Source organism: Aegilops tauschii, chromosome 6, assembly GCF_002575655.3.
Source record: "Aegilops tauschii subsp. strangulata cultivar AL8/78 chromosome 6, Aet v6.0, whole genome shotgun sequence".
Lineage (NCBI taxonomy): Eukaryota > Viridiplantae > Streptophyta > Magnoliopsida > Poales > Poaceae > Aegilops > Aegilops tauschii.
Genome location: NC_053040.3, coordinates 34,196,642 through 34,340,820, shown reverse-complemented (window position 1 = coordinate 34,340,820; position 144,179 = coordinate 34,196,642). Strand labels below are relative to the sequence as shown.

General features: G+C 46.6%; 7 protein-coding genes across 9 annotated transcripts; 2 read left to right on the top strand and 5 right to left on the bottom strand.

Moving 5' to 3' along the window:
- Window positions 1-54,637: 54,637 nt before the first annotated feature.
- LOC109750903 (uncharacterized) lies at window positions 54,638-65,945 on the bottom strand. 2 transcript variants are annotated; one of them, XM_073500913.1, is made up of 3 exons: window positions 64,317-65,945; window positions 63,738-64,045; window positions 54,638-55,455 (listed from the first exon to the last, which is right to left on the bottom strand). In XM_073500913.1, the coding sequence occupies exons 1-3, from the start codon at window positions 64,862-64,864 to the stop codon at window positions 55,448-55,450; spliced, it is 864 nt and encodes a 287-aa protein (XP_073357014.1). In that variant the 5' UTR covers window positions 64,865-65,945; the 3' UTR covers window positions 54,638-55,447. The 2 variants fall into 2 exon arrangements, with proteins under 2 accessions (XP_073357014.1, XP_045085567.1); XM_045229632.2 differs by lacking the exon at window positions 54,638-55,455 and adding an exon at window positions 62,111-62,648 and having other exon boundaries at window positions 64,317-65,934.
- A 1,632-nt stretch (window positions 65,946-67,577) lies between these two features.
- LOC109750901 (uncharacterized) lies at window positions 67,578-71,128 on the bottom strand. 2 transcript variants are annotated; one of them, XM_020309822.4, is made up of 2 exons: window positions 69,987-71,126; window positions 67,578-67,815 (listed from the first exon to the last, which is right to left on the bottom strand). In XM_020309822.4, exons 1-2 carry the CDS (start codon window positions 71,071-71,073, stop codon window positions 67,808-67,810), a joined length of 1,095 nt encoding a protein of 364 aa, XP_020165411.1. In that variant the 5' UTR covers window positions 71,074-71,126; the 3' UTR covers window positions 67,578-67,807. The 2 variants fall into 2 exon arrangements, with proteins under 2 accessions (XP_020165411.1, XP_045085566.1); XM_045229631.2 differs by having other exon boundaries at window positions 67,718-68,374; window positions 69,987-71,128.
- A 1,299-nt stretch (window positions 71,129-72,427) lies between these two features.
- LOC141025754 (uncharacterized) lies at window positions 72,428-74,923 on the bottom strand. The gene is made up of 2 exons (XM_073501673.1): window positions 73,929-74,923; window positions 72,428-73,661 (listed from the first exon to the last, which is right to left on the bottom strand). Exons 1-2 carry the CDS (start codon window positions 74,921-74,923, stop codon window positions 72,428-72,430), a joined length of 2,229 nt encoding a protein of 742 aa, XP_073357774.1.
- An 11,957-nt stretch (window positions 74,924-86,880) lies between these two features.
- On the bottom strand, window positions 86,881-88,044 carry LOC109750900 (uncharacterized). The gene has a single exon (XM_020309821.1). The coding sequence runs from the start codon at window positions 88,042-88,044 to the stop codon at window positions 86,881-86,883; it is 1,164 nt and encodes a 387-aa protein (XP_020165410.1).
- Window positions 88,045-94,995: 6,951 nt separating this feature from the next.
- LOC141025753 (uncharacterized) lies at window positions 94,996-95,580 on the bottom strand. The gene has a single exon (XM_073501672.1). The coding sequence runs from the start codon at window positions 95,578-95,580 to the stop codon at window positions 94,996-94,998; it is 585 nt and encodes a 194-aa protein (XP_073357773.1).
- Window positions 95,581-105,749: 10,169 nt separating this feature from the next.
- LOC109750894 (NAC domain-containing protein 67) lies at window positions 105,750-106,960 on the top strand. The gene has a single exon (XM_020309815.3). The coding sequence runs from the start codon at window positions 105,750-105,752 to the stop codon at window positions 106,809-106,811; it is 1,062 nt and encodes a 353-aa protein (XP_020165404.2). The 3' UTR covers window positions 106,812-106,960.
- A 2,980-nt stretch (window positions 106,961-109,940) lies between these two features.
- On the top strand, window positions 109,941-110,573 carry LOC109750898 (putative F-box/kelch-repeat protein At1g15680). The gene has a single exon (XM_020309819.1). The coding sequence runs from the start codon at window positions 109,941-109,943 to the stop codon at window positions 110,571-110,573; it is 633 nt and encodes a 210-aa protein (XP_020165408.1).
- The last annotated feature ends 33,606 nt before the right edge of the window (window positions 110,574-144,179 follow it).

Genomic DNA, 144,179 nt, shown 5'->3' with positions numbered 1-144,179 from the left:
TCTCTTTTATCCACCTCAGGCGTTGTTTCAAATCTTGGTCTTGAAAGGTCAGTACCTACTTTCCTCAGAATTAACTACTGAATCTTAGTTCAAAACTGCAACACTTGTTAGGGATCGGCGGGAGTACAATTTCTGTTAGGGATCAGCCGGAGTACATGTTTAAGAAATGTATTGTTCAGATAATGTCTCTGTTATTATATATCAGTTACAGTGTTTTACAAATGGTACTATCCTGCTTTGTAGTTCTTCCTACATGTTTAACCAAGGTATTGTTAAGATAATGTCTCTGTTAAAATGAATCAGTCGCATTGTTTTAGGAATGATACTTTTCTTCTTTGTCGTTCTTTATACATGTTGAAATAAGGTATTGTTAAGATAATGTCTTAGTTAATAGGAATGAATCACACTGATTGATAATTGCTACTCTCATGCTTTGTTTTCCATTAAGATAAGATAGATCAGTAGATGTTTTTCTTCTGGGAGTACAAGTCATCAACCGTTATTTCTCAGTAATTGTTTCCCTTATACCTTTTGTTGCTTATAGGGATATCAAAATTATAGCTCGGTTTTATTCCGACTTTGATTTTAGTTGAACTGCACAAAAGGAGCCAATGTGTCCAAGGCAAACTGCTGCATTAGTGGGTCCAGTTGGTCTTACCACTTTGCAGAAAGAAGCAGTCACTGTTTGCACTACATTACACAAGGAATGATCGAGAAGCTTTACAGAGTATTAGTAGATGCTGGTGACATGACTAGTCTGCAGAGAGCACATAGGAAACTCTACAACACGTGGAGTGCACTGGGCAAAAAGTGCCCAAACAAGTACATGAAGCCAGGATAGGACTCCAAATCTGTCAATGTCATTCTAAGCAACAATGATGGGGCATCTGGGTATGGTAATCTGTTTACCGTACTTTCAGTTTGTTAGTCCACCGACTGGTGGGTTGACACTGGGGCCAATATTCATGTGTGTGCTGCTGTGTCTTTGTTTTCTTGCAGCATATAAATACGATATCCACAGGGATGCTCAGCTTGATTTTAGTGGAACTGCACAAAATGTCCAGATGGTTTGTGTGCTCCATAATACTTCATCATGCACAATACATCGAATGGTTCTCTAATCATTCGTCGTCACCTTGAGCCACCGGACTATATGTTTGAATGGTGCTGTCGGCGTCAGCCATTAAGAAGGGTAAGAAGAAAGACAAAAAGGGAGATGGATGCTTTACTTGTGGTTCGGAGGAACACTGGGCAAACAAGTGCCCAAACAAGTACCAAGAAGCTAGGACAGGACTCCAAGTCTGTCAATGTCACTCTAAGCAACAATGATGGGGCATCTGGGTATGGTAATCTGTTTACCGTACTTTCAGTTTGTTAGTCCACCGATTGGTGGGTTGACACTGGGGCCAATATTCATGTGTGTGCTGATGTGTCTTTGTTTCCTGGCAGCATATAAATACGAAATCCACAGGGATGCTCAGCTTGATTTTAGCGGAACTGCACAAAATGTTCAGATGGTTCGTGTCCTCCATAATAATACTTCATCATGCACAATACATCGAATGGTTCTCTAATCATTCGTCGTCACCTTGAGCCAACGGACTATCAGATGACAAACTGATGACAAACCTTGCCCGTTCCACAATCATAGGCATTACATATTTTGAATGGGAAAAGCTTGTCAAAGTTGACATTAGTTTAATATATTGGAATTGGAAAACCTTGTCATTTTTTGCTGATTGATGTTAGCCAGAAGACATGCATTTGATATTTTTGAGTGGGACGCCCTTTGCTGTGAGCAACGTCGATCGTTTTTTCCTATTCCTGTCTTCAGTTCAGAAGTAAATATTTACTCTGCTGAGATGCATAGTCACATGAATGTTGACTTATGTAAGATATTTTAAGAGTTTGTTCTGAATATTGTCTATGTAATGCCAGGCCTTGTGTTTGATTGCAAAGTTGAGCTTGGAATGTTGTGGCATGCGGCATCACGAGCTGTTCACCGTGCCTCCTGAGAATAATGCTTCGTATTGTTTTGCATGTCGATCTAATGCCAGTGATTTGCTTGTTAGGAAGATCATCCTCTTCTGTTGTTTCCGTGCTTAAGAAGTTCATCGTCTTATGTTTCATTCATAGCCTATACGACAAGTCGGGTAGGTTAGACGTGAAACAGTATGATCTTCCGACCAACTCATCATCTTAGGCCGTGATTGGATCATCATTTTCCAACCAAAACCGCTTGTAAAACTGACGCTTGTAAATAAAAGCAGATGGTATCGGGCAAAGCGCTTGGTTGGTCGATTTCGACTAGTAAAATATACACCGGTCTCTCAAATTACACGCGTAACCCGCCGGTTTTACTTACAGACCTCGGGCCCTCGGTTTCATTACGCCTGTATTTTACGCGTTGTTTCCGATGACGAGTAAATTACACTTGTATCTTAATACAGTTGTGAAATAAACCAGAGCTCCCTAGCGCGGCCTTACCGTTTCATGCCGTCTCAGTCTCTCGAAGGTGCTCATAGGTGTCCGATGATCCTGGCTTCCTGAATGAGCAGCGGGCGCTGTATCAGACCATCCGTAGGGCCCGCGAGGCCCTCTCCGTCGTCCTTCGAGTTGTTGCGCTCGCCGTGGCGCCGAGCATTGTTAACATGGTCATGAACATGAGGATTCAGGAGATGACTTTATTTTGACTGGTTGACAGTAGGGACCCACTAGGGCCATAGCCGTACGTACGCAAGTGCCTCCTTATTATGTACAACTATTTTTTTCTTCCTCCTGGTTTCCTGACATCACGGTCCCACACCATTGTCAACCTATGTAGTCAATAAACGAGAGAATTGCACAAGGGGCGGTCGACAGTTGGGACCAAGCAGCTCGAGCAGTATTTGTGTTTTTGAGGCGTGACCACTGCAGAGTTTTTCTTGGCGATGTTTTCGTTGTTGTTCAGAGGAGAGCAGGGTATTAACTGGGCGGATTGTGGCCCGTCTAGCCCAGGACAGATATCCAGCCCAGATATTAATTTTTTTCAAGATGAAAATGGCTAGCCCAGCTATACGTTTTTTTGAGGAATACCCAGGAAAGGTCAACTTGTTATTCTCCGCCCCTCTGGGCTGCAAATCTTTCCTAGGAGGGATGCATTAGGCTTAACAGGAAATTAGCTTTAAAAATAATAATAAATGGGATATAATTATAAAAACTGGGCAGTAATTATAAAAAAATGCACCAAGCATGGAATTAGTTTATAAAATATTATTTATGGATTTTGAAAATCTTAATTTTTAATTGTTGCGTGAGCAATATTTCGTTAGATTTTTACGTAATACAAATTTATATTTAATCTGACTAGAAATTTCGGGATAAAAATATTTTGGATCCCATCAAAATGTGGGAAATTTTATTGAATTATGTCTTGAACGGTTGGTTGAAACTATTAATCGTTGTCCTAGCTAGAAAATGGGATGTACTTTTAACAAAATGTAAATGGGCTGTAGTAAATTCCATTAGAATTGAAAAATGGGTTGTACATTCTTACAAATCGAAAATGGGCTATAAGTTCTCTCCCACACACTTGTGGGCCTACTAAGTTGATGCGTCCCCTAAAAAAAAGAAGTTGACGCGTATGCAAGGCTTTGTCAACTTATTATAGTCAACACACGGTTCTAGCAGCAGTGGCCGTTGGATGTCCATCCAACGGATGCCGTGCTTCTTCTTCAATCTCGGATATTCTAGCTTCACCCGCCCAAAAAATGATTCCTCCCCCTGACATCTGGGGCGCACCGTTTCGGAAGCTGACCTGTGGGCCTACTAAGTTGACGCGTACCAAGGGCTTTGTCAACTTAGTCAATATGAACGATTCTAGCTGCAATGACCGTACGATGTCCATCCAACAACCATAGTGCTTCTTCAACCTATGGTCTTCTTGCTCCAGCCGCCCAAAGCAGCGCCGGTCGTGCCGCGTGCTCCTGCCTCCCGTGGTCGGCTGTGATGCCGCGGAGGCCTCACCGCCCCTACTACTCCCACCGCTGGCCAGGCCATCCCTCTACTCACCCACACCCCCTATTATTCCGCGGCGACGGAAGCCTCACACCGCAGCCGAACCAGTGAACCCTCGTACTCCTCTCCGCGCGGGCTTCCACTGCCGCGTCTTCCCCGGCTCCACGTCGTCCCCTTCCTAGGCCTCGCCGTCATCCACCGCCCTGGTTCTCTCGGCGCGGCGTGCTCAACGTGGTCAAGGAACGACTTTCATCGGGCGTGGACTGTACGTGGAGAGACTGACAACTGGGTCCACGACGGCAGCTAGGAAGTGCCTCCTTATTATGCGGAAAATAATGATTCCTCCACCTGACAGCAGGGACCCACTAGACATGCCACCGTATTTCGCGAAAGAACGTTTGCCCCCTAACTGCTGGGACCCACAGGACGGGCCACCGTATTGCGCGAAAAAAACGTTCCCCCCGCTGTCAGCTCAGACCCACAGGAAGTGCCTCCTTATTACGCACAAAAAAATGAATACTCCCCCTGCTGGTTGGGACCCACCTTAGTGGGAGGCTGACTTGTGGGCCTACTAAGTTGACAGGGATGGAGTGCCTTCTCAACTTAGTCAATATGAACGATTCTAGCTCCAGTGACCGTACGATGTCCATCCAACGGCCGTAGTGCTTCTTCAACCTCTGGTCTTGTTGCTCCAGCCGCCCAAAGCAGCGCCGGTCGTGCCACATGCTCCTGCCTCCCGTGGTCGGCTGTGCTGCCGCGGAGGCCTCACCGCCCCCTACTATTCCCACCGCTGGCCAGGCCCTGCGGCGACGGCAGCCTCACACCGCAGCCGAACCAGTGAACCCTCGTACTCCTCTCTGCGCGGGCTTCCACTGCCGCGTCTTCCCCGGCTCCGCGTCGTCCCCTTCCTAGGCCTCGTCGTCGTCCACCGCCCTGGTGCTCTCGGCACGGCGTGGTCAACATGGTCAAGGAACGGCTTCCATCGGATGTGGACTGTACGTGGAGAGGCTGACAGCTGGGTCCACGGCCGCAGCAAGGAAGTGCCTCCTTATTACGCGCAAAATAATTATTCCTCCACCTGACAGCGGGGACCCACCGGACGGGCCACCGTATTTCACGAAAAAACATTTCCCCTTGACTGCTGGGACCCACCAGCTACATCTTCGCACGCAAGGAAGTCCGTCCGGGCAAAAAAAAATGATTCGCCCCCTGACTGCTTGGACCCACCAGCTACATCTTCGCAGGCAAGGAAGTGCTTGACAGTCGGGACCCACCTGGTCGAAGCGTACGTAGCGTTGTCATTCTGTTCGCAAACGTGTACGTACATACTGGTCGATGTAGAGGCGAGCACGTGTCGTAGTAGAGGCGCGCACGTAGCATGTACACGTACGTACATCGGCCAATGTGCAAGAAAGAAAATACGGCCACGTACGTACATACGGGCAGGGTCTCGAATGCCTACTCGCGCATACGTACGGCCAGGTGTACATGGCTGGGTCGGAATGGAGAAACAGCGTCGTCGTCGTGTTCATGGGGAGCCAACCAGCTGGGTCGGAACGGAATGCGTCGTCGTGTTCATTGGGAGGGCTTGGACGGAAGAGTCGATGGAAACAAGGCCTGGCGTACCGCAAAACGGAGGAAACGGCCTTGTGTTCGACCGGCCACATTCGAAACGGGATCCTGTTCATCGGGAGGGTCTGGTGTACCGCAAAACGGAGGAAACGGACCTCCTACGGTCAAAATGGGGGTCCTGTTGATCGGGAGGGGTGTGGTGTACCGCAAAACGGAGGAAACGGACTTGTGTTGGAGCGCTACGGTCGAAACAGGGGTCCTGTTCATCGGGAGGGGTGTGGCGTACCGCAAAACGGGACTCCGCAGGATACTGTTCATCTCCACCGTCGACCCCCTCCAGTCTCCACGGGCTACTGTTCATCCACCGTCGACCTCCTCCAGCCTCCACCAGCGACTGTTCATCCACGGGCTCCTGTTCATCTAGCCTCCACCGCGCGCTACTCCACCGGTTACTGTTCAACCAGCCCTCTCCACGGGCTCCTGTTCAACCACCCCTCCACAGGCTACTGTTGATCCTGCCCTCCACCCTCTACTGTTCATCCTGCCCTCCACGGGGTGGTCCCGTTCATCCAGCCCTCCACGGGGTCCTGTTCATCCAGCCCCAACCGGCTCGATCGATCGGGGTACTGTTCATCCACCCCCACCGGGAACTATTCATCCAACCCCCCCCCCCCCCGCAACGCTCACTGTTCATCCAGAGGCAGCATCGATCGGCTTCAGTTTGCAGTAGTAGCGAAGGAATCGCTCGATCGGGTTCAGTTAACAGCCATCGATCGATCGCTCGGGTTCAGTAACGCGTAGCCTGCAGTGCAATTGCTCGGGTTCAGTTAGAGCCCAACACCTCGCTCGGGTTCAGTTAGAGCCCAACGCCTCACACACACGCGCGTACGTACGAGAGAAACGCGCATCGCTCGGCCCCCGACCACCCACCGTAACCGGGGACTCCCCGATATTTTCCGCGCCCTCGCTTCTACCACGGTTTTTTTTTGTCATGGACGGCCCAAAGAATGTCATGCAGCTGCGTCTCCGGCCCGCCCAGGACGAAAAGCCCATTTTCTGTCATGATTTTTTGTCATAGAAGGAGGACCCCACCACATCTATGATGATACCGGGTTTTGTCACAATTATCGTCCCAAAATGTCACGGATGTGTCTTTTTTTTTGTAGTGAAGGGAGCTGAGAACCCTGTTGCAGACAACTTGTCTAGGTTAGAGAATGTTCTTGAGGACCCACTACCTATTGATGATAGCTTTCCTAATGAACAGTTAAATGTCATAAATGCTTCTCGTACTGCTCCATGGTATGCTGATTATGCTAATTACATTGTTGCTAAATTTATACCACCTAGTTTCACATACCAGCAAAAGAAAAAAAAATATGATTCGAGGCATTACTTCTGGGATGACCCACACCTTTATAAAGAAGGAGTAGATGGTGTTATTACACGTTGTATACCTGAGCATGAACAGGAACAGATCCTACGCAAGTGTCACTCCGAGGCTTATGGAGGACACCACGCTGGAGATAGAACTGCACATAAGGTATTGCAATCCGGTTTTTATTGGCCTACTCTCTTCAAGGATGCCCGTAAGTTTGTCTTATCTTGTGATGAGTGTCAAAGAATAGGTAATATCAGTAGACGTCAGGAAATGCCTATGAATTATTCACTTGTTATTGAACCATTCGATGTTTGGGGCTTTGATTATATGGGACTGTTTCCTTCCTCTAATGGGTATACACATATTTTAGTTGCTGCTGATTACGTTACTAAGTGGGTAGAAGCTATTCCAACTAGTAGTGCTGATCATAACACCTCTATTAAGATGCTTAAAGAAGTTATTTTTCCGAGGTTTGGAGTCCCTAGATATTTAATGACTGATGGTGGTTCACATTTTATTCATGGTGCCTTTCGTAAAATGCTTGCTAAGTATGATGTTAATCATAGAATTGCATCTCCTTATTACACACAGTTCAGTGGTCAAGTAGAATTGAGCAACAGAGAGCTCAAATTAATTTTGCAAAAGACTGTTAATAGATCTAGAAAGAATTGGTCGAAGAAACTTGATGATGCATTATGGGCCTATAGAACTGCATATAAAAATCCTATGGGTATGCCTCCGTATAAAATGGTTTATGGAAAAGCATGTCACTTACCTATTGAACTAGAACATAAGGCATATTGGGCCATTAAAGAGCTCAATTATGATTTCAAACTTGCCGGAGGGAAGAGGCTATTTGACATTAGCTCACTTGATGAATGGAGAACCCAAGCTTATGAGAATGCCAAACTGTTTGAAGAAAAAGTTAAAAGATGGCATGACAAAAAATACAAAAGCGTGAGTTTAATGTAGGTGATTATGTGTTGCTATTCAATTCTCGTTTAAGATTTTTTGCAGGAAAACTTCTCTCTAAATGGGAAGGTCCTTACGTTATCGAGGAGGTCTATCATTCCGGCGCCATAAAAATCAACAACTTCGAAGGCACAAATCCGAAGGTGGTGAATGGTCAAAGAATCAAACATTATATCCCAGGTAATCCTATAAATGTTGAAACTAATGTTATTGAAACCGTAACTCCGGAGGAATACATAAGAGACACTTTCCAGAATGTTTCAGACTCCGAAAAGGAATAGGTATGTGTACGGTAAGTAAACCGACTCCAAAACAGTTCTAATGGCAATTTCTCCGTTTTGGAATATTTAAGAAAATAGGAAAATAAGAAGTAGTCCGGGAAGGACACGAGGCTTCCACGAGGGTGGAGGGCGCACCCTACCCACCTGGGCGCGCCCCTGCCTCGTGGGCACCTCGTGTGCTCTTCGGACTCCGTTTTCTTGCACGATACTTATTTTGGTCGGTAAAAATTCATTATATTATCTCCCGAAGGTTTTGACCACCGTATCACGCAAATATCCTCTGTCTTTGTTTCGAGCTATTTTCTGCCGCAGATTTGGAGCAAGATGTCATCGGGATTCCGACGAAGAGAGCTATGTCCCACACCTCATTGCTGACCCAAAGACCTATGGGGATCTATCTCCTTGTGGTCAAACTACGGATGAGGAGGAGGATGCCCATTTGATGAGGATCAACGATTCAAGTTCAGAGGAGGAGGATGTCCCTCTACCTCAACCTGGGGATATGCACGAGAAGTTCAAGAAGTCTAGTCTCCCTAAGAGGGCTAAACTATCTAACAATCGATCTATTCCTTCTCATTTTTGGCACAAAAGCAAAGGAGATTTATGTGACAAGATCTTGAAGCTGGAGTCAGAGGTCGATGATTTAAAGGAGGAAATTGCTCTTCTCAATTATAATATGAAGAAGCTGAAAGCACAATGTACATCATCAACAACTCCATCATCACCACCTCCGAAGAAAGAAACATAATCACATGGGTATGGGCACTCCCCTTGGCAACTTCCAAGCTTGGGGGAGGTGCCCCGGTATCATATCACCATCACACTCCTATCTTTATCGTTTTTATTAGTTCGATCCTTTTAGTAATATCTTGATCTAGTAGAATAAAGTTTTAGTATGATTTAGTTTTGAGTTTTGCTTTATGATCCCTCTATGTAATCGAGTCCGTGAGCTATATATAATAAAGATTAGTGTTGAGTCAAGGGCTTGATTATTTTGCTATGATCTTGAGGGAATAAAAGAAAAGAGAAAGAATAAAAAGAAATAAAGAGATCATATTGATCCTATGGAGAGTAATGACTTCACATATAAAGAGTATGATGATTAAAAGTTGTTGAGAGTTGACAAACATAGCTTTGGTCATCGTTGCAATTAATATGAAGTAATAAACAAAGAGAGGTTCTACATATAAATATACTATCTTGTACATCTTTTATGATTGTGACCACTCGTTAAAATATGACATGCTAAAGAGTTGATGTTGGACAAGGAAGACAACATAATGGGTTATGTTTTCTTATATCCGAAATAAAGTATATTGTCATGGATCATCCAACATGTTGAGCTTGCCTTTCTCCCTCATGCTAGCCAATTCTTTGCACCAAGTAGAGATACTACTTGTGCTTCCAATATCCTTAAACCCAGTTTTGCCATGAGAGTCCAGCATATCTACCTATGGATTGGGCAAGATCCTTCAAGTAAGTTGTCATGTTGCATGCAATAAAAATTACTCTCTAAATATGTATGACTTATTAGTGTGGAAAAAGTAAACTTTATACGATCTTGTGATATGGAAGCAATAAAAGCGACAGACTGCATAATAAAGGTTCATATCACAAGTGGCAATATAAAGTGACGTTCTTTTGCATTAAGATTTTGTGCATCCAACCATAAAGCACATGACAACCTCTGCTTCCCTCTGCGAAGGGCCTATCTTTTACTTTTACCTTATGCAAGAGTCATGGTGATCTTCACCTTTCCTTTTTACATTTTACCCTTTGGCAAACACATTGTGTTGGAAAGATCCTGATATATATATATCCAATTGGACGTAAGTTAGCATGAATTATTATTGTTGACATTACCCTTGAGGTAAAAGGTTGGGAGGCGAAACTATAAGCCCCTATCTTTCTCCGTGTCTGATTAAAACTCCATAACCACAAGTATTGCATGAGTGTTAGCAATTGTGAAAGACTAAATGATAGTTGAGTATGTGGACTTGTTGAAAAGCTCTTATATAGACTCTTTCCAATGTTATGATAAATTGCAATTGCTTCCATGACTGAGATTATAGTTTGTTGGTTTTCAATGAAGTTTCTGATTCATACTTGCCGTTGTGAATAGATTATTACTTGAGCATAAGAAATCATATGACAATATTCAAATATGTTGCTGTTATAAGAATGATCATGATGCCCTCATGTCCGTATTTTATTTTATCGACACCTCTATCTCTAAACCTGTGGACATATTTATCGTTGTCGGCTTGCGCTTGAGGACAAGCGAGGTCTAAGCTTGGGGGAGTTGATACGTCCATTTTGCATCATGCTTTTATATTGATATTTATTGCATTATGGGCTGTTTTTAATCGTTATGTCACAATACTTATGCCTATTCTCTCTTATTTTACAAGGTTTACATGAAGCGGGAGAATGTCGACAGTTGGGATTCTGGGCTGGAAAAGGAGCAAATATTAGAGACCTTCTCTGCACAGCTCCAAAAGTCCTGAAACTTCACGGAAGTCATTTTTGGAATTAATAAAAAATACTGAGCGAAGAAAATACCAGAGGGGGCCCACACCCTGGCCACGAGGGTGGGGGGCGTGCCCTACCCCCTGGGCGCGCCCCCCTGCCTCGTGGGCCCCCTGGCAGGCCTCCGGTGCCCATCTTCTGCTATATGAAGTCTTTCGTCCGAGGAAAGCTTTCGGGAAGAAACTCCGCCGCCACGAGGCGGAACCAATCTAGCGCTCCGGCGGAGCTTTTCTGCCGGGGAAACTTCCCTCCGGGAGGGGGAAATCATCGCCATCGTCATCACCAACGATCCTCTCATCGGGAGGGGGTCAATCTCCATCAACATCTTCACCAGCACCATCTCCTCTCAAACCCTAGTTCATCTCTTGTATACAATCTTTGTCCCAAAGCCTCAGATTGGTACCTGTGGGTTGCTAGTAGTGTTGATTACTCCTTGTAGTTGATGCTAGTTGGTTCAATTGGTGGAAGATCATATGTTCAGATCCATTATGCATATTAATACCCCTCTGACTATGAACATGAATATGATTTGTGAGTAGTTACGTTTGTTCCTGAGGACATGGGAGAAGTCTTGCTATTAGTAGTCATGTGAATTTGGTATTCGTTCGATATTTTGATGCGATGTATGTTGTCTTTCCTCTAGTGGTGTTATGTGAATGTCGACTACATGACACTTCACCATTATTTGGGCCTAGAGGAAGGCATTGGGAAGTAATAAGTAGATGATGGGTTGCTAGAGTGACAGAAGCTTAAACCCAAGTTTATGCGTTGCTTCGTAAGGGGCTGATTTGGATCCATATGTTTCATGCTATGGTTAGGTTTACCTTAATACATCTTTTGTAGTTGCGGATGCTTGCAATAGGAGTTAATCATAAGTGGGATGCTTGTCCAAGTAAGGACAGCACCCAAGCACTGGTCCACCCACATATCAAATTATCAAAGTACCGAACGCGAATCATATGAGCGTGATGAAAACTAGCTTGACGATAATTCCCATGTGTCCTCGGGTGCGCTTTTCTCTATATAAGAGTTTGTCCAGGCTTGTCCTTTGCTACAAAAAGGATTGGGCCATCTTGCTGCACTTTATTTACACTCGTTACTTGTTACCCGTTACAAATTACCTTATCACAAAACTATCTGTTACCGATAATTTCATTGCTTGCAGAGAATACCTTGCTGAAAACCGCTTATCATTTCCTTCTGCTCCTCGTTAGGTCTAACACTCTTACTTATCGAAAGGACAATGATAGATCCCCTATACTTGTGGGTCATCAGACACCTAGATCGGATATGAACTCCTTCATCCAGACTCCTTCATTTGCTGCTTCCGAAGCAGCTATGTACTCCGCTTCACACGTAGATCCCGCCACGACGCTTTCCTTAGAACTGCACCAATTTACAGCTCCACCGTTCAATATAAATACGTATCCGGTCAGTGACTTATAGTCATCCAGATTAGTGTCAAAGCTTGCATCGACGTAACCATTTACGACGAGCTCTTTGTCACCTCCATAAACGAGAAACATATCCTTAGTCCTCTTCAGGTATTTCATGATGTTCTTGACCGCTGTTCAGTGATCCACTCCTCGATTACTTTGGTACCTCCCTGCTAAACTAATAGCAAGGCACACATCAGGTCTGATACACAGCATTGCATACATGATAGAACCTATGGCTGAAGCATAGGGAATGACTTTCATTTTCTCTCTATCTTATGCAGTGGCGGGCATTGAGTCTGACTCAACTTCACACCTTGTAACACAAGCAAGAACCCTTTCTTTGCTTGATCCATTTTGAACTTCTTTAAAACTTTATCAAGGTATGTGCTTTGTCAAAGTCCAATTAAGCGTCTTGATCTATCTCCATAGATCTTGATGCCTAAGATATAAGTAGCTTCACCGAGGTCTTTCATTGAAAAACTCTTATTCAAGTATCCTTTTATGCTATCCAGAAATTCTATATCATTTCCAATCAACAATATGTGATCCACATATAATATTAGAAATGCTACAGAGCTCCCACTCACTTTCTTGTAAATACAGGCTTCTCTGAAAGTCTGTATAAAACCATATGCTTTGATCACACTATCAAAATGTTCATTCCAACTCCGAGATGCTTGCACCAGTCCATAAATGGATCGTTGGAGCTTGCACACTTTGTTAGCATCCTTTGGATTGACAAAACCTTCAGGTTGCATCATATACTACTCTTCTTCCAGAAATCCATTCAGGAATGCAGTCTTTACACCCATTTGCCAAATTTCATAATCATAAAATGCAGCAATTGCTAACATGATTCAGACGGACTTAAGCATCGCTACGGGTGAGAATGTCTCATCGTAGTCAACTCCTTGAACTTGTCGAAAACCTTTCGCAACAAGTCGAGCTTTGTAGACAATAACATTATCGCCAGCGTCAGTCTTCTTCTTGAAGATCCATTTATTTTCGATGGCTTGCCGATCATCGGGCAAGTCAACCAAAGTCCACACTTTCTTCTCATACATGGATCCCATCTCAGATTTCATGGCCTCAAGCCATTTCGCGTAATCTGGGCTCATCGTCGCTTCCTCATAGTTCGTAGGTTCGTCATGGTCAAGTAACATGACCTCCAGAACTGGATTACCGTACCACTCTGGTGCGGATCTTACTCTGGTTGACCTACAAGGTGCGCTAGTAACTTGATCTGAAGTTACATGATCATCATCATTAGCTTCATCACTAATTGGTGTAGGAGTCACAGGAACAGATTTCTGTGATGAACTACTTTCCAATAAGGGAGCAGGTACAGTTACCTCACCAAGTTCTACTTTCCTCCCACTCACTCCTTTCGAGAGAAACTCCTTCTCTAGAAAGGATCCATTCTTAGCAACAAATGTCTTGCCTTCGGATCTGTGATAGAAGGTGTACACAACAGTCTCCTTTGGGTATCCTATGAAGACACATTTCTCCGATTTGGGTTCGAGCTTATCAGGTTGAAGCTTTTTCACATAAGCATCGCAGCCCCAAACTTTAAGAAACGACAACTTGGGTTTCTTGCCAAACCACATTTCCTAAGGCGTCGTCTCAACGGATTTAGATGGTGCCCTATTTAACATGAATGCAGACGTTGAGGAGTCCTGGATTAGGGGGTCCTCGGACAGCCGGACTATATCCTTTGGCCGGACTGTTGGACTATGAAGATACAAGATTGAAGACTTCGTCCCGTGTCCGGGTGGGACTCTCCTTGGCGTGGAAGGCACGCTTGGCAATACGGATATGTAGATCTCCTCCCTTGTAACCGACTGTGTGTAACCCTAGCCCCCTCCGGTGTCTATATAAACCGGAGGGTTTAGTCCATAGGACAACAACAATCAGACCATAGGCTAGCTTCTAGGGTTTAGCATCTACGATCTCGTGGTAGATCAACTCTTGTAATACTCATATCATCAAGATCAATCAAGCAGGAAGTAGGGTATTACCTCCATCGAGAGGGCCCGAACCTGGGTAAACATCGTGTCCCCCGCCTCCTGTTACCATCCGCCTTAGACGCACAGTTCGGGACCCCCTACACGAGATCCGCCGGTTTTGACACCGAATTGGTGCTTTCATTGAGAGTTCCACTGTGCCGTCGCCGTAAGGCTAGATGGCTCCTTCAATCATCGGCAACGATGCGATCCAGGGTGAGGTTTTCCTCCCCGGACAGATCTTTGTATTCGGCGGCTTCGGCCAACTCGCTTGGCCATCTGGAGCAGATCGAGATCTACGCCCCTGGCCAGCAGGTCAGGTTTGGAAACTTGAACTATACTGCCGACACCCGCGGAGACTTGATCTTTGACGGATTCGAGCCCATGTCAGGTGCGCCGCACAATCACGACGAGCATGACTTAGCTCTGCCGTCGGACAGTGTTCGGGAGATCACACCTGCAACTACTCCGGCCCTCAATCCAGAACAAATTGCGCCATCCGAGGACGGGTGGATGGACCCCGCCACGGAGGCCGCACACTCAGTGGCGATAGAGCCAAATACTGGCTTCACCTCCTAGGACACCCGTGTTGCCGAACCGTTGGATTCGTCCCCGACCACGGGCTCCGAACCGCCTGCGTCCGTGCCTATCGAATCTGATTGGGCACCGATCTTGGAGTTTTCCTCCGCGGATATCTTTCAGCACTCACCACTGGGTGACGTGCTAAATTCATTAAGGTCTCTCTCCTTGTCAGGAGGCCTTTGGCCGAACTATGTCCGGCCCGAACGGGAAGCGGATGACGAAGAAATTCGTTCCCCACCCACCATCCACTTAATAGCCACTATCGACGATCTAACCGACATGCTCGATTTCGACTCCGAAGACATCGACAACATGGATGACGATGTGGGAGAGGAACAGGAACCACCACCCACAGGGCGCTGGACGGCCACTTCATCACATGATATATATATGGTGGATACACCCAAAGAAAACAATGATGAGGAACAGAAGGACGCAGCGAAGGATAGCTCCCTCGAGAAGCAACCAAAGCGACGGCGTAGGCGACGCTCCAAATCCCGCCTCGGCAAGAACAGTGATAACAGCGCAAGAAAAAATAACACCCCCGTCGACTCCAGAGGAAACGACGACCACATTGACCCAGCGACAGAACAGGATGAACCAGCGGACGGCGAACATAGTACGGAGCCGCTGTCCGATCACGGCGACGCCGAGGATAAAGCTCATCAACCTCTCTCCGGAGAGGAAAATAGTCCGGACGACGATGCACACATCATCCCAGAAAGGCACTTGGAACAAGAGAACCTCCGTAGAAGGCTTATTGCCACCGCGAGGAGTCTGAAGAAGCAGAAGCAAAGGCTTAAGGCCGCGCAGAATACGCTCAACAGTTGATGGAACAAAGTGCTTGACACTGAAGAAAAGTATGGTGGCAGCCGCCACACAAAGAGCTATCCAAAGCGCAAGTTGTTGCCTGAATTCGATGATGAGGCCTTAGAGCCCACACAGCCAAAAAATAAAACGGCCGACCGGTCGGATCGACCACCTCGTGGCCGCGGTATGGCGGCTAACGAGGCCGCACATAAGTCAGCACACAATCCAAGCGAGGACTTGCATCAAAAGGCTGGCGTGACCAGATCCATCTACGGATCTAGGAAGCGCGCTCCAGCGCATAATCAAAAGCAAACACTACAACCGTCAGAACGCCATGAACATCCAAATACAGGGGTGCCGCGCACCCCCTATGTTTCACTGGTGAGGTGCTGGATCACGAATTTCCAGAGGGATTCAAACCCGTGAACATAGAGGCATACGACGGAACGACAGACCCTGGGGTCTGGATTGAGGACTTCATCCTCCATATCCATATGGCTCGCAGAGACGATCTCCATGCCATCAAATACTTTCCTTTCGAGTTGAAAGGACCAGCTCGGCACTGGCTGAAGAGCCTCCCCGAAAATTCAAGTGGAAGTTGCGAGGAGCTTGAGGATGCTTTTAGGGCTAACTTTCAAGGGACCTATGTCCGACCTCCGGATGCATACGATTTAAGTCACATAATTCAACAACCCGGAGAGTCAGCCCGAAAGCTTTGGAACAGATTTCTCACTAAGAAGAATCAAATCGTCGACTGCCTGGACGCCGAAGCCTTAGCAGCTTTCAAACATAGCGTCCGAGACGAATGGCTCGCCAGACACCTCGGCCAAGAAAAGCCAAGAACAATTGCAGCCCTAACAAGCCTCATGACTTGCTTTTGCGCGGGCAAAGATAGCTGGCTGGCACGTAGTAGCACCAGCGACCCAGGCACATCTGAAGTCAGGGATGGTAATGGAAAACCACGACGCAGTAAAAGCAAGCGTCGAAATAACGAAGACAGCCCAGACAACATGGCGGTAAACACCGGATTTAGGGGCTCTCGACCCGGTCAGCGGAAAAAGCCTTTCAAAGGCAACAGAGATGGACCGTCCAGCCTAAACAAGATTCTAGACAAATTATGTCAGATTCATGGCACCTCCGATAAACCTGCAAATCACACCCACAGAGAATGCTGGGTCTTCAAGCAGGCCGGCAAGTTAAACGCCGAACACAAGGGGAGGGATACACCAAGTGAAGACGAGGATGAGCCTCGCCAGCAAAGCACTGGGGGACAGAAAAAATTCCCACCAGAGGTCAAAACAGTGAACATGATTCACGTAGCAAAAAGAAGAAGCAAACATGCACTCCGAGACATACGCGCCGTAGAGCCCATCACCCCTAAGTCCAACCCTTGGTTGGCCTGCCCGATCACTTTTGATCACAGGGATCACTTGACAAGTATCCGGCACGGAGGATCGGCTGCCTTGGTGCTAGACCCAATTATTGACGGATACCATCTCACCCAATTCCTCATGGACGGCGGCAGTAGTCTTAATCTGATATATCAGGACACGGTCCGCAAAATGGGGATAGACCCGACAAGAATCAGCCACAGCAATACTACCTTTAAAGGATTAATACCAGGCCCAGAGGCCCGCTGTACGGGCTCTCTAGTACTAGAGGTTGTATTCGGTTCTCCCGACAACTTCCGAAGTGAAAAGTTAACCTTCGACATCACTCCATTCCGAAGCGGCTATCAAGCACTACTAGGAAGAAGAGCTTTCGCTTGTTTTAATGCAGTACCGCATTACGCTTCTCTTAAGCTTAAGATGCCCGGTCCACGTGGCATCATCACAGTTAGCGGAAATGTTGAGCGTTCCTTGCGCGCGGAGGAACGTGTGGCGGCTTTAGCAGCCGAACACTAAAACAGCCCCTCCAACCAGAATAAACGATCGGTCCTCAAGACCGCGGACACGGCTAGACGAGTCCGGCGCATCACTAGCTGTAACAGCTTAGATAAACCTGACATTGGTTTGATGGATATACACCCATAGGTGGTACCAGGGGCTTCCCGCATGTACAAAGGACTACAGTTCGGCTCGACCTTACTTATCTTAAATTTTAATGGTTTATTAAGAATAACCAATTTTTCGCACGACAACTTTCACCTAAGTTCTTCTCTTTTAACAGATGATAATCGTGCTACACCCTTCCAGGATACGGCACACGGGAGACACAGGCGCAGACGTGCAGCAAGGCCCTGCTTAAAGGTTTCTTTTTAGATTAAGACCCTGTGTAAACCTTTCTTAATGTCTCTTGTTGCTTCACACCCTCCGGATACTCAACACAACCGAGAGGGACGCTGGCGTTATTGGCATTTCGCCACGTCAGACTAATGCACGTACCTGGAAATTCAGGGTCCAAGGGCTTTACTCAGCCCAGTATATGTTGTAAAGACCGAATACCTTAGGGAGTGTTCGGCGTCGCGAGTTTGGCCTTATATGCATCAGCTCCAAATCATGTCTTTGGTCAAATGTTGGGTTTGCTCGGCTCCCGTGTTTTGCTACCTTACGTTCCGCTCTATCGGCTAAGGTGGCACCGGGAGAACTACTGCGATTGTGCCCTGGTTCATCCGGATGAGCACCTCAGTAGAGAAAGCCGAAAAATGACTGTCATGATAAAGCGTGAGACTGGTCAACCACTCGATGACTCATCGGAATCTTCGGAATTCCTCCGAATTAACGAAGGACCGGTTTTCCCGGTCATGTACGTACGCGCACCGTATTGGGATAGCCGCGGAAATACTAGGGGCTATATAGTAGCCCCACTGTCAAACTCCTATGGTTAAGTGAAAGTGTTAAAGCAATATAGTCCGATTGCCTCGTTCGCCGCGCTACCACCTCCTTAATGGACCAAGACGTTGGATCAAGTGTGAAGACACGCTTTTGCGAACACCCCCGCATTATATGCGTGGGGGCTGAAGCCGACGACTGCAAACTTTCAGTATATATATATATATATATATATATATATATATATATATATATATATATATATATATATATATATATATATATGCATAAAGGACCAGACACGAGGCATAATAATACTTTCAGGCAAAAGTATAAACACAGCCTTTATAATTCAAATAACATTGTTCTTACAATGGGCATACATGTCACTAGAACATGATACTCTTCGAGCACTGAGCCTCTATTAAACGAGCACCTTCTAAGACTTCTTCAAAATAGTGCTCAGCCGATACCCGGCCTACGGCCGAACTCTGGGTTGCAATAGCGGTGGCCTCCATCTCTGCCCAGTATGTCTTGACACGGGAAAGAGCCATCCGCGCACCCTCTATGCACGTCGGCCTCTTCACAGCGTCGATATGCGGCACAGCACCAAGGAATCGTTGCACTAAGCCAAAATAACTATTCGGCCTTGGTCCTTCCGGCCAAAGATGATCCACAACAGACCACATGGCAAGCCCGGACAACCTATGGAGCTCAGCCCATTCGGCCATTCGCTCATTTAACAGCAGCGGACGCACTGGAACATTGAACTGCGACCAGAACAGCTTTTCCACTTCGTGATCTTTTTGATCTTTGAAAAACTCGGTCGCATCAGCAGCACTCGCTGCCAAATCCATGCATCTGCAGAACTCCATAACTGATCCAGAAGGGCATACTTAGGATCTCCAAACTTCGTCCGCAACAAAAAGGGCTTCCCAGCCGCGATATCTCTGGCTTGACGTAGCTCCTCCTTCGCCGCTCTAATTTTAAAGCGGGCTTCCTTGGCTGCTACCGTGGCTTTCTCCAGGTCCGCCGTCTTTGTTTGGCTTTCCTTTTCAAGAAGCTCATAACGGTCGGCGGCATCTTTCAGCTCAACAACCATCTGGGCTATTTTCTCTTTGCTCTGGCAATGCGCAGCCTGTTCGGCTCTTAGCTCTTCGACCGCCTTTAGGGCGGCCACATCACTCTTCCTGGCTTGTTCCTTGGCTCGGGCAAGTTCCGCCCGAAGGGTCTCCACGGCGACAGCTCCATCTGCAGTCACAGCATATTACAGATACTAGCATCATGCTCCTCTTAATATGTGTTGATCATAGGAGAATACATACCCTGTGCCTCGTCAAGCCGCTTGTTTACAAGCACGATGTCGGCATCTGCCGCATCAAGTTGCCGCTTCAGTTCGGCAAACTCACCAGTCCGGCTAGCCACCGGACCCTCAGCCGCCTGCACATGAAAGCAGCACGGTTATTACCTGGGACTATGATCCTCTATTTGCCTTCTTTTCCGACAGCAACCAGAGTCTCAGGGGCTACTATCTGCATAGGGCACACCTAGCGTGTGCGGTACCATCAAAAAATATATATTACTTTGCGTACCTCAAATCCTCTCAGCAGGCTCATAAAAGCTTCATGCAACCCGCTTTCGGTGGATGAAATCCTCTCAACCACCGAACCCATTAGCGTACGATGCGCTTCTGAGATAGTCGCTTGCTCCAGAAGATTCATCAGTGCGTCTGGTCGCGCACCGGACAGTCCTAGACTCTTTCTGTTGCTCTCCTTAGGAGCCGAATACTCCGGACTTCGGATGGCCGAAGGGTTACCCTCTGGCCTTGGCGGATCAGGAGAAATCCTCCGTGACGACACCTCAGGGTCATCCGCTTCAAGAGGCGGGGAGGCGTTTCGCTCTCCATCATCTCCGGAAGAAGATTCCCCGAAGACGAACTCTGTCGAGAAGGGCTACGATCCGAACTACAAGACATACGTCTCGGTTATTGTTCTCAAAAATAAAGCAGGGTATATTTACTATGAAGTACTTTTATTTACTTACAGCTCGGTGGAGGGCTGGTCCCCTTGCGGGTACTGTGCGGTAAGGATGCCCTTCGGGGTAGGGCCCCCTGACAACGGTTTCTTCCCTCGTTTGAAAACCATTGTATCCAAGTCTTCAGAGGCGGCCCTCTTCCTTCCTTGGGGAGAGGGAATTTTAGATTCTTCTCCCCAGTTATCTTCCCCTTGTTTGGATGAATAATGAGTGAGGCTCGCTTTCGGCTTCTTTGTTCCTCCCTTTATCTTCCCTTGATGACGCTTGATAAGGCGCAAGCTCAAGCATCCTGGCTAGGACAGGATCCGGTGAGCCTTCGGGAAGGGAGGCCGAACACCTGATCATCTTCGCCTTTTTTTTCCAGTCCTGGTCAAAAGGCGACTTTTCAGAATGATGTTGTGGTAAATTAAAAGACAACGTGTTCGGCCGCGGAATCACTTACTTGGGTGTCTGGACGATTGCAGTTCAGACCCGCATCCTCGGTGGTGTCCGGACACTTTATTTGTGATCCAAAGAACAATTCATACATCTCTTCGTGCGTCATGCCGAAGAATTGCCGAATAGTTCGCGGTCCTTCCGGGTTGAACTCCCACATACGGAGAGGTCGACGTTTGCAAGGCAGGACTCGACGAACTAGCATGACTTGCATTACCTTGATAAGGCTGACATCTCTCTCGAGGAGATCTCGGATGCGACTCTGCAATGTCGGCACATCATTTACTGGCCCCCATTCCAGCCCCTTGTTGACCCATGACGCCAGTTGTGGCGGGGGGCCCGAGCGGAAGGCAGGGGGGCTACCCACTTAGTACCTCGGGGAGCTATGATGTAAAACCACTCCCGCTGCCATAACTTGGATGCCTCCGGGAAGGAACCCTTTGGCCATGGAGCATCGGCGCCTTTGTTTATTATGGTGCCTCCGCACTCTGCGTGTCGCCCCCCAATCATCTTCAGCTTCACATTGAAGGTCTTGAGCCGTAAGCCGAAGTGTGGGGTGATGCGGAGGAAGGCTTCACACACGACGATGAACGACGAGATGTGAAGGATGGAATCCGGAGCCAGATCATGGAAATCGAGCCCGTAGTAGAACATAAGCCCTCTGACGAAGGGATCAAGACTAAAGCCTAGCCCTCGGAGGACGTGGGAAATAAATACGACACTCTCGTTGGGTTCGAGAGTGGGGATGACCTGCCCTTGAGCAGGCAGCCTGTGCGAGATTTCGGCGGTCAGATACCTGGCTTCTCTTAGCTTCTTGATGTCCTCCTCTGTGACAGAGGAGGCCATCCACCGACCTTGAAGGTTGGATCCGGACATGATTGAAGGTCCGAAGCGCTTAGCCTGAGCGTTGAGTGTTGGAATTCAAGGTGGAGGGAAGGGAAGGATCGAGCGCGAGAAGAAAAGGACAGGCCTTGGCCCCTTTGTAAAGAGGGTGAATATCAAGCGTCCTCCGCGTGGCCGTTTGGAACTTGCCTAAAATTGAGGAGTCATACCAGCAGGCACGATTGGGTTACCCACACCCGTATTGATGAGAATCCCGTGAAAAGAGGGACACGATCTCTGCTTCGATAGGACGTGCCAAGAAAAATGCCTCGCAACATGCAGTGGCAGGCACGGGAAAAACGGTTCGTCATGACCAGACCACGGCAGGACGTCACGTTATGAAAAGCTGTCAGCAGATTAGATTTGTGGAAATATTATTCTCTCTACGGTGGTATGTGGAACTTGTTTTGCAGAGCCGGACACTATCCTCGTGTTCAAATTCTTCTATGGAGTATTCGGAGAAGGAACCCGCCTTGCAATGCCGAAGACAATCTGCGCGCCGGACTCATCGTCAGTGAAGCCTGGTTCAGGGGCTACTGAGGGAGTCCTGGATTAGGGGGTCCTCGGACAGCCGGACTATATCCTTTGGCCGAACTGTTGGACTATGAAGATACAAGATTGAAGACTTCGTCCTGTGTCTGGGCGGGACTCTCTTTGGCGTGGAAGGCAAGCTTGGCAATACGGATATGTAGATCTCCTCCCTTGTAACCGACTCTGTGTAACCCTAGCCCCCTCCGGTGTCTATATAAACTGGAGGGTTTAGTCCGTAGGACAACAACAATCAGACCATAGGCTAGCTTCTAGGGTTTAGCATCTACGATCTCGTGGTAGATCAACTCTTGTAATACTCATATCATCAAGATCAATCAAGCAGGAAGTAGGGTATTACCTCCATCGAGAGGGCCCGAACCTGGGTAAACATCGTGTCCCCCGCCTCCTGTTACCATCCGCCTTAGACGCACAGTTCGGGACCCCCTACCCGAGATCCGCCGGTTTTGACACCGACAGACGTCTCTAAAGCATAACCCCAAAATGATAGCGGTAATCAGTAAGAGACATCATAAATCGCACCATATCTAATAAAGTGCGGTTACGACATTCGGACACACCATTTCCTTGTGGTGTTCCGGGTGGCGTGAGTTGCGAAACTATTCCGCATTGTTTCAAATGAAGACCAAACTCGTAACTCAAATATTCTCCTCCACGATCAGATTGTAGAAACTTTATTTTCTTGTTACGATGATTTTCCACTTCACTCTGAAATTCTTTGAACTTTTCAAATGTTTCAGACTTATGTTTCATCAAGTAGATATACCCATATCTGCTCAAATCATCTGTGAATGTGAGAAAACAACGATAGCCGCCGCGAGCTTCAATATTCATTGGACCACATACATCAGTATGTATGATTTCCAACAAATCTGTTGCTCGCTCCATTGTTCCGGAGAACGGAGTTTTAGTCATCTTGCCCATGAGGCATGGTTTGCAAGTACCAAGTGATTCATAATCAAGCGATTCCAAAAGTCCATCAGAATGGAGTTTCTTCATGTGCTTTACACCAATATAACCCAAACGGCAGGGCCACAAATAAGTTGCACTATCATTATCAACTCTGCATCTTTTGGCTTCAATATTATGAATATGTGTGTCACTACTATCGAGATTCAACAAAAATAGACCACTCTTCAAGGGTGCATGATCATAAAAGATATTAGTCATATAAATAGAACAACCATTATTCTCAGATTTAAATGAATAACCGTCTCGCACTAAACAAGATCCAGATATAATGTTCATGCTCAACGCTGGCACCAAATAACAATTATTCAGGTCTAAAACTAATCCCGAAGGTAGATGTAGAGGTAGCGTGCCGACTGCGATCACATCGACTTTGGAACCATTTCCCACGTGCATCCTCACCTCGTCCTTAGCCAATCTTCGCTTAATCTGTAGTCCCTGTTTCGAGTTGCAAATATTAGCAATAGAACCAGTATCAAATACTCAGGCACTACTGCGAGCATTAGTAAGGTACACATCAATAACATGTATACCACATATACCTTTGTTCACCTTGCCATCCTTCTTATCCGCCAAATACTTGGGGCAGTTCCGCTTCCAGTGACCAGTCCCTTTGCAGTAGAAGCACTCAGTCTCAGGCTTAGGTCCAGACTTGGGCTTCTTCATTTGAGCAGCAACTTGCTTGCCGTTCTTCTTGAAGTTCCCCTTCTTCCCTTTACCCTTTTCCTTGAAACTGGTGGTCTTGTTGACCATCAACACTTGATGCTCTTTCTTGATTTCTACCTCTGCAGCCTTTAGCATTGCGAAGAGCTCGGCAATTGTCTTATCCATCCCTTGCATATTATAGTTCATCACGAAGCTCTTGTAGCTTGGTGGCAGTGATTGAAGAATTTTGTCAATGACACTATCATTAGGAAGATTAACTCCCAGTTAAATCAAGTGATTGTTATACCCAGACATTTTGAGTATATGCTCACTGACAGAACTATTCTCCTCCATTTTGCAGCTATAGAACTTATTGGAGACTTCATATCTCTCAATCCGGGCATTTGCTTGAAATATTAACTTCAACTCCTGGAACATCTCATATGCTCCATGACGTTCAAAACGTCGTTGAAGTCCCGGTTCTAAGCCGTAAAGCATGGCACACTGAACTATCGAGTAGTCGTCAGCTTTGCTGTGCTAGACGTTCATAACATTTGGCGTTGCTCCTGCGGCGGGTTTGGCACCTAGCGGTGCTTCCAGGACGTAATTCTTCTGTGCAGCAATGAGGATAATCCTCAAGTTACGGACCCAGTCCGTGTAGTTGCTACCATCATCTTGCAACTTAGCTTTCTCTAGGAACGCATTAAAATTCAACGGAACAACGGCACGGGCCATCTATCTACAACAACATAGACATGCAAAATACTATCAGGTACTAAGTTCATGATAAATTAAAGTTCAATTAATCAAATTACTTAAGAACTCCCACTTAGATAGACATCCCTCTAATCATCTAAGTGATCACGTGATCCATATCAACTAAACCATGTCCGATCATCACATGAGATGAAGTAGTTTTCAATGGTGAACATCACTATGTTGATCATATCTACTATATGATTCACGCTCGACCTTTCGGTCTTAGTGTTCCGAGGCCATATCTGCATATGCTTGGCTCGTAAAGTTTAACCCGAGTATTCTGCATGTGCAAAACTGGCTTGCACCCGTTGTATGTGAACGTAGAGCTTATCACACCCGATCATCACGTGGTGTCTCGGCACGAAGAATTTTCACAACGGTGCATACTCAGGGAGAACACTTGTACCTTGAAATTTAGTAAGAGATCATCTTATAATGCTACCGCCGAACTAAGCAAAATAAGATGTATAAAGGATAAACATCACATGCAATCAATATAAGTGATATGATATGGCCATCATCATCTTGTGCCTTTGATCTCCATCTCCAAAGCACCGTCATGATCACCATCATCACCGGCGCGACACCTTGATCTCCATCGTAGCATCGTTGCCGTCTCGCCAACTATTGCTCCTACGACTATCGCTACCGCTTAGTGATAAAGTAAAGCAATTACATGGTGGTTGCATTTCATACAATAAAGCGACAACCATATGGCTCCTGCCAGTTGCCGATAACTCTGTTACAAAACATGATCATCTCATACAATAAAATTTAGCATCATGTCTTGACCATATCACATCACAACATGCCCTGCAAAAACAAGTTAGACGTCCTCTACTTTGTTGTTGCAAGTTTTACGTGGCTGCTATGGGCTGAGCAAGAACCGTTCTTACCTACGCATCAAAACCACAACGATTTTTCGTCAAGTGTGTTGTTTTAACCTTCAACAAGGACCGGACGTAGCCACACTCGATTCAACTAAAGTTGGAGAAACTAACACCCGCCAGCCACCTGTGTGCGAAGCACGTCGGTAGAACCAGTCTCGCGTAAGCGTACGCGTAATGTCGGTCTGGCCCGCTTCATCCAACAATACCGCCGAATCAAAGTATGACATGCTTGTAAGCAGTATGACTATTATCACCCACAACTCATTTGTGTTCTACTCGTGCATATAACATCTACGCATAGACCTGGCTCGGATGCCACTGTTGGGGAACGCAATAATTTCAAAAAAAATCCTACGCACACGCAAGATCTATCATGGTGATGCATAGCAACGAGAGGGGAGAGTGTAGTACACGTGCCCTCGTAGACCGTAAACGGAAGCGTTATGACAACACGGTTGATGTAGTCGTACGTCTTCACGATCCAACCGATCCTAGTACCGAAAGTATGGCACCTCCGCGATCTGCAGACGTTCAGCTCGGTGACGTCCCACGAACTCTCGATCCAGCTGAGTGTCGAGGGAGAGCTTTGTCAGCACGACGGCGTGATGATGGTGATGATGAAGCTACCGGCGCAGGGCTTCGCCTAAGCACTACGACGATATGACCGAGGTGGATTATGGTGGAGGGGGCCCGCACACGGCTAAACAATGATCAACTTGTGTGTGGGTGCCCCCCTCCCCCGTATATAAAGGAGTGGAGGAGGGGGAGGGCCGGCCCTCTCTATGGCGCGCCCTAGGGGAGTCCTCCCACCGGGAGTAGGATTCCCCCCTTCCAAGTAGGAGTAGGAGAGGAAGGAAGGAGGAGAGAGGGAGGAAGGAAAGGGGGGCCGGCCTGCTTCCCAATTTGGATTGGGCTTGGGGGGGTGCGCCCCCTCCTAGGCCGCCTCCTCCTCTCTCCCACTAAGGCCCAATAAGGCCCATACACTCCCCGGGGGTTCCGGTAACCTCCAGGTACTCCGGTAAATGCCTGAACTCACCCGGAACCATTCTGATGTCCAAACATAGCCATCCAATATATCGATCTTTATGTCTCGACCATTTCGAGACTCCTCGTCATGTCCGTGATCACATCCGGGACTCCGAACAACCTTCGGTACATCAAAACAAATAAACTCATAATACCGATCGTCACAGAACGTTAAGCGTGCGGACCATACGGTTCGAGAACTATGTAGACATGACCGAAACTCATCTCCGGTCAATAACCAATAGCGGAACCTGGATGCTCATATTGGTTCCTACATATTCTACGAAGATCTTTATCGGTCAAACCGCATAACAACATACATTGTTCCCTTTGTCATCGGTATGTTACTTGCCCGAGATTTGATCGTCGGTATCTCAATACCTAGTTCAATCTCATTACCGGCAAGTCTCTTTACTCGTTCCGTAATGCATCATCCCGCAACTAACTCATTAGTCACATTGCTTGCAAGGCTTACAGTGATGTGCATTACCGAGAGGGCCCAGAGATACCTCTCCGACAATAGGAGTGACAAATCATAATCTCGATCTATGCCAACTCAACAAGTACCATCGGAGACACCTGTAGAGCACCTTTATAATCACCCAGTTACCTTGTGACGTTTGGTAGCACACTAAGTCTTCCTCCGGTATTCGGGAGTTGCATAATCTCATAGTCATAGGAACATGTATAAGTCATGAAGAAAGCAATAGCAACATACTAAATGATCAAGTGCTAAGCTAACGGAATGGGTCAAGTCAATCACATCATTCTCTAATGAAGTGATCCCGTTAATCAAATGACAACTCATGTCAATGGCTAGGAAACTTAACCATCTTTGATTCAACGAGCTAGTCAACTAGAGGCATACTAGTGACACTCTGTTTGTCTATGTATTCACACATGTACTAAGTTTCGGGTTAATACAATTCTAGCATGAATAATAAACATTTATCATGATATAAGGAAATATAAATAACAACTTTATTATTGCCTCTAGGGCATATTTCCTTCAAAAGCGCTACTGCTAATGAAAGGAAAATAAAATGAAAAACATAAGGAATTGTAAAGGAAAATGAAAGAAATAGAAAAAGGGGAAGGAAAAAAAAGAAAATGTGAAGGAAAACAAATGAAAAAGAAAAATAAAGGAGAAATGCGTAGCAGCATCGTGCTTTCTGGAAAGGTGCTATAGCTAACTTAGCAGTAGCGCACTTCATAAGCCCGCGCTATAGCTAAGTTAGCTATAGCTAATGTAGAAGTAGCGCTTTTCCTGTAACGCGGTACTACTACTTCTGACTTAACCGCGCGACTCTTTCTTCCCCACGGCAACTTCCCCCAAATTGAACTCCTTCGCTGTCGCCGCAGTTGTCGCCTAGCATCGCCGTCGGCCGCCGCGCGCTCTCCCGTCACTCTTCGCACGCCCTCGACGCCGCCCCCGACCCCTCCGCCGCCCTCCGCCGCGCGCCCGAGCCCCGACCCCGACCTCGACGCCGCCTGCCCCTCCCTCGCCGCCGGCACCCGAGGTGAGCACGCCTCCTCCTCCCCCTCACCTACCTCTGCCTAGCTAAAGTTCCTAGGGTTCATCAAATTTTAGATTGCATCAAATTAGTAAGGGTTCATCAAATTAGATGCTAATTAGGGCAGTAGTTCCTAGGTAGGTTCATCTAATTAGTTACTAAGAACTAGGGCAGTAGTGTTTAATAGAATTAGTAAGAAAATTAACTAGTTGAACTAGTTTATTTTTAGTAAGAACTAGTTGAATTAATAGAACAAGTGTATTTTTAGTAAGAAAATTAATATAACTAGTTGAACTAGTTTATTTTTAGCAAGAAGTACTTTTTTTTATTTATAGTAAGTTTATTTTTAGTAAGAACTAGTTGAATTAATAGAACTAGTTGAACATGTCACATTTGTTGTTATTTTTTAGTTAAAGCAATTATTCCCGCATCGACGTCGACGATGCCTATCCCGCATCCTCGTCGTTGATTCGGCGGAGAACACCTGCTTGATCAGATGGGCCATGTCCGAGACTGGGCTCCGCCGGGCTGGTACTGGGAGGCGCTACCTATCGGGGGGCGCAGCTTGGTGAGGAGCCAGCCCATCGTTGACCCGAACCTTTTTTGATGGCGGTCGCGTGGGCCAGTGATGGTACAAAGGCTTGAGGACCCAGCGGAGCTGGTACCTCACCGTGTCAGCGAGGAGGACGCGCACGTCCGTCGCTACATGGTTGTGTTGGAGCGCAAGTTCTCCGATACCTGGCAGGTTCTCCAGGGATCTCACTGGAGCAATGATCCTGTGATGGTTCCTTGTCTTTGGGTGTCCACCGCCCGCGCCAATACCCGTCGTTCGCTAGGGTTTTAGTTGTATTAGTGATGTTATATGTATGATACTATTCGGGATGTATTAGTGATAATATTCGATGATGTACGGACGCAAGAGATGATTTAATTTTGCTTATTGAATGCATGCGAATTTGAATACTTATTTATTTACGATTTGGTTTTGCTTATTGAATGCTCAAATTGGAGAAGTACTCCTATTTTGAATGCTCAAATTGGACCCCACTATGCAAGGCGTATGCATTTGATTAGTTGATAGCTTATAGGGTTTTTGTTTTTTGCAGAAATCTAGGAGCCCCTACATCATCCTCGCCGTCGTCCCAGTCATCGACCCCCTCCGACCTTGAGGTGAGACCAGCCAAATCTCCATGTCAATATGAGTCCTATAAGATATTTTGAAATGTTTTTGCTCATATTTTCAACCATTGAAATGCAATGACCATCAAGTTTGAATGCTCATATGATGTAGATAAAAACATGTATATCTTGTGTTGCTTAAATAAGATATGTGCTTGCCCAAGTGGCCGGTCATGTTTGCAGGTTACACCTCCGGGTGGCCTATTTTTGCCGGAGTGTTGATTAATTTCCGTTCCGGAAAATTTAAAGCGCTCGATATATCCTTTTTTGGCAAAGGTCATGCCGGATTTTTCCGTGAATTTTGGCATGAATTGTGCTAGAATATGTAGGAAATATCGAGTGGCCTGGAGTTTCAAGAAAGATAATTAAACGATATTTCGCGTTGACTTTAAGTCTGTTAAGGCTCCACCATATATGAGAGGACGAAGACTCCCGACTATTGTCGTGGGGGTCGTTTCTCCTTTTTCTCCTTGTGCTAGACCTTTGTTATGCACTAGGGGAAGGAGGAGTAACGACCATCACCGACGGTCGAAAATGTCAGAGAGGAATCAGTGAGGGAGAGTCTCCACCATATATGAGAGGACGAAGAATCAAGACTGTTGTCGTGGGGGTCGCTTCTCCTTCGTTCCCGTGTGCTAGACATTTTGGAGTAATGTACTCGGGGACGAAAGGAGGAGCGGTCACCACCAACGGTCGAATGTATACACCACGTGAGCTGAGAGTTTTCAAGAAAAGACTCGGCAGGCCGACAGTCAACACGTGATGAATAATAATGATCTAATTTAGTTTTTGTAGTACATATATTTAATTGTACAAGTTTAATCTTTGAATTATGAACATAGGAAATGTCGTACTCGGACGACGAAAGTCTCCCGGGGGAGTGCGACTGGTGCAACGATGACCGAGGTCTGTGCGACAGGCCTCACCTGGACCAAGATCTGTGCTTCAGCATTAAGCTCCAGGAGACCTTCGATGTTGAAACGGTACGCAACGACGACAAGTGTTTTTTTTCATAATTAAGCACGACTTCAACTATTTCAACGTGTAATTTTCATCTTTTACAATTCGACTAGCTTATTTCATCCCATGAAAGTTTCGAAACAAAGAAAATTCACCTAAGGACCCATCTGGTATGGATTTTGAAGTAAATCTGTACAATTCTCAGAGCGTAACCCATTTTGGTTGCACAAATTAGGAAGCACTTTGCAAGATGTATGGTTTTTATGAGGATATGCTTGTCACCATGGATCTTGGTGATCCTGACATCGAGCAAGACAATATGGGCATTTGGGTCCTTGTTGATACGCTTCCAATTCTACCGCTATGTGAGTTTCTAAAACATAGTTATTAACTAATTTATATTGTTTATTTCAAAATAGTTGACAGCTTATTTCAATTGACAGCTTATTTTCATTCTTCAAATAATGCGCGGAAGATGGTAGACAGAACCTAATACACCGATGGCTCCAAATTAATTTATCAGGAGAAAAATCATCTGATCGCATTTTGTACTGAACTTGAGAATTACAATATCCATTATCAAACTCCTCAACATTATGGTCAATACGTGCCACTAGTGCACGTTTGAACCACGATAACATCCATGGAGATGCCATGGTAAGATTTTTTACTATTACGACATCCGTGCATCTTTTGCATACTTCTAAAACTGAACTACATTGCTAACTATGAAGTTATTACTATGTTTTTCAACAGAGAATCCCGAAGGATTGTGTGCCTCATCTGATGTATCAGAATTGTCATCTTGATATTTTGAACATACAGCCAGGTCATCCTACGAATCTCACCTGTCCATATCGGATTTTTAAAACCGGTGAACACATGGTAATCAAAGAATGTCAAAAAATAGGCAACAATTGGAGACAGGATAATCTCCATTCTCCATAATGGAGAGTCAGGGGCTATCTTGTTTTATGCTATTTTACCTAAGAGAATATAGTAGATCCTAAGAGAATGTAGTAGGTCCTATGAGGTACAATGTTTATTATGTGGTACAATGTGTTAGAGTTGATGATGAGGAGTAGTTGTGATTATGACTAGTGACCAACTTGCTTTGTGATGTCTCATTGATGAAAACGATGATCATGAGGAGGTGTTATATGACAATGATGTATTGTGATGGTAAGTTGTTAATGATATGATGATGATGATGATGATGATGATATTTATTATATTATTGGGTGAAAGAACCGCGGATTAGTTTCAAGTGGATGTTCATCCACTTGAAACTAGTCCATGGTTCTTTCTTTCACCCAGTGATGTAATAACTCATTATGATGTAAAAACAATCTCTAAATTGCTGCTGTATGAAAGCTTATATAAAGGTGTATGAATACAACATGAAATAAAAAAGAAATAAAATACAGAATAATAGTAGTAGCGCGGGCTGGGAGAAGCGCTACTAGTAATTACCAGTAGCGCTCTTTGGAGAAAGCGCTACTACTAAGTCGATATAGCAGTAGCGTGGGTTGACCCACGCTACTGCTAACCTTTAGCTGTAGCGCCGTACCAGTAGCGCTCCTGCTCGCGCTACTGATAGGCCTGAAACACGCACTACTGCTAGGCTTTTCCCTAGTAGTGCGCACCTGCCCCTCTGCCTCTTACTGCGGTGTGGTCTATTAGGCTGCAGCTGAAGATTAGGATCTTCCTGTGGCAATGGATTCGGGGCCGGGTCCCCTCTAGTGTGGAGCTCTGCAAGAGGAATGGCCCGGGGATGGATGTGTCCCCTATGCGAGGCGGATGAGGACTCGAATCACATCTTCTTCACTTGTGTGTCCGCCCAATTCCTTTGGAGTTGCTTTTGGGAGGAGGTCGGTGGTCGTTGGTGTAACAACAACTACCTCGACCTCTTCGCTGAAATCCAGGCCTCCCGTCAGCCTGCTTGCCACATTAGGTGGTTGGAGATTGGGGTCCTTGCCTAGACCTTGTGGACGGTCCACAATAAACTTATGATCCAGCGTGTGCCTCTTAGACGTGCTACGAACACAATTTTCAAATTGTGTGGTTACGTGCAGCTATGGCGGCCGCTTAGCCGTCCTCAGGATCGAGACACCATCAACACCTTCATTGTTGATCTTCGCGCGATGGCTCTCTGCTTGGCTCCCCCACTCCCTCCGCCACCCCTCGAGCCGGATTAACCTCCTCGTCGGATTCGCCGCCGTCTCTGTTTTTTTTTATTTTCAAGGCTTGTTGAGCTATGCCCTCAGCATAACCTTTCGTACATTCATGTGCGTGTGCGGTGTGAACATTTGTAGTACCTCGTGGCTCTGGTGGTTTGCTTTATATGTATAAAGCGGGGCAAAAGCCTTTTTTCCGTCAAGAAAGCATATGAGTTAGTGCTGCTGCAGCTGGCTTTACACTTTAGTTCCTTTTCTTTTCTTTTGGTAAAGGTACAGAAGGGTTTGATTTGCCTTTTATTTTTCTTCTGACACGTTGTCAATCAGCAAGTTACCTAGAGGATGTCATAAATTCGCTGCACAATTGTGAATGATAAAGATAAAAAGGAAACAAACATAAGATGCATGATTGCCAATAGGAGAATATTATTTACTTATTTGTTGACCATAAACGGCACATGAAAGATTACATTACCATTTCTTGACTGCCAACAAATGAAACCAGATTAGATAAAATTGCAACTGCCCAAGCCTAGCTAATACAGTACTCCCTCCGTCCGGAAATACTTGATAAAAGGGGATTTATCTAGATGTATTTTAGTTCTAAATACATCTCTTTTTGTCTACTTTGATGACAAATATTTTCGGACGGAGGGAGTACTATACTGCAGTACTGTAACAAAAAAAAAAGCGACTTCAAACAATTTAGCTGACTAGGTTGAAACGTTATTGAAATTGACATGGATGGCAGATCACTCGGCTACAAATGCATTAGAATTTTTTTTTCCTCAATTCAGCCAAAGCAGCGACGCCCCTACTAAAACAGGAAGGCCAAGGTACTATTTTACTAGACTCCTCACATCACAATATCTATCAAATGGTTGTGCTTAAATCTTCTAATGCGATCCATGAATAGGCGTCGATGCCATCATCACCGCTCCCGCGAGGCGACCCGGAGGCTAACCCTCACTACCGCCCCCTCCTCCTCCCTCACCGCCGCCGCCCGGGCAAAGCCCTGCTGTTGCCGCGGGCAGCGGGGCCCCTTTGTCTCCCCACTCGGGCGGTGTTGGCATGGGCCGGCGCCCCGGGCCGGGTCGTGACGCTGCGGCTGGGCTCCACGGCGGCACGGCGGGCTGGTGCGATGCTTTGGCGTCCCTGCCTCCCCGCGGCGGGCGGCTAGGTGGGTGGCGCGCCTACGGTGCCTGAGATGGCGGTGACTCCGGCGGTGCCAGATCTAGCTCGAGGTGGCGCGGGCTGCAAGTGACCGCCTCTGCCGTGGTTGCGGCAGGTGGTGGTGGTGGTGGTGCAGGCCAGAGGTTGGAGACGACGGCCGCAACGGCTCTTCCAGGTCTGACCTCGCGGCGGAGCGGGCCGCGCTAGGGCTACGGGTGGCTGCCCTGACCGAGGCCCCCTTGGCTGGTCGGGGTGGCGGTGCAGTGGCGGTGGCAGCGCAGGTGCGTGCCCAGCTGTTCCGACGCTTCGAGTTCACCGGGCGGCGCGGGTTGGGCAGTACCCCAGTGTGGCTGCTGCCCCGGCCATGGATGGCTCCATGGGAGCTTGGCAGGTCGACTGCGACGGCGGCTGGCATGTCCCGGCATCGGCTCATTCGTAGGTGACTTGTGCCGGCCTTCGCTCTCTTTCCTCGTCATTCGGGCGCTACTTCCGTCGAAGGGATGTCCTTCTCCCAGTTGTGGCCCATCGCTCGTCACACGCCCGGTGCGCCATGACTGATCTCGCTCGCGCACAGTGTAGCAGGACCGAGCTCGTCTTGCGCATGGTGCAGCAGGACCGACCTCGTCTTGCACACACTGCCGCAAGACCGAGCTTGTCTCACGCCCGGCGCTGCAAGACGGGCCAATGGAGGCCAGATTTGGTCGGTCTATTGGGTTTCGGCACTCGAGGACGCCCAGGGGTGTGAAAGGCAGGTCCTTTCCGCTCGTCTCTTTGGTTGGGGTAGCGGCGGATCTCGAGTGAGGTGGTGTTAAGGTCTTGGATGCTGGGGCGGCGGCCCTGGTTGTGGTAGCGGTGCTCATGGGCAGAGCCCGTGGCTTGGTGTTGCCCGGTGGCCATGGCCGTGTGGGCGGCATGGTAGCCGGGGTGGCGTTCGGTGGCGGTGAGTGTTGGCCGGGATGAAAAGATGTTCTATCTTCGGACGGACCGGCGGCGGCGAAGCTCGTTCCCTTCTTGAAGGCCTCGTCACGGCTCTTAGAAGGCGCCGTCTTGGAGCCCACGGTTCGTCATATGCGGCCTCATTTCCTCACGGTGACGTGTTCCCGGTTGAGCCCCCGGTTGCTCTTGTAGTGTTAGCGGTGATGTTGCTACGATCAGCGCATATGTATCTTGCCTTGGATGTGTATGCGCGTGTTGTGATGGCATGCGTTTATATCGGATTGATGTGGATCGTTGCTTTATATATAAAGCAGGGCGCCTTTTTGGTAAATCTTCTAATGCATTGGTTAGTGGTGACGATGTCCCATCGATCAGTAACTAATGTTGGATTGACCTGAGTAAATTGGTCAAGCAAGCAACTTCAATACTAACTATTTAACTCTGACTGAAGTATTGTGCAAACAAGATAACACCAGGGCAAGGGTGAAAGAGTGACCTGAAGCGCTTTCCAAACAAGATGCTCATGGCTTGAGAGAACGACATCCTTCCAGAATCATTGACCTGAAGCACTCGGTTTTGCCATGATCCACAACATCCTTGACAGTGTGGCCAACGGGGATCAGAAGCGGACCTGCAAGGCTTCATCATTGGGCTGGCTGAGCTGGAGAAGACACGGCAATCGTGTCAGAATGCCGCCAGGGAGGAAGCTCATTCTGTTGGCGACTTGCGTCTTTGTTATACTAACCAATTAATCATGATCATCATCATCTTATGCCTTTGATCTCCATCTCCAAAGCACCGTCATGATCACCATCGTCATCGGCGCGACACCTTGATCTCCATCGCAGCATCATTGTCGTCTCGCCAACTATTGCTTCTACGACTATCGCTACCGCTTAGTGATAAAGTAAAGCAATTAAATGGTGGTTGCATTTCATACAATAAAGCGACAACCATATGGCTCCTGCCAGTTGCCGATAACTCTGTTACAAAACATGATCATCTCATACAATAAAATTTAGCATCATATTTTGACCATATCACATCACAACATGCCCTGCAAAAACAAGTTAGACTTCCTCTACTTTGTTGTTGCAAGTTTTACGTGGCTGCTAAAGGCTGAGCAAGAACCGTTCTTACCTACGCATCAAAACCACAACGATTTTTCTTCAAGTGTGCTGTTTTAACCTTCAACAAGGACCGGACGTAGCCACACTCGATTCAACTAAAGTTGGAGAAACTAACACCCGCCAGCCACCTGTGTGCGAAGCATGTCGGTAGAACCAGTCTCGCGTAAGCGTACACGTAATGTCAGTCTGGCCCGCTTCATCCAACAATACCGCCGAATCAAAGTATGACATTCTGCTAAGCAATATGACTATTATCACCCACAACTCATTTGTGTTCTACTCGTGCATATAACATCTACGCATAGACCTGGATCGGATGCCACTGTTGGGGAACGCAATAATTTTAAAAAAAACTCCTACGCACACGCAAGATCTATCACGGTGATGCATAGCAACGAGAGGGGAGAGTGTAGTCCATGTACCCTCGTAGACCGTAAACGGAAGCGTTATGACAACATGGTTGATGTAGTCGTACGTCTTCACGATCCGACCGATCCTAGTACCGAAAGTACGGCACCTCCGTGATCTGCACACGTTCAGCTCGGTGACGTCCCACGAACTCTCGATCCAACTGAGTGTCGAGGGAGAGCTTCGTCAGCACGACGGCGTGATGATGGTGATGATGAAGCTACCGGCGCAGGGCTTCGCCTAAGCACTACGACGATATGACCGAGGTGGATTATGGTGGAGGGGGCACCGCACACGGCTAAACAATGATCAACTTGTGTGTGGGTGCCCCCCTCCCCCGTATATAAAGGAGTGGAGGAGGGGGAGGGCCGGCCCTCTCTATGGCGCGCCCTAGGGGAGTCCTACTCCCACCGGGAGTAGGATTCCCCCCCCCCCCCTTCCAAGTAGGAGTAGGAGAGGAAGGAAGGAGGAGAGAGGGAGGAAGCAAAGGGGGGCCAGCCCGCTTCCCAATTTGGATTGGGCTTGGGGGGCGCGCCCCCTCCTAGGCTGCCTCCTCCTCTCTCCCACTAAGACCCAATAAGGCACATACACTCCCCGGGGGGGTCCAGTAACCTCCCGGTACTCCGGTAAATGCCTGAACTCACCCGGAACCATTCCGATGTCCAAACATAGCCATCCAATATATCGATCTCTATGTCTCGACCATTTCGAGACTCCTCGTCATGTCCGTGATCACATCCGGGACTCCGAACAACCTTCGGCACATCAAAACACATAAACTCATAATACCGGTCGTCACAGAACGTTAAGCGTGCGGACCATACGGGTTCGAGAACTATGTAGACATGACCGAGACTCATCTCCGGTCAGTAACCAATAGCGGAACCTGGATGCTCATATTGGTTCCTACATATTCTACGAAGATCTTTATCGGTCAAACCGCATCACAACATACGTTGTTCCCTTTGTCATCGGTATGTTACTTGCCCGAGATTCGATCGTCGGTATCTCAATACCTAGTTCAATCTCATTACCGGCAAGTCTCTTTACTCGTTCCGTAATGCATCATCCCGCAACTAACTCATTAGTCACATTGCTTGCAAGGCTTACAGTGATGTGCATTACTGAGAGGGCCCAGAGATACCTCTCCGACAATCCGAGTGACAAATCCTAATCTCGATCTATGCCAACTCAACAAGTACCATCGGAGACATCTGTAGAGCACCTTTGTAATCACCCAGTTACCTTGTGACGTTTGATAGCACACTAAGTGTTCCTCCGGTATTCGGGAGTTGCATAATCTCATAGTCATAGGAACATGTATAAGTTATGAAGAAAGCAATAGCAACATACTAAACGATCAATTGCTAAGCTAACGGAATGGGTCAAGTCAATCACATCATTCTCTAATGATGTGATCCCGTTGATCAAATGACACTCATGTCTATGGCTAGGAAACTTAACCATCTTTGATTCAACGAGCTAGTCAAGTAGAGGCATACTAGTGACACTTTGTTTGTCTATGTATTCACACATGTACTAAGTTTCCGGTTAATACAATTCTAGCATGAATAATAAATATTTATCGTGATATGAGGAAATATAAATAACAACTTTGTTATTGCCTCTAGGGCATATTTCGTTCAAAAGCACTACTGCTAATGAAAGGAAAATAAAATGAAAAACATATGGAATTGTAAAGGAAAATGAAAGAAATAGAAAAAGGGGAAGGAAAAAAAGAAAATGTGAAGGAAAACAAATGAAAAAGAAAAATAAAGGAGAAATGCGTAGCAGCAGCGCGCTTTCCGGAAAGGCGCTATAGCTAATGTAGCAGTAGCGCCTTTCCTGTAACGCGGTACTACTACTTCTGACTTAACCGCACGATTCTTTCTTCCCACGGCCACTTCCCCCAAATTGATCTCCTTCGCTGTCGCCGCTGTCGTAGCCCAGCATCGCCGTCGGCCGCCGCGCGCTCTCCCGTCACTCTTCGCACGCCCTCGACGCCGCCCCCGACCCCGACGCCGCCCTCCGCCGCGTGCCCGAGCCCCGACCCCGACCTCGACGCCGCCTGCCCCTCCCTCGCCGCCGGCACCCGAGGTGAGCACGCCTCCTCCTCCCCCTCCCCTACCTCTGCCTAGCTAAAGTTCCTAGGGTTCATCAAATTTTAGATTGCATCAAATTAGTAAGGTTTCATCAAATTAGATGCTAATTAGGGCAGTAGTTCCTAGGTAGGTTCATCTAATTAGTTAGTAAGAACTAGGGCAGTAGTGTTTAATAGAATTAGTAAGAAAATTAACTAGTTGAACTAGTTTACTTTTAGTAAGAACTAGTTGAATTAATAGAACAAGTGTATTTTTAGTAAGAAAATTAATATAACTAGTTGAACTAGTTTATTTTTAGCAAGAACTAGTTTATTTTTATTTATAGTAAGTTTATTTTTTAGTAAGAACTAGTTGAACATGTCACATTTGTTGTTATTTTTTAGTTAAAGCAATTATTCCTGCATCGACGTCGACGATGCCTATCCCGCATCCTCGTCGTTGATTCGGCGGAGGACACCTGCTTGATCAGATGGGCCATGTCCGGTACTGGGCTCCGCCGGGCTGGTACTGGGAGGCGCTACCTATCGGGGGGCGCAGCTTGGTGAGGAGCCAGCCCGTCGTTGACCCGAACCTTCTTTGATGGCGGTCGCGTGGGCCAGTGATGGTGCAGAGGCTTGAGGACCCTGCAGAGGTGGTACATCACCGTGTCAGCGAGAAGGACGCGCACGTCAGTCGCTACATGGTTGTGTTGGAGCGCAAGTTCTCCAACACCTGGCAGGTTCTCCAGGGATCTCACTAGAGCTATGATCCTATGATAGTTCCCTCTCTTTGGGTGTCCGCCGCCCGTGCCGATACCCGTCGTTCGCTAGGGTTTTAGTTGTATTAGTGATGTTATATGTATGATACTATTCGGGATGTATTAGTGATAATATTCGACGATGTACGGACGCAAGAGATGATTTACTTTTGCTTATTGAATGCATGCTAATTTGAATACTTATTTCTTTTACGATTTGGTTTTGCTTATTGAATGCTCAAATTGGAGAAGTACTCCTATTTTGAATGCTCAAATTGGACCCCCACTATGCAAGGCGTATGCATTTGATTAGTTGATAGCTTATAGGGTTTTTGTTTTTGCAGAAATCTAGGAGCCCCTCCATCATCCTCGCCGTCGTCCCCGTCACCGACCCCCTCCGACCTCGAGGTGAGACCAGCCAAATCTCCATGTCAATATGAGTCCTATAAGATATTTTGAAATGTTTTTGCTCATATTTTCAACCATTGAAATGCAATGACCATCAAGTTTGAATGATCATATGATGTAGATAAAAACATGTATATCTTGTGTTGCTTAAATAAGATATGTGCTTGCCCAAGTGGCCGGTCATGTTTGCAGGTTACACCTCCGGGTGGCCTATGTTTTGCCGGAGTGTTGATTAATTTCCGTTCCGGAAAATTTCAGGCGCTCGATATATCCTTTTTTAGCAAAGGTCATGCCAGATTTTTCCGTGAATTTTGGCATGAATTGTGCTAGAACATGTAGGAAATATCGAGTGGCCTGGAGTTTCAAGAAAGATAATTAAACGATATTTCGCGTTGACTTTAAGTCTGTCAAGGCTCCACCATATATGAGAGGACGAAGAATCCCGACTGTTGTCGTGGGGGTCGTTTCTCCTTTTTCTCCTTGTGCTAGACCTTTGTTATGCACTAGGGGAAGGAGGAGTAACGACCATCACCGACGGTCGAAAATGTCAGAGAGGAACCAGTGAGGGAGAGTCTCTACCATATATGAGAGGACGAAGAATCCCGACTGTTGTCGTGGGGGTCGCTTCTCCTTCGTTCCCGTGTGCTAGACATTTTGGAGTAATGTACTCGGGGACGAAAGGAGGAGCGGTCACCACCAACGGTCGAATGTATACACCACGTGAGCTGAGAGTTTTCAAGAAAAGACTCGGCAGGCCGATAGTCAACACGTGATGAATAATAATGATCTAATTTAGTTTTTGTAGTACATATATTTAATTGTACAAGTGTAATCTTTGAATTATGAACATAGGAAATGTCGTACTCGAACGACGAAAGTCTCCCGGGGGAGTGCGACTGGTGCAACGATGACTGAGGTCTGTGCGACATGCCTTACCTGGACGAAGATCGGCGCTTCAGCATTAAGCTCCAGGAGACCTTCGATGTTGAAACGGTACGCAACGACGACAAGTGTTTTTTCATAATTAAGCACGACTTCAACTATTTCAACGTGTAATTTTCATCTTTTATAATTCGACTACCTTATCTCATGCCATGAAAGTTTCGAAACAAAGAAATTCACCTAAGGACCCATCATGGTATGGTTTTGAAGTAAATCTGTACAATTCTTAGAGCATAACCCATTTTGGTTGCACAAATTAGGAAGCACTTTGCAAGATGTATGGTTTTTATGAGGATATGCTTGTCACCATGGATCTTGGTGATCCTGACATCGAGCAAGACAATATGGGCATTTGGGTCCTTGTTGATACGCTTCCAATTCTACCGCTATGTGAGTTTCTAAAACATAGTTATTAACTAATTTATATTGTTTATTTCAAAATAGTTGACAGCTTATTTCAATTGACAGCTTATTTTCATTTTTCAAACAATGCGCGGAAGATGGTAGACAGAACCTACTACACCGATGGCTCCAAATTAACTTATCAGGAGAAAAATCATCTGATCGCATTTTGTACTGAACTTGAGAATTACAATATCTATTATCAAACTCCTCCACATTATGGTCAATACGTGCCACTAGTGCATGTTTGAACCACGGTAACATCCATGGAGATGCCATGGTAAGATTTTTTACTATTACGACATTCGTGCATCTTTTGCATACTTCTAACACTGAACTACATTGCTAACAATGAAGTTATTACTATGTTTTTCAACAGAAAATCCCGAAGGATTGTGTGCCTCATCTGATGTATCATAATGGTCGCCTTGATGTTTTGAACATACAGCCAGGTCATCCTACGAATCTCACCTGTCCATATCGGATTTTTAAAATCGGTGAACACATGGTAATCAAAGAATGGAAAAAAATAGGCAAGAATTGGAGACAGGATAATCTCCATTCTCCATAATGGAGAGTCAGGGGCTATCTTGTTTTATGCTATTTTACCTAAGAGAATATAGTAGATCCTAAGAGAATGTAGTAGGTCCTATGAGGTACAATGTTTATTATGTGGTACTATGTGTTAGAGTTGATGATGAGGAGTAGTTGTGATTATGACTAGTGACCAACTTGCTTTGTGATGTCTCATTGATGAAAACGATGATCATGAGGAGGTGTTATATGACAATGATGTATTGTGATGGTAAGTTGTTAATGATATGATGATGATGATGATGATATTTATTATATCATTGGGTGAAAGAACTGCGGATTAGTTTCAAGTGGATGTCCATCCACTTGAAACTAGTCCACGGTTCTTTCTTTCATCCAGTGATGTAATAACTCATTATGATGTAAAACAATCTCTAAATTGCTGCTGTATGAAAACTTGTATAAAGGTGTGTGAATACAACATGAAATAAAAAAGAAATAAAATATAGAATAATAGTAGTAGCGCGGGCTGGGAGAAGCGCTACCAGTAATTACCAGTAGCGCTCTTTGGAGAAAGCGCTACTACTAAGTCGATATAGCAGTAGCGTGGGTTGACCCACGCTACTGCTAACCTTTAGCTGTAGCGCCGTACCAGTAGCGCTCCTGCCCGCGCTACCGATAGGCCTAAAACACGCGCTACTGCTAGGCTTTTCCCTAGTAGTGCGCACCTACCCCTCTGCCTCTTACTGCGATGTGGTCTATTAGGCTGGAGCTGAAGATTAGGATCTTCCTGTGGCAATGGATTCGGGGCCGGGTCCCCTCTAGTGTGGAGCTCTGCAAGAGGAACGGCCCAGGGATGGATGTGTCCCTTATGCGGGGCGGATGAGGACTCGAATCACATCTTCTTCACTTGTGTGTCCGCCCAATTCCTTTGGAGTTGCTTTTGGGAGGAGGCCGGTGGTCGTTGGTGTAACAACAACCACCCCGACCTCTTCGCTGAAATCCGGGCCTTCCGTCAGCCTGCTCGCCACATTAGGTGGTTGGAGATTGGGGTCCTTGCCTGGACCTTGTGGACGGTCCACAATAAACTTATGATCCAGCGTGTGCCTCTTAGACGTGCTACGAACACAGTTTTCAAATTGTGTGGTTACGTGCAGCTTAGGCGGCCGCTTAGCCGCCCTCAGGATCGAGACGCCATCAACACCTTCATTGTTGATCTTCGCGTGATGGCTCTCTGCTTGGCGCCCCCACTCCCTCCGCCACCCCTCGAGCCGGATTAGCCTCCTCGTCGGATTCGCCGCCGTCTTTGTTTTTTTTTCAAGGCTTGTTGAGCTATGCCCTCAGCATAACCTTTCGTACATTCATGTGTGTGTGCGGTGTAAACATTTGTAGTACCTCGTGGCTCTGGTGGTTTGCTTTATATGTATAAACCGGGGCAAAAGCCTTTTTTCCGTCAAGAAAGCATATGAGTTAGTGCTGCTGCTGCTGGCTTTACACTTTAGTTCCTTTTCTTTTCTTTTGGTAAAGGTACAGAAGGGTTTGATTTGCCTTTTATTTTTCTTCTGACACGTTATCAATCAGCAAGTTACCTAGAGAATGTCATAAATTAGCTGCACAATTGTGAATGATAATGATAAAAAGGAAACAAACATAAGATGCATGATTGCCAATAGGAGAATATTATTTACTTATTTGTTGACCATAAACGGCACATGAAAGATTACATTACCATTTCTTGACTGCCAACAAATGAAACCAGATTAGATAAAATTGCAACTGCCCAAGCCTAGCTAATACAGTACTCCCTCCGTCCGGAAATACTTGATAAAAGGGGATTTATTTAGATGTATTTTAGTTCTAGATACATCTCTTTTTGTCCACTTTGATGACAAATATTTTCGGACGGAGGTAGTACTATACTGCAGTACTGTAACAAAAAAAACGACTTCAAACAATTTAGCTGACTAGGTTGAAACGTTATTGAAATTGACATGGATGGCAGATCACTCGGCTACAAATGCATTAGAAATATGTTTCCCTCAATTCAGCCAAAGCAGCGACGCCCCCACTAAAACAGGAAGGCCAAGGTACTATTTTACTAGACTCCTCACATCACAATATCTATCAAATGGTTGTGCTTAAATCTTCTAATGTGATCCATGAATAGGCGTCGATGCCATCATCACCGCTCCCGCGAGGCGACCCGGAGGCTAACCCTCACCACCGCCCCCTCCTCCTCCCTCACCGCCGCCGCCCGGGCAAAGCCCTGCTGTTGCCGCGGGCAGCGGGGCCCCTTTGTCTCCCCACTCAGGCAGTGTTGGCGTGGGCCGGCGCCCCGGGCCGGGTCGTGGCGCTGCTGCCGGGCACCACGGCGGCACGGCAGGCTGATGCGGCGCTCTGGCGTCCCTGCCTCCCCGTGGCGGGCGACTAGGTGGGTGGCGCTCCTACGGTGCCTGAGATGGCGGTGACTCCGGCGCTGCCAGATCTGGCTCGAGGTGGCGCGGGCTGCAAGTGACCGCCTCTGCCGTGGTTGCGGCAGGTGGTGGTGGTGGTGGTGCAGGCCAGAGGTTGGAGACGACGGCCGCAACGGCTTTTCCAGATCTGAGCTCGCGGCGGAGCGGGCCGCGACGGCTAGGGCTACGGGTGGCTGCCCTGACCGAGGCCCCCTTGGCTGGTCGGGGTGGCGGTGCAGTGGCGGTGGCAGCGCAGGTGCGTGCCCAGCTGTTCCGACGCTTCGAGTTCACCGGGCGGCGCGGGTTGGGCAGTACCCCAGTGTGGCTGCTGCCCCGGCCATGGATGGCTCCATGGGAGCTTGGCAGGTCGACTGCGACGGCGGCTGGCATGTCCCGGCATCGGCTCATTCGTAGGTGACTTGTGCCGGCCTTCGCTCTCTTTCCTCGTCGTTCGGGCGCTACTTCCGTCGAAGGGATGTCCTTCTCGCAGCTGTGGCCCATCGCTCGTCACGCGCCCGGTGCGGCATGACTGATCTCGCTCGCGCACAGTGTAGCAGGACCGAGCTCGTCTTGCGCATGGTGCAGCAGGACCGACCTCGTCTTGCACACACTGCCGCAGGACCGAGCTTGTCTCACGCCCGGCGCTGCAAGACGGGCCAATGGAGGCCAGATTTGGTCGGTCTATTGGGTTTCGGCACTCGAGGACGCCCAGGGGTGTGAAAGGCAGGTCCTTTCCGCTCGTCTCTTTGGTTGGGGTAGCGGCGGATCTCGAGTGAGGTGGTGTTAAGGTCTTGGATGCTGGGGCGGCGGCCCTGGTTGTGGTAGCGGTGCTCATGGGCAGAGCCCGTGGCTTGGTGTTGCCCGGTGGCCATGGCCGTGTGGGCGGCATGGTAGCCGGGGTGGCGTTCGGTGGCGGTGAGTGTTGGCCGGGATGAAAAGATGTTCTATCTTCGGACGGACCGGCGGCGGCGAAGCTAGCTCGTTCGCTTCTTGAAGGCGTCGGCGCGGCTCTCAGAAGGCGCCGTCTTGGAGCCCACGGTTCGTCATATGCGGCCTCATTTCCTCGCAGTGACGTGTTCCCATTTCAGCCCCCGGTTGCTCTTGTAGTGTTAGGGGTGATGTTTCTGGATCAGCGCACATGTAACTTGCCTTGGATGTGTATGCGCGTGTTGTGATGGCATGCGTTTATATCGGGTTGATGTGGATCGTTGCTTTATATATAAAGCAGGGCATCTTTTTGGTAAATCTTCTAATGCATTGGTTAGTGGTGACGATGTCCGATCGGTCAGTAACTGATGTTGGATTGACCTGAGTAAATTGGTCAAGCAAGCAACTTACTTCCTAACTATTTAACTCTGACTGAAGCATTGTGCAAACAAGATAACACCAGGGCAAGGGTGAAAGAGTGACCTGAAGCGCTTTCCAAACAAGATGCTCATGACTTGAGAGAACGACATCCTTCCAGAATCATTGACCTGAAGCACTCGGTTTCGCCATGATCCACAACATCCTTGACAGTGTGGCCAACGGGGATCAGAAGCGGACCTGCAAGGCTTCATCATTGGGCTGGCTGAGCTGGAGAAGACACGGCAATTGTGTCAGAATGCCGCCAGGGAGGAAGCTCATTCTGTTGGCGACTTGCGTCTTTGTTATACTAACCAATTAATCATGATCATCATCATCTTGTGCCTTTGATCTCCATCTCCAAAGCACCGTCATGATCACCATAGTCATCGGCGCGACACCTTGATCTTCATCGTAGCATCATTGTCGTCTCGCCAACTATTGCTTCTACGACTATCGCTACCGCTTAGTGATAAAGTAAAGCAATTAAATGGTGGTTGCATTTCATACAATAAAGCGACAACCATATGGCTCCTGCCAGTTGCCGATAACTCTGTTACAAAACATGATAATCTCATACAATAAAATTTAACATCATGTCTTGACCATATCACATCACAACATGCCCTGCAAAAACAAGTTAGACGTCCTCTACTTTGTTGTTGCAAGTTTTACGTGGCTGCTACGGGCTGAGCAAGAACCGTTCTTACCTACGCATCAAAACCACAACGATTTTTCTTCAAGTGTGTTGTTTTAACCTTCAACAAGGACCGGACGTAGCCACACTCGATTCAACTAAAATTGGAGAAACTAACACCCGCCAGCCACCTGTGTGCGAAGCACGTCGGTAGAACCAGTCTCGCGTAAGCGTACACGTAATGTCGGTCTGGCCCGCTTCATCCAACAATACCGCCGAATCAAAGTATGGCATGCTGGTAAGCAATATGACTATTATCACCCACAACTCATTTGTGTTCTACTCGTGCATATAACATCTACGCATAGACCTGGATCGGATGCCACTGTTGGGGAACGCAATAATTTCAAAAAAAACTCCTACGCACACGCAAGATCTATCACGGTGATGCATAGCAACGAGAGGGGAGAGTGTAGTCCACGTAGCCTCGTAGACCGTAAGCGGAAGCGTTATGACAACACGGTTGATGTAGTCGTACGTCTTCACGATCCGACCGATCCTAGTACCGAAAGTACGGCACCTCCGCGATCTGCACACGTTCAGCTCGGTGACGTCCGACGAACTCTCGATCCAACTGAGTGTCGAGGGAGAGCTTCGTCAGCACGACGGCGTGATGATGGTGATGATGAAGCTACCGGCGCAGGGCTTCGCCTAAGCACTACGACGATATGACCGAGGTGGATTATGGTGGAGGGGGCACCGCACACGGCTAAACAATGATAAACTTGTGTGTGGGTGCCCCCCTCCCCCGTATATAAAGGAGTGGAGGAGGGGGAGGGCCGGCCCTCTCTATGGCGCGCCCTAGGGGACTCCTACTCCCATCGGGAGTAGGATTCCCACCTTCCAAGTAGGAGTAGGAGAGGAAGGAAGGAGGAGAGAGGGAGGAAGGAAAGGGGGGCCGGCCCGCTTCCCAATTTGGATTGGGCTTGGGGGGCGCGCCCCCTCCTAGGCTGCCTCCTCCTCTCTCCCACTAAGACCCAATAAGGCACATACACTCCCCGGGGGGGTCCAGTAACCTCCCGGTACTCCGGTAAATGCCTGAACTCACCCGGAACCATTCCGATGTCCAAACATAGCCATCCAATATATCGATCTCTATGTCTCGACCATTTCGAGACTCCTCGTCATGTCCGTGATCACATCCGGGACTCCGAACAACCTTCGGCACATCAAAACACATAAACTCATAATACCGGTCGTCACAGAACGTTAAGCGTGCGGACCATACGGGTTCGAGAACTATGTAGACATGACCGAGACTCATCTCCGGTCAGTAACCAATAGCGGAACCTGGATGCTCATATTGGTTCCTACATATTCTACGAAGATCTTTATCGGTCAAACCGCATAACAACATACGTTGTTCCCTTTGTCATCGGTATGTTACTTGCCCGAGATTCGATCGTCGGTATCTCAATACCTAGTTCAATCTCATTACCGGCAAGTCTCTTTACTCGTTCCGTAATGCATCATCCCGCAACCAACTCATTAGTCACATTGCTTGCAAGGCTTACAGTGATGTGCATTACTGAGAGGGCCCAGAGATACCTCTCCGACAATCCGAGTGACAAATCCTAATCTCGATCTATGCCAACTCAACAAGTACCATCGGAGACATCTGTAGAGCACCTTTGTAATCACCTAGTTACCTTGTGACGTTTGATAGCACACTAAGTGTTCCTCCGGTATTCGGGAGTTGCATAATCTCATAGTCATAGGAACATGTATAAGTTATGAAGAAAGCAATAGCAACATACTAAACGATCAAGTGCTAAGCTAACGGAATGGGTCAAGTCAATCACATCATTCTCTAATGATGTGATCCCGTTGATCAAATAACACTCATGTCTATGGCTAGGAAACTTAACCATCTTTGATTCAACGAGCTAGTCAAGTAGAGGCATACTAGTGACACTTTGTTTGTCTATGTATTCACACATGTACTAAGTTTCCGGTTAATACAATTCTAGCATGAATAATAAATATTTATCGTGATATAAGGAAATATAAATAACAACTTTGTTATTGCCTCTAGGGCATATTTCCTTCAAAAGCACTACTGCTAATGAAAGAAAAATAAAATGAAAAACATATGGAATTGTAAAGGAAAATGAAAGAAATAGAAAAAGGGGAAGGAAAAAAAGAAAATGTGAAGGAAAACAAATGAAAAAGAAAAATAAAGGAGAAATGCGTAGCAGCAGCGCGCTTTCCGGAAAGGAGCTATAGCTAATGTAGCAGTAGCGCCTTTCCTGTAACGCGGTACTGCTACTTCTGACTTAACCGCGCGATTCTTTCTTCCCCACGGCCACTTCCCCCAAATTGAACTCCTTCGCTGTCGCCGCCGTCGTAGCCCAGCATCGCCGTCGGCCGCCGCGCGCTCTCCCGTCACTCTTCGCACGCCCTCGACGCCGCCCCCGACCCCGACGCCGCCCTCCGCCGCGCGCCCGAGCCCCGACCCCGACCTCGACGCCGCCTGCCCCTCCCTCGCCGCCGGCACCCGAGGTGAGCACGCCTCCTCCTCCCCCTCCCCTACCTCTGCCTAGCTAAAGTTCCTAGGGTTCATCAAATTTTAGATTGCATCAAATTAGTAAGGTTTCATCAAATTAGATGCTAATTAGGGCAGTAGTTCCTAGGTAGGTTCATCTAATTAGTTAGTAAGAACTAGGGCAGTAGTGTTTAATAGAATTAGTAAGAAAATTAACTAGTTGAACTAGTTTACTTTTAGTAAGAACTAGTTGAATTAATAGAACAAGTGTATTTTTAGTAAGAAAATTAATATAACTAGTCGAACTAGTTTATTTTTAGCAAGAACTAGTTTATTTTTATTTATAGTAAGTTTATTTTTAGTAAGAACTAGTTGAACATGTCACATTTGTTGTTATTTTTTAGTTAAAGCAATTATTCCCGCATCGACGTCGACGATGCCTATCCCGCATCCTCGTCGTTGATTCGGCGGAGGACACCTGCTTGATCAAATGGGCCATGTCCGGTACTGGGCTCCGCCGGGCTGGTATTGGGAGGCGCTACCTATCGGGGGGCGCAGCTTGGTGAGGAGCCAGCCCGTCGTTGACCCGAACCTTCTTTGATGGCGGTCGCGTGGGCCAGTGATGGTGCAGAGGCTTGAGGACCCTGCAGAGGTGGTACATCATCGTGTCAGCGAGAAGGACGCGCACGTCAGTCGCTACATGGTTGTGTTGGAGCGCAAGTTCTCCAATACCTGGCAGGTTCTCCAGGGATCTCACTAGAGCTATGATCCTGTGATAGTTCCCTCTCTTTGGGTGTCCGCCGCCCGTGCCGATACCCGTCGTTCGCTAGGGTTTTAGTTGTATTAGTGATGTTATATGTATGATACTATTCGGGATGTATTAGTGATAATATTCGACGATGTACGGACGCAAGAGATGATTTACTTTTGCTTATTGATTGCATGCTAATTTGAATACTTATTTATTTTACGATTTGGTTTTGCTTATTGAATGCTCAAATTGGACAAGTACTCCTATTTTGAATGCTCAAATTGGACCCCACTATGCAAGGCGTATGCATTTGATTAGTTGATAGCTTATAGGGTTTTTGTTTTTGCAGAAATCTAGGAGCCCCTCCATCATCCTCGCCGTCGTCCCCGTCACCGACCCCCTCCGACCTCGAGGTGAGACCAGCCAAATCTCCATGTCAATATGAGTCCTATAAGATATTTTGAAATGTTTTTGCTCATATTTTCAACCATTGAAATGCAATGACCATCAAGTTTGAATGCTCATATGATGTAGATAAAAACATGTATATCTTGTGTTGCTTAAATAAGATATGTGCTTGCCCAAGTGGCCGGTCATGTTTGCAGGTTACACCTCCGGGTGGCCTATGTTTTGCCGGAGTGTTGATTAATTTCCGTTCCGGCAAATTTCAGGCGCTCGATGTATCCTTTTTTAGCAAAGGTCATGCCGGATTTTTCCGTGAATTTTGGCATGAATTGTGCTAGAATATGTAGGAAATATCGAGTGGCCTGGAGTTTCAAGAAAGATAATTAAACGATATTTCGCGTTGACTTTAAGTCTGTCAAGGCTCCACCATATATGAGAGGACGAAGAATCCCGACTGTTGTCGTGGGGGTCGTTTCTCCTTTTTCTCCTTGTGCTAGACCTTTGTTATGCACTAGGGGAAGGAGGAGTAACGACCATCACCGACGGTCGAAAATGTCAGAGAGGAATCAGTGAGGGAGAGTCTCCACCATATATGAGAGGACGAAGAATCCCGACTGTTGTCGTGGGGGTCGCTTCTCCTTCGTTCCCGTGTGCTAGACATTTTGGAGTAATGTACTCGGGGACGAAAGGAGGAGCGGTCACCACCAACGGTCGAATGTATACACCACGTGAGCTGAGAGTTTTCAAGAAAAGACTCGGCAGGCCGATAGTCAACACGTGATGAATAATAATGATCTAATTTAGTTTTTGTAGTACATATATTTAATTGTACAAGTGTAATCTTTGAATTATGAACATAGGAAATGTCGTACTCGAACGACGAAAGTCTCCCGGGGGAGTGCGACTGGTGCAACGATGACTGAGGTCTGTGCGACATGCCTTACCTGGACGAAGATCGGCGCTTCAGCATTAAGCTCCAGGAGACCTTCGATGTTGAAACGGTACGCAACGACGACAAGTGTTTTTTCGTAATTAAGCACGACTTCAACTATTTCAACGTGTAATTTTCATCTTTTATAATTCGACTACCTTATCTCATGCCATGAAAGTTTCGAAACAAAGAAAATTCACCTAAGGACCCATCATGGTATGGTTTTGAAGTAAATCTGTACAATTCTCAGAGCATAACCCATTTTGGTTGCACAAATTAGGAAGCACTTTGCAAGATGTATGGTTTTTATGAGGATATGCTTGTCACCATGGATCGTGGTGATCCTGACATCGAGCAAGACAATATGGACATTTGGGTCCTTGTTGATACGCTTGCAATTCTACCGCTATGTGAGTTTCTCAAACATAGTTATTAACTAATTTATATTGTTTATTTCAAAATAGTTGACAGCTTATTTCAATTGACAGCTTATTTTCATTTTTCAAACAATGCGCGGAAGATGGTAGACAGAACCTACTACACCGATGGCTCCGAATTAACTTATCAGGAGAAAAATCATCTGGTCGCATTTTGTACTGAACTTGAGAATTACAATATCTATTATCAAACTCCTCCACATTATGGTCAATACGTGCCACTAGTGCATGTTTGAACCACGGTAACATCCATGGAGATGCCATGGTAAGATTTTTTACTATTACGACATTCGTGCATCTTTTGCATACTTCTAACACTGAACTACATTGCTAACAATGAAGTTATTACTATGTTTTTCAACAGAAAATCCTGAAGGATTGTGTGCCTCATCTGATGTATCAGAATGGTCGCCTTGATGTTTTGAACATACAGCCAGGTCATCCTACGAATCTCACCTGTCCATATCGGATTTTTAAAACCGGTGAACACATGGTAATCAAAGAATGGAAAAAAATAGGCAAGAATTGGAGACAGGATAATCTCCATTCTCCATAATGGAGAGTCAGGGGCTATCTTGTTTTATGCTATTTTACCTAAGAGAATATAGTAGATCCTAAGAGAATGTAGTAGGTCCTATGAGGTACAATGTTTATTATGTGGTACTATGTGTTAGAGTTGATGATGAGGAGTAGTTGTGATTATGACTAGTGACCAACTTGCTTTGTGATGTCTCATTGATGAAAACGATGATCATGAGGAGGTGTTATATGACAATGATGTATTGTGATGGTAAGTTGTTAATGATATGATGATGATGATGATGATATTTATTATATCATTGGGTGAAAGAACTGCGGATTAGTTTCAAGTGGATGTCCATCCACTTGAAACTAGTCCACGGTTCTTTCTTTCATCCAGTGATGTAATAACTCATTATGATGTAAAAACAATCTCTAAATTGCTGCTGTATGAAAACTTGTATAAAGGTGTGTGAATACAACATGAAATAAAAAAGAAATAAAATACAGAATAATAGTAGTAGCGCGGGCTGGGAGAAGCGCTACCAGTAATTACCAGTAGCGCTCTTTGGAGAAAGCGCTACTACTAAGTCGATATAGCAGTAGCGTGGGTTGACCCACGTTACTGCTAACCTTTAGCTGTAGCGTCGTACCAGTAGCGCTCCTGCCCGCGCTACCGATAGGCCTAAAACACGCGCTACTGCTAGGCTTTTCCCTAGTAGTGCGCACCTACCCCTCTGCCTCTTACTGCAATGTGGTCTATTAGGCTGGAGCTGAAGATTAGGATCTTCCTGTGGCAATGGATTCGGGGCCGGGTCCCCTCTAGTGTGGAGCTCTGCAAGAGGAACGGCCCAGGGATGGATGTGTCCCCTATGCGGGGCGGATGAGGACTCGAATCACATCTTCTTCACTTGTGTGTCCGCCCAATTCCTTTGGAGTTTCTTTTGGGAGGAGGCCGGTGGTCGTTGGTGTAACAACAACTACCCCGACCTCTTCGCTGAAATCCAGGCCTTCCGTCAGCCTGCTCGCCACATTAGGTGGTTGGAGATTGGGGTCCTTGCCTGGACCTTGTGGACGGTCCACAAAACTTATGATCCAGCGTGTGCCTCTTAGACGTGCTACGAACACAGTTTTCAAATTGTGTGGTTACGTGCAGCTTAGGCGGCCGCTTAGCCGCCCTCAGGATCGAGACGCCATCAACACCTTCATTGTTGATCTTCGCGTGATGGCTCTCTGCTTGGCGCCCCCACTCCCTCCGCCACCCCTCGAGCCGGATTAGCCTCCTCGTCGGATTCGCCGCCGTCTTTGTTTTTTTTTCAAGGCTTGTTGAGCTATGCCCTCAGCATAACCTTTCGTACATTCATGTGTGTGTGCGGTGTAAACATTTGTAGTACCTCGTGGCTCTGGTGGTTTGCTTTATATGTATAAACCGGGGCAAAAGCCTTTTTTCCGTCAAGAAAGCATATGAGTTAGTGCTGCTGCTGCTGGCTTTACACTTTAGTTCCTTTTCTTTTCTTTTGGTAAAGGTACAGAAGGGTTTGATTTGCCTTTTATTTTTCTTCTGACACGTTGTCAATCAGCAAGTTACCTAGAGAATGTCATAAATTAGCTGCACAATTGTGAATGATAATGATAAAAAGGAAACAAACATAAGATGCATGATTGCCAATAGGAGAATATTATTTACTTATTTGTTGACCATAAACGGCACATGAAAGATTACATTACCATTTCTTGACTGCCAACAAATGAAACCAGATTAGATAAAATTGCAACTGCCCAAGCCTAGCTAATACAGTACTCCCTCCGTCCGGAAATACTTGATAAAAGGGGATTTATCTAGATGTATTTTAGTTCTAGATACATCTCTTTTTGTCCACTTTGATGACAAATATTTTCGGACGGAGGGAGTACTATACTGCAGTACTGTAACAAAAAAAAACGACTTCAAACAATTTAGCTGACTAGGTTGAAACGTTATTGAAATTGACATGGATGGCAGATCACTCGGCTACAAATGCATTAGAAATATGTTTCCCTCAATTCAGCCAAAGCAGCGACGCCCCCACTAAAACAGGAAGGCCAAGGTACTATTTTACTAGACTCCTCACATCACAATATCTATCAAATGGTTGTGCTTAAATCTTCTAATGCGATCCATGAATAGGCGTCGATGCCATCATCACCGCTCCCGCGAGGCGACCCGGAGGCTAACCCTCACCACCGCCCCCTCCTCCTCCCTCACCGCCGCCGCCCGGGCAAAGCCCTGCTGTTGCCGCGGGCAGCGGGGCCCCTTTGTCTCCCCACTCAGGCGGTGTTGGCGTGGGCCGGCGCCCCGGGCCGGGTCGTGACGCTGCGGCCGGGCTCCACGGCGGCACAGCGGGCTGGTGCGGTGCTTTGGCGTCCCTGCCTCCCCGCGGCGGGCGGCTAGGTGGGTGGCGCGCCTACGGTGCCTGAGATGGCGGTGACTCCGGCGGTGCCAGATCTAGCTCGAGGTGGCGCGGGCTGCAAGTGACCGCCTCTGCCGTGGTTGCGGCAGGTGGTGGTGGTGGTGGTGCAGGCCAGAGGTTGGAGACGACGGCCGCAACGGCTCTTCCAGGTCTGACCTCGCGGCGGAGCGGGCTGCGACGGCTAGGGCTACGGGTGGCTGCCCTGACCGAGGCCCCCTTGGCTGGTCGGGGTGGCGGTGCAGTGGCGGTGGCAGCGCAGGTGCGTGCCCAGCTGTTCCGACGCTTCGAGTTCACCGGGCGGCGCGGGTTGGGCAGTACCCCAGTGTGGCTGCTGCCCCGGCCATGGATGGCTCCATGGGAGCTTGGCAGGTCGACTGCGACGGCGGCTGGCATGTCCCGGCATCGGCTCATTCGTAGGTGACTTGTGCCGGCCTTCGCTCTCTTTCCTCGTCGTTCGGGCGCTACTTCCGTCGAAGGGATGTCCTTCTCGCAGCTGTGGCCCATCGCTCGTCACGCGCCCGGTGCGGCATGACTGATCTCGCTCGCGCACAGTGTAGCAGGACCGAGCTCGTCTTGCGCATGGTGCAGCAGGACCGACCTCGTCTTGCACACACTGCCGCAGGACCGAGCTCGTCTCACGCCCGGCGCTGCAAGACGGGCCAATGGAGGCCAGATTTGGTCGGTCTATTGGGTTTCGGCACTCGAGGACGCCCAGGGGTGTGAAAGGCAGGTCCTTTCCGCTCGTCTCTTTGGTTGGGGTAGCGGCGGATCTCGAGTGAGGTGGTGTTAAGGTCTTGGATGCTGGGGCGGCGGCCCTGGTTGTGGTAGCGGTGCTCATGGGCAGAGCCCGTGGCTTGGTGTTGCCCGGTGGCCATGGCCGTGTGGGCGGCATGGTAGCCGGGGTGGCATTCGGTGGCGGTGAGTGTTGGCCGGGGTGAAAATATGTTCTATCTTCGGACGGACCGGCGGCGGCGAAGCTAGCTCGTTCTCTTCTTGAAGGCGTCGTCACGGCTCTCAGAAGGCACCGTCTTGGAGCCCACGGTTCTTCATATACGTCCTCATTTCCTCGCGGTGACGTGTTCCCATTTCAGCCCCCGGTTGCTCTTGTAGTGTTAGGGGTGATGTTTCTGCGATCAGCGCACATGTAACTTGCCTTGGATGTGTATGCGCGTGTTGTGATGGCATGCGCTTATATCGGGTTGATGTGGATCGTTGCTTTATATATAAAGCAGGGCGCCTTTCTGGTAAATCTTCTAATGCATTGGTTAGTGGTGACGATGTCCGATCGGTCAGTAACTAATGTTGGATTGACCTGAGTAAACTCGCCATACATGTGTAAACTCGCCATACATGTGTCAAAATGCCCTATGTTTCCTTTCTAGTATTCGGTAATATATAAACAGAACTTTTGAAACATGCATGCATGATAAAGCATTGCTGCCATTGCTGATAAAAAAACTTGCTATGCAGCAACAAATGGCACCAGACAGGCAATTGTATTCCAATATTCATTAGCCAAAATCAGATTAAAAAAAATCAACAAAAACACACGCACAAATTGGACATAAGCAGGAATACAATGTCAAATCTCCCGATCTAATACAACACAGAACATAATCAAACGGTAACAGAGAGAAGATGAACACACACACAAGCCAGTTAGCTAATTGTGTCCAGAAATAAGATAGCAGAGGGAATTTAGCAATGAACGATTAATCCTACTATTCCAATTTCAAGTTGACCATGCATGCAACATAGACCGCTGATCTCCGCGTGAACATTGAAGCATACAAAATTGATGAACCCACATTGAAGAAGCCAGTTCCTGCATCTCGGCAACCAGAATACAAATCTAGGTACCTGTGGAACAATCAATGTCATTAGTCAAACCATTAGTATTACTCATCTATGGAAAGACGTTAAAGTTATGCAACCTCACAACTTTTTATGATTCAAACCGTAAACATTAGCTTTGCCATAAGGAAATTGTACCAAAATCACCCAAGTTCAATCATCTCGGCATTGTTGGCACCTGAAAAGATTACTCAAGGTGCAACACAGCCATGGCTGGTTACATATGAATGCAAGGCACGGTAGGAGAGGAAGGCACGCCACAAGAAAGCAGCTTCCTTATCAACATGAGATTATCAGTGGGTAATTTCTGGTGTAGTGGAAACTCTCAACTTCTACTGTTAGCACATTCGAGTATCTTCGCCATCTTCTCTCAGTAGAGTCTAAAAGACAAATGGTTAAAACACCTCCTAGAGAGGCAAATGCTGAACCACCTAGTTTACCAATTCAATTGAAATATTCTTTAATATCATGGACATATGAGGGGTTCATATGGAGTAGAAAAGCAGAAGCATCAGGTTGGCTCATAGGCATATCTTTCAGAAATGTACACCAAACAAGCATGGGAAGAAAAACTTACAGAGCGCCATTGCTATATGTTGAAGTCAACAAGCAGCAAAAGAACAACCGATACAACAATACTAAAGTTGTTGGCCTAACATGAAACGATGCGAAAGGCATTCCATCAACCAATTACCAAAAAAATAACTTGGTTTTGTTATACCAGCAGTGTAAAGGCATACTATTGCCTGCATCTTTTTGCAGTTCATAACCATTACATAAAGCGCCATCACACAAGCACCAGGACAAAAAACTATAGCACATGATAACTACATGTTGAAGAGATCATGAAACATCAGAATAAATCAATTGATATGTGTCACTATTTTAAAATTGTTAGGTTAGCACAAAAGGATGTGAATGGCATTCCATTGACCAATTATAAAAAAAACAACCTGGTTCCGTTATAGCCATATTGTAAAGACATGCCTTTACCTGCAGTATAGACACTTTTGAACGGATGAAGCCAAAGCTTGTTCTTGGACACATTAAGTTTCCTGAATTGCAATGACTCAAGCTGAACCATGAGGTCACCATCAACTGCTGGCAGGAACACCGCATTATTTTCCTCTGCAAACCCTATTATGAATAGGCGTTTTCTCGGCTTCTCTGAATTAAGGGAAAGTAGCTTGTCCACGTCAATAGTTCTTCCAACCCCCCATGATGCAACACCATTCCGATCAGTCTTTCTCTTCCATAATTTGGCGATGAAGCCTGAGATGGAGAGTAAACCCAGCCCACCATCATCAGCCCGCATAACTGTGAGGTTGTTCTCAATATCCATTGGCGCTTGCATCACCACTAGGCACTGCTTCTCCAAATCAAACTCAAGAATCACAGCCAAATGGTTTGCCTCAAACAGCCAGTAAAGGGAATTCCCAATGAGCAAACCCGGCATTCTCGTAAACATGGTGTAAATGAAAGTACCCCGAACCGATGTTGAAATGAGATTACCCCATGCGCCAGTCTCTGAGGAGTAAACGCAGGCGAGCAATCGCATAGGTTGTGCGCCGTCAGTGGCGGCCTCTACCAAGACCACCTGGAAGTGGTGGACCTCGCCGGCAGCGCGAAGCACCGCCCCGTGGATCCATGGCGGCAGCTGAGAAGCAAGAAGTCGTAGCTGTAGTCGAGCTGTAAGGAGAAGCGCGCGGTGGGTACACAATCGGGGGAATCCATGGTGGCTGTGAAGGATATGGCGTCCAGGCCTTTGTCGAAGCAGCCGAGGAGGGGAGGGCTGCGGCGGTGGTGGAGGCGGAAGCGGCGGAGAAAGCGGGGGTCGGAGAAGATGCTGCGCCATCGCTTGCAGACGAGGGATGCGCGGGGGAGGGAGGACGGCAGCGGCGGGAGGCGGAGGAGGATCTCGGAGAGTAGGTTTTCGTCGTCGAGCGGCGGCGCCGCCGCCGGCGGCAACATCTCGGCCACCTTAGAGTTCATGCGGCCACCTTAGAGTTCATGCCGCCACACTGTGGTTGGAGTGCGGGAGTGCGGGTGACCTAGGCGAGTCGACACAGCCAGTCCCACTGAGATGAGATTGAAGTCAAGCCCATTTGAAGAAGCCCACGAAGTCAAGCGCATTGATGTCAATTCGGCCCGGAATACTCAAAGCACACACACGCATTCGCTTTCTAGTTGCTAAAACAAACGCATTCGCTTTCTTTTTCTCAAAAAAAAAGACAGAACGCATTCTCTTTTAGGAAAAAGAAATGTGCCATCAGTATGCTGCAAAAGATACCATAAATCAGATTCCAAGTGTCTAACAATCACAATGGTGTGATACTTTCCTCCATCTGCAATGGAGTATTTAGTAAATGCGGCAAGGCTTTACGTGCTCGGATTTTCATTTCTGAAGAAAACACCCTCATTTTTTATCTCATAACATTTTGCTTCAATTTTCATAGTACAAATTTAGTATTGTAGTTTAGTAGGTTGGCACGTGACTTCTTGATGCCTGAATCTCTTACTGCAGCGTGTAACTTTTCAGTTTTCACCATGCTAGTTTTGAATCTATACTATGTTACGCACAACTGAAGAGAGTTATAGAAGCTCTTATTCGAGTAATCATCTTGAGCAGCTTTGGAGCTTTCTGTTTTGTGCTATGTACTACCCTTTTTCTATAATCGCTCGTGAAGACTGAACGAAAGCCGAGTTTACCGAGTTGGGGCCCAAAGGGACTCGGACATAGTTGATATAAGCCGAGTTTGTTTTGTTTGCCAGTGCACTTTACTTTGCACGAAGCAACAGCCGGCCTATGCCGAGATTGTTCCGTTGCCGAGAATTAGTGCATCATATGGCCTGATGATGCATGCATTGTATGGACTGTGCATGTTGTATGGCCTGATGATGCATGCATTGTATGGATTGTGCATGTTTATATGGCCTGATGGTTGTTGTTATTTGTGTCAAACATTCAGGCAGTTGTTTCACTTATTTGTGTCAACTTTAGTGCATGGTTGTGCATTGGCGTTTTCAGGCTTGTTGTTTGCTTGCTTGCTGAGTCTTTGTTGAGTTAAAAAGTTGATTTTGAGCAAATTAATAGGTTGTGAGTTGATTGCCTGACTGAGGGGTTTCTTCTTGTATATGGGTACCTGGAATAACCGAACGGGACAACACCGGTTTTGTCAGTAGGCCTTAGATTAGTTTTCAATAATAAAAAGGTCTTAGAATATATGCATTAGGATACTTTCTTGATTTTGGGGAACTCAAATTTTTGGAAGACGGAACCAAAAAGAACCCATGACAAGAGTGTGTTTGGTTCACATCCTGGCTACCGTGCGGCTGATCGAGGAGGATTTTGGGATGGGATAGAAGGAGCTCAGACTGGCTGGTATCTCAGTTCATTGAGAAAAGAAAACTGGACTATCCAGTGCCATCCTCACAACAAAAGGTAATGCAGAGGAGCAAAGGCAGCCTGTTTGCTTGTTGCTGCAGCATATGACTGGGGGGGGGGGGGGGGGGGGGGGGTTGTTCCTGCTACTCCTTGCAAGAACTCCATCTCGGAATGATTGGTTACAGCAACTCTAGCATACCCTTTATACTCGCGAACTGTAAACGCGGTATAAGGGCCAGGAAAGTAGGGGTTTGAGGGGCCGTTTCTACTCCGGCCGAACAGACACCGTATTTGGAACCATAAATTTCAAAAAAAATCATTCGCGGGCGAAATTGAAGAATAGATAGCACATTCATAATTTGATCATGGGTACATAGATCGATTATCACTACATTTATACTACAATGCTACACCGCCGTACTCTAACTAAGCAAAATCTGAGCTCGCCGGAGCTCTCCTGGTGTGGCGGCGGCACTCACTCGTCGGAGTCGGAGGAAACAAGGTTGGCGTATTTCTTGTCCTACTCCTCCTGCTCGTGGCGCCATGCGGCCAGCTTCTCGTGGAGCTCGCTGAGCTCGTCGTCCCGCCGGCGACGCGCGTCCTCCTCCTCCTGCTCGCATGCAGTGCGCTCAGTGAGCGCTGCCTCAAAGGAGTCCGCGTCGGGCCCGACGAGGTAGTCCTCCGGCCCGATGACGTCGTGGTCGCGTGAGCGGTCCTCCCCCGGCTCGATCTTGACGGCGGGGAGGTCGCCGGACTCCCTCTCCCTCTTCACCGGAAGTAGCCCTGTGCCGGAGCGCCTCGCATGGCGGAGGTCGTACTCCTCCGTCTCGCGGCGGAGGAGGGACTCCCGCACCGGCAACCTGTACTTAGTGTAGCGCTTGGTCGCGCGCTTGCGCGCCGCGTCGGAGGTGACACAGCGTTTGCGCTCCGGGTCTTCGCCGCCACCGTGCCGGCCAGAGCTCCACATCCTCGCGGATTGGGGGGGCGGGGCACGGATGATTTCTCACCGGCGACGAGAAATGAGGAGGGGAATGGGTGAGAGGCGGCAGCGGGGGGACAGGGTTTCGGCCCATATCCGGACGGCAAACCCGTAGGCCGTAGATATATTGCGTGCGGGGGGGGGGGGGGGGGGGCACGGGCCGAGCGACTATACGGGCTCTGGTCTGGCCCAAAAAAGGGCCAAACCCGTATAGTCGCCGGATTTTTACCATTCGCGCGAGAATACGTGCTCTGCTAGAGTTGCTCTTGCATTGCCACATTTGCTATTCATCGGGCAGCTGAAGAGGTTTTTCAGATCAGTTTTGGTTTTGGAAGCGGGCAGCACAGCACAGCAACGAGCTTGAGCTGGGGACGACGCGGTCAGTCATGTTGTCATTGGCGAGGGCTCCGGCGTGGCTCACCACGACGTCAGAGACACAGGGGAGGACGAGTGCTCACAGGTTTGGGTCGCAGCTGGAGGCGAGAGAGGACCTTGACAGGTTCGGGATTTGGGGAGCTCTCGTTTGGGGTTTGGGCTGGAGGTAGAAGATGAACTGGAGCCGTCGAACGGCTCGAGAAATCGACTGAAAGCAAACAAAAATTGAAGCACCTGATACATTGTAGATATCCGAAGGATTCATAGAGGAAAGATGCACAACCCACCTCTTCCTCGATAAACCCTTCAGAAATCCACAATATAATCAAATATTGTATAAGCACGGCGGCCTATGCTCTTGACCGTGACAAGAGCGTGGTTGGTTCATGTGCTAGGAACCAGAGTGTGTTCATTTCAGAAGGGGCTGGGAGGAGCTCTGACTGATCGGCAGCTCATTTTATTGAAGAAGAGAGCTGGACTAGATTCTCTTTGGTTGGGCTTGGGCCTCTGGTTGCTGCTATTCCTCACAAGAAAAGGCAAGGAGGAGCAAAGGCAGCTTCTTTGCTTGTTTCTTTTCTTTTGCCAAAGAAGGGTTTGATTCTTCTTGTTTGATTTCCTTCTCCTTTTTCCTATTGGCCTGCAAAAAAAAAAATAACTGACCAAGATTCTTGGGCTATTTCTCACAAGCAAAGGTGATAAAGGGTGCTGCTACTGCCGACTTCATAGTTTAGTTTCTTTTCTTTTGGTAAAGATAAAGAAGACTTTGATTTCCTTTTTCTTTTTCCTCTGACTGTCAATCTATAATGCAGCAAGTTACCTAAAAAATGTGACAGAACTAGCTGTGCAATTGTGAACGGTAAAGATAAAAAGGAAGCAAACGTAAGGTGCATGAGTGCATATAGGAGAATTTTATTTACTTATTTGCTCACCATAAACGTCACATCAGAGATTACATTAGCATTTCCTGACCACCAACAAAAGAAACCAGATTAGCTAAAATTGCAACTGCCTGAGCCTAGCTAATAGTATATCGCAGTACTGCAACACAAAAAAGAATTTAAAACGCGACTTCAAACAATTTAGCTGACAAGGTTGAAACTTTCTTGAAATTAACAAGGATGGCAGATCAATCAGCTACAAATGCATTACAAGTATTTTTCTCCTCAATTCAGCCCAAGCAGCGACGCCTCCACAAAAACAGGAAGACCAAGGTATTTTACTGGACTCCTCACATCACAATATCTATAACATGGCTCTACTGAGCTTAAATGTTTTAATGCATTGGTTACTGATGACGAAGACCGATCGGTCAGTAACTAATGCTGGATTGACCTGAGTGAATTGGTCAAGCAAGAAACTTCAATACTTACTATTAACTCTGGCTGAAGCGTTGTGCAGACAAGATAACACCAGGGCAAGGGTTAAGACTTAAGAATGAACTGAAGCGCTGTCCAAACAAGAAGCATTGCTCGTGGCTTGAGAGAACGACATGTCTTCAGGCACTTGGTTTCGCCATGGTCCATGACATCCTTGACGGTGTGGCCAATGGAGATCGGAAAAGGACCTCCAAGGCTTCATCATTGGGCTGGCTGAGTTGGAGACACAACAATAATCTCCTGATCGCATCAGAATGCTGCCAGGGAGGAAGCTCATTCTGCTGGTGCTTTGCGTCTTTGTTATACTAACCAACTGATCAACCCATACAGAAATTGGCCAGCATGAACAATGGCAGCGCGATGGTATCATCAGGAATAATTTGGAGAGAAAATCAACGGACTTAGACCAGTATGCAAGGAAGAGGAGGGCCTAGCCAATGGTCCCTATGGAGTAAACTCACCATACAGTATCAAAATGCCCTATATTCCCTTTCTAGTATCCGCTAATATATAAACACAGAACTTCTGAAACATGCATGCATGACGAAAGCATTGCTGCCATTACTGGTTGAAACGCTTGCTATGCAGCAGCAAATGGCACCAGGCAGGCAAGTGTATTCCAAAATTCATTAGCCAAAATCAGATTTAAAAAATCAACAGAAACACACGCACAAAATGGACATAAGCAGGAATCCAACGTCAAATCTCCCAAACTAATACAGCATGGAACCTAATCAAACGGAAACAGAGAGAAGATGAACACACACACACGCACATGACAGTAAGCCAAGATCATTGGGCAGGCAAGCTTGCTTGGAAAGCATAAAGCAACTGTACCACAAATGCTAATTAACACAAGCAAGTCTGTATCTTCATCAAGCCAGTTGGCTAATTGTGTCCAGCAATAAGATAACAGAGGAAGGTTAGCAATTAACGATCAATCCTGCGATTCCACTTCCTAGTTGACCATGCATGCAACATAGACCGTTGATCTTCACATGAACAGTGAGGTATGGAAAATTGATGAATCCACATTGAAGAAGCCAATTCCTGTATCTCGGCAACCGAATACAAATCTAGGTACCTGTGGAACAATCAATGTCATCAGTCAATCACAACTTTTTATGATTCAAACAGTGAACATTAGCTTCGCCACAAGGAAATTGCGCCAAAAACACCAAAGTTCAGTCATCTCGAGTCGATTATTGGCAAAAACAGCAATGGAAACCGAGATTATCGGCAGGTAATTTGTGGTGTAATGGCACACTTTCAGCGATCTAGGTTACCAATTCAATTGGAATATTCTTTGTTATCATGGACATATGAGGGGCTCATCTGGAGTAGAAAAGCAGAAGCATCAGGTTAGCTAATAGGCATATCTTTCAGAAATATACGATCTCGTCAGTCACCGACTACTTGAATTTAACCAAAATCATCCTATAGAATCTTCAAGCAAGGGGTCTTATTAATTAAAACTTCCTTCGGTACCTAATAGATACCATCCTTTTTACACTGCATGGCATCAAAACAAAGCCCGGAGCACTCCTTCAAGCATATCATGTCACTAACTTAAAAATAAAAGTGGGTAATTCATGATGAAAGCAGTTTCAATGATAAATCTAGTCTTATGATTTTGCTCATGTGTTCAGTATGAAGTCTCTTATGGTGACCCAATTGAAGAAATTAGACCGCACACAACACATGTCTACAGCCTACAGCTAAATTTCATTGTTCAACTTTTAGGTTTAAACTGTAATATAGGTATCTTGAGAAAGAACTGCACTGCAGCTATGCACTAGCACTATAATTATACCGTTCTTGCATATGTCAATAGGCAGGCAACAATGAAATTTTGTTCAATTACTGTTCAAAGAATTCACAAACCTTGGCTACAGAAGCAGACGTTGTGGCATAAACTAAACTAAACCAGACACTACTAGGAATTATTTTTCCAGATTAACAGTTACAAAAGCACCAAACAAGCATGGGAAGAAAAACTTGCAGAGCGCCATTGCTATATGTTGAAGTCAACAAGAAGGCAAAAGAACAATTGATACACCAATACTAAAGTTGTTGGCTTAACATGAAAGGATGTGAAAGGCATTCCAGCACAACCAAATTATCAAAAGTAACTTGGTTTTGTTATACCAGCAGTGGAAAGGCATGCTATTACCTGCAGCATAGACGGTTTCAAATGGATAATAACGATCCCACTTGTTGGTGTCTAAAAGTTTCTCGCACTGAAATGGCTCAAGCTTGACCATGAAGACGCTCCTACCGGTCCACAGGAACGCCAAATTATTGTCCTCGGCGTACCCTTGTATGGTTAAGGAATCCTCTGAATCCATAGAGAGAAGCTTGTCCAGCTCAATAGTTCTTTCCATCCCCCATGATGCAACGCCATCGAAATCATGCTTCCTCTTCCATAATTGGACGGTGAAGCCTGACACAGAGCAAACCCAGCCCACCACCACCCTCTGCCTGCATGACAGTGAAGTGCCCGTCAGTACTATTTATGCCTCCTGCATCACAAGACTTATCCGCTGGCAGCTGTATCATGGCTAGGCTCTCCGTCTTCAAATCGAACTCAAGGAGATTGAAAAAAGTAGTACTACCAGCAAGTATCCAGTAAAGAGAATCCCCAACTAGCACAGCGGGCTCCGAACAAACAATGGAGTTCTCGGATGGAACTGGTGTTGAGATTAGAGTACCCCACACCCCAGTCTCTGACGAGTAAACACAGGTGAGCAACCTTTTTTCATAATCTGACACGACCAAGACGACCTGGAAGTGAACCTCGCCGGCGGCAGAGCGGAGCACCACCCCGTTGATCAAGAAGTTGCCCAGATCGAACTCCGTGTGAGTGGGCAGGCGGTGCTGGTGGCCGGTGACGGGGTCCCACACCAAGAGCTGGACCGGCGCCTGGTCCAAGATTAATACGAGGCCATGGCGGCACCCCAGTACTCGGGCGTAGGAGTCAAACTGCAAGGAGAGGCGCCCGGGCGGAACACGGTCGGGGGCCTCCAGAGTAGGCTCGAAGTGGACAGGTTCGAAGCGGAGCCCGTCAAAATCTCCGTGGAAGTAGCCGAGGAGGGGAGGGTTTCGGCGGTGGTGGATGCGGAAGCGGCGGGCGAAGGCTGGGTCGGAGGTGAGGCAGCGCCAGCGCTTGCAGACGAGGGATGCACGCGGGAGGGAGGACGGGAGCGGCGGGAGGCGGAGGAGGATCTCGCTGAGTAGGTTTCCGTCGTCGAGCGGCGGTGCCGCCGCCGGCGGCAACATCTCGCCCACCTCACAGCTCATGCGGGACTGCGGAGGGGGGGAATGGGTGAAGCAACCGCCACGAAGTGGGATGAGACTGAAGTCAAGCCCGTTGGAAGAAAGAAGCCCCACGAACACACCTACTTATTTGCTTTCTTTTTCTCAAAAAATATTCCCTATCACACTCAAAGCACACAAGCATTCGCTTTCTTTTTCACAAAAATAAAAGGAGAGAACGCATTCTCTTTCAGGTAAAAATATTCGTACCATCAATATGCTGCACAAGATACCATAAATCAGATTTCAAGTGCCTGCGAATCACAATGGTGATACCTTTCTCCATCTCCAGTGGAGTATTTAGCAAATGCAGCAAGGATTTTCATGCCTGAAGAAAACACCCTCATTTTCTATCCAACATTTTGCTTAAATTTTCAGAATTCAAATTTAGTACTCCCTCCGTCTCATAATATAAGAGCGTTTTTGACACTACACTAGCGTAAAAAACGCTCTTATATCATGGGACGGAGGGAGTAGTTTAGTAGGTTGGCACGTGACTTATCGGTGCCTGAATCTCTTACTGCAGCATGTAACTTTTCGGTTTTCACTATGCTAGTTGTAAATCTACTGTGTCACGCATAACCAGCGGGAGGCGAAAGAGAGGTGAGTAAGTTTCCGTCGTCCGGCGGAGGCATCATTTCATGCACCTTACAGCTCATTCGGGAAGGGAATGGTGAAGCGGCGGCCACACCGACACTATGGATTGGTGATGGGATATAAAGAGCTGGGAGAAGCTGCGACTGACCCGAAGCTCATTTCATTGAAGAAGAGAACTGCACAAGATTCTTTGCTTAGGCCTCACAAGAAAAGGTAGTGAAGAGGAGCGAAGGCAGCTTCTTTGTTTGTTGCTGCGGCAAAAGAAAGCATATCCTTTTGGTAAAGATAAAGCAGGGTTTGATTCTTCCTGTTTGATTTCCTTTCCCTTCTTCCTCTGATATGTTGTCAATCTATAATGCGTGCGTGTCTTTTAAAAAAATATATATAATGCGTGCGTGCCAAGTACTGCCTACTTCAAACTGTTTTTAAGGCACAGATCGATTTTAAGCATTTTCTCTTACACTTGAGACATGCAGATAACTAACCTCAAATAGCTCTAAAGCGACAGGTGCTGCGATTGCACTACGCAGAATCTAATACCGATCACAGCAGATATAGTAGGTTCCAGCAGCAATTTACCTAAAAAGCGTGACAAATTAGCTGCGCAATTATGAACGGTGCAAAGAAAAGTAGTGAAGAGGAGCAAAAGCAGCTTCTTTGTTTGTTGCTGCAGCATATGAATGGGTGGTGCTGGCTTTACACTTAAGTTTCCTTTCTTTTGGTAAATAATGATTTGATTCTTCCTGTCTGATTTCCTTTTCCTTTTTTTCTGGCGCATTGTCAATCTATAATGCGTGCCAACTACTACCTACTTGACACTGTTCTTGAGGCACCAATTTTAAGCATTATCTATTACTCCTGAGACATGCAAATGACTAACCTCAAACAGCTCTGAAGTGACAGGTGCTGGGATTGCACTAGGCAGAATCTAATACCAATCACATCAGACATAGTAGGTTCCTGCAGCAAGTAACCTCAAACATGTGAGAAATTAGCTGAGTAACAACTATGAACAGCAAAAAGAAAAAGGGTAAGACGCGCGATTGCCTATAGGAGAATATTATTTCATTAATTGCACACTATAAACAGCACATCAGAGATTACATTACCATTTCGTCACAACCAATAAATAAAAACAATAGATAAAATTGCGACTGCTTGAGCCCAATACACAAATATATACCAAGCATCGCAACACATCGCTCCACTGTTTACTACTGCCTCTGTACCAAAATATAAGACTTTTTTAAGGAAAAACTGGCCTACAAAAACATCTTATATTTTAATACGGAGGGGTACATAGAAAAGAAAAGACAAAAGGTGACTTTAAACAATTTAACTGGCTAAGGTGAAACTTTCTTGAAATTAACCGTGGAGTTACAAATGTATTAGAGACAAATTTTAATCAATTTTGCCAAAGTAGCAATGCCTCCACTAAACCAGGAAGAACAAGGTACCTTACTGAACTCCCCACATCACAATATCACATGACTGTACCGATCTTAAATCTTCTAATGCATTAGTTTATGATACTGATGATGACAGACCGGTCAGTAACTAATGCTGGATTGACCTGGGTCAAACAAGCAACTTCAATATTTATTACTATTAATTAACTCTTTTGGCTGAAGCGTGGTCCAAACAAGTTGACACCAGGGCAAGCGTGAAAGAATAACCTGAAGCGCTGCCAAACAAGATGCCTTGCTCGTGGCTTGAGTCAGCGACATCTCCCCAGCGTGGCCAATGGAAATAGGTAAGAATGAGAAGCTGAGATGCTGGCAAGTTGAGTTGGACGGGCAAAGCAATCTCCTGATTGTGTCAGAATGCCATACAATTGATCAACCCATACAGAAATTGATCAGCATTAATAATGTCAGCAACTGTATAATCAGAAATAATTTGAAGAGGAAATGGAAGGACATAAACTACTGCAAAAGGGAGAGGAGGATCTAGCCGATGGTCTCCATGGAGTAAACTCGCAATACTTGTGTCAAAATGCTCTATCTTTCCTCTCTGGTGTTCAGTCAATATATCAGCACAGAACATTTGAAACATGCATGCGATAAAGCACTGCTGCCATTGCTGGTCGAAACGCTTGCTATGCAGTACCAAATAGCACCAGGAAGGCAAGTGTATTCCAACATTCATTAGCTAAAATCAAATCTCCAGACCTAATACAACACGGAACATAATAAAATGGAACCAGAGAAAAGAGGCAGGCACGCGCGCACACACGCAACAAAGAGGGTTGATCTTCGCGTGAAGCATACAAAAGGGAAGAAGCTACATCGAAGAAGTCACTTCCTGCATCTCGGCAACCAGAATACAGATCTAGGTACCTGTGGAACAATCAGTGTCATCAGTCAAACCATTTGTACTATTCATCCACGGAAAGATGTTGAAGTTATGCAACCTCACAACTTCTAATGATTCAAACAGTAAACAGTAAACACCAAAGTTGAATCATCTCGGTATTGTTGGGGAAAACAACAATGGAAACAGAGATTATCAATAGGTAATTTGTGATGTAGTGGCACACTTTCAACTTCTAATGTTAGCACATTCTCGAGTATCTTTGCCATCTTCTGATCTTCTCTCACTAGAGACTTTACCAATTGTTCAAACCCGTACTTCAGAGGCAAATGCTAAACCATTTAGCTTATGAATTCAATTGAAAATTTGAAATATTCTTCATTATCATGGACATATGATGGGCTCATGTGGAGTAGAATAGCAGAAGCATCAGGTTAGCTCATAGGCATATCTTTCAGAAATGTACGAGCTCGCTAGTCACCAACTAACTGAATTTAATCAAATTCATCATGTAGAATCCTCAAGCAAGGGGTCTTATTAATTAAAACTCCCCTTCGGTAGAAAGTAGATGCCAGCTTTTTTACACTGCATGGCATAAAAAACAAAGCTCTGAGCACTCCTTCAATCAAATCATGTTACTAAAAATAAAAGTAGTAATTTGTGATGAAGGCACTTTTAATGATAAATCTAGTCTTATAACTTTGCCCATGTGTTCAGTATAAAGTCTCCTATCATGACCCAATTGAAGAAATTAGACTGTACACAAGGCATGGCTACAGCCTACAGCTAAATTTCATTGTTCAACTTTTAGGTTTCAGCTGTTACATTTTCTATCCTGAGAAAGAACTGCACTGCAGCTATGCACTAGCACTATAGTTATACCATTCATGCATATGTCAATAGACAGGCAACAATGAAATTTAGTCCAATTATTATACAAAGAATTTTCCAACCTTGGATACAGAAGCAGAGCTTGTGGCATAAACTAAACTAAACCAGACACCGCGAGAAATTTATTTTCCAGATCATAACAATTACATCAACACCAAACAAGCATGGGAAGAAAACACTATAGAGCGCCATTGCTCTATGTTGAAGTCAACAAGCAGCAAAAGAATAATTGATACAACACTACTTAAAAGTTATTGGCTTAACATGAAAGGATGTGAAAGGCATTCCATCAACCAATTACTGAAAAATAACTTGATTTTGTTATACCGGCAGTACAAAGGCACACTATTACCTGCATCTTTTTCCAGTCCATAACCAATACATAAAGCACCTCCATGACTATCCTAAAATTTTGTGAAGTTCTTTCTAGATGAGATTCACACTAGTTTTTTTATGTAGTTGTCTCCAACTGTTATATATCTCATCTTCAAGAAATAACTTCACAAGCTAGTTTTTCAGGTAACTGTCTCCAACTGTTATATATCTCATCTTCAAGAAATAACTTCACTGACACACTAAAGTGATGAGAATGTTTCCTAGCTCCAACTTGAACCACATTGTCCAAAGATAATGTTAATGAAAAATAATATTAGAAACAACTTGGCATCATATTTATCGACAATACATCAGAATGATGCCATCACATCACCTCATTGATTGAGAAAAACTGCACTGCATCTATATGCACTAGCACTACCATTATACAGTTCTTGCACATGTCAACAGGCAGACAACTATGAAATTTAGTTCAATAATTATAAGGAGAATTTTTCAAATTGGCCACAGAAACAGAACTGGTGGCATGAGCTAAACTGGATATCAAAAACTATTATTTTTGTAGATCATAAAAATCACATAAACACCAACACACAACGATCGAGACATAGCATTACAGAACAAAATTGGTATGTGCTGAAGAGATCATATCAAGCAGCAAAAGAATAACTGATAAGATACTACTACTACCTAAAATTGTTAGCTTCACATGACAGGATATGAAAGGCATTCCATCAACCAATTATCAAAAAGTAACTTGGTTTTGTTACCATACAACCATTGGGAAAGAACACAACAGAACAAAATTGGTATGTACTGAATAGATCATCAAGCAGCAAAAGAATAACTGATACGACACTGCTTAAAATTGTTGGCTTAACATGAAAGGATGTGAAAGGCATTTCAACACAACCAATTATCAAAAGTAACTTGGTTTTGTTAGACCAGCAGTGCAAAGGCATGCTATTACCTGCAGCATAGATGGTTTCAAATGGATAATAACGATCCCACTTGTTGGTATCTAAAAGTTTCTCGCACTGAAATGGCTCAAGCTTGACCATGAAGACGCTCCTACCGGTCCACAGGAACACCAAATTATTGTCCTCGGCATACCCTTGTATGGTCAAGAAATCCTGTGAATCCATAGAGAGAAGCTTGTCCAGTTCAACGCCATCGAAACCGGTCTTCCTCTTCCATAATTGGACGGTGAAGCCTGACACAGAGAGCAAGCCGAGCCCACCACCACCCTCTGCCTGCATGACAGTGAAGTGCTCGTGACTAACCCCACTTTCTGCATCACACGACTTTTCCGGTGGCAGCTGCATCACGGCTAGGCTCTCCGTCTTCAAATCGAACTCAAGGAAATTGGACAAAGTAGTATCGGCGATCATCCAGTAAAGGGAATCCCCAACTAGCACAGCGGGCTCCCACCAAACCCTGGTGTCACTGTCAGGGGAGTTCCCGGATGGAGTTGGTGTTGAGATTAGAGAACCCCACGCCCCAGTCTCTGACGAGTAGACACAGGCGAGCAACTTCTCCTCATAATCTGACACGACGACCAAGACGACCTGGAAGTGAACCTCGCCGGCACCGGCGGCAGAGCGGAGCACCGCCCCGTTGGACTTGTCCGGATCGAACCCCGGGGGATAGGCTAGGCGGTGCTGGTGGCCGGCGACGGGGTCCCATACCAGGAGCTGGGGCCAGTCCAAGATTAATACGAGGCCATGGCGGCACCCCAGTACATGGAGGTTGGAGTCAGACTGCAAGGAGAGGCGCCCGGGCGGAACGCGATTGGGGGCCTCCAGAGTAGGCTCGAAGCGGATAGGCTCGAAGGGGATCTCGTCAAAAACTCCGTGGAAGTAGCCGAGGAGGGGAGGGTTGCGGCGGTGGTGGAGGCGGAAGCGGCGGGAGAAGGCTGGGTCGGAGGTGAGGCAGCGCCAGCGCTTGCAGACGAGGGATGCGCGCGGGAGGGAGGACGGGAGCGGCGGGAGGCGGAGGAGGATCTCGGTGAGTAGGTTCTCGTCGTCGAGCGGCGGCGCCGCCGGCGGCGGCAACATGTCGCCCACCTGGGGAGGGACTGCGGGAGTGGGGGTTGGGTGAAGCAGCCGCCACACTGGGGGTTGGAGTGCGGGTGACCTAGGCGACACTGCCTGTGCAAGTAAGATGAGACTGAAGTCAAGCCCATTGGGAGAAAGAAGGCCCATGAGCACACCTACTTATATGCTTTCTTTTTCTCAAAAAACATTTCCTATCACACCCAAAGCACACAAGCATTCGCCTTCTTTTTCACACACACAAAAAAGAGAGAACGCATTCTCTTTGAGGTGTGCCATCAGCATGCTGCACAAGATACCTGAATCAGATTTCAAGTGCCTGCCAATCACAATGGTGATACTTTTCTCCATCTCCAGTGGAGTATTTAGCAAATGTGGCTTACGTGCTCGGATTTTTATTTTTGAAGAAAAACACCCTCATTTTCTATCTAACATTTTGCTACAATTTTCATGGTTCAAATTTAGTGACTTCTCGGTGCCTAAATCTCTTACTGCTGTGTGCAACTTTTCAGTTTTCACTATGCTAGTTGTAAGTCTAATGTGTTATGCATAACCAGCGGGAGGCGGAGGAGAATCTTGGTGAGTAGGTTTTCGTCGTCCGGCGGTGGTGCCCCTGCCGGCAACATTTAGTGCACCTTACAGCTCATGAGGGAAGGGAATGGTGAGGCAGCCGCCACACTAGCACTGTGGATTGGTGTGCGCATGACCTAGGGCAACACTGCAGTCGGAGTGAGAATGAAATTAAGCCTATCAGAGAGCCCGCGAGTAAACCATGCCTTCCCCATGGTGGTCGATGCGGCCTGGAACCCTCAAAGCACACACGCATTTTCTTTCAGGAAGAAAATTTGTACCATTAATATGTTGCACAGGATACCATAAATCTGATTTCAAGAGCAGTCGAGTATTTAGCAAATGCAGCAAAGCTTTACGTGCTCAGATTAAAAAAATGAAAATAGAGGGAAAGTAGCCCCTTGTCTTATTCCTACAGGATATGAGAAGACTTGAACCTTTTTTGGTGAATGCGCTTAGCAGTGTATCATTTCATTGATAGGAGGATAGAGAGTTGCGAGTATAGAGAAGAACATGGTGCAGCCTCACGGACGTGCACGAGCCGGCGTCGGTGAGGGTGCAAGTGAGCAGGGGGGGGGAGGATGCTCAGCCTCCGTACATACAGACTAGGTTACAGGAATAATGCTAGCAAGTCCCATAGCGCCCGCCTTGGCCCAGAGCCGGGCATCGTCCTTGATGGCCTTAGTCAGATCTCCCGTGGAGGGGCGCAGGCCGTCGAAGATAGCCGCGTTGCGATGCTTCTAGATGGCCCATGCAGAAAGCGCGATGATGGAGTTGAGTCCCTTTCTCAAGAAGCGAGGGGAAGCTGCGGCCACGTCAGATCACCAGGCGAAGAAGCTTGTGGAGTCGTCCAACGGTGGGGTGACAAGGCGGCACCAGGAGAGAATTTTGTGCCAAATGATGCGGCAGAACACGCACCCCACGAGAAGGTGATCGATGGATTCGTCCTCCTGATCGCAGAGGATGTAGGCGGGATCATTGGTAAGGCCATGGCGCACGCGCCGTTCGGCTGTCCAACATCTGTCGAGGTAGGCCAGCCAGAGGAAATCTTTGTTGTTGAGGGGAGCCCAGCTCCTCCATAGTAGTTTCCAGCATGGGGGGGAGTGGAACCGTGGAACAGGGCGCGATAACAGAAACTGGCGGAGTAGAGTCCATTGGTCGTCCACTTCCAAGCGATGCGGTCGGGCTGATTGGTGAGGGAGAATTGCTGCAACTTGCGCCATAAGTTAACGTACTCGACGACCGCTAGGGGGCCAAGGGTGCCGTGTATGTCTCCAATCCAAGCGTTGTTGGTAAGCCCCTCGCAGAGCAGAGTGCGGCGGCGCCGGCGACGTGGAATAAGGGATGTGAGGGCGGGCGCGATTTCAGGGATTGCCTGACCATCGAGCCAGTGATCGCTCCAGAAGCGGCAGGTTCTGCCATCGCCCAGGTGCCATGAGGTTGAAGCGCGGAAAAAACGGCAAGGGTCGTCGTCCCGGGGGAGTTGGAGGTGGTGCCAAGGGCGCGATGGGTCGGTGGCCTTGAGCCAAAGCCAACGACAATGCAGCGAGATGCCGGTGAGGTGAAGATCGCGCACACCGAGGCCGCCAATCTCGACGGGCCGGCAAACACGCTGCCAGTTGACAAGGCAGCAGCCTGAGCTGGCGTCCCGACGTCCATGCCAGAAGAAGTCGCGGATGATGCGCATGATTTTCTTGAGGATCTTTGGGCAGATAGCAATCGCCATGAGGATGTGGACGGGCATCGCGGAGAGCACGTGGCGCATCCAGGTCGCGAGCTTCCTTGCTAGCTTGTCCACCAGAGGGAGCAGCGCCGAGGAGGGGGTCTTGCGAATGGAGAGGGGGAAGCCCAGGTAGACAATGGGAAAGGCGGTGACCGCGCACCCAATAGTGGAGGCGATGGCAGTGGCAATCTCCTGACCGCAGCGAATGGGGGTGGCGGAGCACTTTAGGAAGTTAGTGCGCAGGCCAGAGGCGTCGCCAAACGCCCGCAACAGCTCGTGGAGGGTGGCCAACTCAGAGCTGGTTGGGTGGCACAAGATCACCACGTCGTCCGCAAATAGAGATATACTCGATGCGGCATGCCGGTTGGTGAGACGTTGGAGCAGGCCGGCGCGCGACGCGTGTTGCAGCAGGGAGTTGAGTGTGTCAATCACAATGGGGAGGAGCAACAGGGACACTGGGTCGCCCTGGCGTAGCCCGCAAGCATGGTCCACGGGCGGTCCGGGGTTGCCATTGACGAGGACGCGTGTGGAAGTCGTGGAGAGGAGGATGCAGACCCACTCTCACCAGCGATGTCCAAAGCCGAGGTGGCGTAGAGTTTGCAGGAGGAAGGGCCAGGACACGGTATCGAAGGCCTTCGCGATGTCAAGCTTGAGAAGAATTCTCGAGGCCTTCAGATTGTGGAGTAGGCGCGCCGTCTGCTGAACGAGAAGGAAGTTGTCGTGCATGCTGCATCCCGCGATGAAGGCGCTCTGGTTGGCAGAAACAAGCTGCCCCATCTTTGGTGCAAGCCTCAAGGAGAGGACCTTGGCAAAGAGCTTGGCAAGCAGGTGGATCAGGCTGATCGGTCGGTAATCGGCGAGTGTGCACGCGTCAGGCTTCTTGGGGAGAAGGATGAGAAGGGCCTCATTGAGCTTGTGGAATCCCCTCCCGTTCATGGCGTAGAGCTTCTCGAACGTAGCGCAGATGTCTGCCTTGATGATAGGCCAGCAAGCACGCAGGAATTCTGCCGTAAACCCGTCTGGTCCGGGCGCCTTGCCCATGGGGAGCTGCTTGACCGCGGCCCAGATTTCATCTTCCGAGAATGGGTGCTCCAAGTCGGCAAGGTCGAAGTGACGTGGGTCAATGCTGTCGAGGTTGATGGAGTGATCTCTGGCGAAAGACGCGCCCAGGATGGAGCTAAAGTGTTCGAAGGCCGCCTTGGCCATCTCCGCCTCATCGGAAACGATCCTAGAGCCCACACGGAAGGAGGCCACATGATTCTTCTGTGTGCGGTGGGCAGCATGGATCTTGAATATGACCACGTTGGTGTCGCCCTCGTGGAGCCAGCCGAGCCGCACGCGTTGGCGAAGGATGGAGCGCTCGAGGGATGCCAACCCGAGGTATGCCCGTTTGAGCTCGCGGCGCAGCCAGGCTTCGGCCGAGGACAGGGCACGAGAGTCTTGCGCCACGTCAAGGCGGTAGATGATTTCCCGCGCAATTTGAAGTTGCAGGGTGATGTTGCCCGTCGTGCGCGTCCCCAGCTCTGGAGACAGCGAGCGGTGTTTTTGAGCCTGCTGCATATGCGCCTGAACGGGTCAGGGTCCGGGGGTATAGAGTTCCATGCCTCGTCAACTGTGGCGAGGAAACCATCAAGCTTAGGCCAGAATCGCTCAAAGTGAAACCGGCGCTTGCCAAAGTTGCGCGGCGCGCAGTCCACCACGAGCGGGCAATGATCAGAGACGGCCGTGGCCAGGCACCGCAGCATGTGATGGGGGGTTGATGGTCGCCCAAGAGGGGGTGCAAAGCACGCGATCGTTCCGCACCAGGGTCGGGTCGCTTTGCTCGTTGGACCACGTGTATCTCCGGCCGTGGAGGTAGATGTCCCGCAGGGTGTGGTCCGCGATGAACCGCCTAAAGAGGTTCATGGTGCGAGGGTTGAGGTTGCCGTTATTCTTGTCCGCACAGGAGGTTATCATTTTGAAGTCACCACCCAGTAGCCAGGGGCCGGCGATCATGTCGCGAAGCTCGTGGAGTTCAGCCATGAAGGCTAGCTTCTCATCTGTGCCCTGTGGACCATAAACACTCGTGATCCACCAAGGGGTGGCATTGGCGCCCAGGGAGACGGTAGCCGAAACGTGAAACGTCCCGACAATGGGTTGGCAAGGGAGATCTGGTCGCAGTGCTAGGCTAGGAGGATTCCACCTCGGGTGCCCGTGGCCGGAAGAAAGAAGAAGTCCGGAAAGGGGGCGCCGAGCGTCTCCGTAACAAGCAACGACGAGACGGAATTTAACTTAGTTTTAGAGAGGCACACGATACAGGGGTCAGCCGTGGAGATAACAGAGCGCACGGCAGTGCGTTTGGCGCGGCAGTTGAGGCCGCACACGTTCCAGAATACTATGGTGAGGTTTTGATCCATGACAAGGGGGGGGGGGGGGGGGGGGGGGGGGGTGGCGTGTGGTGCGCAGGACGGGCGCATCATGCCTCGACAAGGCGAGGCACGGGGAAGCCACTCCATCAAGGAGGCCAGCGGGGACGGTCCAGCCAAAGAAGTCGGCAAAAGCGAGGACGATGTCACCAGCAAGGGGCTTGGCCAAGAGCCTGCTGTAGCGGGGACGATCCAGCCAAAGAAGTCGGCAAAGGCGAGGACGATGTCACCAGCAAGGGGCTTGGCCAAGAGCCTGCTGTAGCGCTCAAGAGCCTCGCAAGCAAGACTTGAACCTTGGCGACAACAAACTTTGTGTTGTCTACCACTCCAGCCAGGAGAGCTTCTCACATGCTCGGATTTTCATTTATGAAGAAAACACCCTTATTTCTATCTAACATTTTGCTTCAAATTTCAGAGCTCAAATTTAGTACTCCTAGCACGTGACATCTCGGTGTCTGAATCTCTTACTGCATGCAGTGTGTAACTTTACAGTTTCCACTATGCTAGTTTAAGGTTTGTACTATGTTACACATAACTCAAGAGAGTTATAGAAGCTCTTGTTAGAGTAATCATCTTGAGGAGCTTTTGAGCTTTCTGTCTTGTACTATGTACTACCTTTTCCATACAATCGCCCATAGGACCAGAAGACTGAATAAAATGCAACACCTCTTCATTTTGTTCAAGCTACCTAGAGAGATGGCACATGCACAAAGGGAAACAATGCTTGCATTGCATATGATCAGGTAAATCCATCTTAATGCATGTGTCTTTTTTTACATGATCTTGGTGTATCTTAAAATTGATCTGATCATTGAGGGAGGAGGCACTTACTTTTCCAACATAAGAATAAAAAGTACTTTGCAGCTAGCAACCACCTTATGACAAACTTCTTATTGCAGTGAGAATAGAACAAACGGCAAGAGTGAAAAGATGCACATAAACACAAAGAAAAATGTAAGCGGTGATCATTAAGCAGGCTAGCTTGCTTCAACTGCTTGCTTTGAAAGTGTATTCCAAATGAACCACGAGGTAAGTACTTCCTCTATAAATGTGTCTTCAACGCCCTCATATTTCTTTGCACAGGGAGTGCTACTTAATCGAATCAAGTTAATGTGTCTTCAACATCCCCGTTGCCTCTATTTATTTTGCAAACACACACAAGGCTTGTGTGTCGATGTACTAGAAAGGAGGGGCGAAAACAATAAGGGTTTGTTACAGTATGGAGCAGCACCACGAGGTGGCGCTAGTGGTGCCTCCCCGGCGGGCGACCGTGAACTGTACGAGGACCAAATAGCGCCCTAACTATGTACGTGCCCGTTGGCTAATTGAATCCAGAAATTAGATAATAGTGGGAGGGTGGTATATTAAAAGATAAGCCCTACAAGTTCACTACCATTTTTTAGGGGTAAACATGCTTTACTTTATCAGGAACTCAAATTTATAGGAATGATTAAAGGATCATAAGGGTTTATAAGCCATAGATGACAACCCATCCGCTAGATGTAAAGCATGTTTAGCTAGATTGTGTGCTTTCATATTGAATAGATGCTCTTCATGCACAAAAATAACAGAAGCAAAATCCTTTAGAGTATCTTTGATTTCTCTTACCACCGATCCAGTAATTCCATCCGTGCCATTTGTTAATATCCACCTCGCCCGCCTACACCGGTTTGCGCGTGGGGGTGGACGGGGTGTGCGTGGCGGTAGTCGGCCAGTGCCAGAGTGGGGCCAGTTTGTAAAAGGACCCCTGAAAAGGCATCTCTTCTTATTTGTGGCCCTTCTCTCTTTGTCCTAATTTGAGACAGTGCACAGACGAGTACTTTCTTCTCTGCATCGCCTGAAATGATAATGCCACCTTGCCGCGCGTCGCCGGCTCGTTTCGTTCCTTCGGCTCCCTGCCCTTGCATGCCACGATGCTCCTAATCTCCTCCCGAGCTCCCTAAATCTACTCGGCCTGGACCGTGCGTTGGTCCGGAGAGATGTGAGGCCGCCTCCGGCGCTTCAATCGAGCACCTCACATGACCAGATGGCTGATGCAAAGGTTGTGCTCCATTCCATCCCCATCCATGCATGCGCGGCTGCCTTGTTGTATGTTTTGTCTCCCATGTCTCACAGGAGATGTTGCCCCACTACCAATGAAGAATTCATCGTCCTAGAACCAACTATCGTTGATTGCTTGCTTCGGGAGGACCTCAATCAAAGGGGGGGGAGGCCTACCATGACATAATTGACGAGTGCAACCACCGCCAATACTCACAACTCGTTGTCGGCGTGCTCCAGTACTACCTTGGGCTCACGACCACCACCATCAAGGTTGGTGCAGATACTTGGTTGCTGGAGCATAGTGGCGGGGTTTGCCGGAGCATGGTGATAGGGATCCGGACTACGCCCTCAGGAGTTGACATGCAAGCTGCCGCAGTGCACGAAGCATAGGGACCAGTCCAATGCAGGAGAGGACGAGTCTGCCCCCGTACATATGGCAGCGGTTCCTGACACACGATGTGGCGTACGAGTTCTACCTCAGGGTCCAACGCCATGTTCATGGATGCATGTCGTGTTTTTCATGCGGCCGAGGTGTTCGCGGTTTGCTTGCCTATGGTAGGTGTAGGTGATGCAAATAAAACATTAAGAGAGGTTGGAGCTCTTCCCTGCATCTATGGGTATGGTGCAGCCAAAGGCACAATAATTGTATATTGAGCGGCTGCCGATGTGAAGGAGATGTCGATGCAGCCGATGGAGATAGATACCGTAGTCAAATTAGAACGGATACAGATTAGAAAAAAATAATTTGATTTTCAAGGATGCTTTTGCAACAAAAAAAGATTATGTGGCAGTATTCAATCAAAGACCAAAGTGCCACTCCAATTGGTCAGCACTAGTCTGAGGTCAATAGGAGCTATGACGAACCACTTAAAAGAAGAACCGGGATTACAACGTGCATTTTCAAAGAACAGGGACTCGCTTAACAATTCGACGAAAGAATTAGGACCGCCCTTTTAAGCGGAGATAGATACTGTAGTCAAATTAGAACAGAGACAGAAGAGTCACATATTAGAAAAAATTGATTTCTAAGGGGTGTTTTTGCAAAAAAATATATGTGACGATATTCAAAGACCAAAGTGCCACGCCGACTGGTCAGCGTTGGTCTGAGGTGAACAGGAGCTACGACGGACCACTTAAAAGAAGAATTGGGACTAGAATGTACATCTTCAAAGGATAAGGGCTCACTTGACATTTCGATGAAAGAATCAGGACCGCCCTTGCATTTCAAAAAATAAATAAATACAAGTTTCAGTCCATTGTTTCTGAACCGTTGGATTGAAATTCAGTGGCTGGGGCATCTTCCTCCTCCTCTAGTAGATGGTCTAATTCGGGTTTCCTGCGCTCTCATTCGGTCTTCGGGTATTCTGGGCGCCATTCGGTTTTCGGGTAGTTCGGTTTCCGATGGCCACCACTCCGCTCATTTCCCCTCGCCCCCAAATCGGCCATTCCCCATTTACCCTAACCCCCACGACACAGAAGCCCTCGACCAGCAGTGGCGGCGCGGCGGCTGCCTCTCCCCGCTGCCCACGGCCACGGCCGCCCCCGCCTTCTTCCTTCACCCCCCCTCTTCAGTTCTCCCGGTGCTCCCACTATTAGAGATTGTGTCTCCATTTATTATCGTGAGAAAGAGAAACTGAAGAAGTTCTTTAAAGAAAACTGTGAAAGAGTCAGCCTAACAACCAACACCTGGACATCTATGCAACAACAGAGCTATATGTGTGTTACCGCTCATTTCCTTGACACTGACTGGAAGCTACATAAGAGGATTATTGGGTTCTTCTTGATTAGTTGTCGTAATGGGGAAGACATTGGGAAGGACATCGAGAGGTGTTTGGTGTATTGGGGCTTAGAGAAAGTGCTCTCAATAACTGCTGACGATGCATCAGCAAACGATGGCACTATAAGTTACATGAAGATGGTTATGAACAATGCTAAAACCAGCATAGCAGAAGGACAATATTTTCACATGAGATGTGCTACCCATGTCATAAACTTGCTAGTTTCAGATTTCCTAAGAGAGTTGGATATCCCAGTGCAGCGAGTCCGTGCTGCTGTCCGTTTTATCAGAAATTCTCCATCTAGAATTACTCAATTTAAGAGGTGTGCTGACTTGGAGAAGGTGGACAGCAAAGCATTCTTACCGCTTGATGTATGCACAAAATGGAACTCCACATACCTAATGTTGAAAACTGCAGCCACATATGAGAAGGTGTTCGATAGGTATGGCGATGATGACCCTTACTTTGCAACTGAGTTAAATAGTGAGGAAGAGCCAGGAGTTCCTGAAGCTGCAGATTGGGAGTATGCAAGGAAGATCCCAGAATTTCTTGAGCCGTTTTATAACCTCACTGTTCGTGTTTCAGCCTATAATCGTTGCACATCTCGCATTTTTTTCCATGAAATTGCTGATGTTTATATCTTGCTCAGAGAGTGGTGTGAGAGTACTGATGCTTTGCGGAAGGAAATGGCTGAAAGGATGATTGCTAAGTACAACAAGTATTGGGGTGATCATGAGAGCTTCAACATTCTGATCTTTGTGGCAGTTGCTCTTGATCCAAGGTACAAGTTGTCAGATTACACAAGGTTTGCTACTTCTGAGATGTTTGGTGAGATCAAAGGAGAAGAAGTTTGGAAAAAGATGAGTGAAACACTTGATGACTTGTTTAAGGAGTATGGCAAGATGTATGCTTCAAGTGAGAAGAAGGAAATGGAATCCGATGTGGTGCAAGGCATGAGCTTGATGAGGTCCCTAATTGCCAAGAGGATGAGAATGAACAACTCTGTGGTTGGTCCGACAAAGTCTGAACTTGAGAAATATCTTGCCGAGGAGACTGAAGCACACCCTGCCAAATTTGATATTCTCCAGTGGTGGAAGGTCAAATCTTCTAGATTCCCAGTATTATCCCGGCTTGCTCGTGATGTCTTGGCTGTCCCGATATCTGCAGTTTCCTCTGAGTTTGCCTTCAGCGCCGGTGGACGTATCCTCGACGAGTTTAGGAGCTCTCTTACTCCATTCATTCTCCAGGCACTCATTTGTACTCAGGATTGGATGCTGGGATCAGTTCCTGTAAATGATGAAGAGGATACCGAGCAGTTGACCGAACTAGTGGAAGGTACGGAAATATGTTCATTAGGTGCTTCCTTGGTTTTTCCTAGTTCCTTGCTGAATTTAACTGTTTTCTGGTTGCTTTACTTTAATCTCAGAATTACTTGAAGAAATGGTTGGCCTCAACGTATCTGAGACTAGCTCTAGTGATAATAATTCCATCCCCGATGATGCATGATTCCGCATCATAAATCTCGGTGAGTACTACTTACTTCCCTTGATAAGTACATGAATGATTTGCTACATTATTTGCTAACCTACAGTTTGTACAGTTCTGAGCCTTGGGAAATCTTGCTGCCTTGCTGATATGGAGAGATGGAGTTGGAGTGATGGTGCAAAACTGCATATCTTGTTGTTGGTTGAAATGATTGTGTCGTTGTTTTATTTCGGTCTATGCTTCATGTTGGAACATCTATCTGTTTTATTTTGGTCAGTTGTATGAACTTAAGTTATCTGTGTCGTATGAGACTGATGTGCTGCTGCTACTAAGAACTCTAGCTATTATCTATGATGTATGGCTGCTCATGGCCTTATGCATTGTCTGGTTATTATCTCTGTCAACTTCAGTGTCAAATATATTTGCGTGCATTGTGTGGCCTGATGACTGTTCGGACACCTGCAAGCCTCCCCTGGTTCGGTAACAATGTATGTGATTTCGAACGTCAGAGCCCACCCAGATGGATTTTATGCACGGCGTTGGACGGCCAAAAGTATCTGGACAGTGCAGTCCGGATATTTAGGGGTGTTTTGATGAACCGTGTTAGAGTTGCCCTACCCATCCAGTAGGATTTGATGCGCCTGACTAGATGAGGATTTTGGGGATGGTTCAGAAGGAGCTGTGAGGAGCTCCGACTGGCCGTCCAGTACCATCCTCGCATCACAATGGGGTGCTGTTGCTGCAGCATATTAATGGGGTGCTGCTGGCTTGACACTTATATTTGTATTTGCACACCATAAACAGCACATCAGAGATTACATTACCATTTGCTGACTACCAACAAATAGAACCAGAATAGATAAAACTGCAACTCCCCATTGCTGCTATTGCTGGTCGAATAGCTCCAGGCAGGCAAGTGTAATCCAACATTCATCAGCCAAAATCAGATAAAAAATTCAGCAGGCGCACACAATGGACATAAGCAAGAATATTACGTCAAATCAAATATCCAGACCATTACAACATGGAACATAATCAAACGGAAACAGAGAGACGGTGAACACACACATGACATTAGCCAAGATCATCAGGCAGGCAAGCTTGCTTGGAGACCATAAAGCAGATGTACCCCAAACGCTAATTAACCGAAGCAAGTGTGTATCTTCAACAAGCCAGTTGGCTAATTGCGCCTAGAATTTACATAACAGAGGTAGTTAGCAATGAACGATTAATCCTACAATTCCACTTCCCAGTTGACCATGCATGCAACATAGGGGGTCGATATCTCCGTCTGAAGCGTACAAAATGGACGGACCCACAGCAAAGAAGAAAATTCCTGCATCTCAGTAGCCAGAATACAACTCTAGGTACCTGTGGAGCAACCAATGTCATTAGGCAAACCATTTTGTACTACTAATCCATGGAAAAGAGTGCAGGTTATGCAACCTCAACACTTTTTATGATTCAAACAGTAAAAATTAGCTTCACCATAAAGGAAATTCTACCAAAAACACTAAAGTTGAATCATCTCAGCGCTCTCGGAAAAAGACAGAAATATAAGCAGAGATTATCAGTAGGTAAATTTTGGGGTGGTGGCACACTTTCAACTTCTACTGCCAGCACATTTCTCGATCATTTTCGCCATCTTCTCTCCCCCTCCCCCGCGTCGCCTCCCCGAGCGGGGCGACCGGGGGCTCTCGTCGCCCCTCCCAGCCCTCCCCTCCCCCTCCTTCCCTTCCGCCGCCGTCGGCCTGGGCCACCGGGCCTTGCCCGCGTGGTGCCGGCGGCGGCGGCCCCGGCCTTTCCCCCCCGCATGGGGCCTCGGCTCGGGCGGACGGCGGCCGACGGGGGTGCTCCTCGGCGACAATGGATCCGGCGGCGGCGCGGCTCCCTGGGCGGCGGAGTGCTGGGTGGCGTGCGGGCGGTGGCGCGGCCGCTTGGCGGCGGGGCGGCGCGGTGGCTCGCGGCGGGCCTCCCCGGCCCAGATCTGGGCCCTTTTGGTCTCGATCTGGGTATGGGCGGGCCTGGCCCGGTCTGCTTGCGGCGTCTCCGGCGGGTCGGGGGCGTGACTCGTGCTGGGGGTGGTGGCGACAGTGGCTCGCCTTCTGCAGCGCGGCGACAGGGGCTTCGCGAGCCCGTTTCGGGCTCGGCTGGGCCGAGGGTGGCCCGGTTTGCCCCTGTGCTGCGTCCGGCCGGGGGCGGTGGAGGATGTCCCCTCCCGCGAGGCTGCTGATGTTGCCGCTCCTGGTTCCTGGTTGCGTCGTCTTGTTTCCGTCGGTCCCGTTTCGTTTGCCATGGTGAGACAGCGATGGAGACTGCTCAACCGTGGTGGCGCAAGTTGGTGGGCGGTGTGTTTGGTGGCGCGGGATGGATCGTCTGGGGTCGTGGTTGGTGGGTGGTCGGGAGAAATCCTTGTCGGCAGGGCCGGCACCGACGCGGTGACGCCCGTGGGCGCCGCCATGCCTTCCTGAAGGGCGTCGGACATACCCCTTCCACCTCACCCCTCGCGTACCGGGGGAAACCCTAGGACATGTCCGGGCAACAGCGTCGTCATCGTCGCGATCCTTCTTGAAGGTGTTGTTTGGTATGCGGCGGTCCGGAGTGCTAGGAGCGTGGTGGAATTTTCCGGTGGCGCGGCGGTTGCGGGTCCTCATCGTTTTCGTTGATCCGCCGTTGTTGGCATTATTTTCTCTTCAGTTCCTTTTTCGTTTCTTTTGGGCTTGCTTGTGCTGAGGCCCCAGCAAGTGTATCGTGTGGTCGTTGCTTTATAATATAAAGCGGGGGGCAACCCTTTTTCGGTAATAGAGGCTAAGAGACCAATGGTTCAAATAACCCCTACAGAGGCAAATAATGCTGAACCATCTAGCTTACAAATCATTTGAAATATATTTTTAAAACTAACTTCGCTACAAAATACATGCCATCTTTCTAAACTGCATGGCATAAAAAACGACACTTTTTTTAGGGGAAACTGTAGGGGAGGCCCTGACAGTAGGCCCCGTTTGATAGCAAAGTATTTTCTAAGTATTTTGAAAATACTACAGTTTTTAAGATTACCACAGTTTTATTTACAGTTTTATTTACAATGACCTGTTTGGTTGCCAAACTGCAGTTTTTTCTCTGCATAAAAAAAAGAACCTCAGACCTCTTTTTAAAAAACAGAGCAGCCAAAAAGAAGAGTCTGCATAGGAAGTAGGCACCCATGTGTGCAAGTACAATTTGTCTGAGCTGAGGTCTCATAGTTGTTCGTTACCTGCGGCTGCAGTACTTGAACACACTGTTTTTGTTTCATCAGCGTTGGCAAAAAAATCTGACATGGGAAATTTTCGCTTTCCCCCGTTGTCTGTATGATGATTGAGAGGTTGTTCAGCTTCGGTTGTTATGCACGGAGATGATAAGGGATAGCTAGTTAGCTAGCTACAAAAACGCAACAGAAATACTAGTATTCAAACAGCCGGCTAGGTGCGTGTGCTTGTGCTTGTACTGGGAGATAACACAACGGCTAGGTAGCTGCTGATTGTTTGAACACAACGGCTAGCCAGCAAAATTTACAGCGTTGTGCAGTAACAACCAAACATGTTCTATGTATTGTGAATACTTCAAAATATTGTGTTTTGATAAAACTATGGTATCTCGTACCTACAGACAAAAATACTGTAGTTTTTGATACTTTGGTTTATATAATACTTTGCTATCAAACACACCCTAAATTTTATTAAAATAGACAATTTGCAAGATAGAGAATATATGCATAGCGAGACAGACAGAAGGGCAGGGGGCAGAGAAGAAAAACTTCAGCACTTTGACCACTCTCTCAATCATAATTTGTTACTCCCTCTGTAAAGAAATATAAGAGCGATTAAACACTCTTATATTTCTTTATGGAGGGAGTACTTAATAAAGGTAAAAATTGTGGCAGAACGTTAAGTGCAGCTGGCAACATGAACTGAAGCTGGCAAAATTATGGCGGAATGCAAGTGCAACTGGACTGACAAAAGGGGCATCTGGCCAATGCACAGAACAAAACGAAAATGCAAGCTGACAAGCATCGATCAGAGAAAACCATTAAAGTGGGTGAGGGCTGCAGCCTCGTGCTTAATGTTCAGCGGTGAACAGGCCTTGTCTGAAGCTGGCATTCAAATAGTCTGGACCGTACACTGTGTTGGAGCTGATTGGTTCAGTGGTATATATCTTGGAACTGCCGCCCGGAAGTGCCGTCCATCCCGTGTTCCATGTCCTGAAATCATTGAGTTAGATGTGGAGAATCCAGACCTGAAGCAATTCTTGATCGGTGACTCGTCAAGAAAGGGAATTCCGCTAATACCGCAAGGGTTTATCAACTGGGCTGGTATTCCTCAAGAACTGGCAACTTGGACGATCTCAATGTACTGAAGCAGCACTACCGAGGAAATGTAACAACTGAAGGTGGTGACACAGCCAAAACAGAGGAGAAGGCGTAGAGAGCAAGGGCGCCACCGAGTTAGGTACGCGAATAATGATGGCGAAGCATGTGTTAAGTTAGGCGGGACCCAATTGTAAGCGTCATGTGTGTCTGGCCTATAAGGATGTCAACAATAATGATGTAAGCGAATAACGATGGCAAGCTATAACGACAGAACCGGCAAGAAACAAATGAGTGAAAAATCCCCTTTTTCGATCTTAGCTTTGTCCCTACCCCAGTCCCTATTTATCTCCTGCAATATCAACCTCACATCCTGGCTAGCCGGCGGCAATGTCAGCTAATATGATAGAGGGAGAAGAGTCCACACTAACAAAAGCAATCTACTCCCTCTCCGTCCCAAAATAAGTGACTCAACTTTGTACTGAAGTTAGTATGAAGTTGAGTCACTTATTTTGGGATGGAGGGAGTATTTGGTAACCGAAATGGTAGTAAAAAGGAAAGCACTATTTTTTATTTTGAAAGAACTTTTTAGATAAGTGAACTTGCATGCAGAAGATATGCTTACCTGCTCAACCAAAAATCATAATGGCATATCTACCCAGGCAACATCATGTCCACCACCAATGCTTGTCCCTACAAGCATAAGAAGTCAAACACTGAAACAACCAATGACATTCCTATAGGAAGCCAAATAGATAGGAGAAGGCATCACTGAAGATATTTAGTTAAACTCGCATGTGTAATTTCAGAAAAACAATTAAGGGCTTCTTCGGTTCAGAGGAACTTTGGAAGATTCTACTAAAAAATAAATCATGCAAAGCTCATAGCAATGGCAAGTTGAAACACATAGACCCTTTTCTATTGTCTACTCCCTCTGTCCCATAATATAAGAGCGTTTTTTACACTAGTGTAGTGTCAAAAATGCTCTTATATTATGGGACAGAGGGAGTACTTCACATGCAATTCCAAAGGAAAATTTCCATCGAGTCCAACCTCTTGGAGACTTTTTTCGTTTCAGACTTCGGATGACAAATACGGCACCCACCTAGCCCTTCAAAAATGTTCCTGGGTTTTTTTTCCTATGGCACAACCAAACATCATGTTTTACACATTAATGTCCTTTCTATTTCTATAGGATTTTTAGCAAGATCAGCAGAGATATCAATATTGAATTACACAAGTAAGCTTCCAAATGTACGTATTGAGCTAAGTATTTGATGTGTTAGTCACTTCCTGTTAGTTTTCATGTACCACAGTCTAATGATAATAAAAATTAACGATGTCAGAATATTCAAAACAACACCACCCCCCTCCCTAAACTAGGTACCACTAACAAATATTTTTCCAGTTTATAAGTCATAACCATTATATAAAATACCGAGACACAAGCATCCGGACAGTACACTACAGCACAACTTCATTATAAGTTATAAAGGCAAAGCTATTACCTGCAGAATAAACACTTTCGAATTGATGATGATAAAAGGCGTTGGTAGTCTCATAAAATTTCTTGAATTGCAGTGACTCAAGCTGCAGCATGATGACACAATCACCACCTGTAGTCAGGAGAACCACATTATTGTACTCGGCAAGCCCTTCTATCAGGGGTTGCACTCTCTCCTTCTCTGGATTAAGGGAAAGTAGCTTGTCCAGTTCAATAGTTGTTGCCACCCCCCATGATGCAACACAATTACAATCAGTCTTTCTCTTCCATAATTGGGCGGTGAAGCCTAATATGGAGAGTAAACCCAGTCCACCACCCTCCGCCCGCATAACCGCGAACTGGAGAAGGTCCACTTCAGACAGACACGATGGTATTCGGATCACATCTAGGGTCTGCCTCTCCAAATCAAACTCGAGAATTGCATCCGAACGCCCGCCAAGGCACCAGTAAAAGGAATTCCCAAGCATCAGAGCCGAGAAACCCCGAAAATAGATGGCGAAAATACCCCTAGTAGTATATCCCTCGAATGGAATCAGTGGTGAGATGAGAGCACCCCAGACGCCTTTCTCCGACGAGTAAACGCGGGCGAGCAATCGCATGTGTTGCTTGTCTTGTCCGCCAACCCCTACCAAGATCACCTGGAAGTGGCCGGCCTCGCCGGCGGCGCGAAGCACCGCCCCGTGGATCGAGTTCGCGACCCCGACGAACCCTGGGGGAAAAGCGATCCGGTGCTGCTCGCCGGTGGCGGGGTCCCACACCAGGACGTGATTCCGTGAGTTGGGGGAGATGAGCACGAGGCCGTGGCGGCTGCCGAGGACCCAGGAGTGGCAGGTCTCGTCGAGCTGCAACGAGAGGCGCTCGGCGGGGACGCGGTCGGGGGGATCCATGGTGGGCGTGTAGGAGACGCATCGGTCGCCTTCGACGAAGCAGCCGAGGAGGGGAGGGCTGTGGCGGTGGTGCTCGCGGAAGCGGCGGAAAAAGCGGACGTCGGAGACGAGGAGGCGCCAGCGCTTGCAGACGAGGGAGGCGCGGAGGAGGGTGGATGGCAGCGGCGGGAGGCGGAGGAGGATCTCGGCGAGTAGGTTTTCGTCGTCCAGTGGCGCCGCCGCCGCCGCCGGAGACATCTCGCTGTCCTCAGAGGTCGTGCGGTCCGGGAGGACGCTGCTAGTTGGGGCGAGATCGAAAGCCCAACGGAGGAAGCCCACGATAAGTACACAGAACCCCTACACGGGTCACGGGCTGCCTCGTCTTCTCATCATCTAAAAAAAATCTAAAAAAAAAATCACGGGCTACCCAAAAAAACGACACAGGGAATTAACAATTAATTTTAGAAAAAACCGAGAAAAGTTTCCTCTAGGGTTTCCCTAGAGTTCCGAAATCACTAATTGAGAAGTATTCTTTGCCACTCTCATCTCCCCAGGATGCGATTAGGGAAAGCCTTCCTCCTTTCGATTGAGCCGATGGATTCGCCTCTGTAGCGACCAGACCTCAAATGGTCTGTGCTGCTGTGCACCAGTGTCATCCCTGGATCAGTAATGCTGACACGCACAGTACAAATGGAGGATTAATAACAGAGTAGCAATCACACACTTATTACATCAAATATCTCCAAAGAGAATAAGTATGATAAACATGGCTTAAGGCCATCTAAAACGATAACAGCGGAAGACTTGGAAGATAAGTGAGTCCATCAACTCCAGCGGCATCACTGAGTATAAGACCACGACCTAAGGCACCTTACTCGTCGTCTGAAAAGTCTGCAACATGAGACGTTGCAGCCCGAAAACGGGTCAGCACATAGAATATGCTGGCAATGTAACACATAGAGAATAATGAACAATAATGATGCTATACTACATGCATATATGGCTGGTGGAAAGCTATATGGTTACAGTTTTGCGAAAAGCCAATTTTATCCTACTTCAAAGGAATAAATTTTATTTAACTATCATGGTGGTTGTGAAACATTGAGATGGTTGACAGCATCTCAATCCCAATTAAGTATCATCATTAACCCAACAAGATTAATTAAAAGTAACATAGTGATGAGATTCACATGATAATCCAGATACTAGATACTCAAGTTGTCCATAACCGGGGACACGGCTAACCATGATTAGTTTGTACACTCTGCAGAGGTTTGTGCACTTTTCCCCACAAGACTCGATCGCCTCCATTGGATTACTCGCACTACATGGTGTTTGAGTAACGGATGACCGAGACACAGTCTTTCAGAAGTGTTTGCACCTTACGTATGGGTAGACAGTTACACCTACTTTCCCCTACATCTGCTAGTCTACCACTGTAAGAGTTCACACAACTTAGTCAACTATGCTAGAGCCCATAATAGCTTGCGGCTGCATACGGAAGTTTCTAGCATGAATAATCTCATGATCCCTTTGAACCTGGGTGGCGGTCCAAAAGAAAAACAGGCAATCCTGGAATACCCAGGTACCTCAATCCACCCAGATGTGATTTTTAGTTGCCACCTTAAGTAAACCATTAATTAACAATCTCACATCTGTCATGAATTTCACTCAAACCCAATCCACGTCTACGAGCATAGCATGGCAATAAAATAGCAACGTAGAAGTAACTCCCAAGGGTTTGATAATAAAACAGGTAATAGGTACTACCTCAACTACTTCCCAATACCCACAATTTAATTAGATCCTAATCATGCAATTGTTTGAGGAAAACAGATCTAATGCAATAAAAACTGGGTATGGAAGGTATATGATCAAAGTGTTACTTGCCTTGCTGATGATCCGCAAAACCTAGCGATTCGAAGTAACAAGCGGCACACTCCGGGTACTCTATCGCAAACAAACAAGCATACAATCAGTACTCATCTAATGCACAGGTAAAACTCGAATGAAGGATCCAACCAGAAAGTTCAACTTAAGAACTCCGGTTTGCAAAAAGAATCAACTCGAAAGAAGCAACGAAAGTCAAACTGCGAAAGAAAGAAACTTTGTTTGCTAATCTGGATCTAGGTCAAATTTTACTGTAGCAAAAACTTGTTTGAGTAGGTTAAACGGAAAGAGAATTTCGAGACGAAACTCTAGGCGCTTGAATCGCCTGATTCCGATAAACGAGCGAGAAGTTAAACAAAAACGAAGATTCGATCAGAAATCGAATCTGAGATAATCGCAGAAAAATCCGATGAAAAAGAAAAACGGACGAACGGTTAAATAACGGACGTTCGTTAACAGAGAAAAACCGACGAACGCGTTCGTTAAAATGAACGGTTCGGTGAACGCTCGCAAAATAATAAAACCGAAAAAAACCGATCTAGGGTTTTTTTTTAAAACGAAGGGTTTTTTTTAACAAAAACCGGCAACGACGAACGGGCAGCGGGTATACCTCGTCGGGGCGGCTCCGGTGAGGCGGGGGCGCGGCGGGGCTCGGCGGGGTGCGGGCGAGGGCGAGGGGGCTCCGGCGGCTCCGGCGACGAACGGCGGCGGCGGCGGGCGCAAGTGCGGCGGCGGCGGCGACGGGCGGGGTGAGGGAGAGAGAGAGGGGGGGTATAAATAGGAGGGGGGAGCAAGCTTGGGGGAGGGGGCAAGCTCCGGCGGGCTCGGTCCCGTGTCCATGGAGGACACGGCGGCGGCGCTCTCCCGTGCGCGTGGAGGAGAGGGCGCGGGCGGGCCGGCGGCCTGGCGCTCGGCTGGGCTCGGCCCAGTCGGGCGTCCGCGTTTTTTTTTTAAACGTTCCGCGAAAAAATTTCGTAGAAAAATAAATAAAAATCAGAAAAATATAAAATTAATTTTCCCCGTCTAGTTAGAAAATCTAGAATAGGGTGAACATTTTTTTAATACAAAATAAATATTTTGAAAACATGCAATATTTTTAATGCAATAAAAATTGCAAATAAATTCCAATAAATGATTTTAACATTTTTCCTCCAGTATTTCAAATATTTTGGAGAAGTCATATTTTCTCCTCTCGTTTATTTTTTTAAATGAAATATTATTCCGGAGAGAAAAATAATTAAAACCAAAAATCCTCGTCTTATTATTTGATGAAAATCAAATATGAAAATTCGAGAAAATCCCCAACTCTCTCTGAGGGTCCTTGAGTTGCTTAGGATTTATCGAGGATTTGTCAAAATGCAATAAAACATGATATGCAATGATGATCTATGTATAACATTCCAAATTGAAAATTTGGGATGTTACAGCCTCCCCTCCAACTATCGCTCCGGCGGCTAGCGGCCGGGGGGGGGGGGGGGAGCCTCCTGGTGCCTCTGCTTAGATAGGTAGGGTTTTAGTTCTCGCAAGGGTGGCGCTTAGACGGATGGTGGTGCTTCTTCTTCGAGTCAGTCTTCCAGGCTCCGATCCTAAGTTTCTTTGTCGGGGCGGATTAGACATAGCTCCGGCGTAGATTCCTGCAGCTCCTCGGAGCTGCGAGAATAGGGTTTCTCGTCATGCTTATGCAACGGCCGATTGATTCAAGGGTTCAATGGTGACAACTGCGGCTGCCGGACGCTGGTCCTTAGGGACACGTGCACAAAGACTTTCCGGCTGTCATCGACAAGGTCAATCTGGCTCCGATATGGAGCGGCGACAGCGGCGCGTCAGCGACTCGTTCTTGCTGTGGCAATGGTCGTTTCGGTTGTTCATGGACCTCGATGTAAATTCTATTATATCTGAGGTGCTTTGTACTTCTGATGAATCTTTATAATATATTTGATATTTTTTAAAAAAAAAGTTGCGACAAGTGGCGCACATGCCGCAACCCGAGAGTTTTGTATTTTTTATATCCGTTTATTCAAAACTTTTTATCTCTAAACCATGCGTCTAAATTCCGAACCAGTTTCACCATTGGATTACTCGGGTCAAGATCTTCAAAACTAGATCCCATGTTGATTCGTTATTCAAAACGTTTTATCTCTTGAACCCGCATCAAAATCTCGAACCGGTTTCACCCTTGGATTCCTCTCGTCGATATCTTTAAAATTAGATCCCATATTGATAGGTTTTGACGAACTTTTTTTCATGAAAAAACCGCACACAAATCCAGGCATAAAAACCGAAACCGAGAGCAATTTTTTTTCCATTTCCGAAGACATGTCTCTCGCGGAAGCAAACCCGTGCCTCTCACGGAAGAGGGAACACATGTTTTCAGCCGTGCCTCTCGCGGAAGCAAAACCATGCCTCCCGTGGAAGAAAAAAAACGCTTTTTTCGTTTCTGAGAGGCACGGTCACGGAAGCAAATCCGTGCCTCTCATGGAAGGAAAAAACGCATGTTTTTCATTTTCCAAGATGCAAGGGAGGCACGCCTCCCGCGGAAGCAAAACCGTGCCTCTCGCGAAGCAAATTCATACCTCTCACAGAAGGAAAAAAACACGTTTTTTCACGCATTTTTTTCAAAATATAGTATATATTTTTTTCAAAAGCTAAGAAAGACCGGTGGAAAGCCAAAAAAACCATGTAAAAAGTCAAAAACGCGTGCGAAAAATAAATTTGGAGGGCGCGTCCAGAGCGCGACCCTTGGGGAGGCTCAGAACGAGCTCTCCTTAATTAGTTGCTCTCAGCCCGAGTCAAAATAAACGTGAGATCTGCATGTCGGATTATCACTTATGAGAAGATCTGTATTTCAAGCGATAGTCTACCACAATGGCGATCTTGTACAATGGTAATTATTATACACTTATTATTTAGCAAGTGCCATTGTTAGTAGTTTCTCCAGCCAAGTGTCATCTCTGAAGAGGATCTTGGTTCCATGGACAGGAAACTTGCTTCAGTGAAATGCTAATCTAAGGTTGGCACCTGACTTCACGGTAACATAATCTTCATATAGCTTTCCAATTCTTGGTAACCAAATCTTGGAATGCAATATTCCAATAATCATTACTGAATAGGAAGACTGTTGCATTTCCTTCCTTTTGTTCTAGCTTATCTAGACAGCAACTCTTCAGTCTGCACGATACCAGAATTCAGTGGAACCTGGTAAATCAAACTTATATGTGTATCAAATCTGCTCTGATCATTAGGGGAGCAGCACTTACTATTTCCAGCATGACAAAATGTTTTTCTTCGCAGTGAGCAGCCACCTTATGATGTTTACTGTTTATTGCAGCAACAAGATGCACATAAACACTGACAAAAATGTAAGCAAGGATCGTCACACAGGCAAGCTTGCTTCGAAAGCATATAGCAAATGAACCACACAGCAAGTACTACTTAATCAAAGCAGGTCAATGTATCTTCATCGTGCCTGTTGGTTAATTGTGGCCGGAAATTAGGTAACAGAGGGAAGGGGAAGTTGACCAATTAAAAGATTAACTCATACAGGTCCACTTGTGCAAGCTACAAAGATGGCCGATCTCCATGAGAAATTGTCAAATTGAAAGAACCTTCAGCAAAGAAGTCCATTCCTGCTTCTCAGCAACCGGAACACAATTCTAGATACCAGTAGAGCAATTGATGTCATTAGTCAAACCGATTTGTACTGTCCATTCATGGAAAAGATGAAGTTTCATAATCTGTTCTTTGTGATTTAGAAAGTAATTATCAGCTTCACCATTGTGAAGATTGTACTACTAAAAAAGTGGAATCATCTCAGCATTATTGGAAAAGATAACAATATAAACAAATAAGAGTGATTAGAAGAGTGGAAGACAGTTAATTCGTAAAGCCACATCTTCCACTTCTATGGTTACCACATCCTCAGGTTTGTTGCCACATCTGATCTCAGAGAATAATTGATCGTGGCCATTCAGATTTAAACAAATATATTGCATGACTATTGTTGGAAAAAATGGACTTACCACTTGCAGGACTATCTAAAAGTCAACAGAATAAACAGTATTGTAAATTTTGAACCAACTCGCTATTATGGATTTAAGATTATTAGCAAGATCAGCAAAGGCAGCAATACTGAATAGAACAATAACTTGCTTTAAATTTCTAAATGTGCATACGTAGGCGATATCTATTTGATATTTTGGTTGCTTCAAGCTAGTTTTTCAAGTAGTTGTCTCCAAGTGTTATATATCTCATCTTGTAGAAAAGAACTTAACCGCCACCCTAAACTGATGAGAAACTTTCCCAACTCTGACTTCAACCACATTGTCCAATGGTGATGTTAATAAAAATACGAGAATATTAAAAACAACTTGGCATCATATATATTTATCGACAATACAACAGAATGGTGCCAGCACATCACCTCATTGGTTGAGAAAAACTGCAATGCATCTATATGCTCTAGCACTACCATTATACAGCTCTTGCATATGTCAACAAGCAGACAACAACGAAATTTAGTTCAGTTATAATATAAAGAATTTCCAACTTGGCCACAGAAATAGAACTGGTGGCATGAGCTAAGTTAGATATCAGAAACTCATATGTTTCTAAATCATAAAAATTACATAAACACCACCACACAACCATTGGGACAGAACAAAATTGCTATGTGTTGAAGAGATCATATCAAGAAGCAAAAGAATAATTAACACGACACTAGTTAAAATTGTTAGCTTAACATGAAAAGATATGAAAGGCATTCCATCAACCCATTATCAAAGAGCAACTTGGTTTTGTTATACTGGCAGTGCAAAGACATGATATTATCTGCAGCATAGAAACTTTCAAATGGATAATAGTACCATTTGCTGTTGTCGGTAACTTTCCTGAACTGTAGTGACTCAATCTGGACAGTGAAGATGGTGCTGATACCGACCCGCAGGACCACCAAATTATTATCCTCAGCAAAGCCATGCGTCGTTACGTACTCCTCTGAATCCAGGGAAAGTAGCTTGTCCAATTCAACAGTTCTTACTATCCCCCGCGATGGAACACCGTTACAGCTGATGTTCCTCTTCCATAATTGGGCGGTGAAGCCTGACAAGGAGAGTAAACTCAGCTCACCATCCTCTGCCCACATGAGTATGAAGCCTTCAAAATCAGACTTATTCACTGGCACCGGTATCAGGGCCAGGCTCTCCCTCTCCAAATCAAACTGGAGGATATTTGACGAAGTACCATAAAGCATCCAGTAAAGGGAATGCCCAACCAGCACACCCAACACATCAATAGAAACCATGGTCCTGAATGGAATCGGTGTTAGGATGAGATTGCCCACGCCTCGGTCTTGGACGAGTAAACGCAGGCCAGAGCTCGCGATTCTTCCATCTCGTGGTCGTCTCTTACCAAGACGATCTGGAAGTGGACGTCCCCGGGAGTAGCGCGGAGCACCGCCCCGCAGATCACTGTCCCGAACCGAGCGAATCCCGTGGGAATGGATACGCGGTGCTGGTGGCCGGTGACGGGGTCCCATACCAGCAACTGGAACCTCGTCGTGTCGAGGATTAACACAAGGCCATGGCGGCACCCGAGGACCCGGAAGTGGTGGAGGTCGGACTGCAAGGAGAGGCGCCCGGGCGGAACACGATCTGGGGCCTCCAGAGTAGGCTCGAAGGATGGGCCGACGTCAAATGGCTGGATGAAGCCGAGGAGTGGAGCGTTGCGGCGGTGGTGGATGCGGAAGCGGCGGGAGAAGGCTGGGTCGGAGATGAGGCTGCGCCAGCGCGTGCAGACGGCGGAGGCGCGGGGGAGGGAGGACGGGAGCGGCGGGAGGCGGAGGAGGATCTCGGGGAGCAGGTTGTCGTCGTCCAGCGGCAGCGCCGCCGCCGCCGCCGTCGGCAACATCTCGCCCTCCTCACAGCTTATGCGGCAGCCGCCACGCCAAAGGAGTGAAATGCGGATGACCTAAGGTGGGTGACACTGGACCCGCTGCTAGTGCGAGAGAGAGAGAGATAGATGGAAATTTATTAAGCCCACTGGAAGAGAACCCACGAACACCATGTCTGCGTTGTGGACATCAAGCGTGGCCCACGAGCCCATACAAAGCAGAAACGCATTTGCCACCGCTCAAAAAAAATTGCTAGTTCTAAAAAAACAAAAAAGCATTTGCCTTTTTTTTGCTTGTGGATTTGCTAGCTCTTGTTTTTTTAACACCGTACAGACGCAAGCACTCATATATGTGCACATACACTTATCCCTATAAACGCACACACGCACACCCTACCCCTATGAGCACCTTCGAGAGACTGAGCCGGCATATCATCTTGAGATTTACGAAATCACCGTAGGCGCCTCATCATCGACGGAACGTCTCCTCACACTGAAAGCACATCGCCGGAAATCCTGAAATAAATCCAGGAATAATGCGAGCACCAGGACTTGAACCTTGATGGGCTGTGGATGCCATTGCCCCTCTAACCATCCAACCACAGGTTGGTTTGCGCTAGCTCTTGTTATTAGCACTGCTTGATGGTAGTAGTCTGCTAACATCATCTTTAAAAGAATCAGATCCATTATGCGTAATCTCCATTGTTGATGCAATCCCGTGGATAATAAAAAGGCTGAGTCTACCATTTCTATTTATGTGACTCATGCTTGCATTCTTTCAGCATAACCTCTTTTGCCACAAATAATCATAGCCATCCTATGCTACACAAATAATCACCATGACCTCATTTATGCAATGCATTTTATGAAACCCATGGGTACCATTCAAAAGAACCGCTTAAAATTCATCAAAAAAATATTGAGCATCTTAGCAAGCAATACATCTTGGGCGAGCTTGTAGTTGCTACACATAGTACTTCCCCCAGTCCACCGCCACCAACATTTTCCGATAAGCTGATAACTTATGTAAATTGCACATGATAAGGCTGAGAAGCAGTGGTAGTATAAAAAATATGTGAAAATTATTTTTTATACTACAACCACAGTTATTTAATTCCTAAAGGTAGACCTGATATGTTAGCCTGGATTGATACTAAAATCCAAATCATACATTAGTGTTTAGCTTGACATGAACCGTTGATGAAATCAAACATTTTATTTAATGTGTTGTTTCATTGAAACAGAAACTTAGCCCGATGTGGTGCAGCCAACTGAGGCTGTTCCTGGTGTCCAGCAAATGGCGCCTAATGGGCTACCTGAGGATGGTCCGGTGGAGGGTTTAGCAAAGCCGGCTCATGGAGGACAGCGTCCGAGCTTCGACGCAAAGGGCGTCGAGACAATCTGGGGACGCTGGAAGCGTATCCATAGAGAGGAGCACGAGGTGCGTGCTGTGGTGCAGTACGCAGGTGTCAAACATGCCATGTTCGGTGTGCCGACGCCGCCGAACAGTGGGAGTGAGCTATCCAACCGCAAAGCTGCTTTCGTGGGCATCCTTGAGAGTTCTGGGGTGTCCAAGAAGCGTCACCCAGATGACCAAGACTTCATCATCAACATGAACAACACTAGTTCTGAGAGCATTGAGTTTTCTTCTTGTAAGAGAATTTGTGCTGAGAGAGTTGAGGCAGTGGTAGGGGTTGATAGATTAGTCACTCATGTAACTAGGGAAGTGGATGGGGGAGAGGAAGTGATGCAGGGGAAAAAGAGGGAATCTGTAGTTGAGGGGAGAACTGTAGGTGAACCATCTAAGGATATGCTACCGGCCTTGGGGATGTCGGTCAAATGACGGGCGCGGATGTGAGCGCCCGCCAGGAGCCATAAAAATCTTAAGCTGGAACTGTCGAGGGTTGGGTCAACCTCGTACAGTTCAAGAGCTTGTGTGTCTCTCTAAGACGCATCAACCCAATGTTATCTTTCTTTCTGAGACAAGAAAAAATAAAGATTATGTTGAATATTTGCGTTTCCGTTTGGGTATGAAAAATGTATTTACCATTTCAGTTGAAGGCAAAGGTGGTGGGCTGGCCGTGTTCTGGGATGATATGTACACTCTGGAATTGACCAAGTATGGTGAGCACCTCATTGGCATGTATATCTGCTCTACTAATGGCACAAAGTGGAGAAGTACATTTGTTTATGGGGAGCCTAAGGCAAGTCAAAGGTATGTCATGTGGGATCTTCTGCGAAGAATTAAACCCCTCGGTGTTGGGTCGTGGTTTATGGTTGGGGATTTTAATGAAGCGATGTGGCAGAATGAGCATTTTTCTCGTCATAAGAGGTCCGCATCGCTGATGGCCAACTTCAGGCGGGTTCTTTCTGACTGTAATCTTTTTGATTTGGGCTTTCGTGGTGTTCCTTGGACATATAATAACAAGCAAGACGGCAATAAAAATGTCAAGGTGAGACTGGATCGTGCGGTGGCTTGCCCACAATGGTCTTCGTTATTCCCAGAGTGCAAGATTTCTCATATTATTAGTTCAAGGTCAGATCATTGTCCTCTGCTCATTCAATTGCTGGGTTTTCCTCGCTCGGGTAAATTAATTAAACGATTGAAGTATGAAGCCTACTGGGAGAGGGAGGGTATGATTTTAGAGGATCAGATTAAAGCTTCCTGGAATGAAGGTACGTATGTTCAGGATTTGAAGGATGTGGCCAACAATTTGAATAGTGTGCTTGGTAAATTGCATGCCTGGAGTAGGAAGTACATTGGATATATTCCCAAGAAACTTGAGCAGGCTAGGAAGAGACTTGATGTACTCTATAAAAGGAATAATCACGATGATATGCTGGAAAGAAAAAGAATTCTCGGGGACATGGATGAGCTTCTTTTTAAAGAAGAGATATTATGAAAACAAAGATCTCGGATTGATAAAATTAAATGGGGGGATAGGGATACAAAATTCTTTCGATCATAGGCTTCCAGGAGGTCCAAAAAGAATAATATCTCTAGGCTGAGGAGGAACGATGGTACGGTTACTAAGAATGTGGATGAAATACATGAAATCGCTAATTCTTTTTTTAAGCATCTGTACACCTGCGATGGTATGGTTGATCCTTCTCTTATTATTTCGCTTGTCAACCCAATTGTTACTGATGATATGAATGATAATTTATGTAAGCCGTTCTCGGATCAAGAAATCAGCGACACCCTTTTTCAAATTGGACCCCTTAAAGCTCCAGGTCCAGATGGCTTTCCTGCAAGTTTTTTTCCAGTGGAATTGGGGATTCCTCAAAGAAGATATTATTCGTGCAGTAAAAAGGTTCTTTGACACTGGGATCATGCCGTAGGATGTAAATGATACAGTTATTGTTCTTATTCCTAAGGTGAAGAACCCCCCGTCGATTAAAGAGTTCCGGCCTATCAGTCTGTGCAATGTTATTTATAAAATTATTTCTAAATGCCTCATCAACAGATTGAGACCGCTTCTTGATGGTATGATCTCTCCATCCCAAAGTGCCTTTATCCATGGGAGACTAATCTCTGATAATGCGCTTATAGCGTTTGAATGTATGCATTCTTTGAGCACGCTTAAGGACGACCGGGGTGAATTTTGAGCTTATAAATTGGATATGGCAAAGGCGTATGACAAGGTCGACTGGCATTTTTTTAAGAGCATGTTGGGGGCATTGGGATTCGCTCCGGGGTGGATAAAATGGATTAAGGCTTGTGTTACATCAGTCAAGTTTTCTGTTCGCTTCAATGGCCAACTGTTGGAATCATTCTCCCCGTCCCGTGGTATTAGACAAGGGGATCCTCTATCTCCGTATTTATTCTTGTTTGTGGCGGAGGCGCTATCTCTGTTGCTTCAGGATGCGTGTTCTAGAGGTGCTCTTCTGGACTTCAAGGTTAATAGGCATGCCCCGGGTGTTTCCCATCTTATGTTTGCCGATGATTGCCTATTATTTTTCAAGGGGACTATTGATCAAGCGTTGGTAATTAACAATATTATTGCCTCTTATGAAAAGGGCACTGGTCAGTTATTGAGCCCAGATAAGTGTTCTATTATGTTCGGGAAGAACTGCAGTATGGAATGTCAAGTGGTTGTTATGGTAATCTTGTGCATCACCGCTGAGGGTTTTGAGGACAAATATCTTGGACTGCCGGTGCCTCAAGGGAGAATGAAGGCGGGTAATAAATTTCAATCTACCAAAGAAAAAGCTCTCAAAATTCTTTCGGATTGGATCGAAAAATATGCGTCTTGTGGGGCGAAGGAAACTTTGATTAAATCTGTCTTGCAGGCCCTTCCGGTGTATGCTATGGGCATCTTTAAATTCCCGGCATCACTTTGTGAGGAATTATCACAGATTATTAGGAATTTTTGGTGGGTTGATGAGGAGGATAGGAGGAGAACTCATTGGCTGGCTTGGGATAAATTGACTAGGCCCAAGGGTGAGGGAGGCATGGGATTTCGTGACCTCAGATTATTTAATCAAGCTCTCCTAGCTAAGCAGGCCTGGAGGTTGGTGGTTAACCCTGAATCCTTGTGCGCCAAGGTGATTAAGGCAAAATATTACCCCCAGGGGCATCTCCTTGATACTGTTTTTCCATAGTCGGCATCTCTCTCTTGGCAAGGTATTGTGGATGGATTGGATCTACTAAAATCAGGAGTAATTTGGAGAGTGTGTGATTGGTCTAATATTAATATTTGGAGAGATAACTGGCTCCCTAGAACCTCTGGGCTTAATTTTACTGCAAGGAAGAATAGGACCAGAATTAAATGGGTATCTGACTTGATCTTGAGTGGTCCTAGGAGATGGGATGAGGATTTGGTCAAGCATCTGTTTTACCCGCATGATGCGAAGGAGATCCTTAGTTTGCGCATTCAATAAGTAGGGGATGGTGACTTTGTTGCTTGGCATTTTGGGAAGAATGGGTTGTTCTCGGTTAGAAGTGTGTACAAGCTTGCGCTCAATCTTAAGGAAAAAGAAGAAGATGAGGCGCAACATAAGGGCTATGAGGGGGGAGAGAAAAGTTTGGGATTTGATCTGGAAAGCCAATGTTCCTTAGAAAATTCATATTTTTGTGTGGCGGGTAGCTACCAATAGCTTGGCTGTCCAGGTTAACAGAGTGGTGCTTCACCAAGCTACGGTTAGTACTTGCTCAATTTGTGGAGTGGAGGATGAAAGTACGTTTCATGCGCTTGTCCACTGTCCAAGGGCTTATGCTTTGCGTATGGCCATGAGGACACTTGGGAATTACCTGCGGAGGAGGTGTTCAGGTATACTGGGAGTGATTGGTTTCTTATCCTTCTGGATCAATTGAGTCCTCTGATGCGTGGTAGAATTATCTTCATCTTTTGGAGATCCTGGCATTTGAGAAATGATTTGATTTTTGGTAAGGGAAAGGAATCCGTCACAGGCTCTGCTAGTTTTGTGGATAATTACTGGTCGTTTTTTGTTGCTTGCCATTCCTATCCACTGGTGGACTCGAAGAATAAAGGTAAAGGTACCGCTTCTGGTCTAAGATCTGTTCCTAATACCTTGGGAACTCGGGTGGCTTGGCAACCCCCTCCTTCGGATTATATCAAGATAAATGTCGACGCAAGCTTTGTGGAGAGCATTAGCGTTGCAAGTGTGGGTGTGGTGGCTAGGGACTCCTCTGGAGATGCCATTGTTTCCTCTTGGGATTTCTTTGGGCATTGTAAAAGCGCGGAGGAAGCGGAACTCCGGGCTTGCATTACTGGTCTCTATATAGGTATTACGCTCCACAATCCTATAATTTTAGAGACTGACTGTGTGCTTGTTGCTGCGTCTCTTGCAAAGGAAAGTTTTGACAGGTCGGCGCTATTTGATTTGAAGAAGGAAGCAATGAGTATCTCCAAGATGCTACATATGGTCAAAATTTCAAAGATTAACCGTTCAGCCAATGTGGTGGCTCATCTTATTGCTAAGTATAGTTTTGACAATAGGTCAGACGATATTCTTGTTAATGATGTTCCGGCCTGTGTGGTGAATTTTGTAATGAGTGATTGTAATAACTCTGTTGGTTAATTAATATATGAGGTGGTTTTCAAAAAAACTTAGCCAGAATCAATCAACAAAAATTATAAGAAATCCTCCCTCTGACCCATAATGTAAGAGCGTTTTTGACACTAGTGTAGTATCAAAAACGCTCTTATATTATGGAATGGAGGGAGTATATGATACTAAAAGTATAAGAAACTTAGCCAGAATCATTCCACAAAGAGTCTAAACTACCAGATCATGTGGCATTAGTATCATACTAAAATATAATTAATTAGCATGTGCAACTGCAGGCAAGGTTTCATTAGCGATATCTAATTCATGCTGATATAAATTAATGGAGGCTGCCATCCAAAGGTGGTATTGTGCTTACATCAACTTGAAGATGTATCATCCACCGAGAAATTAGTCCGTCTAACCGTCAAGATTGTGCATTCTAAACATTCTTGGAAGCAGTTAGGACCCAAGAGGACATTGTATATCTAAAATCGTAGCCGTAAAGTCCAAACACAAGGAAAGACCATAGGATCAAACACTAACCAGTGGAGGCTGTCGTGGCTAGAATACATCTTGCTGTCCAGTTTCCTGAGGTAAGGGGAGCCATTCATGCTCATCTTAACATATCGAGGGCTTCCTTGTGCCGCACCCTCTCCCATATTTGTATCTCACCACTGCATAATCAGATAAGGGGATAAATTCTTGGAGGTCTAAAAAGGCCAAATGCAGGCAACATCAGCAGCGATAGTACCATCTCAGATTAAGGGGAAAGTAGTGGCTGCACCCACCTTAGGTGCACCCACGGAGTGAAGTGGCGATCATGCAGTTCCGTTCAGGGAGGAGGTTCCAAGCTCCCTCAGTTGCACCCACTAAAATGGGCTAGCGATTTGCTAGACCCAGTTTTTGTAAGCAAAGATGACGCCGTTGTTGCAATCTTAGCGATGTGGACAGCGGGGAGCAATCGAAAGAAATATACGCACACATGAAGAGATCAATTGCCAGCCCATGCGGTCGGTGGAAGTGACCGAAGAAGTTATTAGGTCACTAGATATTCCTGCCAAGACCAGTTGGTGGAGACTACAAGAGCTGCTTGGTGGAAACCACCAGCACCAGGGAACGGCATTGTGAAGAATAACACCGATGGAACGATTGACATGATCAATCAGAGGGTGTGCGGGTGCAGGTGTGGTTACGCGAGATCACACTTCAGGGGTTTGAGCTACAATTTGCTGGAAGAGATGCTAACGAAGCTACTCATAGATGTGCTAACCATGCTCTTTCGGTAGACACGAACCATGTGCGCCTTTTTGATGTAATCCATGTCTTTCTGAATGTCGTGGTGCAATCAAATTATGTACACTCGATGAAATGAATAAATGCCTGGGATGGCCGTAGAAACACCATCACGCACAAGATAAGATGCTGACTAAGTCAACAAAACATTTTCTTTTGCATTTTAAAACATTTTAGTCAGGCAATCAGCGGCAAGGTTAAAGAGAAAGGGAGGAAGGGAATCCCCTGCCTCACACCTTTGTAACTATGAAAAAGCCCCAGTAGTACTATTATTTAATTGGATACAAACTAAACTATTACACATAGTGCTTTTAACCAACTAGGACAATGCCATGCGGTGCTACAGGCAGAAGTTGAATGCACGTGTGTTGCCATGTAATAATAAAAATATAGACACATCGGTTAAATTATTCTTTTAACTCAGAAATACGTTTTACACATGGTCGCACGTGGTTTCCATCCGACAACGACAAATACAAACTCTCTTCAATTTCTTTCCTACCTATAACTGGATATATACCGTTCATGATTAAATAATAGTATTAGTATCACTCAATAGAAGGGCGATCGTAATGGTTGCCGACTATTTTTTGTGGGTTTTTATCATTTGTGCCGCTGTTGTGTCTTACTACTCTGTTTTGCCATAAGATGTTACAACTATTAAAAAATGACATCGTTCTGTGAGATGCTTGCTAAAAAATACCATTAGTCACCTAAAAAGTGCCATAATTTCATTAGAAATTTACTAAAAAATGCCTTAGACACCATCACTTTGAGGTTAAACCTGTTGACCAAGGAGTAAGTAAGCAAATAAGTTTAGAGGTTAACCAAAACGCTATGAGGATCAAGTGGGACCCATACTTTATCGTAGTGAGATAGAGGAAGAGTTGACATGTGTCCATGAGTATTTTGGTCATATAACATGATAACGGGCTTTGGGCTGACAGTAATGATGTTTAGTGGTATTTTTGAGCATTCGCCTAACAGAGCGACGACTTTTTTGAACGGCTGTAGTAATTCTTTGAAACTGCTCTACGGACGACAAAAGCGTAGACGATGTGAAGACGACTAAGAATCCGGCGGCCGTTGCTCTCCTGTACACATGCATGCGCGGCTGGATTTCATTGTCGTGCATGAATCGTCCGTCTTGTGTCGTCTGTATAGCAATGCTGGTAATTCTTAGTGGCAAAGCTGAGCAGCGGAATACAACTAGGCACATAGTAAATGATAAAAACTCATTCTAAAGGCGTCATCTTTAGTCTAGAAAACCAAGCCGGGCAGCCACCTACAACTGCAGAGCACAACGAGTGAATTGCAGAAAACATCGACATTGAAGGCTAGGGTTGCACGAACCACAGTTTTACAGTTTTGTGTCAAAAACCACTAATTTCAAGGCTAATTTTTTGCAAAAAAACACTAGTTGTTGGTTTTGACCCATTTGATGACGATTATGACAAGTGGAACCCGCAAAAGCTGACGTGGCATTACGATTTTGCACGAACGGCTTAGACAGGTTTATCTACATTTACATAGACACCCTTGGGGCAAAAATAAAAACGCAATCGGGTCCTGCGAAAGCAAAACTGCAGCACGACACGGCGGCGTTCATGGGGTCTCGTCGCCGGCAAGGTACAGCCACCAGAGCGTCGCCCGGAGGGGGAAGAGGGCGGCGTCTGTCATTCAGCCGGTGGTGCCGCGTCCGCATCGGGCGGTGCTGGGACGGCCACGAATGGAGGAGGTGCCGTCTGGGTGAGGATCAAGCGGGTGGCTGCACTGCTAGCTTGCTGGGTGGCTGGGGGTCCTTGCCGTAGACAAGGGTCGGGGCGGCGTCGCCGGTCGGCTGGAGCAGAGGGGTTGGGATCGCCGGCGACGAGGGGGGCTGCGAAGCTCGGCTGCGCTGGCTAATGGCCGGGGCCATGGTTGTGGGGGTGCGAGGGAGGTAGAGCAGGGGGGAGGGGCGGCGACGGGAGCGAGCAACAGCAGCGGTGCCTGCCGCCGAGCGTCAGCGACGACGAGTAGCAGCGGCGCCGGAGCGAGCAGCAGCAGTGGCGCAGGCGGCCAGGCGCGAGCGAGCAGCGGCGCCGGAGGGAGAGAGCAGCGGCGACGGCGCCGGAGCAAGCAGCAGCCCCGCCGGCCGCGCGTGTGCGAGCAGTGGCGCCGGTGGCCAGGCGGCCATGCACGAGCTAACAGCTCGCTGGAACCTTATCCTTTGTTTTTTAATGAATATAAATGACCTTATCCTCTTATGCCCTTTTACAATGTAGTCCCTTATATGTTATCTAATTGCGATCCGTTATGTCATGCCACATCACCCTTTTCTGTGAGACCCATCTGTCATAATCGTGATTAAAACGAGCGAACCAGATGACTAGTGTTTTTTGCAAAATTAGTGGTTTTTTGGCACAAAACTGTAGAACTATGTTTTCTGCAACCCTAGCTTTCAATGTCGATGTTTTTTGCAATTCACTCGAGCACAACAGCACACGAGTGACCACACACCTCCACGGCCGCAGGAGAACCACACGACGGCCGCAGGAGTAGTATATATCTAGCCGGGGAAAGAAAGATGAAGTGGGCAATGACGTCACGGTGCTGGCCAAGTCGCCGTCACAAAAGCATCCGCCACATTTTGGCTCGAGGCGAGGAACAATGAACCAACAGCGCGACCCCCATCACCATCTCGGCGCCTGCCTGCCTGCCTGCCTCCTGCCTACTCGATCAGCCGCCGCCACACGTGCTCGATCTCTGGGATCCACCGTCGCCGGCCGCACGAAAAAGGATCGACGGCTGCCTGCAGTGGTGTGGTGGGTACGTAGCCGCGCGCGCGACCACCCATCGCGACTCCTTCCTTCCTTCCTTCTCGTAGCCGCCGACCCCAAATGAATCCCTTTGACTCCTTTCCGACCCCCAGCACCTCCCCACGAAGCTTCTCCTCCACTCCTCGCTATTTATCCTCCGCAGACGCCGTTTTCCAAGATCCATTCCGAGACACTCAACACAGTCCACCACGCACGTGCAGCAGCAGCAGCGCCCGAGAATCCCATTCCCATCGACGGAGAAGAAGAAGTGAAGAAACAATGGTGATGGCAGCGGCGGAGCGGCGGGACGCGGAGGCGGAGCTGAACCTGCCGCCGGGGTTCCGGTTCCACCCGACGGACGAGGAGCTGGTGGCGGACTACCTCTGCGCGCGCGCGGCCGGCCGCGCGCCGCCGGTGCCCATCATCGCCGAGCTCGACCTCTACCGGTTCGACCCGTGGGAGCTCCCGGAGCGGGCGCTCTTCGGGGCGCGGGAGTGGTACTTCTTCACGCCGCGGGACCGCAAGTACCCCAACGGCTCCCGCCCCAACCGGGCCGCCGGGGGCGGCTACTGGAAGGCCACCGGCGCCGACAGGCCCGTGGCGCGCGCGGGCAGGACCGTCGGGATCAAGAAGGCGCTCGTCTTCTACCACGGCAGGCCGTCGGCGGGGGTCAAGACGGACTGGATCATGCACGAGTACCGCCTCGCCGGCGCCGACGGACGCGCCGCCAAGAACGGCGGCACGCTCAGGCTTGACGACTGGGTGCTCTGCCGCCTATACAACAAGAAGAACCAGTGGGAGAAGATGCAGCGGCAGCGGCAGGAGGAGGAGGCGGCGGCCAAGGCTGCGGCGTCACAGTCGGTCTCCTGGGGTGAGACGCGGACGCCGGAGTCCGACGTCGACAACGATCCGTTCCCGGAGCTGGACTCGCTGCCGGAGTTCCAGACGGCAAACGCGGCAATACTGCCCAAGGAGGAGGTGCAGGAGCTGGGCAACGACGACTGGCTCATGGGGATCAGCCTAGACGACCTGCAGGGCCCCGGCTCCCTGATGCTGCCCTGGGACGACTCCTACGCCGCCTCGTTCCTGTCGCCGGTGGCCACGATGAAGATGGAGCAGGACGTCAGCCCATTCTTCTTCTGAGCTCTCAATACTCTCACGGTCGCACTGTTGTGTGCGGCGTAACTGTAGATAGTTCACATTTATTCAGGATTTATTTGTAACGTTGCTTCTTTTATACGTATGATACTCTCTTGGTTTCTAAATATAAGTCTTTTAGAGATTTTATAGTATGGATTATGTATTAAGTAAAATGAACGAATCTACAATATACATTTATATTAAAATCTCTACAAAGATTTATATTTAGAAACGGAGGGAGTAAAAATACCGAACGGCTTGTACTGTTGTGTGCCGCGTAACTGTTGATTGTTCATGTTCGGTCAGGATTTAGAGAAGACACACTGTGCTGTAGTGATGCTCTTCACATAAAGATACAATCGAAGACAAAGCGCACATGTTTTCATTTTCTAAATTCCAAAAGGGGGTCCCACAAAATTTGGGCTATTTTTGTTAGGATTTTCCTTAAAAAAGAAAGGCCGCTAAGTTGGATGTCATTTAGCTTCCCAAACAGCACCATACACTTGGAATTTAAGACCATGATGTCATTTTTTCGAATTGAACGCCAATCATGAATAGAGGGAAAGACCGGAAACAGAAAAAAGAAACATTGCCGTGCGATTGTGTGGCTCGGATGGCAATCTAGATACACCCGACCTATCTGCTCGGCGTCACCTCCCTCGCGCAGTTAGACAATGCCACCGAACAAATACTGTGTGGCTGACACCGGTCGGCGGACGGGGGGGGGGGGGGGGGGGGGGGGGGAGCTTGCGTGGTATCGCGGCGTGTTGCTCCACGCGGCGGCGTTCAAGGTGGGGTGGCATCGCGAGGTCTTGTGACTGCAATGGCAGTTGTATAGCGATTAGCAAGTGCCTGGGCCCTAGAGTGGGCCTTCCTGTTCGACCTGGTCTGGTTTGGGACAAGCCTTCTTTAGCAACCACATATCTATCAAGATAGTCCCAAATAGTGTTATCGACTGTGAAACTCCCTTTGAGCACCTCTTCCATACTATGCCAAATTATGCTTCCCTTCACGCGTTAGTGTGTGCTTGTTGACCTAATATCCACTTTTCATGGGATAGGGTTGGCGTGGCTACTCGGCGAGATGTTGAACGAAGAAGTCAAGAGGCTAAGGCTTCTAGTCGACAACAAATCAACAATTTCCCTCTCAAAGAACCCTATCTTCCATGATCAAAGAAAGCAAATAGGTACTAACCCTATCTTTCATGAACAAAGTATAAGCACATTAAGAATACCCCTCGGGGTGCTGTCTTCCATGCATGGAACAGGGATGGATCAACATCGACTACGTTGGCATCAACAATATCCTCACAAATGCTCTTACAAAGGCTCCTGGTCACATCATATTTCCGGAGCTGTGAAGGAAGATCGACATGTCAGAGAAAATACAGAAACTACAAGATTAGGGAGGAAGGGGTGGGTTGATCTGTTACGTAACTAATCTAGTCGTTTGCATGTCTTTCTCATCAACTAGTTTTAGCTTGTTTCCTTTTTCTTAGTTAGGCATGAGCCCGCGATGTTTGTGGGTGTCGTGCACCCTTCATAATTCATGACCTGATCCTGTTCAGACCATGGTTGTCAGCATCCTCTGCATCATGGCTCCGACATGATTTGAGCTCGTGGTGGGATGGAGCAAGTCATTCGTATCAAGACACCTAGGTAGGATCCCTATCGACCACTTTTTTTCTCTGCCAAATAGAATGAGACGAAGAAAAACAGAAGTCGCAATTGCACGCGGCGCAAAAACTTAGCTAAATATCATGCCTTCTCGGAGCTAGCCGCCAAGGAGGCGCTGGAATGATATGAAGGGATATGCTTCAGGCACTTTCGTCTTTTCCTCCTGCGGTTTCGAGATGTATGCTCTAATGCACTCAAAGCGGAGAAGGCGGATTGCGTGGAAGGCATCGCCCCTTTCATGCATCCTGAAACACAGACTGTACCTATGCGGCTCGTATGCTTCTAGATCCGGCCCTGAACAGAACACTAGTGGCCTCCCGCTTCCCCTGGTGAGCGGGGTGAAGTGAAGCGCCTCTTGCGGAATGAAAGACACTTTCAGGTTTGACATGTGCCTCGTGAACAAAATGCCTTTGGGTTGCCCCTTCTCACAGCCGTATGGATGCGTTTGGGAGTTTGAAAACGATAATATGGCTATGCATAAGAAACAAATTTTCATATTCAATTTTTAAACCGTGTGCGCTCATGCTTAGCACAATAGTATAAATTAGCAACTGGCATGTCGAAATCTCAAGTGTTACGGGCTGGAGTATCTACTCCCAAGCTCAAACGCTCCATGATGAACACTAAATAGTAAAACAATCAACAAATTATGAATTTTTTGGTGGTAACTTCAACAAATCTTTGCTTGCAAAAATTTATCATGAATGGACATTCATGGAAGTTGTGATAAAAAAACGAAATTGATGCTAAAAAAAAATCCTGTTTTTGAAAGCATTTTGAAGTGTTGAATTTGTTTTTGTGCCATGACTTCCACGAATGTCATTTCGTGATGAAAATTTTTAAGCATACAAAACATTTGTCAAAGTTTGCCTCAAAACTATTTCAGAATAGATTAATTTTTTGCTCATTGTTTCTATTTTTACTGTTCGTCCCGAGGTCATTTGATCTCGGGAATAAAAGAGGACTTTTGAAGAGTTACACACTGCAGTCAAAGATCCAGGCACCGAGCTAGAAGTCAGGTGGGCAACCTTTGCTTAGCATTTGTTCTTGTCCATCGGAATTCAGAAGCAAGATATGCTCTGAAAATTGAAGCGAAAATATTAGAAAAGCAAATGCGGCTAGTATTTTTTTTTCAGAAACAAAAATAAGCCATGATCCAGAAAAGCTTGAAAATCTGTGGAAACCACAAAGATTAAGCAATTGGGGTCTTGGATCTGAAAAGTCGCTAAAACCACAAGCACAAAAGAAAAGAAAAGGGCAAATGCGTTTCTGTAGAGGAAGAGAGAGAGAGAGGTCAAATGCGTGTGTGCTTTGTATGGGCTCGTGGGCCGCGTTAATGTCCACAACGGAGACATGGTGTGTTCGTGGGCTCTCTTCCAGTGGGCTTAATCAATTTCCACCCCTCTTGCACTGGTAGCGGGTCCAGTGTCACCTTAGGTCACCCGCATTTCACGCCATGGGCTACCGCATAAGCTGTGAGGAGGGCGAGCCGGCGGCGGCGGCGGCGCTGGACGACGATAACCTGCTGTCCGAGATCCTCCTCCGCCTCCCGCCCCTCCCGTCCTCACTCCCCCGCGCCTCCGCCGTCTGCAGGCGCTGGCGCGGCCTCATCTCCGACACAGCCTTCTCCCGCCGCTTCCGCCTCCACCACCGCCGCAACCCTCCCCTCCTCGGCTGCTTCCACACAGGTGCCGACGGCCCATCCTTCGAGCCTACTCTGGAGGCCCCAGATGGTGTTCCGCCCGGGCGTTTCTCCTTGCAGTCCGACCTCGTCGACCACTTCCGGGTCCTCGGGTGCCGCCATGGCCTTGTGTTAATCCTCGACCAGACGAGGCTCCAGTTGCTGGTATGGGACCCCGTCACCGGCCACCAGCACCGCGTATCCATTCCCACGGGATTCGATCGGCTCAAGTTGGTCCACGGGACGGTGCTCCGCGCTGCTCCCGGGGACGTCCACTTCCAGATCGTCTTGGTAGTTGGAGACCACGACGAGATGCAACATGGACGAGCGCTGGCCTGCGTTTACTCGTCCAAGACCGTGGCGTGGGGTAATCCCAGAAGAACGATAGTATTCACCGCGTTACATTGATCATAGGGTCTTGCAATCAGCATCCGAGCCATGCGTCATCCATTTTATCTTGGCAATCTACAAAAACAAAGAAATAAGAAGAGTAACTTAGTGTAGAAAAAATCACGTTAATAGAGCACCAAAATGTAAAGGAGGAGCAACATACAAAGGTTGAAGGTCATGATATTAATTAGTAGCTTTGTATGCAGAAAAGTATAGTAATAGCCTACATCTGACAAACACTTTTGACCCTTGTTTTCTTATGAAAAATCTACTATATGCCAATTGAGTTAACATAAACCTTTATAGGTAACATACTATTTAAGAAATGAGGTACTTCCTTTAAAAAATCATGTGCTAACATACAACACATCCATTGGTTTCAAAGAAAGAACTGTAGTTCTCCAGAAAATACAAATGGACGCAAGGTTTCAACAATACAAACATATTATGTTCAAAGAAAATGATTCACACCAGGCTAAATTTGGATGTTCCTAAATTAGGTATCGTCATACATGCTCACAAATGGGATTTAACAAGACATATATTTATATACTAGGAAATTTTCCTTGTGTTGCAATGGGGGCATAATTATTCTAGTGGGTCAACATTAAGTATGTCAAAGAAAAATCCTTTTGGGGACTGGCATGTACGTCGGATGACATATTTTAATGAAACACAATCAACATTTTTCTACCACAAAATCATTCTTATTCACCACTATATCCGCCTCCTAAATCCTAGCAACTAATATGAAAACAAATGACTGGATTTTGATAAAGTGCCCTTTATCCAATAAAGGTACATAACTAAATTTCATCATATTAATTCAAACCATGCCAATTCTGGAACAAGTTAAACAGGTACACTCTACTACATACAGTTGTACAACTGGATGTCATGTGTCTAGTGCAATTCTATCGTGAATCATGTACTGGTTATGATTTGTGAGTTATGTGAAGGTCACATCTTAAGTGGATTTTGAGTTAACTTCTCGTGAGCTCTCCTATCTCATTATTTTTGCTCCATTGAAATCTTCCTACCTACTCAATGGTTAAACTTTAGTACAACAGTAGCAAGGCAAATTTTAGTGCAACAATGCAAAAGTTAGTAACAAGATAATTTAGTAAAACAAGGTACATTTTTGTACAAAATTGATATAGTAAACTTTACCACCAGAAGTTCTAACTATCTTGGCAAAATGGTATATTAGCCTCTAAGCTACAGGCATGGATTTCGAGTCGCTCGACTAGTCGACGACTAGTCTATGAGTCACAAAAATATGGTCGACTCAGCTTAGTGTCGACTCGCAACTCTGAGTCGCGACTAGTCACAACGCAGGCTCGACTTCTTCCAAGTCGCTGCCCCAGAGCGACTCGCATGAGTCGCGACTCGAAAACCATGGCTACAGGGCCCTTAGCAAATCCATATTCAACTGTACAGATAAGTTAATACAATATTTAGATCAACATAAAATCTACAGGGATTCTAGAAGATATTCAGTGCACCAAAATAGGATTAGTAGTAACGTAGATTGGGAAATTACAAACTTCTTTGCTCAAATATCATCAACACATGATCTTTTACTAGATATCTGAGACATTTGTTGTTTCTACATAAGCGCGCGTACGAAGAAGTTAATATTTGAGAGCAAGCCAGAAGAACTTACACATACTCTTCAGCATCCCAGCTCCAGACATCTCACGACTATTCAGCTTGGCATCCACCTTTTCTTTTACAGATTGGGGAATCTCTTTGTAATCTGTACACACCAAAGTAGGGTTGTGACATGTAGAACCACGAGTTCTCTGATTGATTAATTGGAGCAAGGTAAAATCTTACAGGGTTCTGACACAAGCACTGAAGTTCTCACTGAAACAAGTCAACAGTCATAGTACACTAGTAGAAAACTGGGCTTTGGTCACAGGGCAATATTCACATTAGTCCCGGTTCAGTCACGAACCGGGACTAATGTGAGCATTGGTCCCGGTTCGTGCGGCCAGGGGCCTGCCGGGCCTCGTGGGGGCATTGGTCCCGGTTCGTCCGGCCCCTTTGGTCCCGGTTGGTGGGACAAACCGGGACCAAAGGGCCACGCTCCTGGCCCACCACCCTTTAGTCCCGGTTCATACCACAAACCGGGACTAAAGGGCTGGTCCTAGTTGCGGCCAGTGTTTAGTCCCACCTCGCCAAACGAAGGGCGCTCACACCAGTTTATAAGCCCGTCCCTCTCTGCCTTTTAAAGTGAAAATAGATGCCCTTATACAGGGAATTTGACCTAAATTCACAGTAAATTTCATAGAAATTTATTATGAATTTAGGTTGAATTTTCTCTATAAGCGCATCTATTTTCATTTTTTATATTTACAAAATAAATAAACCTTAATAAAATAAATAAAACTAAATAAACCTTAATAAAATAAAATAAAATAAACTATAGTAACTACAATAAATAAACCTTAATAAATTAAGTAAAAATAGCAGCAGTAAAATAAATAAAAATAGCAGCAGTAAAATAAATAAAAATAAAATAATTAAAGTAAAATACATAAGTAATTAGAAATAAAATAAATAAGTTTTTTGTTGTAAGTAGAAACAAAACAAAACAAATAAAGCAAAAGAGAAAAAAAACAGAAGAAAAAAATTATGCCACCTACTGGGCCACCACGGCCTGAATACGACTAGAAACCCATCCATGGGCCAGGATTCAGGCCCGCAGAAGGCCCAGTAGGCCCCACAGGCAAAGAGTGACAGAATAGGCCCGTAAGCCTGCATTTGAGAGGAGCTCGAAGTGGTCAGCGCAGCTGCGCTTATAAACCACTGTCGAAGCCTCTCGGCTAGCGAGGTGGGACTAAACATCCCACCGCACCGCGCCAGTTCCAGCACAAGGCCTTTGGTCCCGGTTGGTGCCACCAACCGGGACTAAAGGGGGCATTGGTCTCGGTTCGTGGCACCAACCGGGACCAAAGGCCTTTAGTCCCAGTTGGTGCCACGAACCGGGACCAATGAGTTCCCTATATATACCCCATTGCCACAGCAGAGCACTCCAGAGTGCTCTGTTTTTTCTGGCCGGCGAGGGGAGGGCATTTGGGTGCTCTAGCTCACCTCCTATGCACATGAGGTGTTCTATGAAATGTCTGAGCCACACTAGTTAATCTTTGTCCTCTCGAAACTCGACCTCCGAGCTCCATTTTCCCCGAGATTTGTCTAGGTTTAGCGGTCCGTCACGTCCCGTCCCCGTCTTCACCGCCGTCGATCGCCCGCGCCGATCTCGTCGCCAGCACCACCGTGGTGAGCCTCTTGTTCTTATCTTCTTTCTGAAAGGAAAAAAATTCTTACTTTAGATAGTTACTTGTCTAATTTTGTTACTTTTATTATCTCTTCTTATTACATAGTGCGATGGTTTTGGTATCCACCCCCGTCGGCCCTCGTCCTGTCTATGATTCGGATGTGGTATATATTATCTTTTTATAACTATTTGGTTCATTTATTGTTTATGACAAATATACCGACCAACGTGACATAGATTTTATTTATCTAGGAGGTGGTTGAACCGGAAATTCTAACCGACCCTATTGTCGAGAGGTTAAATTTAGTTGAAGAAGAAAACAATTATTTGAAGGAAAAAATAAAAAAAATTGAGGAGGAGAAGATGATATTGGAGTTGCATGTTGCGGATGTCGTCGATGATCACAAGATCAAGATGGATGCAATGCGCTTGAGGATTAGAAAGATTAGAAAATATGCCATTCATAACGAGGCTTGGTATCATTATGCCGTTGGATCAATTGTTACCTTGGTTGCGATTATGATCTCATTTGTTTTCGCATTGAAATGTTTTACATAGTTTCAATGTATGGTTTAATTAATTAGATGCTCTGGAGAGCTATATATATGTTGTTAGATGAGAACTATGTATGTACTTTGGTTTTAATGTGATGATGAACTTCTATTAATTTGGTCACTTAATTATCTATTCATGATGGTCTGTAATGGTTTTTGACACACTTAATTATATATAATGCACGCAGATAAACCGGCAATGGATGTACGGTGACAGACACACACCCGAGTACATTAAGGGCGTGCATGATTTTTTCAAAGTGGCTGAGGCAAACAAGCAGAATGGTTTTATGTGTTGTCCATGCCCTATATGTGGGAATACGAAGTCTTACTCTGACCGGAAAATCCTTCACACCCACCTGCTTTACAAGGGTTTCATGCCACACTATAATGTTTGGACGAGGCACGGAGAAATAGGGGTTATGATGGAAGACGGCGAAGAAGAAGAGGACGATGACAACTATGTGCCCCCTGAATACGGTGATGCTGCAACGGGGGAAGCTGCTGAAGATCAAGAGGAACCAGACGATGTGCCCAATGATGCTGCAAGGGGGGGAAGCTGCTGAAGATCAAGAGGAACCAGTGCCCGATGATGATGATCTCCGCCGGGTCATAGTCGATGCAAGGACGCAATGCGAAAGTCAAAAGGAGAAGCTGAAGTTCGATCGCATGTTAGAGGATCACAAAAAAGGGTTGTACCCCAATTGCGAAGATGGAAACACAAAGCTCTACCGTACTGGAATTGCTGTAGTGGAAGGCAAAGAATGCTATGCCTGACAAAGGATTTGAGAAGCTATTGAAAATATTGAAGAAGAAGCTTCCAAAGGATAACGAATTGCCTGACAGTACATACGCAGCAAAGAAGGTCGTATGCCCTCTAGGATTGGAGGTGCAGAAGATACATGCATGCCCTAATGACTGCATCCTCTACCGGGGTGCGTACAAGGATCTGAACGCATGCCTGGTATGCGGTGCATTGAGGTATAAGATCAGACGAGATGACCCTGGTGATGTTGACGGTGAGCCCCCCAGGAAGAGGGTTCCTGCGAAGGTGATGTGGTATGCTCCTATAATACCACGGTTGAAACGTCTGTTCAGAAATGAAGAGCATGCCAAGTTGATGCGATGGCACAGTGAGGACCGTAAGAAAGATGGGAAGTTGAGAGCACCCGCTGACGGGTCGCAGTGGAGAAAAATCGAGAGAAAGTACTGGGCTGAGTTTGCAGCTGACCCAAGGAACGTATGGTTTGGTTTAAGCGCGGATGGCATTAATCCTTTCGGGGAGCAGAGCAGCAATCACAGCACCTGGCCCGTGACTCTATGTATGTATAACCTTCCTCCTTGGATGTGCATGAAGCGGAAGTTCATTATGATGCCAGTTCTCATCCAAGGCCCTAAGCAACCCGGCAACGACATTGATGTGTACCTAAGACCATTAGTTGAAGAACTTTTACAGCTGTGGAATGGAAACGGTGTACGTACGTGGGATGAGCACAAACAGGAGGAATTTAACCTGCACGCGTTGCTGTTTGTAACCATCAACGATTGGCCCGCTCTCAGTAACCTTTCAGGACAGACAAACAAGGGATACCACACATGCACGCACTATTTAGATGACACTGAAAGTATATACCTGGACAAAAGCAGGAAGAATGTGTACCTAGGCCATCGTCAATTTCTTCCGACCAACCATCAATGTCGAAAGAAAGGCAAGCATTTCAAAGGCGAGGGAGATCACCGGAAGAAGCCCGCCATGCGTACCGGTGATCACGTACTTGCTATGGTCAATGATTTACACGTAATCTTTGGAAAGGGTCCCGGCGGACTAGCTGTTCCGAATGACGCTGAGGGACACGCACCCATGTGGAAGAAGAAATCTATATTTTGGGACCTACCCTACTGGAAAGAGCTAGAGGTCCGCTCTTCAATCGACGTGATGCACGTGACGAAGAACCTTTGCGTGAACCTGCTAGGCTTCTTGGGCATGTATGGGAAGACAAAAGATACACCTGAGGCACGGGAGGACCTGCAACGTTTGCACGAAAAAGACGGCATGCCTCCGAAGCAGTATGAAGGTCCTGCCAGCTACGCTCTTACGAAAGAAGAGAAAGAAATCTTCTTTGAATGCCTGCTCAGTATGAAGGTCTCGACTGGCTTCTCGTCGAATATAAAGGGAATAATAAATATGCCAGAGAAAAAGTTCCAGAACCTAAAGTCTCATGACTGCCACGTGATTATGACGCAACTGCTTCCGGTTGCATTGAGGGGGCTTCTACCAGAAAACGTCCGATTAGCCATTGTGAAGCTATGTGCATTCCTCAATGCAATCTCTCAGAAGGTGATCGATTCAGAAATCATACCAAGGCTAAGGAGTGATGTGGCGCAATGTCTTGTCAGTTTCGAGCTGGTGTTCCCACCATCATTCTTCAATATCATGACGCACGTCCTAGTTCATCTAGTCGACGAGATTGTCATTCTGGGGCCCGTATTTCTACACAATATGTTCCCCTTTGAGAGGTTCATGGGAGTCCTAAAGAAATATGTCCGTAACCGTGCTAGGCCAGAAGGAAGCATCTCCATGGGCCATCAAACAGAGGATGTCATTGGGTTTTGTGTTGACTTCATTCCTGGCCTTAAGAAGATAGGTCTCCCTAAATCACGGTATGAGGGGAGACTGACTGGAAAAGGCACACTTGGAGGGGGGGACTCAATAATATGCAGGGACGGATATTCTTGGTCTCAAGCACACTACACAGTTCTACAGAACTCTACCTTGGTGACCCCGTATGTCGATGAACACAAGAACAGTCTGCGCTCCAAACACCCGGAGCAGTGTGACGACTGGATTACATGTGAACACATCAGGACTTTCAGCAGTTGGTTGGAAACACGTCTCAGAGGTGACACCACTGTTTGTGATGAGTTGTACTCGTTGTCCAGGGGACCATCTTCGACTGTATTGACTTACAAAGGATACGAGATAAATGGGAATACATTTTACACGATCGCCCAAGATCAAAAGAGCACCAACCAAAACAGCGGTGTCCGCTTTGATGCAGCAACCGAGAGGGGAAAGGACACATATTATGGTTACATAATGGACATATGGGAACTTGACTACGGACATGATTTTAAGGTCCCTTTGTTTAAGTGCAAATGGGTCAATCTGTCAGGAGGCGGGGTACAGGTAGTCCCACAGTACGGAATGACAACAGTGGATCTGAACAATCTTGGGTACACTGACGAACCGTTCGTCCTAGCCAATGATGTGGCACAGGTTATCTATGTGAAGGACATGTCTACCAGACCGAGGAAAAGAAAAGATAAGGAAGCGAATACATCATACGATGAGCCAAAGCGCCACATAGTTCTTTCAGGAAAAAGGGACATTGTGGGAGTGGAGGGCAAGACAGACATGTCTGAAGATTATGAAAAGTTTCATGAAATTCCTCCCTTGAAAGTCAAGGCTGACCCAAGCATCCTGATAAACGATGAAGATTATCCATGGTTACGGCGCAATAAGCAAATGACACAAGCGAAGAAAAAGTGAAGACTTTCTCCCGCAACTCTTATGATGATACCATGCCAACTTTGTAATAGACGAGTATGATACCATTGTCCGTTTTGTACAAGAAGTGCATCTAGTTTTTGCCGTAACCCTCTCAACTTTCTTGCACATGCTATGTGGATGAAATGATGATACCATGCCAACTTTCAACCTTTTCAGAGTTCATTTGAAATGCTTTTCAATTTTAGGGTCTTATAGCTCAAAATAATTAGTAAATGCATGAAAAATAACAGGCCAAAAATTAAAAATTATGCCACCTCTTGGGCCACCACGGCCTGAATACGATTAGAAACCCATCCATGGGCCAGGATTCAGGCCTGCAGAAGGCCCAGTAGGCCCACAGGCATGTACAGAGAGGTTAGGCCCGTAAGCCTGCTTTAGAGAGGAGCTCGATAGCTCAGGCGCACCGCACCTTATAAACAGGTGCGGCTCTCTCTTAGCTAGCGAGGTGGGACTAAACTCACCACCACGCCGCTGTGCAAGGCCATTGGTCCCGGTTGGTGGCACGAACCGGGACCAATTCCACCCTTTGGTCCCTGTTGGTGCCACGAATCGGTACTAATGAGGCTGTGGCCCCACAAGCACCTTTAGTACCTCTTCGTGGCACGAACCGGTACTAGAGTTTCTTACTAAGCAGTTTTTAGTCCCACCTCGCTAGCTGAGAGGCACTAGGAGCGGTTTATAAGCCCTGAGTGCAGAGACGATGAAGAAGAGGCGCAATGCTCACGTTGCTTAGCTTCAAGCCTTGAGGAATAAGGTAGACTGCATCGAGCTATGTGCAGTGCAGTCTACACTATTCCGAAAGGCTTGAAGCAAATCAATGAGCATTGCGCCTCTTTTTTATTTTTAATCATTAAAAGCAAAAAGAATTTTCATAAAGAACTAATGGCACTAATAGAAAGTTTATATTTTTTCTAAAACTAATGGCACTAACAGACAGTTTATAATTTTGCTGACCTAAAAGCAAAAAGAATTAAAAAATAAAGCAAAAAACAAAAGAAAATAAATAATGCAAAAAACAAACAAAAAAACTGAATAAAAACTATTTTTATACTAAAGTTAATCACAAACTTGTGATTCACACAAATTTCAAAGAATTCAAATTTTAACAATTCAAATTTGAAAACTAATGGCACTAATAGAAAGTTTATATTTTTTCTAAAACTAATGGCACTAACAGAAAGTTTATAATTTTGCTGACCTAAAAGCAAAAAGAATTAAAAAATAAGGCAAAAAATAAAAGAAAATAAATAATGCAAAAAACAAAACAAAAAAACTGAAAAAAAATATTTTTATAGTAAAGTTAATCACAAACTTGTGATTCACACAAATTTCATAGAATTCAAATTTTAACTATCTAAATTTGAAAACTAATGGCACTAACAGAAAGTTTATAAATTTTCTGACCTAAAAGCACAAAGAATTAAAAAATAAAGCAAAAAACAAAAGAAAATAAATAATGCAAAAAATAGAACCAAAAAACTGGAAATTGTTTTTAAAAAACTGCCACCTATTGGGCCACCACGTCCTGAATACGACTAGAAACCCAACCTGGGACAGGATTCAGGCCCGCAGAAGGCCCAATAGGCCCACAACAGCACAGTGTGACATTAGGCCCGTAAGCCTGCATTTGAGAGGAGCTCGAGGGGGCAGCCGCAGTGGGGTTTATAAACCACTCCGAGCCCCTCTCAACTAGCGAGGTGGGACTAAACTTTTGGCCGCGGGCAGCGCAAGGCCTTTGGTCCCGGTTGGTGGCACCAACCGGGACCAATGCCCCCCCTTTAGTCCCGGTTGGTGCCACCAGCCGGGACCAAAGGCCGCCGCTTCCCGCCCTTTGCGCTGCTGAAAAGGGACCTTTGGTCCCGGTTGGTGGCACCAACCGGGACTAAAGGGTGGCATTGGTCCCGGTTGGTGCCACCAACCGGGACCAAAGGTGTGCCTATATAAGCCAACACTTGGGAAATTTTTAGATCCCTCGCCAGTTGCCCCCGACGCCGCCAGGCTGCCCGTGCTCGCCGTCGCCGCCCGCTCCTCGTCGCCGTCGCCCCGCGCCCTTGCCTCGACGGGTCGCCGCCCGGTGCTCGTCGCCGTCGCCCTGCCCCCACGCGCCGCCCCGCCTCGTGCTCCCCTGCTCGCCCGCGCTGCCTCGGCGCCCCGAGCCCCTTGCCCGGCCCGCGCGTGCTCGCCGGCGCCCTCGCCACCCCCGCCCCGTCCCGCCCCCGCGCGCCGGCGCCCTCGCCGCCCCCGCCGTCGCCATCGTCCTAGCCGCCCCCGCTGTGAGAGCCGCCGCCCCGGCTCTGTTTTTTTATTAGTTTAATTGTTTTTGATCATATATATATATAATGTATATGTGCATGTATGTGGCTATATGTTTTTGTTCATATGTGGCTATATGTTTTTTTATTTTTATTAGTTTAATTTTTTTGTTCATATGTGATGTATATGTGTATGTGGCTATAATGTATATGTGAACAAAAAAAATTTGTATGTATGTAGATGTTCAAAATGTATGAATATATATGTCAAAAATGTTTTTTTGTTCATAGAAAGTTTTTTGTTCATATATAGAAAGTTTTTATATATGACAATGGATATATATTCGATATATATGAGAAATGATGATCCATGGAAAAGTTTTATATATGCAGAAGTTACAATTTTAGAAAAGTTTTATATATCTAGCTAGGAAGGGAAGAAGAAGAAAAAGAAGGATAGGAAAGAAGAAAATAAGAAGAGGAAAGAAAGAAGAAGAGGAGAGGAAGAAGAGGAGAAATAAATAAGAAGAGGAAAAAAGAAGAAAAAGAAGAGGAGAAGAAGAAAGGAATAGAGGAGAAGAAGAAAAAATAGAAAATATTCTATTTTTTCTTCTTCTCCTCTATTCCTTTCTTCTTCTCCTCTTTTTTTTCTTCTTTTTTTTTCTTCAATCCTCTCCTCTATTCCTTTCTTCTTCTCCTCTTTTTATTCCTTCTTCGTTTTCTTATGTTTTATCGGGTCTGTCGTCGTCAATATATACCCCTCCCGATAACTTCAACACGAGGGGGGATAACTTCAACACGAGGGGGGGTCGATATACTCCCTCCCCGATAACATTATTTTCCCGTGTATATATGTCGTCATTGTCGATATAACCCCCTCCTGATAACTTCAACACGTGGGGGGGGTCGATATACCCCCTCCCCGATAACATTATTTTCCCGTGTATGTATGTCGTCGTTGTCGATATTACCCCCTCCCGATAACTTCAACACGAGGGGGGATAACTTCAACACGAGGGGGGGTCGATATACCCCCTCCTCGATAACATTATTTTCCCGTGTATGGATGTCGTCGTTGTCGATATAACCCCCTCCCGATAACTTCAACACGTGGGGGGGGGGGTCGATATACCCCCTCCCCGATAACATTATTTTCCCGTGTATGTATGTCGTCGTTGTCGATATATATTACTCCCTCCCAGATAACTTCGACATGATGGACGGTCGATATTTATACCCCCTCTCGACCGTGATAACTTATAGCACGGGAGCACCCCCCGGCCCTCTCGCTCGACCAAAACTATCGAGGACACCCAAACCCTAGAAAAAATGATGTCGATCTCCTACCCCCTCCCGCCGCGCCCCTACCCTTGAAGCGTTGCCTAGGCCACCCCAAACCCGGAATAAGCTAGGTCTACGTTTGCACTAATATATCCACCTGCTGTCATGTTTGTGTAATAATTGCCATGTTGTAATATTTGCAGAAACAATGGAGCACGGACAAGATGATCAAGTAGAAGAGGTCTTGGGGGACATAATCTTAGCCGGAGGTGATATCTTGTCGTATCTTAACGACAATGATGGTCTGGAAGAACAGGGTGAAGAAGCAGGCTACGGTGATCGAAGAGTGGAGGAGGAAAGACATGATTATGATGGCTCCGGTGACCCAATACTGGTGCAAGAAGGAGCCCGTGGTGACAGCTCCGGTGACCGAACAGAGTCCGGCCAGGTAAATATATTAGTTAAGCCTGTGCTGACTAGCTAATTGATGCATTCATTGTTTTGGTATGTACACATATTAATTAACACTCGTCTTTCTTCTTTTTTCTAGCCCTCCGGATCGAGCACAACTGCGGTAAAGAGACGAGGCCTTAAGAGAAAGTTGCGCTCGGATGAAAGGTTTGAGATCACAACAATCGCGCGCGACGGCCAACCGATTGAACCCATCCGGACAAAGGATGCATTTGCTGCTCAGTGCGGGGTTCTAGTTAGGGACAAGATCCCGATCAGCATTCACCAATGGTATAAGCCTAAGAAGGAAGACCCTGAGGTGTCTTATGTCAATGATATGCAGAAAGATGATCTTTGGACTGAGCTGAAAGCAAATTTCACCCTACCGCCAGAGGAGGATCCGGAGAAGCCCGTTATAGAGCAATTAATCAAGTCTCATGCTCTTAAGAAGATGGCAGACCTATTCAGGAGGTGGAAGAATGAGCTGAAAACGTTTGTCGACAAAGAAGAGACACCAGAATTCATTGGCCGGTATGAGAAGATCAGAGATCACTGGCCCGCATTTGTGGCCCACAAGACATCGGAAAAGAGTAAGAAGATGTCAGCGACAAACAAGAAGAATGCTGCGAAGAAGAAGCTTCACCATCGCACGGGGTCAGGTTGCTACCTCAAAGCCCGACCTAAGTGGGCCAAGGCTGAGAATGATCTGCTTGAAAAAGGGATCGAAGCACAAACAATGAACTGGACAGACCGTTGCCGGACTTGGTTCTTCGGGGCTGGCGGAACCTTGGACCCTGTATCAGGGAGGTGCGTTTGGACGAACGAGCTTTTGAGAATACCAGTCAAGAAGATTCAACAATATATCGATGCAGCGCAGGAAGGGACGTTTGTTCCAGACAGAGAGAACGACGAGGTCACAATGGCCCTCGGGAATGCTGAGCACCCTGGATGGACACGAGGCACGCCAGGCTCCGTTCCGTGGAAGGTTGGTTTTTCAGACGCGGGCGGTTACAAAACCCAGGAGAGGAGGAAAAAAGTGGAGCAGATCCAAATTCAGAAGCTGCACGAAAGGGTTCAAGCGCTAGAGGAACGAGACGGCAATCGACATGCCGAAACTGCCCCCGAAGCTACACCGCCATCTCAGCGGAGAAGAAGCGTGGCTTCCACCGAGCTGCTTCAGCTGGAGCATGCGGCTCCTGCTAGCTACCCCGTGGATGCTATCACGGAGTCTCAACATTGCCACCTTATGGCGGAATGGCAGAACTTCAAAGTCAAGGCGGCTGTTGGCTCTGTTTTACCTCCTGAACCCGGCGCAACCTACCACTGCCGGCCGATTCTAGAAGGATATGCTAGGGTGATGGTGGATGAAATAACGGAGGGATTTGAGGAGCTCCAGCTTGACCACCCTACCGGTGAAGGGGAGACTTGGCTGGGTTCTGCTCTGAAGACTCCATGCCTATGGCGGAAGGAGCTCATCAAGCTTCCGAACTGGACGGCTCCGGCGAGTAAGGGCACTCCGCCTCCTCCTCCGGCGAGTGATCAGGGCACTCAGCCTCCTTCTCTGGCGCGTGACGGCACTCCGCCTCCTTCTCCGCCAGCGCCGGCGCGCCAGAGCAGCCAGCCTCCTCCTTCTCCGCCTCGTCAGCAAGGGCGGAAGAGACCCGCCGCCGCTGCGGCTGCTCCGGCGCGTCGTAGTCCTTCTCCTCCGCCTCGTAAGCAAGGAAAGAAGACAGCCGTAGCCGCTCCGTCTGCTCTTCCGGCGTCTAGCCGTACAGCTGCCAGAGGCGGGAGGCAATACAGATTCGGTCCTTCTCTGAAGACTCCAGAGAAGTTACCATACGAGAGGACCGAGGAGGAGAACGCGAAGATCGTGCGAGCCGAAGTGAAGAACTTCTTTGAAGGGGTGAAAGCAAAGAAACATCCACCTCCGGAGGAGAAGGTAGATCCGGTGAAAGCAAAGCGCACTCTGGCTGCCCTGACAAAACCACCAAAGTCTCCGCCGAGAGGCAACTATGAGCGCATTCTTGCAAAGACATATGCCGAAGCGGAGCGGTCGGGAAGTACTATCAGTGATAAAAGGTTAAAAGAACGACGAGCTGGGAAAAAAATTGCCCAGCTCGGCGAACAAGCAAACCAATCGTGCCCCCCGCTCAAGGTGTCAAAAGACATCGTCGCTAATGATCCGAGTATGGTGCCCGGTTATAGCAATCTTGGAGATTACCTGCCCGACGATGTACATTATGAAATCATGGAGGTGGACGAACACAAATACCATTACGGGAAGCCTCTCGTCAAAGATGAAAGATCTCTATCAACGATGCTGCGAAGACTACATGATTGGTACATGAAAACCTGCAGAGAGTCTGATGGGACGAGTACTTTGACGCTGAGAGTTAAACCAGAGCATGACCTCGTTGGAATTGAACTGCTGAATGTTCCATTTGAGGATTTCTTCCAGTTTTACAATCAAAAGGCCCTCGATAAAACAACGATCACTTGCTACTGTCTGTAAGTAGTACTACTTCTGTCATTAAGTCTCTCTATATAGGTCAGCTCTTTCATTGCATGTATTTATACTTATCCTCACTATATTATGCAGATTGAAGATCGCCGAATTGAAGAAAAGACAAATCGGTGATATTGGGTTCATTAACACAAATCTCATAGATGCATATAAGGTTGAAAAACATCCCAAAGAAGCCGAGGCCAACTTGCTACAATCGTTGGTATTAAATCAAAACAAAGATATAATACTCTTTCCTTACAACTTCAAGTGAGTGTTACTGTCTTGTGCATATTCGGTTTCCCTTATTAGTCCAGGTTATGGTAATGTAATTGATGACTTATGCATGCATGCGCAGCTTCCACTATATTCTCCTAGAGATTAAGCTTGAGCAGGGAGTAGTAACTGTCTTAGACTCGAGACGAAAAGATCCCCAGGACTATGCGAACATGACTCAAATGCTCGAGAAGTAAGTTAAATCGATCATTATCCACCATATCAGCAACTTTGTTCATTTCCTGATATCAAGTAATTGTTTTCTTTGTCTGGCAGGGTTTGGAGAAAATTCACCTCAAAAGCTCCGGGACTGCCGAAGAAGCTGCAATTTAATCACCCGAAAGTAAGAACTATAGTAGCATGTTCCGCGCATCTCCTAGTGATTCAAGCGCTAGTTTCATCAATACCATTTAGCATGCTTGCTTATCAGTTTGATTGACCTCTATTTCTTGTAAAGTGGTTGTGGCAGGAACCCGGGAATAATTACTGTGGATACTACGTTTGCGAGTCCATCCGCTACACGACCTGTGAGCGGGGCTACACTGAAGAACAATATGAAGTGCGTAAGCAATAATATTCACAATTTTATTTTATTACCATCATTTGTGTTGAGTTTCATTTATTCATATATATATGTATTGACCCCCTTCTTCAAATTAGATGTTTCGGAAGCGGGATGAACTCCTAGCAGAAGATCGTATGCGAGGAATTCAAGAGGAATTGGCGGCATTCTTCCTTGACCACGTGATCGCTGAAAACGGAGAATACTATGTGGACCCTGTGTTCCTACAATTTAATTAGGAGATTGTATTGTAAGAGATAATTATTGTATATATGTAGCCGGTAGTGTCGGATAGATATACGAGAACTTGTTGTTTGACCAATATCTCGGAGAAGGAGAGGGTGGTCGATATCACTTCTCTCTGTATGCATATGTTCATGACGATCTTCTGTTTCCTTCATTTGATTACTACCTAGTGTGTCTACTCCTCTCCATACGTATATAGTACGTAGCGTCGACCATGCACGGAGATAAGAGAGGACACTTCTCTCTATTAATTAGCTAGCTAACACAATATATGAAACACCTAAATTAACCCCCCAAAACCCCTAAACCACCCCCTTTCAAAAGAAACAAAAACCTCAGCTACTGCCAGCTGCTGACGCGTGGATGCCTATTGGTCCCGGTTGGTGCCACCAACCGGGACCAAAGGCCCCCTGCCTGGGCTGGCAGCAGCGGCCACGTGGAGGACCTTCTGTCCCGGTTCGTGTAAGAACCGGGACTAAAGGGGGGAGGCATTAGTAACGACCCTTTAGTCCCGGTTCGAGAACCGGGACAAAAGGCCCTTACAAACCGGGGTAAAAGCCCCTTTTCCTACTAGTGGTATGCCATAGGTCCTACATCCAGTAACTTCACCATCATAGCTCGAGCATGCCGGCGTCTCCACAACATGTGGGCACGACGAAAAGCGCGGTGATGTTGTTCGCCGTCATTAATTAATTGTGCGGTACTGTCACGACATCATTCTGCAAGCACCGCAATGAAAACGTCAAACCAAAACTTCATGCTGAACTCAGCGGGCGGGTCAACAATTGAAACTGAGTCAGCAATTAGCTAATTAAGGGAGACAAAACTTTGGTAACTCACGACCATTTTGTAGCCTCCTGTGGATTTTCATCGACACAGCAGATCGAACTACTACTAGGATGAGAATGCAATCCAACAAACACACAGATGTTCATGGATGCACAGTCAGTTTCAGAACCTGTAAGTAAAGATGAATTTTTTTTAGAAGAACAGGGAGGCTCCTCCCCGATTCCATTGCTCAAATGAAATCAAACTCGCGTCATACAATCAGCTCACTGAGAGGAGCAGTTCAGCAGGAATGAAAGGAGAAAGTAACATAAAAGAGTACAAGCTCGGAGGAAATAGTAAAGGCACCACAGCTAGGCAGAACGCCTGAATCGCGCTCAAAGGGAGCAAAGTATCAAGTCACTAGGCGCAGCGCAACTCCTGGGCGGCTTTGCGAGTCTTCAACGGAGGGGCGGCCAACGCTTGGGGTGACCAGGTTGCCGTCAGCGTCGAAATTGGGCTGGAGAAGGTGATTGCGCCTGTTTCTCGCTTCTTGAAGGGCGAAGCAAAGCAACAGCTGTCGTCAGAAATCTTCAGCTTGTTCCATGGGTCCACCAGAGGGGCTCCCAGCGGCAACTCCTTCATCAGCCACTGATCAACAGGGGGCGACGCAAGAAGCTCGCAAGATGCTTTGAGAAGGCCTCCAGCCTCTCTGCATTCTTGCCCGAGGACAGGAATGTCTAGTTTTTGAGTATCTTGAGGATCAACCTCATCACCTGTTTAATCGAGGACCACATTGTGTTATTGAAAATAATAGAGTTCCTATATTTCCAAAGACACCAAAGCACAGCTGCATTAACTGTATTTAGCGCAGAGTGCTTGCCATTAGCTACCCAGAATTTGGCAATCGATTCATAATCAAGCCCTACATTTATCTCAAAGAAGGCAGAGACAATAGGCCAGACCTGTTTAGCTACAACACATTCAAAGAACAAGTGTGCGTTTGTTTCTGCCTCAGCACAGTAAACGCAATCAAGAGGTTTGATAGTCTGTCTCTTCCTAAGATTATCCCTAGTCATTAGTTTGTTGTTAGCAAAGAGCCAGAGAAAGACGTGAATCTTGGGGGGGGGGGGTGGGTCCTAAGCTTCCAAACAGCTGGGATATAGACTGGTTGCACCCCCCTAAAGTTGATAACATGGTAGAGAGAACTAGTTGAGTAAACTCCTTTATTATCTAGTTGCCAGATTAAAGAATCTGTATCATCAGTAAGGGTCACACTTCCAGCAATCTCTACCAGCTGGTGCCATTGCTCCATGAGATTATCATCAAAGTTTCTTCTAAAAGTTAATTTGAGTTGATTTCCATCCCAGACCTCACAAACATTCTTAGTCTGTTCATTACAAATGGAGTAAATCGGCTAGAACTGCACAGACAGAGGGGAGGTACCAAACCAGGTGTCCTCCCAGAATCTGACTTTGGCACCTGATCCAATTTTCCATCTGTATCCAAACTTCAGTGTTTGGATAGTAGATTTAATGCCTTTCCAGAATCTGGAAGCCTGTGGGGACAGGTTGGGGGCAAAGATATTAATTCTACCAGCCATGTACTTATGATCAATGATCATTTTCCAAGGCTTCCCTTCACTTTCATAATATCTCTTGATCCAGGATCCTAGTAGGCAAAGGTTAATCTCCTGGAGGTTGGGAATTCCCAACCCTCCAAAATCTTTTTTCATCCACACTGCCCTCCAATTAGCTAGGTGGAGCTTCCTATGACCTTCAAAGTCATTCCATAAATAGTTGGCCATTTGAGAATTGATCATCTCAATGGCCCATTTAGGGACTTTGAAGAATGAGAGTAAGTAAATGGGGATGCTGGCCAAACAGGCTTGAATTAGCACAAGTCTGCCCCCATATGAGAGGAGTTTGCCTCTCCACCCCGCAATTCTCTTCATAATTTTATCTATAAGTGGTTGGATGTCCTCTTTTCTAAGCTTATCGTGGTGAAGAGGGATCCCAAGGTATTTAATGGGAAATTCACCCCCCTTACATTCTAAAATTGAGAGAAAAGAATCAAAATCATCTCTCTCTATGTTTATGGGAATGAGTTCACTTTTGTTGTAATTGATCCTCATCCCAGAAACTTTTTCAAAGCAAGTCAAGATTGTTTTGAGGTTGGTGGCATGAGCAGTGTTTTTGTCCAAAAACAGGAGGGTGTCATCTGCATACTGCAGGCAAATAATTCCCCCTGGACACACTTCAGTGCACAACCCTGCAATCAAATCACTATTTGCTGCTTTGGACAGCATTTTGGTAAGGACGTCCACTACCGGATTGAACAGAAGGGGAGAGATGGGGTCTCCCTGTCTGAGTCCTTTCCCAGAAAGGAAAAAAAATCACTTTCTACATTATTCATCTTGACTCCCATAGAGCCATTATGAGTGATTTGATGAATCCAGCTAATCCATTTACTACCAAAACCTCTCCTGTTAAGCATATCTAGGAGAAAACTAAGATCCACTTTGTCAAAGGCTTTCTCATAGTCTAATTTAAGGACCAAACCTTGTTTTTTCCCAGCATAGACTGAGTGCACCACCTCATGAGCAATGACCACACTTTCTAAGATGTATCTGCCTTTCAGGAAGGCAGATTGGTTGCTAGCTATCAATCTCTTAAGAATATTAGCAAGCCTATTAGTGAGGACTTTAGAGAAGATTTTAAAGCTACAGTTGATCAGACTAATAGGCCTAAACTTTTTCATAGCTGTGGCATCAGTCTCTTTAGGGATCAAGGTGAGCATAGCAAAGTTAAGTCTATGAATATCTAATTTATTTGAATGGAAGTCATTAAACATAGCTACTAGGTCAGTTTTTATCAGCTCCCAGAAATGTTGGTAAAAGAAGAAAGGGATACCATCAGGGCCAGGGGCTCCATCTGGGTAAGAGTCAAACACTGCTTTCTTGACTTCTTCCTCAGAGAAGGGTGCTTCAAGAGCTTCATTCTCTGCTGGAGTGACTCTTTCCCCAGCTGAGAAGAAGTCATCCTTGATTTTGAACCCACTACTATCTTCTTTCTTGAATAATTCTTTATAGAAATCACTAGCTATTTTGAGCATGTCTTTAGTATCTGTAACAGGGCCATTAGGGCCATCCAGAGAGTGAATGAGGGTCTTCCTTCTCCTCTGGTTAGCCACTGCATGGAAGTAGGCTGTGTTCCTATCACATTCAGTGATATCTCTATCCCTAGACCTTTGCTTGGCTTTAGCTTCTTCCTAAAGCCAAATTTTCTGCAGCTCAGAGTGAATAAATCTCATTCTGTTAAACTCCGTCTCAGGTAAGTGAGAGTTTTCTGCTTTTATATCTAACATATCAAACTCTTCCAATAAAATTTTCTTATATCTTCTAAGGTTAGCCTCTTCATTAGAACTCCACCCTTTGGTGATCCTCCTGAGGCTCCTACTTTTGATTTGCCAATTATCAATGGTAGAAGTGGCTCTGTTAGGTTCTGACCAGATTTTGTGAACTATGTCAGCAAAATCTGTTCTAAGGAGCCACCATTTCTCCATTTTATAGCTGCTTTTCTTAGGTTGGGACTCCATCCCAGAGTCCCAGAGTAGTGGACTATGATCACTCCCACATCTAGGCAGGGATCTACACGAAGCTACTGGGTATAAACTATCTAAGTCAGTGTTGCAAAAGAGCCTATCAATAGTAGACATGATGAGGTCACTTTGATTGTTAGCCCATGTGAATTTCCTACTAGAAAGTTTAATCTCTAGGAGCCCCCATATTTCAATCCATGCATTAAAATTGTCACTCCATCTATGGTTAATAATACCATTGCTCTTCTCCTTGGCATTCCTGACTAGGTTAAAATCACCTCCAATGAGGGTAGGGATTTTGGAATCTATAAAAAGTGTATGGAGTTCTGAAATAAAAGCTCCTTTCCCCTCTTCATATGGGGACCCATACACTGTAATGACCCTAATTAGATTGCCATTGCATTTGTGTTTCATCTCACAGCTGACAGAGAAGTCCAAGTGGGACCATGCAATGATTTCAAAAACATCCTGGTCCACTCCCATGAGGATGCCTCCAGCAGACCCCTTGGATGGAAGATGGTGCCAAGAAAAATCTCTATTACCTACTAATGACTTGAGATAAGATGGGGAAAACTCCTCCTTCTTAGTCTCTTGAAAGCCTAAAATGGTGGCATGAGTTTTGGAAATAGTATCTACTATAAGGGGTTTCCTCCCTGCAGCTGATATGCCCCTAACATTCCAGAAAAGGGCATTCATTCAGTCCCTCTTTTTCTGGGGTGCTTGCCCCATCTATTCTTACAGACCAAGGACCAAAGTCCCTCATTAGGGCTGGAGGGGGAATCATAATCAACAGCTAGGGTATCTAAATTTTCCTCTACCACAGTAACATGACCTTCAGTCATTTTTCCAGTAGCCAAACTAGAGCTACCAGAGCAAGCAGTAGTGTTACTTTGGACATTATTAACTAAATCTACTTCTACTCCAATATTGGATGCAACAGAAAGAAAAGAAGGATTATTGAACAGAGTGAAGGAGGCCTGGTTCTTACCATGAGTTTTGTGGGTCTCCAGGTTTTGAATCTCTTTAAGGTGCTGTGCTTTCTCCATAATGGTCCTTTTGTCTCCAGCAATCCTGGTGCTCATTCTAACTGCTTGAACTGGCCCCCATTTCTTGTTCTCCTTTGCCACCTCCAAAACAGGGAAGTTTGTGCCATAGCATCCCTCCAGGTTCAGCTGCTCAGATCCAGCAGCAGAATCGTGGTCTTCTGTTCCATCTTCAGATAAAACCTCATCATCTTCAACTAGTTCCATTTCTCTCAGCAGGTTAAAACCCACTGAGTCCCCCTGTTCAGTGTTAAGGAGTTGTTCCAACATATCCATCCTGAGCCGATTTTGTGTCTCTGGGAATTGGTTCTTGAGCAAGGAGGTAGGAGTGTCTCTCTCCTGGGAGTTTTGGTGTCCTGAAACTTGTGTCCTATGATTAGTGTTACCCTGTCAAGTGAGAGAGCCAGAGTCTGAGCCTGTTCTAGAGTCTTGCTGAGATCTCCCCCCAGTAGAGGCACTGTCTCTCGACCTGGTTTCTACAGAAGTGTTTGTGTCCATGGAGGGATTGGATGCTGTCACCACCTCTCTCTCAGGTGGGTTCGGTTCAACTTCAATCAGAAGTCTGTAAATTTTTCCTTTGATCCCAAATAACCTTTCTGCAGGGATTCTTGTGGGGTCTTTGCAGGAGATCTTCACTCTAACAGATTCATAGAAAGTCTTGAAATTATGTTGCCAGTCCACATCCAGCAACACTCCCAGAGTGGAAGTGATTTGATCAAGCATATTCCATTCACACCACTTAGGATTCATCTTCTTGATTCTGATCCAGATCTCTTGCAGTTCCTCTTCTGCTTCTACATTACCTTTCCAGACCTCTACATTCACAATGACATTGTCCTTTTTCAGACCAAAGCATGGGTAACCTGCAACAGTGGCAACATCAATTTCTGGTGGGAACTTAACCAGGAAAGACCAGTCATCTAGAGCATTGATGGGCCAAGGCCAGTTGGTTTTATATATCTCAGCAAATTCCTCTGCCAATTCCTGCTTAGTCACCTCTCCGGACTCTATAAGTACTATGCCTACATTGGTCAGAGCCCCATGGTGCTGTGCATTGACATCAGGAAGATCTAGATGGTAAAAACCAAGCCCTTGAGCAGCACTTCCCACATATCTAGCATAGGTATGAGCTTTTTTCTTGACTGGGCAATCCTCAACCACATGAGTGACCATCTTACAAATGAAATAGCTTTTTGGCTTCTCACACTTATACTTGTGGTGCCCTGGATCCCCGCAATTATAGCAGATCACTTGAGCATATGACATCAGACCAGAAGATGAGGCTGAGATCGATTTCTGCACCTGATCTTGTCTCTTGCGCAGCGTATTCTTGTTCTGATTTCTGACAGTCCCTTGCTGACCACTTGGATTGCCTCGATCTGCTTGTATTGGGTTACCAGCACCACTCTGAGCTTGCAGAGGGCCTTGGGGAGGAGGCCCGAACCAGCCTTGTTGTGGCCCTCCACCCCAAGCCTGTTGCTGGAATGGGTGTGGGAATCCACCAGGGAACCCCCATTGCGGCGGCGGCCCTTGGAAGCCATACCTGAAGAACTGCTGCGATGGAGGCCCCATCGGGGGATGCATCTGGGCTTGCTCCTACGACCAGCCCGCAAGATTCCCCCCGTCCACCCTTCCCTTTGTTGCGCCCGCGTCCGCGGCCCCCTTCCGCCATGGTGAAGGGGTGGAGGGTGGCGGCGGCGGCGGGTTCTTGGGGAGGGAGAGGAGAGGCTAGGTTAGGGTTGCTGGAGGAATCGCAGCCTTCATTTATAGACCACCACAGCTGACGGTGGAATTCCACTACCGCCAGGTCGGCCTCCTGGTCAGCTGCTTTTCCCTTCACTTTTTGCACACGCTTCCTTTTCTGCAGGAAATTGAACCCCCTGATTGCTGTAAAACCAACAGAGCCGTTGCTTCCCGCTCATGTCTTCTACTTTGATGAGAATCCCTGATTTCAGTAGCAACAGAGATCAAATCATCAGTGGTTGCGGCCAACAGACCGAGTGATCTAACAACATCTGGTTGCTCCCTCCCTGCAGCTTGCGCCATTGTTACTTCTAAACCTTCAACGACAACACCAAGGCCAGAGTCAGCCATTTGCACTGGATGCAGCTCAATTTCTTCAGATGAAATTAAGGATTATATATACAATAAAGAGGAATATTAGGACAGATGGACACATGTGAGACTTATTCCTACAGTATTACACAACATATGACAATGAAACCGGAAAGGATTCATCCACACACACAGCAACATGAATGAACTATTGAGATAAATAAAAAGGACGCAAGCATTCTTTCAGAAATAACACATATGGACTTAACCATACATCCAAACAGAAACAAACTAGAAACAACTGGCTTGCATGTCCAGAACTAGATAGCAGTCCGCAGTGCACATTGGAAGATGCAAGCACGAAACTAAAATACCTAGCTAGAATAGTGAAGTGAATTTTGATCCTCAAGCAAGGTCACTGACCTTGATGGGGTGTCATCCAGCCGTGATTTACGATACCATGACAGCTGACACTAGGTAGCGTAGATCACATTTGCGATTTCTGGCAAAGAATCAACCATGGAACGATGTTATGTCACCACAAAGAACCAGAGAGGGTATGAGCAGAGGAGAGAAGTGCCTTAATAAATCATCGGTGTTGGAGGCAAGGTAGCCGATGCGAGCAGCACCGTCGAGCCCGATCTAGCACCGGTCGGCGCATACGGAGATGCGGGGTAGAGGGCCAACGCGGGAGTCGCACCGGCGGCCCGTGGCGGCTAGGGTTGCTGCAGGGGCATCTAGATCAGCGCGGAGGAAGTCACGTCAGTGGAGGATCAGAGGTGAGGAGTGCGGGGCAGCCGGGCTGGTGAGCAACATCGTGGGAGAGCGCGTGAGCTAGCAGAAATTGGTGGTGGCGGGCTGCATCGTAGTCATGGAGCTCCGGTGAAAGGGGGATTGTGGGGGAGGGGAGATGGCGGATAGGAAAAAATGGCTCGGTGTGGGTACGAGTACGACCGTGTATGGAGGATTTTTCCAAGGAGAGGAGAGAGGAGGTTAGCGCTAAGCAGGGGTGTGTGGGATAAGTTGGGGAGGTGGGAGCGTAAAACAAACAACACATATTATCATTTCGTTGGTAGATATGTGTTGGCATAGGTGGGGTTTTGTTGTAGTGAGAAGAACGATAGTATTCATCGCGTTACATCGATCATAGGGTCTGGCCCTTTATATGCAAGAGTGTACAACAGAGAGAGGGGGTCGTGGCCTAGCTCTACGTGGCCACGATCACCGCGTGGGTAGTGGGCATGCAGACGTGCCCGAGTTAGCGTCAGGAGTGGACGAGGTCTTCCAACAATCCCATCTTAACATCGATTCCATCTGGGAACGAATTTCCCACCAGGACTTCTGGGGATCTGGCTGTGCTGGTCGGGCATTCCCTTTACTGGATACTTTATAGTAATTTGCCAAATATCCTCGAGTTTGATTGGAGAGGGAGAGCCTGGCCGTGCTGCCGTTGCCAGCAAATATGTTTGATGTTCAAGGCTTCACACTCATGCGGGCAGAGGATGGTGAGCTGGGTTTTTTCTCCGTGTCAGGCCTTACTGTCCTATTATGGAAGAGGAACACCATTATCTGTAATGGTGTTCCATCATGGGGGATAGTAAGAACTGTTGAATTGGACAGGCTACTTTCCCTGGATTCAGAGGAGCACGTAACCGTACATTGGTTTGCTAAGGATAATAATTTGGTCTTCCTGCGGGTCGGTATGAGCATCGTCTTCACTGGCCAGATTGAGCCGTTGCGGTTCAAGAAAGTTTTTGACACCTACCAATGGCGTCGTTATTATCCATTTGAAAGTGTCTATGCTACAGGTAATAGCATGCCTTTGCACTTCCAGTATAACAAAACCAGGTTACTTTTTGATAATGGGTTAATGGAATTCCTTTCACATCCTTCCATGTTAAGCTAACAGTTTTAAGTAGTGTCGTATCAATTATCCATTTGCTGCTTGATATGATCTATTCAACACACATCATTTTTGTCCTGTCCCGGTTGTGTGGTGGTGTTTATGTAATTCTTATGATTTAGAAACATATTAGTTTCTGATATCTAGTTTAGCTCATGCCACCAATTTTGTTTCTGTGGCTATATTATAACTGAACTAAATTTCGTTGTTGTCTACTTGTTGACATATGCAAGAACTGTATAATGGTAGTGCTAGTGCATATAGATGCATTGCAGTTTTTCTCAACCAATGGGGTGATGTGCTGGCACCATTCTGTTGTATTGTCGATAAATATGATGCCAAGTTGTTTTAATATTCTCATATTTTTATTAACATTACCATTGGACAATGTGGTTGAAGTCAGAGTTGGGAAAGTTTCTGATCAGTTTTGTGTTGCGGTTAATTTCTTCTCTACAGGATTGGATATATAACGGTTGGAGACAACTACTTGAAAAACTAGCTTGAACAACTAAAATATCAAATACTCCCGTTGTAAAGAAATATAAGAGCGTTTAGATCACATCTCCTATGTATGCACATTTAGAAGCTTAAAGCAAGTTATTGTTCTATTCAGTATTGCTACCTCTGCTGATCTTGCTTACTTACTTACTAAGCCTTTTGTCCCAAACAAGTTGGGGTAGGCTGGATATGAAACCCTTTCACGAGGACTTCCCAGGAGGTCACCCATCCTAGTACTACTCTCACCCAAATGGGTTTCATACCCAAAGGACTGGCTAGTTTTTAGTTGGCTCGCCAAGCCTATCACAACCCTTAGATATGAAACCCTTTCACGAGGACTTCTCACACTAGTAGAAAACAAGGCTTTGGTCACAGCGCAATATACACATTAGTCCCGGTTGCATTATGAACCGGGACTAATGTGAGCATTAGTCCCGGTTCGAGCGGCTAAAGGCATTAGTCCCGGTTCAAATGGGCCCTTTAGTCCCCGTTTGAGACACGAACCAGGACAAAAGGGCATTGCACCCTTTAGTCCCGGTTCGTGTCTCAAACCGGGACTAAACGGCCCATTTCTCAAACTCTACCCCCCCCCCCCCCCCCCCGTTCGTGTATCGCCATTTCAGTTTTGAAAAAAAACAAAAGAAAATGATAAAAACTTCAAAAAATAAAATCCTTCGAGATGTAGTTATATTACTATATCTACTAGTTAGGAAAATTAAAAAACTTAAATTTGCACATGTTTTGCACAAAAGTGTCATGAAAAAGTAAAACGGCTATAACTTTTGCATACGATGTCGGAAAAAACGTATAATATATCAAAATGTTCAGCACGAAAATCCGCATCCGATTTTGACGCCTACGGCTTGTCTGCAAATTTTTAGAATCCTCAAATTCTAAAAGGAAAAAGAGTTATGCTCAAATTTCAGTTTTTTTTTGAATTTTGGTTAAATCTGGTCAAACTATGGTCAAACTACTTATTCAAGAAGTATTAGTGTTGCTACATAATTATTCAAGAATATTAGTGTTACTAAATAATTATTTCAAATCTTTTGAATTTTGGTCAAATATGGTCAAACTGTGGTCAAACTACTTACTCAAGAAATATTAGTGTTACTAAATAATTATTGTTTTTTAGAATAATAGTTTCAAACTCAAACAGTGAAACGTGTGACTTAATGCTCAAGCTAAACTCCCGAGGGTTAATAGGATTGACATCTCACTATTGTCAGGAAAACAACAAGTGCAGACTTGGAAAGGAGGGGGAATAGAACCCGGAAGTTAAACATGCTCAGGCTAGAGTAGTGAGAGGATGGGTGACCGACCGGGAAGTTAGATGATTTGAAATGATGAGGGGTGATTAGAGATTAGAGGTTAAATTGAGCAGTGATGAGGGATGATTAGAGATTAAATTGTAAAATAATTCAGAAATTTGAAAATCGAAAAAAAAATTCAAAAAAAATTTAAAAAAAATCGTAAAATTTCCTTTAGTCCTGGTTTGTGTTACCAACCAGGACTAAAGGTGGAGCTCCAGACAGTAGCCACGTGGAGGGCCTTTAGTCCCTGTTTGTATAAGAACCGGGACTAAAGGGGGGGGCTTTAGTACCGACCCTTTAGTCCCGGTTCCAGAACCGGGACTAAAGGCCCTCTAGAACCGGGATAAATGGCCCTTTTTCTACTAGTGTCAGGAGGTCACCCATCCTAGTACTACTCTTGCTCAAATGGGTTTCATACCAATGGGAATGGCTAGTTTTTACGTTGGCTCGCCAAGCCTATCACAACCCTCCTCCTTTACCTCTGATGATCTTGCTAATAATCTTAAATCCATAGTGGTGAGTTGGTTTAAAATTTACAAGACTATTTATTCTATTAACTTCTAGGATATATAGTCCTGCTGCAAGTGGTAAATCCATTTTTTCCAAGAAAATAAAATAAGTTGATTTCATTTCATATAGTCATGCAATATACTCCCTCCATTTCTAAATATAAGACTTTTTAGATATTTAAATAGGGACTACATATGGATGTATATAGACATATTTTAGAGCGAAGATTCACTCATATTGCTCTGTATGTAGTCCACATTAGAATTTCTAAAAAGGCTTATATTTAGGAACAGAGGGAGTATTTGTTTAAATCTGAATAGCCACGATCGATTATTCTCTGAGATCAGATGTGGCAAGAAACCTAAGGATGTGGTAACCGTAGAAGTGGAAGACGTGGCTTTATGAGTTAACTGTCTTCCACTCTTTCTATCACTATTATTTGTTTATATTGTTATCTTTTTCCAATAATGCTGAGATGATTCACTTTTTAGTAATACAATCTTCACAATTGTGAAGCTGATAATTACTTTCTAAATCACAAAGAACAGATTATGCAACTTCATCTTTTCCATGAATGGACAGTACAAATTGGTTTGACTAATGACATCAATTGCTCTACAGGTATCTAGAATTGTGTTCCGGTTGTTGAGACGCAGGAATGGGCTTCTTTGCTGAAGGTTCTTTCATTTTGACAATTTCTCATGGAGATCGGCCATCTTTGTAGCTTGCAGAAGTGGGCATGTATGAGTTAATCTTTTAAGTGGTCAACTTCCCCTTCCCTCTGTTACCTCATTTCTGGCCACAATTAACCAACAGGCACGATGAAGATACATTGACTTGCTTTGATTAAGTAGTACATGCGGTGTGGTTCATTTGCTATATGTTTTCGAAGCAAGCCTGCCTGCATGATGATCCTTGCTTACATTTTTTTCAGTGTTCATGTGCATCTTGTTACTGCAATAAATAGTAAACATCATAAGGTGTCTGCCCACTGCGAAGAAAAACATTTTGTCATGTTGGAAATAGTAAGTGCTGCTCCCCTAATGATCAGAGCAGATTTGATACACATATAAGTTCGATTTACCAGGTTCCACTGAATTCTGGTATCGTGTAGACTGAGGCCTGTTTGTTTGGGCTTTTGTTTCTACTTTTGCACCCTTTTCACTATGAAAAAACAAACCAAAAAAGCTCCTAAATAGGTGCTTTTTGCTTCGGCTCTTGGCTTATACCATCATATAACAATATTGATTCATAAGCCAAAAGCCGAAGCAAAAAGGCCCTATTTAGGAGCTTTTGTAGCTTTTTTGCCAAAGCAGAAGAGCTGCAAAAGCAGAAGTAAAAGCCCAAACAAGCAGGGTGTGAAGAGACGTTGTCTAAATAAGCTAGAACAAAAGGAAGGAAATGCAGTTCATTCAGTCTTCCTATCCAATCGATGATTATGGAAAATGATTATTGGACTAAGAGCTTGTATAATTCTGTTCAGTTATCCTTAACACACTAGAGATTAATATTTGCATTCCAAGATTCAGTTACCGTGAATTGGGAAGTTGTACACTTGCAGTTCACGATTCAATTACCGAGAAGTCAGGTGCCAACCTTAGTTTAGCATTTCACTGAAGCAATTTCCCTGTCCATGGAACCAAGATCCTCTTCAGAGATGACACTTGGCTGGAGAAACTACTAACACACTACTAGGAAAAGGCCTACTAGTGGCGCACCAGTTTTGCCTACTAATGGCGCACTACTGGTGCGCCACTAGTACCACGCCACTAGTATTAAATACTAATGGCACACCACTGGTGCGTCATTAGTATCTGGTATACTAATGGCGCATCACGCCGTGCGCCATTACTATAGACCAACATGCGCCATTAGTGTGCCTCCCAGGGGGCGATATTTACACATGTGCTTTGCCATACTAATGGCGCACTGTGGGGTGATGCGTCATTAGTATCCTTTGGCATACTAATGGCGCACGTTGGGGTGATGCGCCATTAGTATGAATATTAGGGATTTTTTTCTTTTCTGATATTTGCACAGGTTACAAAATATATTATTGGACAGAATATAGACAGCACCACACAGCAACAGCAGATTCATCGAATACAATAGAAGATTAGTCTCCGAATACAATTCATCATATTAGTCTCCGAATTCAAAAGACCGAACAAAGATAGAACATTACAAGTCTCGAGACCGCGAGTAGCGAGTTTGTCTTCACATTACAAGTCGATATCGATCATCTAAACTACCATCACATAGAAGAGAGCTGCGGTCATCATGATGAGCATCATCGCGATGAAACTGGTCTTCATCCGGTTCCTCCAACGCTCCCTCCTCTCTCCCGCTAGATAGCACGTGTATCTAGATTCTGCCTCCGCCCTAGTGGTGTACCCTTTGTAACTGTTACCGCTGAAACGGTGAACCTGTCTCCAACACTCCTCCCAGTCGTCGTAGACTCCGGGAACCTTACCCTTGTACATGACATATGACGACATCTCTATGCACTAGCCAAACAACAGACAATACATAAGCAATATATAAGTATGCAACAAAAGGATCGGAAGAGAAAAGCAAGACATTAATAGCACGATTCATGGTCCTACTAATAAATAGCATCGATTACATCTAAGTTGAACGACTGTCCAAGCCAAAGAGACATACAAGTTCATTAAAGTTTAATTACAACATGAGCTAATCGATGTTTCAGAACTACACATAGCATCACTACTTTCGACTCGACTCATGGGACCGGAGCGTGGATGAAGCCGCCGTCTGTCGTGATGGTCATGAAGTCGCGGGCGTTGTCAGCCTGCATTTGTAGCGTTGTGTCTATCTCACTGTTGGATGGTTGATATTTGAGGTAGAACTGCCCCGAGGTACGAAGGACATCTTGATGGATGATTTCTGCAAACTCCGACTGGATGCGAAAGAATTCTTGTCGGATGTCCGCGTCCTGGATTGCCGCCAAGCTTGTGGCCCAATCTTTGAGATTATTTGGTAGCAGAAGGTGATTATGGTCCCGTACGATCGCCCGCATGTGATGGAGGGCGTAGTAGGCATCCTTCTGACCGCCAGGCGGCTGCTTGACTCAGGGGAACATCGTATTGTGGGTGAGCACGTGCCTGTCGTACCTACGAGCTGGCCTCTTAAAGGTGCCTCCAGATGCGGCGTAGCCGGGGAGAGCATCATCAAGAACTTTCTTGATATTTGTGTAGTCTATCTTGGAGTCACGGTCCGGGTCGAAATACGTGGCCATGGAATATTTCGGGCTTAAGAGGATGAGTGTGCAATGTGTGTCACTGCACAGAACACGGAATGTTAGAAAAAAAAAGAACGATCGAAATCTAAGAAATGATATGTTACGGGGCGGTTAGGGGATGACTTACTCGGGAAAGTAAGTCACGAGGAAGTTATCCTTATCTGGGTTTGCCAGAATGACGCCTTCGAGGTGTGAACTCGCGACTTGCCGGTCCCCAGCGCTGCCCAAGATCTTGGCACGCATGTAGAAGGGGTCGACTATCACAATGTCTGGGGTCTTGTCTCTAATGATCCGCATCTCCATACTCAGCGAAAACAGCCGAACGAAGGTGTAGTGCAACGGATGAAGGTTAAACATGGCAAAGATGTCATTAAACTGCAGGACGATCGTACCCCCGACGGCGCTATCCACAAAGCCCTTGCCCTCTGGCACCTTGGCCACGAAAACCGGGTATGCCACATCATTCTCTCTGAGACGCCGCTTCTCCAAAGAAAGAACACTGTCATGCAGACTCCGCATAGCACCGGTTGCAGCATTGAGCATATTTGTCGGTAGCATCGCCCTACCCGCCACATGCACCCTCCTCGAGATATCCTTAGGTGAAGGTGGCCCGTCCTGAGCACGGATCGTACTCGGTGCCGGCTGGCTCGCACTGGCGGCCTTGTTAGTCTTTCGTTTCCGTCCCTTCTTCCTGATCTGCTGTAATGGGATCGAGTTCTGCTCACAGACCGCCTTCTTGAGCGTGTTGGGGCTGATAATATTTCGCACCTCAGCTATCTGAGGCTCGGTGAAGGCGGCAGCTGGAGGCGTCTCCTGAGAACTGAACGCCAGACGACGCCTGTTGCAATTGGGTTTCCCCGCCGTACCAGCTAGATCGCGGTCGTCTTTTTCAGGGTTGGGTTCTTGAGAAGGAGGCCCGCAGACTCGTCACCGTACCCATGTTCGGCAAAGTACTTATCGACGTTGGTAAATGTACCGTCGTCGTCCGGATCCTGTGCCATATGCATGTCCGGATCCTGTGCCATAGGGATGTCCGGCATGTCCGGTAGCTTTGCGGCGTTCTTGCCATGGCTTGGCGCTGGCACGACTGGCGGTCTTGTCTGTGGGGTGGTGTCCCCTGCCCCCAAACGAATCTGGCTCTTTGGCCAAAGCAGGGGCCAACTTACGCAGGCGCTGAGGGATCACATCATCTTCGTCAGCCCCAGCGGGTCGAATCGGAGGTAACAACTCATCGCAGCCTGGCAGCACCCGAACCAGTTCAACCCTATACAAGGTGGGTGGCATCGGATTACCGTGGAACACGCGGTTGCCTGGTTGAACAATTCTGCCCTTGGCGACATCGACCAACTCGCCGCCCACGAAGTGCAGGAGAGTGCAAGGAACGTCGGCGGCGCCCTGCGAAAACATGTAGGGCGTCAGGGATGCCCAGTCAAAGGCAAGGAGATGAAGTCATCGGCCGAGAGGCTTAGTTACCGTGATGCCGTCGAGCTCGGCTAATGTCGAGGCACCGCCAACGGCGGGCGTGCAATTGACGGAGGGGCCGCTTGCTGGCGAGGTGCCGGCCGGCGTACACCCGGGTGCATTAAGCTCCAATGCCCGTGCCGGCGCCGGAGACACGAATACCGCCTCCGCCGGAGACACCAATGGCGCCGTCGGCGCATTGTGCGAGTTGCTGGCCGTGAAGCTGGGAACCGGGGGAGGCCCCTGTTGGCCGCCCGCAATCCACGTCGTCAGCCCCTGAATCAAGGTAGGCACCATGGCGGTGAGCGTCGTTCCCAGTTGTTGTTGCACTTGCTCTTGGACAATCTCCGGAATCCGCGCCACTTGTGCCTTGAGTTCTTGAACCTCGCGCGACTGGCTTTTCGAGCTGGTCTTTTTCTCCTTTCGCCCACCAGCGGTATAGTATGACGACCATTTTGTGGACAAGCCTTTGCCGGCCACACGACCAGCTGACGACGGCTTACTGAGCTTATCCTTGTTTTTCATTACGTTCAACGCCCTATTTAAAGGGGTGTCAAAAGGGGAGCTCTGAGACGACCCCGCGCTACTGCTTTCAGCCTCCTGCGGAAGGAATGTGAACCATTTAGAAATTTGGCTTCATTAATTAGAATGCGACCATATGGAGCTAATTACGCGGGGGTGTATTCCTTACCAGAACAAGCTCAAGCGCCCTGGTCTTCGGATTCGTGGTAAGCTCCTTTGTTACCGGGTCCTCCTTGTACCGGGCCCTGACAAAGTTCCTGGTCTGCTTGTCACGGAATTTCTCGAAGCGGGGCGGTAGGCCTTGCTCGGCACGCTCCGCGTCCTCCTTGTCCCATATAGGCTCCGCCACTCTATAACCGCCGGGACCGAGTTGGTGGACCCCTTAGTTCAACTGCCGCATTTCTTTCCCCCACTGACTTGATTCGGAGGTTGTGCTGCTCTCGCACTTGATCTTGAACTCCTTGTAGTCATCTTCGCTGATCAAAGGATATTTCGCCTTGATCTTCTCATAACTATCACCTTTTTCAATCATTGCCTTCACCGTGCTTCTCCAAGTAGACAGGGCCGTGCTCATCCTCGTGAGGGCGGCACTGTTCACTTTATTCCCTTAGAGGCGTGTGTTTGCAAAGTCAGTGGGGAACTTGTATCGTTCGTGCAGCTTCGTGAAGAGGAGGTTGTGCAAATTCCCTCAGTCCTTATGCCTTAGGTTCTCGGTGTTGATCGAGATGGTGCTCCGGAGAATGCACCCGAGCTGAACCGAGTACCCCTTGACTACTTGTTTGGGCGCCATTGGATGCCCGTCGGAGTTCACTTCAGTAAATTCCTCCTTGACGGTGCCGAGCACGCTCGGGCGCCGGTCCTTCCGTTGCCTCTTCGGTTGGCTGCTATCTGTGCGTGCGCCGCCATCATCAGTGGTGGCATCCTCGGCGGCACCATCAGTGGTGTCATCCCCGACGCCACTAGGGGTTGTGTAGTCAGGATCGGTGTCTTCCGCGGCATCCTCATAGCGGTGAGGTTCTTCCTCCAGCTCCTGGGACAGCTCCCAGAATTGCTTGCCGCCCGAACCGCCGGCCTCATCGTTGTGGGCCATGTTTCGCTCTAAATAGGAAAAAAAATTTGGTCAAAAAGTTGGTTATTGTCAAGGAACAAGATCATGGTCTCATCATTTAGGGTTTGTCGACACCGAGGCATCCTAAAAGCTAAGCTTTTATCATTTAGGGTTTGTCGACGCGGAGGCACCCTAAAAGCCTAAGCGTACATCATTTAGGTTCTCATCGACACCGAGGCACCCTAAAAGCTAAGCTGGGAAGAAGAATTCTAAGTTGGGCCTAATCACTTGGCTCTATTGCCACCTATGGTTTAATGCAGCAAGAATAAAGGGGCAATTGATCCTACTTAATTAAGTACTAAGACCCCGGCCCATGCATTAGTCACAAGTACCCCATATGTCCTATTTTTAGCAAAGTCATGCTAAAATTCACGAAAAATTTCAGCATGACCTTTGCTGAAAATAGGACATATGGAGTACCTGAATTTGCCGAAACGGAAGTTAATCGACATTCCAGCAAACTCAAGGGCCTCTCGGGGTACATGCAAAATCATCACGACACGATGGTCGGAGACAAAACCCAGCAAACTAGCAAAGTTACTGACGTGTTTACAGAAATTGTTTTCTGTAAAAGATGATCATCATCTTTACAAGTCTTTCTCAATG

Coding starts and splice junctions, on each gene's coding strand:
- LOC109750903 (XM_073500913.1), bottom strand. CDS start 64,864: ATGAGCTGTGAGGTGGGCGAGATGTTGCCGCCGGCGGCGGCACCGCCG. Junction 64,046..64,316: donor GTGTCAGATTATGAAAAAAG/GTTGCTCACCTG, acceptor ACTGTCATGCAG/GCAGAGGGTGGTGGTGGGCT.
- LOC109750901 (XM_020309822.4), bottom strand. CDS start 71,073: ATGTTGCCGCCGCCGGCGGCGCCGCCGCTCGACGACGAGAACCTACTC.
- LOC141025754 (XM_073501673.1), bottom strand. CDS start 74,923: ATGCAGCAGGCTCAAAAACACCGCTCGCTGTCTCCAGAGCTGGGGACG. Junction 73,662..73,928: donor CTCGGCTTTGGACATCGCTG/GTGAGAGTGGGT, acceptor CCACCCAACCAG/CTCTGAGTTGGCCACCCTCC.
- LOC109750900 (XM_020309821.1), bottom strand. CDS start 88,044: ATGTCTCCGGCGGCGGCGGCGGCGCCACTGGACGACGAAAACCTACTC.
- LOC141025753 (XM_073501672.1), bottom strand. CDS start 95,580: ATGTTGCCGACGGCGGCGGCGGCGGCGCTGCCGCTGGACGACGACAAC.
- LOC109750894 (XM_020309815.3), top strand. CDS start 105,750: ATGAATCCCTTTGACTCCTTTCCGACCCCCAGCACCTCCCCACGAAGC.
- LOC109750898 (XM_020309819.1), top strand. CDS start 109,941: ATGGGCTACCGCATAAGCTGTGAGGAGGGCGAGCCGGCGGCGGCGGCG.